The sequence below is a fragment of the Podarcis liolepis genome (assembly GCF_965112155.1).
Source record: "Podarcis liolepis genome assembly, chromosome: 12".
Classification (NCBI taxonomy): Eukaryota; Metazoa; Chordata; class Lepidosauria; order Squamata; family Lacertidae; genus Podarcis; species Podarcis liolepis.
The window spans coordinates 20693218-20815113 of NC_139563.1; the positions used below are offsets into that span (position 1 = coordinate 20693218).

General features: G+C 40.7%; 2 protein-coding genes and 1 long non-coding RNA gene across 19 annotated transcripts; 2 read left to right on the forward strand and 1 right to left on the reverse strand.

The window, feature by feature from the left end:
• Positions 1 to 1035: 1035 nt before the first annotated feature.
• On the forward strand, positions 1036 to 1419 carry LOC310690346 (microtubule nucleation factor SSNA1-like; the record flags this gene model as incomplete). The annotated part of the gene is made up of 1 exon (XM_083469105.1): positions 1036 to 1419. The coding sequence occupies one exon, from the start codon at positions 1036 to 1038 to the stop codon at positions 1417 to 1419; it is 384 nt and encodes a 127-aa protein (XP_083325231.1).
• A 38654-nt stretch (positions 1420 to 40073) lies between these two features.
• On the forward strand, positions 40074 to 121279 carry MPP7 (MAGUK p55 scaffold protein 7). Of its 17 annotated transcripts, none has more exons than XM_083467493.1 (18): positions 40074 to 40216; positions 69074 to 69235; positions 76010 to 76128; positions 83745 to 83822; positions 85757 to 85837; positions 90424 to 90555; positions 92273 to 92354; positions 93312 to 93397; positions 93897 to 93971; positions 94161 to 94357; positions 94861 to 94925; positions 101294 to 101323; positions 107437 to 107607; positions 113278 to 113358; positions 114805 to 114898; positions 116178 to 116286; positions 116841 to 116984; positions 118652 to 121279. In XM_083467493.1, the coding sequence occupies exons 2-18, from the start codon at positions 69199 to 69201 to the stop codon at positions 118829 to 118831; spliced, it is 1761 nt and encodes a 586-aa protein (XP_083323619.1). In that variant the 5' UTR covers positions 40074 to 40216; positions 69074 to 69198; the 3' UTR covers positions 118832 to 121279. The 17 variants fall into 17 exon arrangements, with proteins under 17 accessions (XP_083323619.1, XP_083323613.1, XP_083323617.1 ...); XM_083467498.1 differs by having other exon boundaries at positions 40140 to 40216; positions 76010 to 76122; XM_083467494.1 differs by lacking the exon at positions 40074 to 40216 and adding an exon at positions 46932 to 47498.
• Positions 45319 to 47627, reverse strand: LOC310689716. The gene is made up of 2 exons (XR_014517614.1): positions 47524 to 47627; positions 45319 to 46934 (listed from the first exon to the last, which is right to left on the reverse strand). It is a non-coding gene; the product is annotated as an uncharacterized lncRNA (long non-coding RNA).
• Positions 121280 to 121896: the final 617 nt, after the last annotated feature.

The following is a 121896-nucleotide window of genomic DNA, read 5'->3' on the forward strand; positions in this document are numbered from 1 at the left end:
CTTAAACTGCAGTAAATCAATCCTGAATAGTCTGGTGCACATGTTGCCTGTGTATTTACTTTTCTAAGCCATCCTATAGCTAGAGAGCACTTTAATAGCCCTATCCTAGGACAAATAATAATAATTTATTATTTATACCCCACCCATCTGGCTGAGTTTCCCCAGCCACTCTGGGCAGCTCCCAATTGAGTGTTAAAAACAATACAGCATTAAATATTAAAAACTTCCCTAAACAGGGCTGCCTTAAGATGTCTTTTAAAGATAGGATAGCTGCTTATTTCCTTGACATCTGATGGGAGGGTGTTCCACAGGGTGGGCACCACTACCGAGAAAACCCTCTGTCTGGTTCCCTGTAGCCTCACTTCTTGCAATGAGGGAACCGCCAGAAGGCCCTTGGCACTAGATCTCAGTGTCCGAGGCTGAACGATGGGGATGGAGACACTCCTTCAGATATACAGGACCGAGGCTGTTTAGGGTTTTAAAGGTCAACACCAACACTTTGAATTATTATTAGCATGAGAACCTTGTGAGAGAAGCAGGGAGGGCAAGGGGAGATTAATCCTTCAATTCTTTCCCCTATTCTGTTCTTCCTCAGTGCTCCTCTCCCATGCCTATCAAGGCACATGCATTCATATAATTTCACTCCTGCATCATTCATACATGGAGTTGTGCATCTACACATTCTCTTGCACACAGCACTTAAGTGCACACATTTTAGAGCCGTCTCAAAATATCAGCAGCTTCATAACGTCTTGGAAAATACCATTGGCCACTTGCATGTCAGAGTGGAAGAAGTTAAAAGTAATGGCAAAATAGGATCCTTGGAAACTTACTCAGATAGTTTCCTTAATCACATTTTCTACAATTGATATTGACACTTCCATTATGTATGTGCTGGTTTTACAGTGTTGCTCAAAAGCACTTAGCAATTTTTCTTTCCTCTTTTTAAATTATAAAATACAGGCAGACAGTAGTGAGATCAGCTGGTGGAAGCAGGAATCATTTCCTTCTCCTCTGAAGGGTGGAGCCAGCAGGATGACTCACCAGGGGGCTGTTCTGCAAGGTTATAATAACGAACTTGTGAAACATATAGAAGACTTGTACATGCAAAGAGAAGAAGTGAGCAAGCAGATCAGGGAAGCGGAAGAGGAAAAGAGTAGGCTCCAGGATAAAATCGAGACACTGACAAAACAACTAGATTGTGTGTGTGAAAACTTAGCACAGAAAAATGCTGCACAGAAGAAACTTGATGAAGTTCTTGCCGAAGCAGCGTTGACTTACGAGAAGATCTTGGAAAGCTCTAGGATGCTGCTGAACGTTTTGAAAGCCGAAACGGGGAATTTAGACAAAACGATAATGCTAAATAGAAATGTGACTGGGGATATTCAAACACTTGGGCTCCAACAAACGCAGCACTAGGCTTTGTGAAAAGTTATATACAAGAAATGTCCCACTTTGATCTTGTATTGGTGGGTTTATTAATGTTTTTATTATGTATCAATTGTTACTTTTTATAAAGAATATCATGGAAGCAATAAACAAGTTGAAAATAAAGTTCTTTAAAACTTAACTGCTTATCCTAAGATTGTTTTAGATGCTGCAAGGACTACATGTTAGAGCCAACTGACACATGATCCAAGGAGCCTAGCAGCTGCTGGATCAGTGAACAGAGTACTTGGGATTCAGCATACATACCACGGGCTGTGCTTAAAGCAACAGTGCAGCATCTACTATTTTTGGAACAGAAAGGAAAGAATTGGTTTGTAAAATGTTTGCGGTTCCAGTAATGCGTCTGAGGGCCATGTGGGAAGGATTTAGGACATAACACTTGGGTAAATCCTGCAGGGCTTTCCCACTTTTTTGTTGCAAGCTTCTACTGTGTCCTTTCATAACTGTAATACACTAGCAACAACTCCTTCCAAAGGAGCTCCTTGGAAGACAGGGACATACCTCTCTCAGCCAGTGGGTTCTGGGGTCCCAGTCTCAAGTCATTTCAGGCTGTTGGATTACATCATCCCTAAGTGACCAAACTCACCTGTGATCTATGCAAAGTACCCAGCCCTCACCAGCGTTGAGGTATAAGCCGATGGCAAGGCGTTACATCAGCAGCTCAGAAGATAACAATGCCCCTCCTTGGGGGGGGGGACACTGCAAAAAAAAGAAAAAAGTTGACTATTCTAGAGGCAGCAGTTGTCCTCTTAACAAAGGTGTATATTGTTTGTGTACAATACAATTCACATCATACAATGCAAAATGTTAAATATGCTTTTCAGGAGAAATACGCTGCCCATGGCAATTGTCTTATTGTTGTGATTCTGAATTGGCCCTTTATCTTGAATTGTCCTTGGAGATCGAAAATTGTCCACCCCAGGAAAAGTGTGTGCAACAGTGAATAGGATTGTCCGAGCAATTGTGGTGGCAGTCATGGAATATCCCCACAGTGAAATCTTGCTTAACAAATGTGAAGAGGATGTTACTGATGCAGGAGGACAGAGTTGACATTCTTGCCTGTATAGAGAAAAGGAGTGCTGTATATAAATCAATACGTGGAAAAATGCGCATGGAGGCTACTTTGCACATGATTTGTTTTCCAGGATGTGCATTTGAAATCTCAAAACTGAATACCTGTTGATCATGTTTTTGAAGCCTTCAATTCCACAAAGTGTTTTAAGAAAAATACTTAAACCAACCAATGAAAAAGTTCCTTGCCAAAAAACCACAACTGATTATGCATAGATGCCATACACATTTTTATTTGACTTGGGCAGGAGTGATGAAGGTAAGGAGACTGAAATTGCCTCAGATCAGCATATGACAGTAAGGGACTTCTGGCTGACGGCTCTGAAAAAACGGAACCCGCTGGCAGCATCCTTTCTCAAGTCAATTCTCAAGGTCCCAACAACTGCAGGAAAAGCTGCTCTCCCTCCCTATCTCTCTCTATATAGAAATATATACATAGCATTCCAGCATGCCAAATTGCTGCTGTCTGTTATGCCTCCAAAATATTGGTAGTTGTGGGCAGCAGCTGTATAAAGAACTGCTGTCTAAATTTCCATTTCCCCTATTAATTGAACCTTCATTTTCTGCCTTTGAGGGTGATAGCTAATTCTAGTAAAGTTGTGCTTGTAATTATTGATGTGCCTGACGAGGGGCAGTCAGGTTGTGCATCCAGAGCAGTGACCAGTGGAGGAATGACCGCTGGGAGGAGCGCAGAGAAAATAAATGCCATGGTACATCAGCAGCAGCAAAACCAGACACCTTCACCTGCCCCACCGACAATGAAGCATGTGTCTCCCATATCTGTGTCTATAGCTTCAGGACTGTAAGTGCTTATAAGTGCTTAAAAAAAAAAGATATAGGTAAGTTATATAGGTGGTTATATTGTGAATCATTTTTGGGATGCCTTATGGGAAACAAGTAAATGAAAAATAAGTTTAAAATAATAACAATAAATAATATGTGCTCTGCTAGCCTGCTGTGGAGCATGAAGTCCTGTTGGCAATGTTGACATAAGCGTCAACTCTCTTCTCTCAACGTCTGGAAAAGGGAGAGCGCCACCTTGTCCTTCGCCTCAGGCAGCAAAATATATTGGTCCGGCACTTTTTGCAGAGAAGCGTCCCTTGAAGGATGGTGACTTAAGTATGCAGCCACTTGATTAACTCAAGGTATATTTTGATTTAATGAAGCACATTTAACCAGTCACTTCAAAACTTTTTGATTGATTGCACCCATCAAATCAAGCAGTTAGGTAACTGTTGGTTTTATTTTCCACTTCCAACTCTGCTCACAAGGAAGTGCCAATAGTGCATAATCCCGAAGCCTGTGATGTCAATTTGAAAACATTTGGTGGGGATGGGTTTTAGGATAAAATTAAGCCTCCTAAGCCCTTAGGTCTTCTATCTGTCAGTTTCACTCATATCATCTTCCAAAACTAATGTGATAATTCCAGTGATTATTTGCGAAAAAAGTACGGAGTTCCAGCTGCCTAAGCCAAATTTGTCTGCACCATAAATACGCTCTCGGAATCCGCTGCCTACATAAATAAGTCTGTGGAATAAAGTGTACTTACATCACTCATAAGCATCCTGCTGCTCTCTTAAGAAAGCCTTGCAAGACTCAGTTAATTTATCAAGCTAAATGAGGTCATGTTAAGAGTTGCGGCACATGATTGCGGCAGCTGCTGAGTATCCCTCGCTGAATGGAGAGGGAAGCCTCTGGCCAACTGTTGTTTTCTCACCCCTAAGAAGACACTTTAGAGGGCTCTGCATGCTGCTCTCCCATCAAAGCCCTCTTCATTGCTAAGCTTAACAGCGTAAGCCTAGACTTGCTTCCTCGGAGGTTAGTCCTACAGTAGCTTGCCCCCAGTTAAAGGTAAAGGTACCCCTGCCCGTACGGGCCAGTCGTGTCCGACTCTAGGGTTGTGCGCCCATCTCACTTAAGAGGCCGGGGGCCAGCGCTGTCCGAAGAGACTTCTGGGTCACGTGGCCAGCGTGACGAAGCTGCTCTGGCGAGCCAGCACCAGCGCAGCACACAGAAACGGTGTTTACCTTCCCGCTATAAAGTGGTACCTATTTATCTACTTGCACTTTTTGGGCGTGCTTTCGAACTGCTAGGTGGGCAGGAGCTGGGACCAAAAGACGGGAGCTCACCCCGTCGCGGGGATTCGAACCGCCGACCATACGATCGGCAAGTCCTAGGCACTGAGGTTTTACCCACAGCGCCACCCGCGTCCCTTTGCCCCCAGTTAAGCGTGCACAAAATTGCAGCCCAATTCAGTCACTTCCATCAGAGCAGGGTTGGGGAACTTGGGGGCTGCCAGATGCTGTTGAAATACAATTCCCACCAGACCTAGCCATCAAGGTCAGGGATTATGGGAGTTGTAGTCCAAGAGCATCTCAAAGACCACTGTGAACTAGGGTGAGTCTCATTCTACAATAAATAGCTATATTTTATTTTATTTTACTTTTAAAATAAGTTTGGGGCATTGAGAGGGTGGCTTGTGTGTTGCAATAAGCTCTGTATCAACCATTTTCCTATATTCACTCATTAAAAACTACTGCAGCTGCAGGGTGAAGTAGGGTAGGTAATGTAGATACTGGGCCATTTGCAATTCCAGAGTATTTTCCAGACTCGTTTTCAGAAAAGGTATGTGGATCCGTTTTACCAGTAAGCCACTTCCCTGGTCCCTATCATTTCTCCCTTATTCTTTGTGGGTTTGTTAGTGAATTTCTGAAGTGAATAGTTTGGGGTCTTTGCCTTTCTGGATACGATTTCATATCCATCCCCAAACCTGGAAACATTCTCCCCAAACTCAGACATTATAGAGTTGACTACAATCACTGTGGTATGATGAACTCTGCACATGAACAAAGATCGTTGCTTCACATTTTCAGGACCGAGTCATGCATGGCAAATATTTTCTGGTGTGTTCTGTTGTATCCTGACTCAAATGAAACAATCATGTTTTCCCCTACTGGTTGGAAGAGTCTGTTCTTTTAATTTAGAGGAAAACAATGTTTTGGATAATGAATACTTAGATTTTGGGGGGAAGGAAAACTACATGCAACTGAAAGAAAGCCTTTGTTGCGTTTTTTATGTTTAGGTTTTTTGAGAGCAATGGATGCATAGATGTAAATTTTGAAAACTTATGCTGTGTGTCTTGGCTTAATTTCTAAGTAAGAGGTATGGAGTCAATCTTGTCTGGAAATCATACTTGGGCCTCTTACATTGGAGCTGTTTCTTTGTCAATAGACGTGGAGAGAACATTTGGGGAGTGGGGTTTAGAGAGGAGGAGACAATGGCACTCTGCACATGCGCAATGACTAAATAAGTGCTGTGCAATTTCTGTTGAGATGAAAACTGCAACCCTATGAAATGAAAATATTACCAGCTGCCATTGCCCAGCTAAGCTGAGCTAAGATGTCAGTGCTCTGGAGCAGTAAGGAACAGATATATGTATTCCATCCTTAGAAGAAAGGCTTGCAAGGTGACAAATGGCATTCTTATTTATAATGGATCTGTGCAATCTGTATAAACAGATATGGAAACAATTCCAGTTTATGAAACCAGTATGTGTAGATAACATACGTTTTATACACTCTGGGCTCCATAGAATCTGAGATGCCAAAAGAAATGATCACAAATCCAGAGTACAAAGCAGAAAAACATGGGTTAAGAAACTATATTTTATTGAACTAGAATCATCCTGAAACCCAAAGCAGATGTGCAGCATGATTAACGATCTGCCTGACGTGATGGAAAGATTAGGAATAAGATAGATGTTGGAAAAGGAGACGATAATCAGAAGAGAAAACCCAGAGAGGTTTAAGAATTTTTGCGACTGAAGAATTCCAAAAGAGAGAGTTCTCTCTTTTTTGCATTGGTTAAGTGTTTTGCATATATCACAAAACAGAAAACTGTGTCAGTAAAATAACAGAAGTAGAGCATAAACTATCAGATATGTTCTGCAAACAGTGTATTCTGTAATTATGGGGAGCAAGCATTGCTGCTTTAAAAATGGGAGCACTGATGGTTAAAGGCAAGAAGAGCAGTGCTCAGATCTGATCCTGAAGATAATCAGTTCACAAAGAGAAGAGAAAATGCAATGGAATATTTTCTTATTTATGCGTTTTGTTTGCTGTCCTTTTTATTTCAACAAGTATGACACAATTCAGATATGAAGGAGTTATTATTATTATTATTAAATATATTTATGTCCCACCTCTTAACCATGCAGATTCCCAAGGGTACTGCAGAATGTCAAAATATGAAACCAAAACACCTCAGCAAAGAAATAATCAATCAATCAAAATGCAGAGCGGCAGCAGAATCAGATCATGTTAAAAGCTGAACGGGGCGGGCGGGAAAGGGAAGCATCCTGAACTGCTCTTCCCAAAGATCTGCAGAGAGAGACCTGGCAAATGTGCTTTCATTTATTTTTGAACTTTCAGTCTTTGGACTTTTTTCACACCTTCCCCCCATGCAGTAAATACATAGGCTGGATCGAAGACACTTCAAAGAAGCGCTTCAGTTAAACATGTTGTAAATTTAAACAGGGAAAACAAGTAGAGAAAAACACGGGCTCCGCAGCGCCACCTGGTGGCAAAATGTTATATCGCATATAAAACACATATAAATCGGTTTTTCTTTACCAATCTAGCTAAGTCCAGAATTGCTCGCCACTCATTTATTGCAGGAGAGATCAAGGCATTGTCTCCCAATGTAGCTCTTCTGCTGCATGTTCACATGCTTGTCTCAGCCAAGGGCACCTGCTATTGTTTGAGGCACGATGTGGGTTTTTGTCACCTGGGCCCAGGCATTGAACCAGTGAGCTCGTTTCAAAAAGAAGCAAAGCGACTCTCTACCCCTTGAAATGCCCTGCTGCTTCAGGAAATGCTCCCTAAAGGTATGTTAATAGCGCTGTTAGGAACCATATGCTGCCCTGCTTAATGGCTTGGCCGCTGCACCGAGTGCTGGTTAATGGGCAATAATTAACCAATCAAGGCTTGTGGCTTGCAGCAAGAGAACAGAAATGGCTGCCTAGGCCTGTTCGCAGGCGCACTCTAGGATAGGTAGCTGAACAAAGCAGCCACACCATATTGGACGTTACTCATCCCTGGTCATTGGGCAGGCTTGCAAGGGCTGATGGGAATTGTAGTTCAGCAACAGCAGGAGGCCCAAAGCCCCCCCCCCCGCCTCCCATGGCTCTTTCCCATGGAATCATCAACCAGAGGCAGATTAATGTGAGAAACACACCCACTACTTACGGCATGTCATTCTCATACTTTCTCTGAAACACAGGACTGTTCCATGCCGAAGAGCATCCTAGGCTGCATTCCATCCCGTCTTGCATTCCACGCTGAAAATGTCAATCATTCAGGAAGTCACTGATGCTTGGATTTCAAAGGGAGGACACGGTCTAGGTATAGCGCCTAGCTATGGCGCATCAGTTTCAGGCAGGACGATGGGAGTTGTAGTCCAGCAACATCCAAAGGGCACCACATTGTCTATCCCAGTTCGCTCAGTCAAGTTAATATCCTGAGCTGAAATAGTAGGAAGGAAACCTGTCCGGGATATTTTTGCCCCTCGTGTTTAACTTCCATTTATTCTAAATTTACTCCTGAATCACTAGGTAGCGCCACTGATGAGGGTACACTAAATACATAAAATTTAATCTGTGGGATTATTCTGGATTTAGAGATTGCCACAGCACTGGGATTTTGCTCCTTTGTCTCTTGTGGGAGAAATTCGTCCTGCGTTTATCCAGCAAGTTCTGAGCTGTAGTAGTAGTGGTATCTTGGGCTTTGAAGACGCTCGAACTCAGGACGAAAGGAAGAAACACGCTAAGAGGAAGGCACGCTTGGCAAACCCTCACCGTGATCAACTCCCTCCCTATGTACCCACTGTGGAAGGACGTGTGGATCCAGAATTGGCCTCCACAGTCGCTTACGGACTCACTGTTAAAATGTGTTTAATGGAAGGCAATAATAGTAGTAGTAGTAGTAGTAGTAGTAGTAGTAGTAGTAGTAGTAGTAGTATTTGTATCTGAATACTTGTAGCCAAATCTTACTTGGCTACAAGTGATCACCAAAGAAGAAGTAGTATTCAGAGGAGTTTTGTTGGACCATAGTAGTCCAAGCACATCTGAAGGCACGACATTGGCTTGTGTAAGTAGTGCCACAGAGAGAGAATAGGCCAAGTTGAGCTGCGCTCACAGCATGTATTGTGGGTAATATTGACTTATGAAAAGTCCCATTTTTATTGTCTTTATTCTAGACCAATTTTCATGATGTTTTCTAACCCGGTGAAGTTGTACACCTCACTTCATCCTGGAAGATCCTTGTGATGTGGGGCAAACAAGCGTTTGATATATACAGCTGAGGATTCCACCCCTCCATGCTTCACCCATACCAAAATGGTATTATATTGGAAAAATAAACTCATCACCTGAAAAAACCATCATGCAAGCTATTCAAGGAGGAGAACTGGGCATAGCTGACACCCTGAGATTCTTCATCTGCACATTCAGTATAAAGATACGGCAATCCCGAGACTCTAACTTGAAAAATAGTTTTCATGTAGCATTCTTTGAAAAGGTCAGGCTTTTGGGGACTACGGTGTCCTAAAAGAGTCAGAAAAGTAGAGCTGGAAGGAGGAGAGGCAATTAACCAGGCATAGGCAAACGTGGCCCTCCAGATGTTTTGGGACTACAACTTCTATCATCCCACCACTGGTCCTGATAGCTAGGGATGATGGGAGTTGCAGTCCCAAAACATCTGGAGGGCCAAGTTTGCCTATGCCTGCAATTAACATTGTTGTAAAATGGGAGTCAACTATATCAGGCATGAGGCAGAAGTTTTAATGCTCAGCAGAGCTGGAGGGATTTGCAAGGGGACAACGAATCTCTTGTCTCTGCTGACAGAAACCAGACTTGTGGCTTACCATGGGCTGCTGCGCATGCTGTGGCTCCATTATTTGCGCTTGCGCTGCATGTGGCTTTGGGTCACCCTCTGTGGGCTGCTCCCTTTAAAAGAGCTAATAAGCTGCACATGAGCTAATGAGGTTTCTCTCTTCAATTAACACACGATCATCTTCATTTCCTACTGGCACGCAGCAGAAAAGCCTCCTAGCAAAAGTTGCCTGCATTTACCCGTCTCTCAGCAGTAATTGCTTATATTTGCAGCAACTTAGGGCCAAACTAGGCTGGATGGGAAATGTGTGCATGCTAAACATGCGTGTGCACTATTCACATGAGGCAGTGGAGTGTATTTTTACCTGAAATGGAGTCCAGCCTCTCCCTCGCCTTATCCCATTGTACTCTGTAGATTTAGGCACTTTTCTCCTCTTCTGGTATTGGGGTTAGGGTTAGGGCCAGGCATAGGCAAACTCGACCCGCCAGATGTTTTTTGAGACTACAATTCCCATCATCCCTGACCACTGGTCCTGTTAGCTAGGGATGATGGGAGCTGTAGTCTAAAAATATCTGGAGGTCTAAGTTTGCCTATGCCTGAGTTAGGCTGTGGCTTGGGCGGGGGGGGGGGGAGTGAAACAACTGCTTAACAGCTAGAGAGGGCGTGTGGGAGGATGTGCTCCATTTGGTGTAAACAGCCAAAAGTGGTTTGAAAAAGGGAGTGTGAGTTGCTGGGTGTACACTAGGGTAGGGAAGAGATTTCATCCAGTTTGCATTTAAAGGCAAGCCTACCCAATTGCATTTTCCGATATGATGTAAGAATCGGAACGCAGACGTCCTTTGAAATTTGCACTTCTCTGATTAGAGCACTATACAGTGGTGCCCCGCAAGACGAATGCCTCGCAAGACGGAAAACCCGCTAGACGAAAGGGTTTTCCGTTTTGGAGGTGCTTCGCAAAACAAATTTCCTATGGGCTTGCTTCGCAAGACGAAAATGTCTTGCGAGTTCCTGCGGGGTTTTTTTCTCCCCCCCCCTTTTCCCAAGCCGCTAAGCTGTTTATCAGCTGATCCTAAGCCGCTAAGCCGCTTAACAGCTGATCCGCTAAGCCGCTAATGGGCTTGCTTTGCAAGACGAAAAAACCACAAGACGAAGAGACTCGCGGAACGGATTCTTTTCGTCTTGCAAGGCACCACTGTATGCAGCTCTCCAGACAGGTAATGTGTACAAAAATGCCAATAGCGAGGGGAAGTCTGGGTAAAAATGTGTATATTTGTGAAAATAATATACAAAACTGCATTTCATTAGGGTATGTGGCTTTGCAAGAATGTGCCTTTTGGCAAAATTGCATCCTGACATGTATTAGGATAAACTGTGCACTGGAATGCTTAAGAAGTTTCATGAAGACTTTTTTGTAAAAAAAAGAAAGAAAATCAAACTGGTGTGGATATGTGGAGAACTGAACTTAAGATGGGAAAAATAAGAAACAGAGAGAACCCGAAATGGGCAGCTTCTCCTAATAATCATTTAAAAGATGGGATAGGTCTTAATCACCTTTACTTGCAAGAAACTCCCACAGAGCTCAAGGGGTTTTCCTGGCAAGTATTCTTAGGTGAGTACTTCACTCCCTCCTCCTCCTCCTCCATCCCCAATTTGTAGTCCCCAGGCTGGTTTTGCAGCTTTTTTGTTTGTTTGTTTTTGATGCCTTTGATGGGAAGGGTGCCAAGTAAAGGATGGACACAAATATTCACATGCCACTTCAAACAACAATTGTGAGCATTTTCCCCTTCCCCTGGTAAATTCACAAGGGGAACAGCAAAAGTAATAGCTGTTCCAGCATCCCCCTTGGTGGAATGCACATCTATAACACTAGTATACCTGGGCATCTGGTGGACCACTGTGAGAACAGGATGTTGGACTAGATCCAGCAGCGCTCTCCTTATGTTCTTAAGATGCCTCGTTGGGCCCCGCCTATAATTCAAGAACCTGCTGTGGATTGCAACCTCTATTCCAGAGCTCACTTTCCCTCTCTTTACTGTCAAGGCCAATGCTTCTCCTCTCCCAGAGAGATGTTGATTAGGGCCAGATGTTGGGTGAAAGGTTATAGGATCAAATATCAAAGCAACCCATTTCCCTAACCTGGCAGAGTGAAAACAGGAGGCGCACGTCAAATTTATGACTGGCCTCCTCCTTTGCCCGAAGAGACAGACCCGCTTGAATTCCAGCACTTGGGTGCGGACACATGCTGGCTTTTGTTTCAGTTGGCCGTGGCCTCGTTGACCTCTGATTCTGAACAATGGCTGCCAAATGATTAATCGCAATTGCATTCCCAAAACATTTTGGAGGCCTGACCTCTTCGCTCAGGGATGGAGCCGAGCTCCATCTTTCCTTCTGCATTCCAGAAATCAAAGCCAGATTTGCTTCTCTTCCCCCACTCTCTGTTGGTATCATCTGTTGCCTACATAACATGTTTTCCCTGCTACAGAATGTTGAGAAACACTGGTTGAAACAAAATCTGGAGATGAGGAATAGGTAGTTAAAGACAAAATAGTATTCTAGAACCATATGGGGAGAAGCTGTACCTCAGGCATAGAACACATGTCTTACATGCAGAAGGGCCTGACGATGGGAGATGGTCCATTAGGATGAATGGGGCACTGCCCCACCAATCTCAGTCTGCCCTCAACCAGCCCCTACCGGCCTGCCCTTCCGAGGTACATTCAGAGGTGGGGAATATTGCATTGCTTTTCCTGATTATAATGCTAGCACCTGGCTTCCCCTTCCCACTTTCTCAGCAGCTTGGAGCCACCATTTAAATTTCCCAGAATGCCTCCCATCTGAGCACAATTCCATGTTATTGTAGGGAATTCAAATGGCAGCTCTCCCCAAGCCACCTGGGGTTGATCAGAGTTCTGCTGCTCAGTGTGCCTAGCAGGGCCCATTGACACAAGGGAGTGTCATTTTCCTGGGTGTCTTTTCAGAGCTTGGGCTGGCCCTGATATGTATATTTGCAAACACATTATCTGTTACATTCACACTTTAATTTCAAGGGTACCCTTAAAGCAGTGTCATGTAAGATACACGGTTGCTCCATCCCTTTTCTCTCTCCTTTTATACACAGAGTTTCTAGCTTGTGGGACTCATTTTGTTCTTTAAAAAATATATTTTCAGCAGGGCTGCCATACATCTTGATTCTCCCGGACATTACTGGGATATCAAAGGAGGAATTGACGTGGGGGGGGGATTTCTGAAAGATGACGTTTTTGTAAAAATAAAAATAGAAAGCTTAACAACTTGGGGAGCATGTCTCCTGGTTTTTATTTTTCGAAATATGGCAACCCTCTTTTCAACCCACCTTTCCAGTATAAAAGCCCTCGAGGCAGCCTACAAAATCAGTGAAAACCTGTTAAATAGCAAAAACAGTTCTGCCATGATGTCATGAGAGCCAAATTGCTGGACCAACACGGGAACAGTTTGTGGTGCCTTCCTAACTGAAAACCTCTTTCAGGTTTTTATAACCCGCAATTATGAACACAGTGATGTTTTAGGCATATCATCCTTAATGGTGAGATCTTTCCCCCTGCTCAGATCTGCTTGTCAGATCTGTCCTTTGTGTTCTAATCATCTGCAAGACATGATTGATGTGCTGTTTCTAGGCTTTCTTAAAGTGACCTTGTTACTTTCCTCTTCCAACTTATATCTGAGGAAGCATCCCCTTACCAGCTCTGCTCTTTTGCATCTTAATTGACACACCCAGCAGGAGAAAATTTTATCTTTTAAATCAGGACATTTGGGGGGCAGCAAGCGTCTGAGTTAAATCTGATTAGACTATGCAGATAATTTCTTGTTCACTGCAACATGTTGTTTTCCGTAGTGAAATATGCCCATTTACAGTAAACAGAAGAATGTCTGCAGTAAATTAGGTTGTGCAATTGGAAGTACAGATGGAATTGTTTGTGTTTCCCCTTCCTAAAAGGACTGGGTTTTCCATAGGGAAAGTAGAGACTTTTAACTGCTGGGTTTTATTTTGAGAAATTCATTCATCACCCACTATTGCTAATTTGAAGAAAAGAAGTGATTGGTTTTTACAGTAGTTCATTTGCAATCAAGCCAGGAGAGTAAGCACTCCATTTAGCAATATGTTTTGACAGTCTCCTGCATTTAATTTTACAATTTTGTAATTTGCGATTGAATCTGTAGAAAATGTGGTGGAAGAAGAAGAAGAAGAAGAAGAAGAAGAAGAAGAAGAAGAAGAAGAAGAAGAAGAAGAAGAAGAAGAAGAAGAGAGGAGCACTAATACTCTTTTCTGAAGTGTAAAAAATCCCTCTTTATCCAGCTATCTTTGTTACAAAGAGTCTCTCATGCTGTCCCAAGCCTGTGTGGTGGTGTGTGGCACTTTGTTTATTTTAAATGGTACAGTCATGTTCAGAGAGAGTATACGGTACTTCAGAGTTCTACAGGCTCAGGGCAACAGCAGCAAAAGCAGTCCATCACCTTGATGCCTTGCTTGCATAAAGGTGCCATCAAGCAGGAATTTAGGGCAGATGCCTGGGCAACTGAAGCAATACACAAGACAATCTAAAGAAGCCAGCCCCCTTCCGCCCCATAAGACCCTTTTAGGGTCGCCATATTTTGAAGAGCAAAAAAAGGACGTTATGATGACTCTCGTTTTAAATACCCCTACTGTCAGGGGTTTAGGAGCAGAGGCAAGGGCAAGGGAGGAAACAGAGAGCGAAGGGGAGGAGGCAGAAGAAAAGATGAGTGATGACGACGACCCGAGATCTCCGAGTCTTTCCAGTGAATCAGAGGATTCACAGAAAGGAGCACCAGTGGCCAGGGCAAGGGGGGAGTCTAGGGGGGCACCCCAGGAAGATAGAGCCAGAGGGGACTCAGAGGAGAGCAGTTGGAAATCGGGACCAGCGTCCCCGCCAGAGAGCAGGGAAGAGGAAGGGAGCCAGGGGGCAAGCGCCGGCAGCTCACAACAGGAGGGAGGGCACGAGTCAGGAGTGGCCACACCTCCATCGGGGAGCGAAGAGACGGTTAGACGGAAGGTGGAAGGTTGGGCGCGCGCGCCAAGTTCAAATGCACAGGAAGGCGGCGCAGTAGGCAGCCCGGAAAGGGAGCCAGGTCCTAAAGCCCGGCGCAAGGAGACAGGAGGGTCCGGGGGGTCAGCGTCAGAAGAATCCCGGAGGGAGGAGACCCCGGGGGGCAGAGGGACCCAGAGGAGAGCAGTCAGGCGGAAAAGGTGGAGCAGGGCGAGGATATTAAGTTGGTGTACAAGGGGCGGAGATTCAGACGGAGCTTCGCCGATCTAGCTACTAGACGTAGAGTTGCACGCAGCAGCTTGAGAATGGAAACTGTAACTCAATAAAGACTTTTACTTAATGATCGCTGGCTAGCGTGATCCTCTGTGAGCTAGGATCTTCAAGCAGCTCTGACACCTACTATATGTAGGCAATAGAAGCTGTGATATATTGTTGAGGAGGGCAGGAGAAGAGAAGAGGAAAGCAAGCCTTCAGCCACTAGTTATGGCTATGTCTCACCCAGAAAGTATAGCCAGAGACATTTTTGAAAATTAAAAAAATCTACCCGTACAGAGATTTTACCCCCCAAAAGAGGATGTGTCCTGGAAAAAGAGGACACAGGTTAACCCTACAAGTGCACAGTCTCAGATTACCAGCTGCCCCCTTGGGAGCTTCTGAAGGCATTCTGTTGGCCACAGTTAGAGGGCTATAGCCAACTAAATTCTACTCAGAATAGACCCATTGAAATTAATCAACCCAAGTTAGCCATGTCCATTAATTGCAGTGGGTCTACCCTGAGTAGAACCCAGCTGGATACAACCTCGAAAAATAATGGGCCCTTAGTCTGATCCTGAAAAGCTGTTCTTCTGAGCTTAAGCTCCAGCTTATGCAGCGCTCAGGACAGCATTGTTCATCGCCTGTGCCACAAACACTGCAAGTTCTGTGTTCAGAAAGCACAAATTCAGTAGCTCCAGGGGCTGCATTTTGCTCTGCTAGCAATGAATCCAGAGAAGGGATATTGCCCACCTGAGCAGTAAAAAAGTCAAGGACTGCTTTTAATTTGCAGCAATATTGTGCAGTAAAACAGCAGGTGGCACTGTAATATCTAATATGTGCCTGAGTCAACAACTAAAGACAAATTACAGGACACTTTTTCTGTTTGCCTGCTTTGAAGGAACCTATTGCCACTTTCTGCCTTTGACTTATGCAGCTTATTATTTGAAAACAGCCCATAATAGTCTGCATAGGAACTCTTTCTTAGTATAGCCATGGTAACAGTTACCACTTCCTGAATTTCAGCAGGCAAAGTTCTAAAATGCTAAAATATTTTTGTAACCTAAGGATGTAGGCCTCTTTCAAATGTTTAACCACCAAGCTAATCCTCCGCCTGCCCTGACTTGGGAACGTGTACCCAACACCAGCATGAACACCATGCAAGGATAGTCAACGTGGCGCCCTCCAGATGCTGTTGAACTACACCTATCATTACACCTGACTATTGGCTATGATGCCTGGGGATGATGGGACTTGGAGTCCAACTGCAACTGGAGGGCAGCTCAATGGCCAATCCTGGCATAAAGAAATTTACATGGTCCCATATACGTGAATAAAATAATAATAATAATAATAATAATAATAATAATAATAATATCCCAACAGGATATTAAAAACATGACAAACATTAAAAACTTTCCTAAAGAGGGTTGCCTTCAGATGTCTTCTAAAAGTCATATAATTGTTTATTTCCTTGACATCAGAAGGGCTTGGAGAAGCCACAAGGACAGCTGAACCAGGGGCAGCAACAGCTGAGCAGGAACTTGAAGAGGATGGAGCAGTCTTGTCACTTAGAACCAGGCCCTGCCTATGCAGGTGGGAGCAGGCCCACCTACCCTGCAGGAGTGCACATCTGCATTCTTGTAAAAGGGGCAAGCCTTGCAAGTGAGTATGCCAAACCTTGCCTTTAAAGCTTGGCAGTGGAGCCGTGGAAACTCGTTGGGACAATTTTGTTGCTTTCATCCAGTTCTCAGCTTCTTGCCCTGCTCTTGAATTCCTGAACCATGAACCTTGTGCCTGCCGCAAAGCTTGGAGTGTTATTTGCCTGAATGAATACCTCGTTCTTACTTACAAGTAAGAGCTGCTGCTTGAGGGGGTTTTCTGGGTTGGCATTGGGAAGGCAATGAGGCCTAGAACCCTAGGCCTGAGGGTCCTCACCAGAGTCAGTTTTGGGGGAAGTGGAGGATCAGCACAGGCTTAAGCCTGTATCAAATGTGCCATGAATATCTCCCAATGCTTTTGGAGTTCAACTCCCATCACCCCTGACCATTGGCCATGCTAGCAGGACCTTGTGGGAGTTGAAGTCCAACATCTGGAGGACAGCAGGCTGGTTCCCCCTGTGCTCACACATTAACCCAACTGGTTGCCTTGTATCCCTCCTGGGATGGGAGTAGATACAATTTTACTGTTAAAGAAAATGTATTTTAAAAGCAGGAAACATGCCTATACCATGCATGTTCAATGTCTCCTGGTAGCACTCCACTCTCTGAAAACCAGTGAAGATGTATCTGGTGCTTCCCATTGCCTTGTATCGGTGTGTCATATAACAGTATCAGCCTAGTACTGGATTCTTAATAATATAACAACATTAACCACAGTAATTAAGCCTCATCTCTGTGCAAATCCCCATAATTAAACACAATCCTGTCATTGTTCTATATAAGCCTTTAACAGGTTTTTGGAAGCTAATAGAATTACTAGTTCCTTTATATTATCTTGGGACGCGGGTGGTGCTGTGGGTTAAACCACTGAGCCTCTTGGGCTTGCTGATCAGAAGGTCGGCAGTTCGAATCCCTGCGATGGGGTGAGCTCCCATTGCTCGGTCCCTGCTCCTGCCAACCTAGCAGCTTGAAAGCACGAAGTGCAAGTAGATAAATAGGTACTGCTCCGGCGGGAAGCTAAACGGCATTTCCGCACACTGCTCTGGTTCACCAGAAACGGCTTAGTCATGCTGGCCACATGACCCGGAAGCTGTCTGTGGACAAACGCCGGCTCCCTCAGCCAGTAAAGCGAGATGAGCGCCGCAACCCCATAGTTGTCTGTGACTGGACCTAATGGTCAGGGGTCCCTTGACCCTTTACCTTATATTATCTGTTTTGGAGATACCCATATGGAAATTTATATTCCATTCAATATTGATCAAACCTTCAAGTGGTGTAGAAAAAAACCCAAAAACAAATTATCAGTTAAAAGCAATGATTTAAAACATTGAAAGAATGAAATCAATAATCAGATTAAAACATTGTTCAACAGTGGAATGGTCTCCCTTGACAGGTTCTGGACTCTCCTTCCTTGGAGGTTTTTAAGCAGAGGTTGGATGGCCATCTGTCATGGATACTTTAGCTGAGATTCCTGCATTGCAGGGGATTGGACTAGATGTTCCTTGTAGTGCCTTCCAACTCTAAAATTCTATGATTCTATGTCTAGATAGACTTGCCTAAACAAAATAGTGCAGTGAAGATACCTTCCTGGTGTCAGTGGGCAGGGAGTTCCAAAATGTAGGTGGTACCACACTAAAACGGCCTCGGCACAGCACACCTGAAGGAGCGTCTCCACCCCCATCGTTCAGCCTGGTCACTGAAATCCAGCGCCATGGGCCTTCTGTCGGTAATGACAGACACATATGCACATCACCAGGGACAGCATTCCACAAATGTGGAGCCACCACTGAAAAGGCCCTTTCATGGGTCGGGTAGCCCCCCGTAGTAGCACCAGCAGCAAGGCCTCACCGGCTGATTGTAGGCTCCAAGATGGTTGACAGGAGGTGATTGGCTCCCTGTCCCTTTCTCAAGAGCAACTACTGGTGCTCCATATGTTGTTTGACTACAACGTCCACCACCCCTGATCATTGGCCGTGCTGGAGACCAGCAGTTCCTTGTCCCTGTTCCAGAGGCTGCTTCGATTCCCTCCCCACTAAATAATACTGCCTTTGAAGACGGCTGTGGCATTTATTAAAAGCTGTACATAGCTAAGGAAAATGAAATCAGAGCTAAGGTCCGGTTGACTTCAATGAACTCTGTGTTAGCTACAGTCTAGCACGCACAGAGAGGCAATTGAAATGAAGACTAATTTCCCACTGAGCAGCAGATTCTCATGTGTTGGAAAAAGTAGTTACATAAGTGTGGGAATAATGAATTGCAAATGGGAAATGGCACATTGTGCTCTGGAAAGAGCAATTTGTGTAGCATGAATAAGCGACTGCAAAATTACCATCCTTAATGTTGTGATATGTCCCTGCAGCAAATTCTAAAAATTGCCAGGAATTTATTTGTTTGTTTGCTTTTAAAGATATTTTTATTAGACAATGTCAACAAAACAAATTATCAATCCAAATAATCAATTACATTATTTTCCCCCTTTTTATCCCCCCTCTCCCCCCCCCCCACACTAAAGACTTCCCTCAGCTCCCCTCTCTGATTTGTTTGCACATATTATTCTCTGCATGTTAAAAGTTGTACATACCTGCCAGGAATTTATTTGTGAAACCTGACAAAGAACCTTACAACTTGCTTCGGCTAAGAGTGTCCTAAGTAAGCCGATTTGTATCATATCATGGCAGGTATAGGCAAACTCGGCCTGCCAGATGTTTTGGGACTACAACTCCCATCATCCCTAGCTAACAGGACCAGTGGTCAGGGATGATGGGAACTGTAGTCTCAAAACATTTGGAGGGCTGAGTTTGCCTATGCCTGTATCAGGGTGATTTGTATCAAGTCAGGGTGACCGGATGCAAATGAGTCTAGAGCATCTGAATCTTTTAACAGTTGTGTTGTCTTCTGGACCTTGATGGTGGAATTCAGGCTCCACACAAGGGCCAGTAGCTTATCAAAGTGTTTCCTGGCTGCATGTGAGACTTGCAGCAGACTTCTCCCTAGACCAAGGGTTCCCAAACTATGGTTCGTGGATGACCAATGGTCTGTGAGCTTCATTCAGATGGCCTGTAGCATGTGTGTGAATAACATCCATCACATTAAATACCCTCATGGATTTTTATTGTCTTTTTCATATCTATATTCATATTGACTTTTAATTGCATTTTTATTTCTCATGAAAGTTCAATGCATTAAACTTTGAATTTCATATACAGCTTGCGGCACAGTGTGTTACAACTGGTCTGAGGTGGAATGGGGAGCTTGGAAGCCACTGTTTTAGGCCAAGGAACAGAAGGAACCCGAAGGCTGGGACATTGCACAACGTAGTTGCAGAACCTGAATGCAACGGAACTTTGTGGAGGCAGCTTTTCAGACTTCTGTGTGACGAATTGCACCTGCAGAGCTTCTGCCAGCATGGTTAAGAGCGGTGGACTCGTAATCTGGTGAACTGGGTTCGTGTCTCTGCTCCTCCACATGCAGCTGCTGGGTGACCTTGGGCCAGTCACACTTCTCTGAAGTCTCTCAGCCTCACTCACCTCACAAAGTGTTTGTTGTGGGGGAGGAAGGGAAAGGAGAATGTTAGCTGCTTTGAGACTCCTTAGGGTAGTGATAAAGCCGGATATCAAATCCAAACTCTTCTTCTTCTACTACTACTACCCTGTGTACCAGAGGTTGGGGGCCCATTTAAACCTGAGGGCAACATTCCCTCTCGGGCAGTGTCATGTTCTGATACCAGAGCCCAAAGGGAAAGCAGTAAGGACCGCAAACAGCTCCAAGTGAGCAACTTGCTTCAACCAAGGTTGGGAGCAGGCCGAGCCATGTTATGCCTTTATACCAGCGGTTCTCAACCTGTGGGTCCCCAGATGTTGTTGAACTACAACTCCCATCCATAGCTGTCAACTTTTCCCTTTTTTAAAGGGAAATTCCCTTATTCCGAAGAGGATTCCTCACAAGAAAAGGGAAAAGTTGACAGTGATGCTCCCATCATCCCTGAGCTCTGGCCTTGCTAGCTAGGGGTTATGGGAGTTGTAGTTCAACAATATCTGGGGACTCGCAAGTTGAGAGAGGCTGCTTTATACCCTCTCCTCCATTCCCTTGAGAGGCCTTCTGAGCCTTAAAGGGCCAACCCTCTGGCAGTCCTCCTTCATTCCACAGGCTCCCTTTGAGGAGCGCTTCCCACATTGCCAGATGGGTGTTGGAGGCATCTGTCTTGTCAGGGGAAGGAAGGTGCCCATGAGACTTCAGCAGGCTGCCCTCTGTAAAGAAAGACACCTGGTCGTCACACTCACATACTTCTGAGCTTTGAGTTGGGGGAGCACCTAAGCAAAACAGCTTAGAACAGGTGTGGGAGATCTTTGGCCTTCCGGATGTCCATTGGCCATGGCTGGTGGGGCTGGTGGGAGAATTGATTGCTGAATCAGGACGCTGGCCAGCATCCTGTTCTCACAAGGGCCAGCCAAATGCCTGTGAGAAACCAGGCAGCAGAAGAGCACAATTTCCTCCCGTAGTTTCCAGCAAAAGGTTCCCCACACCTGCTGTACAAGATGGGGGATCACTCCTAATGAAGGTCAATGGTATTCAGTTGCATGGTCATATATGGAGTTCATCCAGCCCTCTGTGTTCCCCTGCTTTGTAAGCTTTGAGCTTTGTGCTCTCTGCGGTACGTGCTATTGTGGAAGGGAGCATACAAAGGACTTTTTCATCCCTTTGCTCACTATAACTTCATAAAGCTGCCAGCTCTTTTGAGTCATTATTTAAAGCTCTTGCCCCTCTGGGACATTTCTGCGCAGCACTGAAAGACTTCACAATCCTCTCTTTGAACTTGAGTTGCATCTAGGCTTTGTTTTATTTTATTTTACCACAGTAGCAGACAATGGGGACAGAATCGGAGCTCAGTACATTTTCATACATGGCCGCAAAAGGCATAATGATGATGATGATGATACTCATTTGTGAATCGCTTCCCATGAGGCAATCCCAAAGAAATTTACAATATAGTAAAAGCATTTTATGGGAATAAATAAATAAATCCCACCAGCCTTCATCCAAGTAGCTTGTTCAGTAATGGCACAAGACCCTACGGGAGTGAAAATCCTCCCATCTGGAATGCTCTGCATAAACAAGGCCAGAATGATATTTGCTCCACTGAAAAATGGGAAATAAATATTAGCTTATCGGAATAACATACAAGAGGATCTGGCCTGCTGTCAGGAAGCTCATTAACCTCATGGAAAGTAAATAAATCCACAGAGAAAAGGATGGGTGGGTTTCCTCCTTTTTTTCCTGGCAATTCAAGAGGAGCCACGTCATGTTTAAATACAAAAACAGGTTTCACGAGTTGGATGGGCTTGCTCCTGTTCAGGAAACTCCATTCCATCCTCCCTCCCAGATGGTCTTCTGCATTTATCCCAACAGTCAGAATTCTGTGGCAACATCTAGGTCTCATTCACACTATACATTTAAAGCAGTATCCCACCAAGGACCCTGGGAAAAGTAGTTTGTTCACAGTGCTGGAATTCTGGCCCTCTGAGGGGTCTCCTAACAACTCCCTTAACAAAGGACAGCCCCTGGAATTCTTTGAGGCCAGATGCCTCGTTTGCAACTTGTTGCTTCCTGGTCTGGGGTGGCCCTCGAACATGAGAGACCCTCTCCAGAACATGGAAGTCTGGGAGAATTGAGTAGAAGTGTAGATTTGGAGATCTGGCACTGAACAGTTCGGGGGGGGGGTCGGGGAGAGATAGAGATTGGAATCAGGACTGCAGTGATGGAATAGGAGCGGTTTAACCTTTCCCCTCTCACATCATTTTCCTGATGTCAATTGCTGTTCCCTGCTGCGATTTGCTCCAGGTTGCAACATTTGAGGCTTTTGGCAAACACACTTTCTCTCTCATAATCCTAAAACTTGGGGCATCCATGGAAGCAGAAGGCAGGAGGATTCCAGAGAAAAACGCACACAAAGTACTTCTACACACAACTCATAGTTCAACTACGGAATTTACTCCCAAAGGAGGCAGTTGTGGCATCAACCAACTTGAATGGTTTTAAAAGGGGATTGGGCAAATTCACAAAGGAGAAGGCTGCCAGTGGCTGCTAGCAAGGGTGGCTACGCTCTGGCTCCCTGGCTGAATAGGAGTTCCTGGGCATTACAGGAGTGAGACCTGTTGCATTCAGGTCCTTCTTGGTAGGTTTCCCAGAAGTATCTTGTTAGCCATGTGAGAACCGGATGCTGGGCTACGTGGGCAACTGGCCTGATCCAGCAAACTCTTATTCTGTTCTTAGGAGAAAACAAACCACAGTCCTGATTCAATTGGGTTCCTTTCTTCATGACAGCTTTTTAATAGATGCGAGATACAATCACCTATCTTCCACATAAGTCTATTTAACTTTATTCCTGTGCTGCTATGTGTGTTAGCAGCCTGTTTTATTTTCAACAACAATATAATGTGGGACCATGAGCTGGGATGCAACCCCCATGTAGTACTGAAAGGGGGAATAAGCATTATTTTATAAATGCATGAATAAAAAAGTGGGTGTCTCCAATGTCTTAGCATTGTTCAGTGGTACCTCGGGTTACAGACGCTTCAGGTTACAAACTCCGCTAACCTGGAAGTAGAACTTAGCTTCAGGATGAGAACAGAAATCGTGCTCCGGCGGTGTGGCAGCAGCAGGAGGCCCCATTAGCTAAAGTACCTCAGGTTAAGAACAGTTTCAGGTTAAGAACGGACCTCCAGAACGAATTAAGTTCTTAACCTGAGGTACCACTGTACACCAAGTGAAGATGGGAATGAGGACAGAAGTCTGCAGCTGAGTGATTCCTTGCATCAACACACAAGTACTTGATTTACTCTTAAACTTTGGTAAACCTGGTGTGACTTTTGCAGCTGCTGCTAAAGTTGCAAAACAATGAAGCACAGGACGGAGCAATGGAGAACTTCTGAAACAACAATGGGGTATTAGGTCTGCCCAAGGCATGATGGAGAGCAGCAACAACCGGGAAAAGATAGACATAATGTTTTACAAAGAAACACCACGGACAGAATAATTGCCACACACAGGAAGAACAAAGATATGCGGTAGTTTGAATGCTTCACCTGTAGTTTTATAAATCATTTAATGTGTCAATACAAATGGAAGTTGTTACAATTGCAGTTGTTTTACAAGGGATTGTTATTTTGACTGGAGTGTAATTGAAATTAATAAGATTTTGGAACACAGAAATAAAGTAAATCAAACCATCAATTCTACCATGCGGGGGCCACCTAAATTATATAATTTGGCATCTGAATTATTGGTATTAGTAATTGTATTATAATTTGGCATTGTTATAATGGATTGTTGTAATTGAAAACTAATAAAAAATATTATTTTTTAAAAAAACCTTTGGTAAGCCTGTTCCTGCCTCCCTGAGTCCTGCACTGTTGTGTTTCCCAGCTTGTTAAAGCATGCCAAACTTTCAGTGGCGTAGCGTGGGTTGTCAGCACCCGGGGCAAGGCAAGTAATTTGCACCCCCTAACCCGTGGATTTGCGCCCCCTAACCCTAACCCCCAGATGTTGCGCCCGGTGCGGCCGGCCCCCCCTGCACCCCCCACGCTACGCCACTGCAAACTTTGCACCTTTCCTTAGAAGCAGGTGTGCTGGTTGCTGGTCCTGCAGATAGGACTTAGGTGAGAGTTCAGTTGTTGCTGGTGCAGAGACACTGGTGTCTCCATCAAGTAGAAAAAACAGGTTTGCTTGCCCTCTGTGTCACTCCTAAGGAAAGGGTGCTTGTGACAGATCCTGGTCCTGTTTACTGAGCTTTCATCCTGATTTGTTTGCAATGAGATTAGACAACATAGTGATTTGTTTGTGGGGAGGTCAGGATTGAGCAAGAATTGCCCCACACTTTCCAGTGCATTTCCTCATCATTCTTCTTACCGCAAAAACAACCCCCCAAACTAGGGGCTTTAATTTTTCAGCCTGAATTTGATGGCATGTGATTGAATCCCAGCGGAAAATAGTCTGCAAGCATCCTCTCTCTGAAGTAGAGATGTAAGAAGGAAGGGGTTCCCATTCTGTATTTGTTGCACTCATCATGGTTTCCATTCTGCTGCAATCCGTCTTCTGCCAAGAACTGTTATTCATCTCACTGTCTACTAGGGTTGAATATAATGTAATTAATGGCACAATTCACTATGTAATTACACACCATTCATTTCAACACAAAGGAAGTCTCAGAAAAAGGGGTTGTGGAAAAACAAACTTAATTATGTATCATTTGTGGACTAAACATGTGCCCGAGACATACTTGCCTGATCTCAATTCCTGACCACAAACAACCATACAAACTGCAGAAAATTCTGCTCTCTTGTCCACTTCAAGTGAAATTATCCACCATCCGTTCTCCTAAGTAATTGGTGGCAGATCTTGTTTGCCCTTTCATACATTATTTCTGTGTCCCAACAAAACCATTCAGAAGAAGGAGATGGACAGACAGATTTGCAGTGGAACATTACTCCATAAGATTATCAAGATACAAAAGAATATTTACTGAGCACATATGATGCAAATCTATCTTACGCTTCAGGCTCAGAGCTAGAATGTCAACACTTGTTCATGTCCAGTGGACACAGATTTATGTCAGTTTATGCTCAGCAGGGGCTATGTAATAGGAAGGAAGATGAAGGTGGAGCAGGACAGAGATGCTGACAGCCCGAGGAAGTGGAAGAACATCTGTGACCATGTTAAAATAGCAGCAGTTATGGCATTGCACAGGATATTCTCACAGAGGCTACAGCAGGTGCTTGCCTCAAAACATAGCCATAAAGCAAGTTTTGGAACATTTTGGGAGGCTGTGAGAATCAAACTTCGGAGGCTGCTAGATCAAGGATTTCATTGTGGCTGCGGATTACATTTCCATGTTTTAACTGGTGTCATGTTGAAATGTGTCCTCCAATTTCTCAAAAGTTTACTACCCCTGCTAAATAAGCTTCCATTTTTCTGCATCTTTCTCAAGGTGACCATGGCTGACTGGACATTTGAACTCTGGCCTCCCAAGTCCTAGTCCAACATGCTACCTGCCATACCACACTCTCATTGTGTTAGATAAATGAGGGGAAACTCCCCAATTCTTCCTTGGATGGACACTTTATCTTAGGGTTACCAGACATCCCCGGTTACCAGGGACAGTACCCAGATTTGCAAATCTTTTCATTTATAATAAATTTTTATTAATTTCCCAACAAAGTTATACAATTTTATCCAAATTTTTAAAAATTAAATTTTTTTTTTGGACTTCCTTCAGCTGCTCTGGTAATCATCCATAGTTGTTCTTCCATACGCATTCCCTTCATTGTATTGCCATTTGTCTTCCCTCCCCCTTCTATTTCTTTTTGACAATACATCTTAACTTTTACAGTGCTTCTTGAAACCCCACTAGCATTGTTTGCACATCACACACATTTTTCAGATACTCTACAAACTTTTCCCAGTCTTCAGTAAACTTTTGGTTTCTCGCATATCTAATTTTCCCAGTTAGTTTGTCCAATTCCGCATAGTCTGTCAGTTTCATTCTCCATTCTTGCATCGTCGGTATTTCCTCTTGTTTCCATTTCTGGGCCATTTCTGGATTTGCAAATCTGTCCCCGGACAAATTCCGTCCCCAGAATGTCCCCAGATTTGCAAATCTGTCCCCGGGAAATGTGGCAGTGGCAGTGTCAGCGGCCAGGAGCCAGCCTGGTAGTGCAGTTGGCTCTGGCTGGCTTCAGGAGCTGCTTGCTGCCGCTGCCACTGCTGAAGGGGAACCAGGGATGTCCGGCAGTACAGATCTCCTGCCCCCTTCATTTTGACAGATCGGGGGAGGCTCGGGAGTCACGGGCGGGCGGACATTGCCCAGGAGGGGTACAAGGCACGCAGGGACGCGGACTTGTAAAAAATATTGGGGGGGCCCGGGAAAGGTCATGAATAATAAATAAGCTCATGAATATTCAAATAAAGTGGCTCCGGCCCTAAATAGGGCAAGCCACGCCCCCCCGCCAGCCGATTGGCTGGCTGGGAGGTGTGGCCAGTCGGGATTCCCCTGTTCTCGCGGGATTTCCGGCAGTGCCTTGGCAGTCGAAGCAGCGAGGCAGAAGCCCCCGCCATTAGGGCGCGCGGCTGGCTGGCGAAGGAGGAGGCGGGGGATGGCGGCGGCGCTCTGTTGGAAGGGCGCCCGAGATTATTGGGGGGGCTGAGCCCCCCCAAAAATTTTTTTGAGGGGGCTCGAGCCCCCTCAAGCCCCATGGAGTCGGCGCCTATGAAGGCACGTAGTTTCTCTGCCAGGCAAGGTGCAAAGCCCTTCTTTTGCACCCTGTGAAACATAAATGCGCAGAGGTTTTTTTTATATAAAAAAAAAGGGCAACAGGGCGTTGCCGGCCCATGAATCCCGAGCCTCCCCCGATCAGTCAAAACAAAGGAGGAAGGGGGCAGGAGATTGGGGCAGGCTCGGGAGTCACAGGCAGGCGGCGTGCCATTGCCCAGTTTTTAAAAAAACTCTGCACATTTATGTTTCACAGGGTGCAAAAGAAGGGCTTTGCACCTTTATACAATATGCATGTGTGCTTGGGCCCAGGGTCTTTTGCCTCACCACCCCCGCTACTGACTCCCTGTTGCATTAGGTCCAGTCGTGGCCGACTCTGGGGTTGCGGCGCTCATCTCACTTTATTGGCCGAGGGAGCCGGCATACAGCTTCCGGGTCATGGGGCCAGCATGACTAAGCTGCTTCTGGCGAACCAGAGCAGCACGCGGAAACACTGTTTACCTTTCCGCTGGGGCAGTACCTATTTATCTACTTGCACTTTGACGTGCTTTCGAACTGATAGGTTGGCAGGAGCAGGGACCGAGCAACGGGAGCTCACCCCGTCACGGGGATTCGAACCGCGACCTTCTGATTGGCAAGTCCTAGGCTCTGTGTTTTAACCCACAGTGCCACCCGCGTCCCTCCCTGTTGCTACTCAGCTTCACACACAAAAAAAGGGTCCCCAGTGTTATGTACTGAGTTGAATAGGATCCAAACTGCAGCAGTCTGATTGGTCCTAGAACAATAGGATTCAGAATGCAGCAGTCTGATTGGTCCTAGAACAATGCAGCAGTATGATTGGTTGGCAGGAACCACCCAATCATGCTCCAGATATAAGTGAATCCACAACCTGATTGGCGTACAGTAGAATTCCAGAATTAGCCAATCATGTGCAGCCCATTGTGTAAATAATGTATATAAAGCAGATACTTTGAGGGGACATTCATTCATTCCTCCTCACCACTATGAGCTGAATAAAGAGCATGCAATCACTTTGCGACTCTGAGTATATTTCACCCAGATTCATTGGGGGGGGGGATATTGTTGCTACTCAGCTTCAAAAAAAAAAGTGTCCCCAGATTCATTGAAAAAAATCTGCTAACCATACTTTATCTCCCAGAAAGAGAGGCTGGACAACATGGCAATAATGGGGTCACATTAACTCCTTTTGAAATGTTTTCTGTTTTTTGAAAGGTACATATCCCATTGGATAAACCTAGGCCTTTGGGTATTCAAAGTAGCTCTTTTGATCTCTGCCAAAATGTGCAGATAGAATTTGAGTATACTGGCTTGCATTCAGCACAACATGGGATTCTACATTGCCATCTGTCTAGGAATAGCAGTATTTACTTAATTTATTTAAAATATTTATGTCCTGCCTTCCTGACTTGAAGGGAACGTACAGATAGCAACACATAAAATACAAGAACAAATCTTAAAATGCAACAAAAAAATTAACTCAAGAAACCCCCCCAGATTAACTAAAAGAACAGAAATAGCAAGAAAGATAAAATCACCCACACAGCTGTTTATATCCAGTGCTGAACATAGGATAAATTTAGTGTAGCTGGAGTTGATGTTCAATAAACCAGTATTGATGAATGAAACCAATTTGGTCTCAATCCTAAATACATTTGCTAAGGAACAAACAACATATAATTTCTATTTCTATGGGGACATATGAGAAAGTTGCTTTATGGTGAGCCAGACCATGGGTCCATTTAGATAGGTAAGTATTGTCTCCACTGAGTGGCAGCGACTTTCCAATGTTTCAAGCAGGAATCCCTACTTGGAAATGCTGGGAATGGAACTTGGGACGTAGATGCCCAACTATTGAGCCTCAGCCCTTCTGGGAAAATATGCTCAGGATCAGGATCACTGGGGGAGACAACGATTTAAACCAAGCCAGAGATTATCGTTTTACAGCAGTTAAAGAGAAAGAGTCACAAAGCTGTGTTTAAAGAGACATATTCCTATGTGCCTACATTCTATGTTTGCATGTTCCCAGTTGCCACCAGTTTCTCCAGTTTATATTTCAGTCAACAGATGTGGGGAAAGATGCTGCCTGAGACTTTAAGAAGCTGCTTCCCGTCTGAGCAGAGAAGCCAATCCTGACCTTAGATAGGTCAAAGCACAACAGATTCTCGACTCCAGTGCCAACAGCGGCACTTTCTGTAAAATAATATTTCATATTCTCAGATGCTCCTTCAGGAATATCCTTCAGCGTTGTTAATGAGATCACAGGCAAGGTTTCCAGTTGGCTGGCAGGCAGGCCTAACACTTCCTGTTGCCAGCAAGTCAAGAGTGACTTTGTAAGCTTGCCAGACCCTCCATTGATCGGCTCGCTCTCATTTTCCTTTGCCTGCCCTTGGCTTGCAGCAGTTGAATCCTTCCTTACTGGTACAGTGGTACCTTGGGTTACAGACGCTTCAGGTTACAGACTCTGCTAACCCAGAAATAGTACCTCGGGTTAAGAACTTTGCTTCAGCATGAGAGCAGAAATTGCGTGGCGGCGCAGCAGCAGCAGCAGCAGAAAGCCCCATTAGCTGAAGTGGTGCTTCAGGTTAAGAACAGTTTCAGGTTAAGAACAGACTTCCAGAACAAATTAAGTTCTTAACCCGAGGTACCAGTTTATGCCTATATAACATTGGTACTGCTGACCCCATCCCAGAAACTCATCCCAGAAACTGATGCCAGGTCTTCATCACCCCTGATCCAGTTCAGGTGTCAGCGTCAGCTCCCATGGGGGGATGGTGTAGCAGCAGGCAATAAAGAGTGTCAAAGGCTCTCACCAATCATATCATTTACCTGATTGAAATCCCCCCTTGTTTGCCTTATGTAAAAGGTACAGTATCCATCTCCCAATTTTGTCTGTGTGTCAGCACTGCCTTCTTTGTTTGGGTTACGCTGCACTGCCTGATAGCTTTGTCTGGCTCTGAATGGAATCACAGAATAATAGCATCAGAACAAATAACCTGCAGGGCCCATCTAGCCTAGCTAGCCTAATATCTCACACAAAGACAAGGCCAGCAGCTCCCTCCTTCCCCCAGCATATCAGAGTGAAGACAGCAGCATTAGCACATTGTGGCACAAGGCTGCTTTGCCAGATGAATGAAGCCATCAGAATCAGTGGCGGGAATGAGCCCGCCTAGATAAAGAAGTGCAGTGAAGTTTAAAATAAGTTGATGTGGAAGCTGAAGGTGGTGTGTGAGAGAGGGAGAAGGGGGGATGGGGGACAGGATGCAAAGCCCACATGGCTGCAGTCGCTGTTGAACGCGAATGCATTATATAATGGAAACACAGCCTGCGTTTTCTGGAGCATCATGAATGTGAAACTCAGAAAGCCAGTGCAGGAAAGCTAGGTGTACTTTGCAAAGGCCCCAAGGGGTACATAAAGGCAGAGGCAGGTGCAGATAAAAGGTATTGCTTTCTTACCCAAAGGCAGTTGGAGAGTCAAGGTGATCTGTGAAAACTGAGCAGGCAAGTTGGTGATATATGGGGAAATGCTCCAAACCGTATTGTGGAAACTTTACTACTACAAGATCTATTATTGCTTTTAGGGCTGATTTGCAAGAGTTACTGCACTTGCAGTAAATCAATGTTGTTGTTATTTGTCTATCTATCACCCCCCCCCCCACACACCCATTTACTCTCTTTGCTTTATCATGCTTTCTGAAAGACCTCTGTCCCCACTTTTCTTTGGTCAAATTACAAGTCTGCAGGAAATGTCTTGTGAATTTTTCAAGACTGGTGCAGCACCTAATACATTTCAGGTGCTTTTCGGAATACTCAATGATGATCACATGAGCCTTTCTTGCTTTACAGACCCTTGAAGAATCAACTTTACTGCTTGTTTCTGAGACTCTGTGCTGACTTGCAGCAGAACCAGCCCTGACAGCATGCTAATCACAGCCGGAAACAGGATACCATTCTAAATGGATCCACCAGAGCCCTTTTTGGGCTATCAGTCCGCTTAATTTCTAAAGAACTTACTTTTAAGCAATTATGTTTAGAACCTGTTCTCTAGCATTATGTATCATGAAGAATAGCCTACCATAAGAACATAAGGAGAGCTTGCTGGATCAAGGCCACCATCTAGACCACTGGCTTGATCTAGACCAGCATCCTGTTCTCCCAGTGGCCAACCACTATGGGAAGACAAAAGGCAGGACTTGAGGGCAACTTGTCATTCTTAGCAGCTGGTATTCAGAGAAGCTTAAAGGTAAAGGTAAAGGGACCCCTGACTATTATTAGGTCCAGTCGTGACCGACTCTGGGGTTGTGGTGCTCATCTCACTTTATTGGCCAAGGGAGCCGGCGTACAGCTTCCGGGTCATGTGGCCAGAATGACTAAGCCGCTTCTGGCAAACCAGAGCAGCAAACGGAAACGCCGTTTACCTTCCTGCCGGAGCGGTACCTATTTATCTACTTGCACTTTGATGTGCTTTCGAACTGCTAGGTTGGCAGGAGCAGGGACCAAGCAACAGGAGCTCACCCCGTCGCGGGGATTCGAACCACCGACCTTCTGATCGGCAGGTCCTGGGCTCTGTGGTTTAACCCACAGCGCCACCCGCGTCCCTCAGAGAAGCTTACTGCCTCTGATAGTTCAGGTAGAACACAAAGCTTAATAAAAACAGAAATATCTTTGGAGATGCAGATGGTATAGAAACATCATGAGATAATTTTATTGATTTATTATCCAACAAGGCAGGATAGGGGGGGGGGAGAGAATCTAGATTTTTCTCTCACTTCAGCACTTTTGTGGCAGCTACTGAGGTGTTTTCCTTGTTTACCAGACACTGCCAAGGGGAAATCACAAGAGCACAAGATAAAAGCCACCTGGCTTCAGGCTTATCTTGCTATGCTTGTTTGAAGAACCAACTACTAAGCATGATTCCCAAAACCAAAAACTGATGATGAAATACTTTTGCTCTCTGTATTTCAATTTTAATTCAGGCAGGATCCAATTAATTCCCATCTGCTTACTTCCAAGGTTCTTCTAAGAGGAAACTTTTCTATATTTATAAGCCAGAAATACTATAGAGGAATAACTGTAATTCGTTGAGTTCAATGCTTTTTCAAAAAGTTGGGGGGGGGGGGTTGGCAAGCTGAATATCCCTGAATATTTAAAGAAGGGTTTACATCTAGGGAAGCTTATAATGAGCAAGACTGCTCATAGTGTTGCTGTGTTAAAAAAGGCTCTGCTCACTGGATACTAATTAGGGAAGTTCCAATAGAATGCATAGATTTTTAGCACTTTAATTCCAAACATATATAAAGTTGTAGGGTTTTTTTCCTCTTCTGATGAGTAGAATTCCTTTCCTTCCAAGCGCTGATGAGCAGACCCAAGAGAAATTCCATGATGTTGGCTCATAAATATTTTTTTTACCGTCTCCTCTCTTTTAAGCATGCTACAAACACCAGTTTCTAGGGACAGTAGTGAATATTTGCAGGGAAGGAGAACCTGTGGCCAAATTTTTTTTGACTACAGCTCCTATCGTCCCTGACAATTGGCCATGCTGGCTGGGCCTGATGGGAGTTGGAGTCCAGCAACATCTGGTGGGCACCATTTCTGTTACTCCAGTTACTTGTCCATTAGCCCATCTGGTTGCCTTAGTATCCCTCCTGAGGTGGGAATAGATATTATTTACTCTTAAAGAAAATGTGTTTTGAAAGCGTAGAATATGCTTTGATTGCACAAGCATCCCAGTAGCACCAGATCAGAGGTGGAAAACCTGTATCCTCCAGATATTTGTTGTACCACAACTCCCATCATCCCTGCCCATTGGCAACGCTGGTTGGGGCTGCTCTTGGGCCTGTTTCCAGTGGCAGGTACCAGAGGCAGGACCTTTCTTGTGGTGGCACCACAATTCTGAACCCCTGCTCTTGGGGATGTCCGGCAGGTCTTTTTTGAACCTCCCTCCAGGGCAATTTTATTTAACTAAATATTTGCAGTTTGAATGTTGTCTTGCCTTATTTGTTGTTCATAATAATTAGTTTTATTAACTGATGTTGTTTTACATTGACGATTTAATGATGATGAGCCCCCCAATTCTGTTCTCCACAGATTAGCCTTGGCTTCTCAAACACTAAAACACATCCACGGGATGGGAAGCATTTTAATCAGAAGCAAAATGTTCTCACATGAAGAAAGATTTCATTCAGCCACATCAATAGGAGGTATTATTCTTTATAACGAAAGGAGACATAACATTTGCATGAAGTTCAGACATCATAATGTGAGTTGGCTGTTTCTAGGATTTTTCTTCTTCTTTTGTTTGAACTTCCTAAACTAATATCTACTCCATCAGTCGAGGTAACACACTTAAAAAAAACCACAATTGTTAATGAACCATATGCTGTGAGAAGATATTTATCCTATAATGTGTCATTTCCCTTGAAGATATACAGGAGGGAAGTTAATCTCCGGACGATTTCCTTCGCAAATACTTTACCTTTCTTTCATTCCCATACGAAGTTCACTGCCACCGCCACTTGCAACAAAACACGTGACTGATCCTCATTTCGTTCACTAAACATATAGCTTTTGAACTGCTGAAAAAGTAGTTTGGAGCAACTGGCAGCAGCAGAGAGTGTCTTCATGCCACCCAGGGTGGTGTGTGTGTGTGTGTGTGTGTGTGTGTGCGCGCGCGTATGCCCACGCCAGGGGTAGGAAAGGAGTGGAGGACAAACAGAGCCCACCATGTCTGCCCAAGCCCCTGCCACTTCTGAAGCAACAGCAGCCCCCAGAGGCATGGCTATTGCACCCTCCTCTCTCTCTCACACACACCCTAGGATCCAAGCCTTGCAAGGCCGCTTAGGGAGGGCAGCGTGGAGACGCAGCAGCCATGCACCATTCGATCCCAGCCTCTCTGTTCTCAATGGACTGGGTAGGCCTAAAGGTGTTATGTCTTTGCCTGAATCTACAACACATGCTTTTGCCACTGCCCATCAAAGTGACTAAAATGTGTGAGGCATTTAAAACAACTGAACAAGGACTGCCAAGTTATTCTGCGGGTGTTTGCAACACAAGCATGAAGGGCAGTGTTAGGGACTGGCTGGATGGTGAGGAGTGGCGCGAGGCACCAGTTGGGGAACCCCCAAGGTGAAGCTCCGAGCCTGGGGTTTGGTGGTGGGACACCGAGGAGAAGTCAGAGGGAGAAGAGTGGTTGGAGGCTGAAGGGGCACATGGCTTTAGTGAGCAGGGAGAGCGTGTGACAGGGAGCAGTTCAGACTCAGTGTCTGAAGCAGAGGAGGGTGGGCCAGAGGCTGCAGTAAAATCCGAGGAGCCTGCCTCTCCTACTGCAACAAGCTCCCCTCCCCACTTGTCTCCAAAGATGTGCAGAGATTACAGGTGCGCTGGTGCAGTTGGAGACTGCTTGGGAAACATCTGGCAGAGGAGGAGCCGTAAAGGCGGGGGCCATCAGTCCTGGCAACTGCTCCATAGGGCAAGGTCTATGGGGAAGTGTTATGTACAGTGGTACCTTGGTTCTCATACGCCTTGGTACTCAAACAGCTTGGAACCTAAACACTGCAAACCCGGAAGTGTGTGTTCTGGTTTGCGTACTTTTTTTTTTTTTGAAACCGAACATGCTCCGTTTTGAGTGTTATGCTTCCGTTTTGAGTGCCACACTTCCATTTTGAGTGTTACGCTGAGCATTGTCTGGGTCTGCTTTTGCTATTTATTTTGCGTTTTTGTTTTTGCAGCTTTTTTGTTTTGTTTTTGTGACTCTGTGGAATTCAGTTCAGCTACTGATTGATTGATTGATTGTGTGACTGCAGTACATTGTTTATTGCTTTCATTTTATAGATCAATGGTCTCGTTAAACCATGTTAAATTGCTGTTTTGGGGTTGTTTTTAAAAGTCTGGAATGGATTAATCCATTTTGCATTACTTTCTATGGGAAAGCGTGCCTTGGTTTTGGAACGCCTTGGTTTTGGAACAGACTTCCAGAACGGATTAAGTTCGAAAACCAAGGTACCACTGTATAGTGTTGCATGTATAAAAGTTAACTTCACTGACAACTGTCTCCGCTTTTTTGCACTGAATGGCATCTGAACTCAGCACTGACACCTTGCCTCATGGTCCTGTTCGCCTGCACTGAAGCCCCACCTGCTGAGAGGGGAAAGCAAGGGCGCTGCTTTCAGTAGGCAGGCAGAGAAGGTGGGTGACAGGACTGGGGGAAAGAGCAAAGCAGCAAAGCATCTTCTTTCCCAGCTGCGGTCACATCTGCACCATGCATTTGAAGCACATGACTTCCCCCAGAGAATCCTGGGAATGTAGCTTGTTATGAGTGCTGGGAATTGTAGCTTTGTGAGGGGTAAACTACATTTCCCATAATTCTTTGGGGGGGGAACCATGTGCTTTCAGCATCTGTTAAATGCATGGTGACATGCATGGGTTGTTAAAGGAACAGGAGGGCACGCCAGGTGGAGACCTGGGACCCCTATACCTATCGCCTTTAAAAAATGCAAAATTAGAACATCTGTGAAAGTTGCCAGGATAACCAGTGACAGGGCAGGATCTAAACAGAAGCTAACAACAGGAGATCCAAATAATCACCTGTCCCCAAGTTCTATAATGAGCAGACTGTTTGTCTGGGGCAATTAACGTTGTCTGAATTATGCCTCTTCCCCATAGAGTTGCTGTCAGCAGCTTTGCTGCGTAGTTTTTCAAGCTCATAAGGTGGCCTCATTATTGCACACCTTGTGAACCTTTCACCCCCTGAACCAGCACGGCATTCTCTTTATTTCCCTTCATTAATTACCGATCCTTACATAAGCGTGCCTTGACATGAAAAATTGTTCTCTCACATTTATTGCGCAACCCGAAAGCTTTTGTGTGAGAATGACTGTTGCATGTGAGAAGAAACTTTGGCATCTCTTGAGAGAACAAACAACCATGGATATCTACAAATTGAACCATAAATCAAAGTACTGTATACTTGAGGGAAACAATAAGTTTATCCATTTACATATATGCTACATAGTTCTGTAACTTTTTAAAAAATATTTTATTGTCGTATTGCTACTGTTGTTTTCCTCTGCCTTTTAAAATGATTTTTATGTATTCTTTTTCTTTTCCCCTTTTCTTTTTCTTATTTACTTTAACTCACTGTAATAATAATAATAATAATAATAATAATAATAATAATAATAATACAGTGGTACCTCAGGTTACATACGCTTCAGGTTACATACGCTTCAGGTTACAGACTCCGCTAACCCAGAAATAGTGCTTCAGGTTAAGAACTTTGCTTCAGGATGAGAACAGAAATCATGTTCTGGCGGCGCGGCGGCAGCAGGAGGCCCCATTAGCTAAAGTGGTGCTTCAGGTTAAGAACAGTTTCAGGTTAAGTACGGACCTCCGGAATGAATTAAGTACTTAACCTAAGGTACCACTGTAATAATAAACACAGCCTGAGTCCATCTGGCAGCAGCTCTCCAGGGTTTTGGACAGGAAACTTTCCCAAAGACCCCCCCCCAGGACTGAAACAGGCCCTTCTGAATGCCAAGCATATGCCCTTTCATGGCATTAGAGCCGTTTACTGTGACATGCACAGATTGACTCAGCAGCATCTCAGGTGACAATCTGAAGACGCTGTTTTTTGACCTGCTGCTGAAGACTTTAACGAACCAAGTAGGAGGAAGCAAAGGCCAGGATGAATGGTACCAGCATCCAAAGCTGGCCAGCTCACTGTTTCACAAAATGATGGTTTCCCATTCAAATTCCAGTTCTTATCTGCACACTTCCCTCCTCCAGCCATGTGCTTCAAATGCAAAACAAAATTCCTGCCCAGTAGACACACTGCTAGTTTCAGATCCCTCAACGGGGATTCTTTGTTTCTATCAATGCTCCTTTTGTGTCCTTGGAGTGGAGGAATGAGATAAGTCTGCTGGATCATGCCTAATTAATTGATAATGATACTGTGCAGTATTTTACCAGGAAACAACATAATGAGGGAGCGGTGACATTTTAACTGTTTTGCAAAGCAAAATAGCTCTCGCTGTTTATGATTGCAGCGCAGCAGTCCCAGAATGCTGACTTACGAATGGCTGCACCCTCCAAATGTCAAGTATTCAAATGCATCTCTCTTCCTCACAGATTACCTCTCCTGCACTGACATTATTTCATTTAAAATGAAAGGGCTGCAGATCACCATCGGCAAGCAAACTCACTTTTCCTTTCTAGAGACCAAAATGATTGGGATGTGGTATGGAGAGAGTGAGGAGTATTTTTTCCCTCCCTCCCGGGAACTCAAGGTCAAGGCGTTAAACTGATTGGCCATACATACATGCAGGACAGACAAAACAAAATTATTTATTTGCATAGCGATAACTAGAGGATGGAATTCACCAACCAGGTTATGGTGATGGCTGCAAGGTTAGATAGTTTTAAAGGGGGATTGGAAAACCTATTCGTGGAGAGTAAGTCTATCAAAGGCTGGAAGTCAATATGGCTATATGCAGCCTCCAGCTTCAGAGACAGCTTGGCAATGGATACCAGTTGGTTGGGAGCAAAGGACAAGGGAAGGCTCTTGCCTTTGAGTCCTGCTTGTTGGCTTCCTGGAGGCATCTGGTTGGTCACTGAGGAAAGGCTAGATGGACGTTTGATATGATCAAGGAGGAGGTCTTGTTTGTGTTCTTTATCCAAGTCAGGCAAATTTCCACTCTGCTCAGTCTTTGCCGCAGGGTCAGTGAATACTTCCTTGATTCATGGAGGCCACTGAGGGTTGAAGGCCATTGTCTGGTCCATTGGTTGGCCTTAGAACAAGAGCAGCCAATGCTGTAGCTTCAAAATCCTGTTGGACTTCAACTCCTATCAGCCCTAGCCAGCACGGCCAGTAGCCAGGGATTGTGGGGGTTGCAGTATTATGAAAAATACAGAGGGCACCATGCTGGATACATTTGCCTTGGAGACTTAAATTCAGAACTTGTTCAGTCATGAACCTACAACCCAAGGCAAAAACAAAATAAAACCCCAAATTGCACCCCTCCCCACCCCACACTAATTAAGATGTGACATTTTATGCAAGCTTCATCAAAACAAGCTGCACAACCTTCTCTTGCAGTTCATTCATTAATTTCGGTGGAGCCTCTATGGGGGATTATGCTGCTTGAGTCAAATCTTGGGATCAGGATATTAATGCCAGCAAAGTATTAAAGTCTGCCCCTTTACAGATTACCGTTTTAAAAGATTGTTCTTCACACTTATTTTTTAAAAATAAACTGCTCGGATGGGTTGCTGTTAAAAAATCTTATAAAATCTTCCAGTTAATAGTCATGGAAATGCATAGCCCTCTGCAATAAGGTAGGCTCTACAGAAAGCTCAGGAGCTCTCTTGCTAAGGTTAGTAGATCCATACGTGACACAAAACATTCTGAAAAGATGTGGTAGCATGATTACTTACGTTCTCAGGATAAAGTCTTGTCCATAATCTGTTAGCTATTGGCAAACATCTGCTTGGATTATGAGATTTAGCAAGGGCCAACCACTCAGCACCTAGAGAAAGTGGTCTGGGTGGGGTCCCAGGCATGCCGACACTCTAGAAATGCATCTATTGCTGCAGTTGTATGGCAAAGAATTTGAAAACCAAGTGTCCATTGACATCTCTCCACTAAATCCACCTTTCCTGTGATGCCCTTTGCTAAACCTTTAGTATTTATCCACAACAGAATACTCACGTATTCATCACATTCACTCCCCATGGTCAAACTCTATAGTGTAAGGCCTCTCTCTTCTTCTTATTTTGCAAGGTAAACGTCATACACATAACCAACAGTGCTGCATAAAATACGTAACGTTGCATACATATTTATGCATGCAGGAAAACAGTAACAACTATGCAATCCTATGCATATTTATCCAGAGGTCCTACTGAGTTCAGTATCGTAAAGTAAGGGCGCATAAGGCTAAAACCATAGAAGCAAGCTAGACAGGGCATGAAATGCATCAGTTTTGAAACTGTTAATAGGTACCGCTCCATGGGCGTGGCCAGGATTTTTGTTAGGGGGGCAGAACCTCAGATTTATATTGATTTTGATTGATTTAGAGGGGTAACTACCCCCCTGCTCCCCCGTGGCTACTCCCATGTACCACCCCCTCCAATTTACAATGGGACCATGGCACATGGCCATGGGTAGGAGGTTAGGAAGAGAAGAAGAGTTTGGATTTGATATCCCGCTTTATCACTACCCGAAGGAGTCTCAAAGCGGCTAACATTCTCCTTTCCCTTCCTCCCCCACAACAAACACTCTGTGAGGTGAATGGGGCTGAGAGACTTCAAAGAAGTGTGACTGGCCTAAGGTCACCCAGCAGCTGCATGTGGAGGAGCAGAGATGTGAACCCGGTTCACCAGATTACAAGACTGCCGCTCTTAACCACTACACCACACTGGCTCTCCTGCCCTGCTAATGCAATCCTGATGAAAATTCATCCGCTTCCAAAGGAGCTTGCTAGGACCAAACAGGCACCATTGAGAAGAGGGATTCTCATCGAGACCATGGCGAGAGGAAATAGTTAACCCCAGTGCGTACCCCTAATCATTTTGTGAATCTTTGTACTTTTGTCCATTTACTGTATTTATTTTTCCCGTTGAACTATAAAATGGTGGTTTTCTTGCATCAAAATGAGAGTACTCCTAAAGATTATTATTTTTTTGGAAAATGCAATGGTTAACCCCCTTTCCTTTATGCAACAGTCCTTATGAAAACTGCCCTCTCCTGCAACGCCTTTTGTTTATTTATTTTGATAAAGAGCACAGCCCTTTAAGTTATGCATTTACTATCAGAGCTTTTGAAACAAAGCTTCTGCTTATTGCCCCTCTCACTCCTCTCACAGGCCCTTATTCCTCTGGTATATGCATAGCTGTTTTCGAAGCATTCCCCCCCCGCCCCCCTCAGTGAACCACTGACTTCACATCTGGAGTCTGAACTGCAACAGTAAGGAGTCTTTGGTTAAGCACTTTATTTTCCATGAGGTTGTTCACCTCCCCCCCCCCCCGTGACCTCGGAAAACCCTTCTCTCAGCAGCCATGCAGATGTAAACCGATCCAGGCTGCAAGCCGAAAGCCTGAAGAATACACTTGAACAGTGTGAGTGTCACCTGAGAGCCCACTGTTTAATTATGCAAGAATCTCAGTTATGCTCTGCCAGAGCATCAGAGTCAGGAGGTTAAGAGGACTAGAACTTTATCTCTGCAGAAAAATAATAAAACATTTCAGAGCTCGGCAGAACCTTACAACAGATTAGAAACAGGCCGCATTCTGGAAACAGGAAATTCTTCATATGACAGAATCCCCCCTACCTTATTTACAGCGCTCGCTGCAATCCTATCCAGAGCTATGCATGCTTAAGTCCCACTGACTTCAGAATTTAAGCATGCTGAGACCGTAAAATAATCCTTGTGATACCAGGGTAAACATTTGCCTGCTGACAGCTTGATCTCCCTCTGTGAGAGTCACAGAAAGACCTTTGGGGATTTGCATGAGGGTCCATTAAGTTCCCTGCAATGAGCCTTGCCTGTGATGGCAGTGTGGCGGCAGAGCCAGGTGAGGGGAGCATAGCTGTATCTCTTGCTAAAGCAGCAAAGTTCTTTATAATTTACCCCCAGATAGAGTTGCTCCAACTGCTGGGCAATGTATTATAAAGGCAACTTTTCTTTCTTAACAATTCTTCAGCGGCTACATTCATAACTTGAGGGGGGAAACCCTGTTTCATGGCTCATTTATGCCACAGCCATTTACTTAAGGAGGACCTCCGAAACTAATTGACATTAAAGCTACTAGACCGAGGGGGGACGGGAAGAGAAATCTACGCATACTTGTTCTCCTCACTCCCTGATAGTCCTGGCCGCCCTGGGAGTCATCTTGTTGAGGAAGTGAGTGGAACCAGCTGTTGATGACGACTACCGTCTAGTCAGAGAGTTACAAAACCAGCAATGCTGAGGATTGTGATGGGGGTGACCTCCATTTTCATTTTTATTAAGAGTGCCTCTTGTGTGGGTTGGCCTGACTGAGGGCACTTTTTGGTGAGAGGACGGAGGACCAGGGAGGAGTGTGTGCAGTTCCAACCTGGGCAAGAAGCAGAGTGCTCTCTGGAGCAGATTGCTCATCTGTGCGACTGATGGCTTTATTTATACTGCACTGGCAGCAAACGGCTTCGTTTTCTCCTTGGTGTTCCTGCAATACAATTTGTGGCATGGAAGTGGACTGAATGCTCATCGTGGTGGCTGGTGACTGGGTGGGAGATATTGGAGTAAATGATGCGCTTGGTGTGCGAGTTCAGTGGGATGGCTGGCATTACATAATTTGTATAGATGCAATGGCAGAATTTGGGTGTGGGGTGTTTGTGCTAGAGGGGTATGTGCATTTTGTGAGTTAGGATATGCCTTGGCAAGAAGGAAGGAATCCCTGGGTCTAAATACCTTTCAAAATGAACTGCTATGTTTTTTGGGGGGCGTTGTATTGCTTTACTGCTTTTCATTGTAGTTCTGTTTAATATTGCACGGCATTGTTTGCAGTTTTTTGGTTCCATTGTTGGTTATCTATTTATTTTGTACTGTACTGCATTTATTGTTTTGCAAACTACTTAAATACTGTCTGAAGTCTGTTAAATATAGGTTGAGGTCTGAGGTCTGTTAAATATAGATTGGGCCCCAAACACTGAATCTTTATAATGCCTTAGCATCTGAGCTTTCAAGTCGAGGATTAGAGGCACAGGTTCCAAGTTGCAAGATGTGGTAGGGATGGGGATCTCATGCTGTTGAGCTCCAACTCTCATAAGCCCTAGGCAGCATGGTCATCTTAGGGATACAGTGGTACCTTGGGTTAAGAACTTAATTTGTTCTGGAGGTCCGTTCTTAACCTGAAACTGTTCTTAACCTGAGGTATCACTTTAGCTAATGGGGCCTCCTGCTGCCGCCACGCGATTTCTGTTCTCATCCTGAAGCAAAGTTCTTAACCCAAGGTACTATTTCTGGGTTAGCGGAGTCTGTAACCTGAAGCATCTGTAACTTGAAGCATCTGTAATCCAAGATATCACTGTAATAGGAACTGTAGTTCATCATCCTCTGGGGAAGTCATAGGTTTCCCATTGCTAAATGGCTGTCAGGCACACCCAGGGCTTTTTTTCAACTGGAACTCAGTTCCAGCACCTCTCAGGTGGGCACCATTGCTATTATAAGAGAACAAGGGAGGCGTTCATGTTGAGGTCTGACACCTCTTTTTCTAGAAAAATATCGCTGGCATGCTTCAGCCATCCATCACAGCTGATATTACAAAATAAGCAATCCTTTGCATTACAGATCTATGCCCATGCCCGCTGTCAAAACAGAGCTTTTTTCAGCTAGTCTGCCTAGGCATCAGCTGCAAGTGAAAGAACAGTGGGACAGTCAACATTGCAAAGAAATGCAAGGTTTTAAGGTACTTCTCTCAGGATGTGAAAAAGAGACTCTCAAGGCTTAGGTCTGAATTTTAAAGCAATGTATATTAAGATATGAAGTCAGGGCTGCACATGTCACATATTTGGTCTTCCTACAACCTAGGTAATTAATTAATTAATTAATTAATTAGAGAACACACATTTTGAAGCACATTTCCACCCCAAATGAATCCTGGGAACTGTAGTTTACCACTCACAGAGATACAATTAATAGCACCCTTAACAAACGAGTTCTTTGGAGGGGACTCAGAATGTTCTTTAAATGCATGTCGTGTACCCAGTCTACAGACTATGGGCAAGACAAATCTTTCTGCCAGAGCTGCAATTCTATGCCTAGCAAGGCACGCTTCAGACCGTGCACTGGGTATCAAGAGTCCTGTTTAAAATGTGTATCGGCCTTTTGATCGCAACCCTCCATTTCCACGCTTAGAAATATAGCACTCATTTAGTGCAGTCCAGCATGCTAGCTTTTGAAAAGAAACTCAAATTGGTGGAATTTTATTGCCTCTAGTGAATGAAAGAATTTCAGCCTGCAGTAAATCAGCTAATTGTTCTGACAGCTACTTGATCGCCTTAAATTTATAATGAATAAAACATATGAATATTTAAAAAGCATGGCGCTGAAAATGTGCAACACATAAACATATATTCATAATAAGGGTAAGTGCAAATCTCTTGGTTCTAAAAAATAATGGTGCTGCTATTGAAGAAAAACTGATATTAGATATTTCACATACATTGAAGAGGCTCAGGTCTTATCCGCACCTTTCTTCTGCTCCTTCCAGGTCTGTGCCCAAGCACCCCCACTTTTCTTTTTGCTCTGGAGTTTTCCCTGCAAAAACCCGCTCTTGAAAGCTCAGTCAGAGCAAACGTCAAGTTGTGGAAAACCCGGATTGATGTTTGCTCTGTTTCAGCTTTAAATAACAGATTTCGGTAGGGAAAGCGTGGGTGGGGGGGGGGGGCTCCAACAAGGAGCATTAAAGCACAAACCTCTGCCTGGAGAGGGGGGGGGGAGTTAAATGTGGATAAGGCCTCCTTCTCTAATCACCTGTTGGGTAGATTTGTTCTCTCCTAGTGGCCTAATTGACACCACATTGAACAAGAAATTGTTTTGCAGTGGAACTTAGTACAGTGGTACCTCGGGTTAAGTACTTAATTCGTTCCGGAGGTCCGTTCTTAACCTGAAACTGTTTTTAACCTGAAGCACCACTTAGCTAACGGGGCCTCCTGCTGCTGCCACGCCGCCGGAGCACAATTTCTGTTCTCATCCTGAAGCCAAGTTCTTAACCTGAAGCACTATTTCTGGGTTAGTGGAGTCCATAACCTGAAGCATATTTAACCTGAAGCGTATGTAACCCGAGGTACCACTGTAGTATAAAGCTCAGTATTCAAAATACAAGGAAGACTTATGAAATCAAAAAATACCCACAGTCCTATCACATTTCAGGCGACACTGCCCTTCTCAAGGGGAACTGTTACTTAACCTATGTAGTTACAAGAGAAATACAAAGCTTGGCACCGCTTCTTAACAACAACCCCCTTTGAATTACTCCCTCAAATAAGGGGTATACAGCCGAAATATGTTGGGAATACCTTTTTTGGTTTTTTTACATCTATATACACATTGAGTAATCTACTATGCATCACTGAGCTCTACCCTTCTGGGATAGCTCCATCAGCAGATCATCTCAGGCTTGTGGGTTTGAGCCCCACGTTGAGGAAAAGATTATTGTGCTATGGACTCACTAGGTGACTCCTGAGGCCCCTTTCAGCTCTACAATTCTATGGTTCCACAATTCTACTACTTTCTAAAAAATTAAGCTACAGAATGAAACTGCACTGCTAGTGGGCTTAAGGAGAAAGTCAGAAAAATTCCCCTCCTCAAACGTTGTGTGGTTGACACTAAAATGGCATGCCTCTGGCCTTGTGTGTTCAACTGCAGCTTAATCTGCATTATTAGCTTCTGGGCAATACTCAGTGTTGTGCTATGGAAGTTTGATCTGGTGGCTTTTGAAAGTTAAGTTGCTGTTAACACAAAAGCAGTCCTACTAGTCTTCTTCCCAGAGTGGTGTTCAACAAAGGTATAGTCACTGAAATTACTGGACTAAAGTTGGTCACATTAATTCCAGTGGGTCTACTCTGAGTAAAGCTTAGTTGACTACCACCCTTGATCAGTTGGGAATGTACAGTGGTACCTCGGGTTACATACGCTTCAGAAATAGTACCTCGGGTCAGGATGAGAACAGAAATCACGCGGCAGCAGCAGGAGGCCCCATCAGCTAAAGTGGTACCTCAGGTTAAGAACAGTTTCAGGTTAAGAACAGACCTCCAGAACGAATTAAGTTCTTAACCCAAGGTACCACTGTATAATAAAAGAGTTTGCTCCTACCTCATACGAGAGACACATTTTCATCTCTTCTGTAAGAAAAAAGCCCTTTTCAATGGGTTTGACACATTATTATATTTTAAGCTGTCTTATCCCTAAAGGAACAGGGCCGATTTAAAGCATCAAACTTATTTCCCTTGGTGTATTGCAATTAGGCTGCCAGAAGACAGCACACAGAATCTTTGGAATATTTTAGAATGTTCATAGCTGGACAGGAAAAGGAAACAGGGAACAGTTCTCCCTGGTACATCTGTTTCATTCCACAGGCATGGGAACAAACCCAGGCTGCAGGCTGTGGTTAAGGAGGAGAGAGCTGAAATAAGATGCTGGGTTCAAATGACACTTGGCTTAGGTGTCGCACCATGCTGAGCTAAAAGGACCAGCAAGAAGCAAAGCAGCTACAATTTTCTCTTTGGAAGTCTGTGCATTTGCCATGGTATGTCTTAGTGTTATGTGCAAATGTGGTAATTGTGACAAGGACCCAGTTTGTGACAAGGACCCAGGGTGGGGAGCATGGTTTATTTAATAAGCATTAATTTAATAAGGATTTCACCCTGAATTGGGAACTGGCATGTTTGTTCTAGAGCCCACAAATCCTCTCATTAGCACTGGGCTTCCTCTACACACAGTAATGTTGCAGAAACTCTTGCCCAACATTTTTTTTTAGCTATCCTATTTTTGGCAACCAGCAGGGCAGGCAGATTTCAGGCTTGTAGGATCTACTGTGGTTTTTACTAAACCCTGGAAGTCCACCAACTGCAACCAGGTGCAAAATAGTGGGTGGGGTGGGATGACACACACTTAAAGGTACAGGATGCTTCTGACTGCAGGCTTAACCCATGAATTTGTTTTCAGAACCTGAACTCCACACAAAAGTCCATGCCTGGTTTTGTCTCCAAAGCTTGCTTTATTTCAGCAGTCAAGGGAATTGGTTTTTGCTGCATTGTTAAACAATTGAGAGTAAGAAACTCTTGCCACAAATTGTCCCCTGATCTGCTTGTAGACCTTGATCCATTTATTGCTCACCAACATTAAATAGCATGATAGCAAATCAAGTTGATTTTACATTTAGAAAAAAGCAGGAAACAGAACAGGATATCCAGGGCCCAAGACCTGGGGCTCAGTCTCCTGGGCCATCTCATAACAATGCCTATGAAGGCGAGCACGGCTAGAATGCTGAAAGCACCTATTTTTTAATTAGACCAGGAGGAGCAGGGCAGTCATACCTACAGGCATGGGCATAGCCAGGGGGGCAGCTGCTCCCCCTAAATCAAGTAAATCAATAAAAATGCAGTGGACACTCAGGTTGTGAACGTGATCTGTGCAGGAGGCATGTTCACAACCTGCAGCGTTCACAACCCGCAACGCCGTGTCTGCGCACAAGCAGGTTGAGACTCGGCGCTTCTGCGCATGCGCAAAGCACGATTTAGTGCATCTGCTCATGCGTGACCGCTGAAACCCAGAACCCATTCCGGTACTTCCGGGTTTCAGCACGTCTGTAACCCGAAAAACGCAACCTGAAGCGTCTGTAACCTGAGGTATGACTGTACTCAGCTGAGGTTCTGTCCGCCCCAACATAAAACCTGCCCCCCAACATAAATCCTGACTACAGTCATGCTTACAGGGTCTATTTTATCATTAAAATCTCTTTTTATTTATTTATTGATTGACTGATCCACCAACCAGAGGCAGGTGCAAAGGTGGCCAGGGGTGGAGGCACAAGTTGTGATTTAGGGCTATGTACATATGCATGGCTTAAAATGCAGCCAAGCTATTTCCTCCCTGCTGTGTTTGATGTTGCGTTCATAAGTTGCTGCACACACCAAAGAGGGGGCAGAGATGTCCTCACCAGATGTGCATTACTCCATTTGCCACCTTTCACCTACAACACTCCTCTGCCCCAAACTCCAATGAAGCAGCCATCTGTGCATGTGCAACAGTTGTCTCAGATGCACGTGGCTTAGCTTTTCAAATCAGATGCAAGACAGCTTGAGAAAAAGCTCGTCCAAAAAAGGAGGCTTTTGCAATATTATAGATTTAATCCAGGCCGGCCCAAAACATTTGGGTGCCTGAGGTGAACCACAAAATGGCACCCCACGCCTTGCTGCCATAGAAGGAGGGATGAGTGAAGATGTACATCAGGAAGCGCGTGGGGGTGGGGGTTGCTTCCACTGTAGATCCTGCCACCTGAAGCGGTTGCTTCACCTTTCTTCCTGGAAGGGACAGGAGCTGGGTATGATACAAAAGGAATTGGGACCGGGAGAGACGAAAGCATAGGAACAGATGCTCCGCTGGCTGATGGGCGGGGCCAGGTTCTTCGCCTTGCTTTTTTCCAGGGAGATGGTGGGTGCAGCCTCCCAGCCGCAGCTGCACCAGGGCATCCAAGCGCGCGCCTCCTTCCCGATTCAACTCTCGACTTATGCGCTCATCTCAAGAGGCGGCTCAGGGAGAAGCAAGCAAGGAAAAATGCGTCAAGAAACAGAATTCACAGCCCCGCGCTGCCCCGTCCCCCACCTCCCGCTTAGAGACCACCTGGGAACAAGAGGCCAAACACGCCCGTGGATCTGCCTAGCGGACCTTGCTAACAGCGACTCCCCACCTAGCCTCACGTGACAGCCTCCAGGCGTCGCGCGGCAGTCAATCAGGGGCCAGCTTTGCGCTTCTTTCCCCAGCCAATGAGGCGGCCGCGCTACGCAAGGCGGGGAGAACACCTACCGCGGCCAATCAGAGCGGCAGTGGCCTGAACAGTGGGGCGGGGCAGGGAAGGCGCCACGCCCCTCCTACTCTCTCTCTTTCTCTCTCTCCCCCGCCCCGGAGCTCCTCCTCTTTCTCAGGGGGAGGGGTTGCTTTTGGCGGTTTGGCTCCGCCTGGGCAGCCCAACCCGACGGGCACCGAGCGGCGCGGCGAATGAATAAGGGGCTGCGGAGCTGTCGCGGCGGCCCCTGGAGCGGAAGGGGCGCCGTTGGGCGCTGAGGTAACGGGGAGGTCTGTCGCCGGAGATTCGGGTGGGAATGGGATTCTTCTCCGTACCTCCGCGCTTTCGCTTTTGCCCTGAGGGGAGAGAGGCTGGTGCTGGGCGCGCGGCGGGCAGATGGGGTTGCGCTGCTCGGCGGACGGACTTGGCGGCGGGGCGGGGCTCGGGAGAGAGAGAGAGAGAGAAGTAAGCTGCTCCCTTGACTGACGGACGGAGCGTCCCCCTGGCGCGTGAGCGGGCGGCGGTTGGGACGGTTGGGAGCAGGTGAACAGAGCTCAACCGCCGCCTCCCTCCTTCTCTCCCTCCCTCCCACAGGCGTGTTTGTACTCGGAAGTCAGAAAGCAACAACAACAGCGCGCCGTGTTCCGCGGGTGCTTACTAACCCCTAGTAAAAGTCCGCTTTCCCACGAAGGTGGACCTGCTGGTCGTGGGAATACCGTGCGGAGGGAGAGAGACGCGTGTTGCTTCCTACCTCACGCCTCTTCTTCCTCGTGGCAGAAGAAGCTGTCTCTCGAGTCCGCGCGGGGGGGGGGGCGTTGAGGGCGCTGGGTGTGGATCAGCCCAGCCCCACCCCGCTCCACTTCTCGCATCCTCCTGGCGAAGGTGTGCGGAGCTGCCAGGTGGTGAGGCGGTTATGTAAAGGGAGCCTCTGAGTCTGCCTCAGAAACAGAGATCTTTTGCGGGAAACGGCTGTGGAGCAGTAGGAGAGTGCCTGCTTTGCATGCATAAGGTCCCTGCTTCAGTCCTTGGCACCTCCAGGTCTGGTCCCCTGTTTGGAAGGCCAGTGCTGTGACTTGGTTCCTGTGTTGCAATGCCCTGTCATCATTGCTTTGGGACAGTTTTATGGGAAGCGATTCACAAGTGAAATAAGTACCCTCAGCGTCCTCCCCTCTTGCTTGCTCCAGCTTGGGGTTTTGTGAAGAGTTGGAGTAAGGTTTCTGGATTTAATTGGAGTGGAGTTACATTCCTGGTTGTACTATGGACCCAGCAGATACTCTTTATGAAATGAAAGGTATTGGCAGGTCAAATTTGCTTTACAATTCTTGTTATCTAATTCTAGGGGTGTAGGGTGAGGCAGTGACTGCTCACTGGAAAGGTGGGTGTTGCTTTCCACATGTGAGGGGAAAGCATTCATGCTCAAATCTGCTTTTCATTCCTTGTTACACTTGCCAAGCAAGATAGGCCAGTATTACAAATAATTTTATTTGCATGCTTCCTTTCCACAGTTCAAATCATGTTCAAGACGGCTTACAACATGAAAAAAAGTAACATAACGAAAGTAGTCACAAACAATAAATAAAGCATTTTTAAAAATACCATTATCTTCATATCACAGATGGGAAGGGGATTTTGGCAGCTGAAAGATATAATTTGAACTGAACGGTCTACTGGCTGGGGCGCTTTCTGGAGTTTCGTTCCTGCTCCTAACTACTGCAGTATACACTGAACCTGGGTCATGGCTCAGTGGTAGAGGACATGCCTTGCACCCAGAAGCTCCCAGGTTTGATCCCTGGCATCTCCAGGCTGGATTGAGAGAGGCCCTATCTGAAACCCTGGACAGCTGCTGCCGGTCTGTAGACTGAACTCAGGTTCATATCATGGTGTGTTGGGCAGCCCTTGAAAGTTAGCAATGGAATATTAGCAGATTGAGATGTACAACATGGTCATCTTCAAAAGGAGTTCAGTATATGGTTAAGAAGTGATTGATTCTGACAGATCAGAGTGAGCCATGATTTCTAAGAGCATGGGACTTCTTCCACTGTTAAGTTGAGATTGCATCTTTGAATTCCCGAATAACTTATTGAGTTGTAGTATTTAGTTGATCAAACAGTTTTTTAAATTATTTCAAAGACTTTGATCAACAAGGAGGAGGTTTAAAAATAATAATTCATGTCTTATTCACAACTCCATGTGTGTTGGAGACTTCTATCACCCTGAGGGATAGCTTTTTTATATTTGGTGCCTGGTTTGATAGTTACCTGCATGATGTAAAAAATGATAGTATGCCTCTTTCTTCAGAACCAGTGTTGTTGTCTAATCTACATAAATTTGTATGAATCAATTAATATACAAGTATGATTTTTAAGGTTTCTTTAATTGAATTTTTCAAGCATCATCAGGAATATTATTATTTTTAAAAAACAACAACAACAAAACTTCCACAGGGAAGGTTTTAATTCAATTTTAAACTGCCCTGCCCCATTTTGTTCACAACTGAAGAATTTTTACATGTTAAAATAAAACCGAAAATAGCATGTGGTGTGGTAGTGCAAAAACATAACTAAATGGTAGTATAGTAGCTGTATATTTCTTTGTTAAACCTAGGCCAAAATTTCTGGAAAGTCTGACAACTTCATAAGTCATAAGACTTGTGAGAGACATACTTTTGTGACTAAATTACTGTGTGGTGTTATGCTATGTATCTAATCCCACAAGTCTAATATAGGCCATCACATCTGAGAGGTGTACTCAGAAGTTTATTTAAAGAGCTTTCCAGTGAATTAACCTATGAAGAATATTCAAGTTTTATTAAGATCTGCTGAATGGGTTGTGGCAAAAATATAAATTACTATTTATAAATGACTAGGTTTCTCTTGAATAAAACACATTAACTTGATTCAGGTTGCAGGTGACAGAATCAAACTTTTTGATATACTGTAATATAGCAGTTGCAATCTCAGTCTCAGTTTGACCTTAAAATGAGCATTCTTGAACCAAGGAACTTCAAAGCAATACTGAGAAATTTAATTCTAGCACATGTGGGCACTTTGGTGCTGCTAAGTGAGCAATTTGACGTTACCCCCCGGAAGCGCACTCCATTGTCTTTCAAGACAGAAAAATGCAAATAACATTAACAGTTCTTTGTAAATGACCTCTGTAATTAATTAGGTTTAAGCTTCTAAATTATCACAGTTTGCATCTTCTACATTTCAGTCCTTTGTTTTCACTACTTACTTACACACACACCACACCTAACTGAGAATAAAACTTCATGCATATGATAAAGTGAACTCTTGTCCATGAATGCAATTTGTGGCTTGGTATCATGTCCAAATGTGGTTAATGTAATGCCATCTTCAATGTCTGATAATTTAGACTGGATTCAATCAAGTGTATTAAGCACAGGAAGAAAGATAGCTACATTACTTTTGAATGTAGTACATTGTATTTTTCTTTAAGTGTGAAAGTTTTATTTCCATAGCAATACTGTATACATTGTGTTATTGTACCCACTTAATTACTCAATATTAGGGTGGATTAGTGAAACAATGGTTTAAAATACAAAGGGAAAGAAGACCAATTGAGAATACTTCATATTTTTAGTATTTTTGAAAAGAACAAGATTGCTAATGTTAGATAACTGGATGCTCAAAATTATTTCAAGTAGTGTTAGGATTATAGTGCAATAATTGCTTTTTTATGGTTACCCAGATGGCTCAGTGGATGACATCTGTGTTGATTTGCCAGCCCCTTGTCCCCAATATCAAGACGTAATATATAAGTACACTATTTAGACTGTTGTGTTGATGTTTGTTACACAGATACTTATAAAAAAAGGCAGCCTTTCTTAAAGAGGGCTGTAAGTTTAATTCTAAGGTACTATCCTTGCATTAAGAGCAGATGTCATTTACAGCTGGTTATTTACTTTAAAGAAGAAATATTCTATTGAGCCTTGAAATATCAGGGTTTCTTTAATTGCTTTTTTATTCACTCTGTTCCATATTAATTAAAGGATTTGGTTGCTTATGATTAAGTTACAAAGCAGGATAACTGGCCTCCGCTTGAGCTAATATGGTAGTTAATAGATCAGGCGTCAGGTTGTAGACTCTTGCTCTTCTTACAAAAGTGGGTGTACTTCATGCACAGATGTTGCCTTTATTAAATTTGACTAGGCTACGTTGTACTTTATATTGATTGTGTAATAGCTATTAATCAGCTCTTTGTCATATTCATTTTTATCTCTTCAAGTGATTTTCTGTTAGCCTGTTAACACCACCACCTCATATTGCATTTTGGCATTCACCCATGAGCACTTCTTAACCTCATGCCCCAGCATTTTTTTTCTGGCCAAGTGTGAGAAAAAGCCCTGTTAGCATAGCATACTGTTGGTAAGTATTATCACTCACCCTTCTTGCTCCATCCAAACTAAATAGTACACTTGTACTAAGCAACCCCAATATAGTCAATGTAACATTGACTATGGATCTTGCCAGTTATCTGCAAGCTGCAATATATTTGTTTCCCTTTTCTGTTTATACAGTGGTACCTCGGGTTACATACACTTCAGGTTACAGACTCCGCTAACCCAGAAATAGTACCTCGGGTTAAGAACTTTGCTTCAGGATGAGAACAGAAATCGTGCTCCAGTGGCACGGCAGCAGCAGGAGGCCCCATTAGCTAAAGTGGTGCTTCAGGTTAAGAACAATTTCAGGTTAAGAACGAAGCATTGGGTGATGGCTGCATTCTGCTCCAGCAATGTTTGTGCATTTCTCATGACATAGTTATTTTCTATCTACTTAATATCACATATATGCTAATAATGCATTTATTCTCCAAGTGTAGGTTTCTGGAAACTCATGTAGCTTTGTAGAAGTCCAAAAACCTTTGCCACTTCCTCTTAAGGTCCAGGAAATTTTGCTGAATGGAACACACTAACTTACTTTCCATTTATCTCTAAGCTGCTGAACATGCAATTTACAGAATTCCAGCAAACATTTATATCCAGTTATTTCATCCAGCAATATAGGAAATGCTGAAACACTGCAACATTGAAGATGACAAAAAATGTTCATCCGGTCCTTTTAACTGGTCTGATGTACAAATTCCATTATCAACCCACTTCTACAAAAAGAGTTGCACCCATTTTCAAATCTGGATTACCCACTGTTTAGTAGCCCTGACTACTTTTCCCATTCCTAGGAATCTCTTCACCTATTTACTACTACTTCCCCATTCTGCCTATCCTGAAGCAGCCCTACTGTTAGCCCAAGGTACAGAATTTGCTTCGTATCCACTTCTGGCTATGCCTCCTTTCCAGGATGCCTTATCAGGAGATGTGAGCCACAAAAATTGTTGCATTCGCCTCAGTCAACATTTAAAATTAAGGGGTACAACTGATGGTAGTAGAGACAACAATGACAGGACACCTTACATAGCTATACAATTAGCTTCATGCCAGATGGGCTGAAAGTATTTAGTTTTGAATGGGAGGGGCAACTGAAACAAGAGACAAACACACATTTTTTCACTTAATGTGAAAAGTGATGGAATGGTAAGAGCACTTTGTTGCTGGCCAGTTGGCAGCTTTCCAGGAGCTGTATTCCGATCCCTGCCTTCCAGTTGTTGGTCTCTGTTCTAAGTACTTGGTCCTTCTGGCTTCTGGGAAACTCTCACTTTTCTACACCTCTGCATATGTGCTCTTCTTTGCAGATACTAGTAGATTGCAGTTACACCTATAATGAACAGATTAATACAGGACATGTAAATTTATGTTACATATGTTGCATATGTATTTTCACCTGCTAATAGATGTTACATGGGTTAAGGAACTTTTACCACTATAATTCACAAGTGAGGTATTACATATTCTAGATACTTTTCTCTTATGTGGTAACAGGAATTTGCTGTGTCTATTTGCTACTTGGAACATTTTTTGATGGAGGGTTAAAGTTTAGTAGTGTGCATACTGGGTGGGTGACCTGTATAAAAGTACAGCAGTCCTATTGCTTTATATACATAGTCTGTTTCCTTGGTCATAGTGTTTTACATACAAACTCCCTTGATACTATCATTCGTTTCATTGAAGGAAGCAGATTCTTTTGCACATCTAGAACTGCTTCATTTGTTAGCCTGGTTAGGGCAACAGGTGGGTTCTTCATGTGCCCATGATAACATCTATTGCTAAGGGGGCAGGGGGAGACTTCTCAACATTTGAAGGAACTTTGCCAGTATCCTAATTTATTCCTAGAGTGAAGTAGGAGTTTTCTATCTATCATAAATATGCATATAGTGTGTACTTGGACACAAACTTTTTAATGTGAGTTTATACAAGTTTTCTTGTTGGCAGATTTCAGTGACGTATTCATACAATGCATGATTATCTGTTGCAATGTCCTTCAAAAGTAGTGTTTCAGGGCAATTTCACCAACAGGCATGTATGTTTTCTTCTCCACTCTCATCCACACTAGTCCTCCACTCACCCCTACTCCTCATCCTGCACATGTGCACATACTTCTGCAGTTGAATTAAGAGCACTTGTAGTTCAATGCTAACTATGTTTACTCAGAAGTGAGCTCTGATGAATTCAGTGGTAGTTAATCCCAGTCAAATGAGGTTAAGACTGCAACCTTGAACTATAGCCTTTCCCATCTGCTTGGAAACATCTCTCCATACCCCCCCCCCCAAAAAAAAACCACAAGATTTTTTTAGAAATGTGGGGATGACAACACAATGCTAGTTCTTTCCCTCACTGCAGGATAAGTTGCTTGCATGCCCTATGATTCAGACACGGCCACGACTGTCCTGCCAGTCATGGAGTAACCCTCTACTTTCTTTCCAGCCATGAAATGAAAGTTGAAGGGAGGCAGGGATGCTTGCCATTTAGAACTCACCCACTCACCTCCTTCCCACTTCTGCACGACAATTTATATGAATAGAGGGTGTGGTGTGGTGTGGAAGATAATCTAAGAATCAGAATGGAGACTGAGGAATCTGGATAATCTAGAAGTCCAGAATACTGACAGACCACACCCACCACAACATTACAGGACTAGTGGTAAACAAGTGATGGAACTAAGCACCGAGTTTTATGAAAAATTTCCCCCAAAATGAAAATAATAATAATATAGGAAGCATTGCAACATTGTCTGAAAGCACTGTGAAAAAACAAGGAAAGGGGAAGAAAGATGGACCAAACTAGACAGTATGGATGCAATCAGATGGTGATGGGTTTTTTTTTTTTTTGTAAATGACCATCACATACACCTTCCTTATGCATATTAGAATAATGATTTGCTGGTTCTGTTGGTGCATTAGTTGTTTTTGCGTAAAGAACTACAGTTATTCTTTTTAAAAAGATAAGAATAATCATGTGACTTACTGTATTCCAGCAAGAGGGAATGTGCAACATTTCAAAGTCCTGGTTCTCAATACTGGCAAAGTATTTAGAAGCTGGTTTTTCCAGTTGTCTTGAATGGGAGTGCCCCTCATGTTACAAGGAAAAGTAATGACTTGCCATTATAATGTGTTGCAATAACAAAAGATAGAGTCCATATTTATGTAACTGTGTTGCAAACATTGTCCTAAAATATCAACAAGGATTCAATATATACGGTAATCTTGAAAGGACAGCTTAAGGTCATGCCAGAGTAATAAGATGTTTGAATTCAAGCCGTCTGCATGGTGTTGACTACTTAATAATAACTAAAATAATTAGTATTTACATAGTACTGCTGAGTGTTCAGAGTGATTCACATGCATTGCCTTGTAACCCTTACAACTGTATAATTACGCCTGTGGCATAATTCTGATGTCATGTCAATTCTTAATTCTTTTTTCTTTGCAAAGCTTAACAATGGCTTGGTGTGGCATCGGAACTGGCAAACCACGATTTTTGTCACCCTTGACAGAGTTGAGAATGCCAAGTAAGATAGAAAACAAACACATCTAATTATCTTTTGCTAGCTTTCCTCAAAGTAAGCTTTTCAACCTGCTCTCGCTGTTGGTTCCTTGAATCTGTCTGCTTCTAATGCAAGATCAAGAGACCAACAATCCACCCTGTTGAAAGGCATATATTAGGACACAAAAGTAACCATGACAACAACTGAAATACAAATCTCTACCTGTAGACCTTTCATCTGCTGTGTTTATCCTGTAGCCCCACTTACCTAGTTTCCAAATACATAATGTTCCATATTGAGGACAGCACATATTATGTCTCATGTATTTTGTGTGATCTAGGTATTTTCCTTGGTGGTCCTGATGCTTATTTGATAAATCCCCATCCCATTCTGGATTGCAATGTAAAATGAGTTCAGCAACTTCACATAGTTATCCTTGGGTGTGCAGCAGATTTGGGATGGCCAAGGTATCCTGGATGTCTTGACACTTTTGCTGCTTCCTTCCAGAATTCTTGGGCCTTGAAGGACAAGAATGCTTTACCATGGGCTCATAATAGAAACACGTGTCTTTTGCCTGAGGAAAACTATACTTAGGATATTCCAGAATTTTCTGAAGGGAACAGTTTTTAACCAGTTGCATTGCTAGGTTGCCTTTTACCAACTGTGACTGATTCTACAGCTGCGACCACCCCTGGACTGGGAAAGTCTTGCCACAGTAGTTCATGTGTTGGTTACTTCAAGACTGGATTTCTGAAAGGTGCTCCATGTGGAGCTTCCCTCACACTTGATCCAGAAGCTGCAGTTAGTGCAGAATGCTAGCTAGGATAAGATGTGTGTATTGGGGTTTGCCCCCGTTCTTGATACGGTTAATGCAAACTATGATTAAGTTTGACATCTGAATTGAGTTTCTGATCTAGCTCCTTTCATTTAATTGATTTCTGAAACAGCATGGCTACCTTCTATTTTGGTAATTTAATTCTGTTACTGTTATATATGGGTGCTAGATAAACATACATTGACATTCACAGTATGCATAATAAAATACAATAATTATGAAAATGTAACATGCTAATGAAAAACAGGATTAATAGGTAGAGCTAACAAAAAATCAAGTGATTTTTGTCTTTGCATCGGTATTGTTTTAGCAGTCAAGGCCACATTGCTTGAAACATTTTAATTTGTGGGAGATTTCTTCTGTTATATAGGCTGCACAGTGAATTAACAGTACCATCTGTATTTGACATGTGAAACCTTGTACTGTGGAGTGTTGGATTGGCCTATATTTCAGTTGGCACAGTCAAATGTGATGTGTGTCTTCTGTGTTGTAGCATAGTTCAGCTTATGCTAATTTTCTCTTGAATTTGATAGTAGTTATGATCATGTTCTGTCCTCTCAGTTGCTGTAGTCAAAGAAGTGTAAGTTGAACTGGTGCACAATGAAATAACAGGCAGCTCTGTTTATTCTTAGCTGTAAAATGCCCCTTACTAGAGAGAAAAGGGTTTATACAAGAAACAGCTACATAGTATTCTTTTGCCTTGAATTGTAAAGTTTTGATACTTTGTAAACTCTAGAAGGCTATATCATGAGGTGGAAAATTAATGAAAGCTTCAAGCTTTCTTTCTGCTCAACAGAATTTGGGCAATAAATATGTAGAGTCCTCATCTTACCAAGGCTTGTCATACTAAAATTCCTAAAGTGTGAATGAATGTTTAGCTACCAATTTAAAAGTCAATACTGTACGATAGTATTGCAGAAGCAGAATTAAGCTTTAGCTTTCTACTGGGAGATGCATGTTTTACTAAATGCTTGTTGTTCCTTGTCTGATATTTAGAACAGCATGTAGAGAATATTGTATCTCACTGATATTCTGCTTCAAGTTGGCAGCTGTAGGATGGCAATGAGCATAACCATGATTGGTCTGCTTTATACAGTATGGATATGGGTTAAATGTCTTTTGCAACTTGTATAAGATTTATTTTAATCCTCTCTTAAGTCTCAAACTATTTCTTCCAATTTTTGTTGGAATGAAAATCTATGTTCTGATGCTCTCATTTTAAATAGGCTATTTGTGTTCTTTCATTTGTGTGGATTTTAACAGGCTGGATAACCTGCATGGTGCCTGCATGGATAACTTGTGGGCTACCTGCATGATATTAAGCAGTCGGGAAGATACAACAATTGTTGCTTCAGTTGCTTCTTCAAGCTACTGAAGAAATCTCTAATCTAAAACGAATATTCGGAGTTACAATAGTACTGTAGCCCTGTTGTAAGGAGAATGTGTCATTTGCTTGATACTGGTTGTTACTGATCTTATGCTAATGACTGTATGAATCTTGAGATGAGGATGTTATAGGAACCATTTGTTTGGCTATTAGGGACCGTAATTGGAAGGACCTTGTCAGTATGCTGCACTTGGTAGTCTCTCTCTCCTCCCTGCTTCCCTGGTAAGGACTTCATACTGTGTCTCTAGTCAGAATACTTACCATAGTTTTAGCTTGCTCTATGAAATGTTTTCACTTTCTGCTTGGACTCTTAAAGATAAATTATTTTACTTACTTGAAATCGGGACGCAAAGTTCCCTTTTCTGATGGTATTTCTAATTGCACTGGGAGCAGTGCAATGATAGTAGAAGTATTCTATTTAAATTGATTAAGAGCTATATGGGATTATAATAGTTCCATCCCAATCTGACCTCCATGCTACTCAAGTTGTTTAGTAATTCAACTGTTGACTGAAAAATGCTGGAATGGCTTTTTCCCCCTCTAGAGAATGGAGTGGGTGGTTTGTTTTCTCCACTGTTTTTTCAGCAAGCGTCAACTGATGATAGATCCTTGGCAGCCTAGTTTCTCTCAAATAGCTATCTGCACGTACAGCAAAGGTTTCTGTTGTATGCAAAGAAAAATGGTTGTCCTTCCTGTATTAATATGAGATCCTGCCTATAAAATCTTTCATCTTTCCCACTGCTGCATTTGTTGCCCACCCCAGCAATCCTGATCATGGCTAGATGCACCCTGCCAGGTTACTAGGCTGCCTCCATGGTTGCCACCTCTTGTCTCCTATTCCTTGAAGCAAATTTCCAGATTTCCCCCTTCCCAAAATCAATACTTTACAGGAGAGGGGGGGGGGAGAGTTGGCAACTGACTACTAGATAATTGAAATGCGTTGACAAGGACATTAAAGTTTTGAGAACATGGACATATACTCTTTTTACCCAGCTTTCAACATAAGGAATTTGTTTCTTGCCTCTGTCATTCTAACAAAAGGTCAAAATGGTTGCAGTGGAACAGCAAACTGAATTCTTACAGCATGATTGTAGATGGCATGTTGTACAATGATATTTTACAACTTGTTCAGTTGTAAGTTGACGTTGCTATATATTTATAAAGCATACAAAATTATTTGAGGTTTGTTGGTAGGATTTTAAGATTATCAGCTTTGGTGTTAATGACATTTGAAGGCAAGACCTCCAGATAGCAAAAAGGAATTTAATAATGAAGTTCAGCCAAGTTGTAGTAAACTCTCAGTAACTGGACTAGTGCCAAATAAAAAGCAGAGATTAGAAAGTGAATACGTTAACAGTGCATAGCCTCTTCACTATAACCTTTAAGATGGTCCACCCACAGAGACTTACGGAATCCAAGGGACTTTGGAATGCTCTGCATGATTTCTCAGGAGCCAGAGCTGGCAATCCTCTTAAGGCCTTGCTTTCACTATGGAATGGCAATATGTGTCAGGGAGCTCCAAACTGTGAAACAGGTCTGATGCCCCTTCTTGTGGTAGGATGTTTAAGAGGGTAGTGGCTATCCAGACAATCTGGGAGGAAATAGATTGTCTTACCCTATTCTGGTCTGGGCTCAGACCTGGTTTTGAAACAGAATCAGCCTTTATTACTCTGATGAACGAACATTTTCAGTAGAGGGACGGGGAGTGTAACCCTCTGCTCTTGATCTCTCTGTAACTTTCATTGCTGTTGATCATAGTCTCCTCCTGGAGAGTATTTGTGAGTTGGTTGCACTGTGTGTTTTTTTGAGGGGGGTGGGTTGTGTAGCAGGATACCACAATGCTATTTAATATCTATATAGAAGCTGCTTGGAGCAATCATTAGAAGACTGGGGCATGGTGTCATCAGTATGCTAATAGCACCCATTTCTATTTCTCTGTTATAGCAGAATCAGGAAGCCTTACTGAATATGTCCTGCTCTCCTTGTGTCCTTAGTGCTATTTCTTTGCTCTCCTATCTTTTAAAGCTCCTTTTTAATCAGATCTGTGAGTGCTTTGTGATACTGACACACTGCATATAAACAGTCCAAGTTTTATGTGAAGCAAAGCTGAATCCTGTGACCTGGATAAATTATGCAAACGGGGGAAAATGCATAATTTACTTTGTAAAAATTATATAATGATGCAATATTGCTCAATGTTGGGTTTGCTTATCAAGGTTAGAGGAAAAGTAGGATTGTGGGTACTAAAGCCCCATGCCTAGTCCCTAGAAATCATGTTCAACTGCCCTTTCTGACTATGTATAACACACTCTTAAGCGCTAGAGTTGCATGTATATGCAAAACAGATTCTCAAGAACTGAATTATGTGCCCCAAACCATATTCTGTGTCCCCACATGCAGAAGCTCTTGCCTTGAGTAATTGGGTCAGTTCCCATTGAAATTTATTTCTAGTAGCAATTATTTACATTTCTGAGAAATTCTGAGCATTGACTCTAAGCCTGCTAACAATAAGTCTGCTATAATGCTTCATGTTCCTTCTATATTACCCTGTCCTGAAATAGTTCTGTCGCTAATACTGCAAAACACTCGCTGAACACTAGTAAATGCCTGCATATACTTGTATAATGCCTTGTACTCCCTGATGCTCTTTGTTCCTCAGCAATCATGGCTGAAAGGTAACCATTAAAATATTATTTGTGTTAGTCTGCACACTTAAAAAATACTATTTTGTGTAAGAGTGACTTAGTAATTATTTTGACACTGTTTCATGTTTTGATTTCAAATATAGGAAGTGCATTACTGTTATGATGGGAGGACTGCATAATTGCTTTACTTCCGGTGTACCACAGTGATTAAGAAGTGAGAGCCAGGTAGTTCTTGATTGAGAGAGCATTTTCTCCACAAACTCAGTGATGCCCTTTGACAAGCTGCTATGATCTTAGACTCAGTTCCCCATCTGTAATTTGAGGATAATACGGGGCTTTTAAAAGGTTTAATAGTAATAGTAGCTCCCCCGCCATGTTTAGGTGTTTGGGGAATAGACTACTGGATTATGCATCCCAATTCTATTTTAATCCTTACTCATGATTCATTGTCATGTGTCCTGATATATTATTACCCAGTGTATCTGAAGCAGTGTGAATGCTAAAAGTCTAGCTGTTTTACACCATATTGAAGAGAATGTTGCTCTTGTTGCTCTTGTCTTCGCTTGTTTCCAAGTGGGAAAGGGGTTATGGTGTAGTGCTGCCTAATGTTGTTCATTGAGGCTAGTTTATACCTGATTTATGCTCTGAGTGCCTATGAATCATTTCTGAACGATCCTGTCTTGTCACAGCAAATTGAGGCTACTGTGCAGCTCCAGCATGACAGTGCTACATGCTCTGATTGGAACACTTCCTCTTAAGCAATCACCAGTTGTTACCTGGGATATTTGTTGGATATTTGTGTCCTGTTCAGCTGCGGTGAGAGACTGGTTGTGTGTAAAGGGTGGAGTGCAGGAGAAAGCTACCTGACCCACTCCAGGTGAGAGACAGGGAAGCATTTGCAACAGCTCAGGTAAGAGGTGAGGTGGTTTCTAGCTGGGATGGTTGTACCTCTTTATCACTGTGATTAGAGGTGGATTAAGGAATGCATGTATCTGGGCCAGGGGGGTAGGGATGCCATTCCTGTGATGGTAGATAGGGGGAGGTATGGAGTTGGATGAAGGTATATGGGTGGAGGAATACTAGTTACATCAAAGTCCTTGCCCTTCTGCTGCACCCTCAGTATCTCAGAATCTGGAGATACCAACCAGTCAACTCTCTGGGCTTGTGGCTTTGCTGCTGAATGCCAGGTCTCTCCAGAATAAAACACCTATTATCCATGATTTGATTGTGGATAAGGAGATTGATTTGGCAGGTTGCTTACGACGATACCATCCTGAACACCCTGAGCAGTCTGCATGGAGCTGCCCTTGAAGGTGACTTGGGAACTTCAATGGGTTCAAAATGCATTGGCCAGATTACTGGCCTGGTTGACTTGAGAATTTAAATAGCCCCTGTTCTATTGGCTGCCTGTGTGTTTCAGAACTCACCCTATTTCTGTGACTAATGTGTTTTCAATACTGATTTTAAATTGACAAAGCCCATCCTGGGAGCTGCTGATGAAGGACAGGTAATAAATTTATTATCATTATTACCATCAGCAACATCAACACCACCATTAGCAGCAGCATATGGCACAAAGGTTCAATTGGTTTTTGTGAATTGCACAATTTTATTCCCCTCTATAGAGGACCAGTGGCTCATGATTTGCCCCCTCACTCAAGTCATTTGGTATGCAGAGAGAACATGCAGTCAGCCTGACTTTCACCAGACTGGGAGGCATTAAAGTGAGGGAGGCGTCAGTCTAATGAAGTGGCTGTCTGAAGAGGCTCAACTAGTGCACACATTAATGCCCTTTTGATGTCAGGAAAAAATCTCCTTAAAAACTCTTTCTGTCCTTGAATCTTCTAATTTTTAAAGAGTCTTTTAATATCTTTTATTATTTTAGTATTGTCTCTGCTGCTGCCAGTAGTTGGTTGGTTGGTTTACTCATCAATGTGATTTAAGCATATTATAAAATTTGAGTTGTGATTACCATTGTTTGGTTTTTGTGTCAGTCTGTCAGATTTATGGATTAGTAAGTTTTTTGTGAGAATTTATGTTAATGTTAATTGCAATAATATTATTGTATGTTGAAGTCATTGCTTAACTTGCATTGCTAGAGAACTTAGAAGCTAATAAATGGGCAAATCCTTATCTTCTGCTAGACATCCTGTTTTTAAGTGTCTCACAGTCTTGTGCAGGGTGGAAAAGTATGCCATTGCTGGAATTTGATTCCTTCATATTTTTCTTACACAACGATCTTTTAAATTGACCTCCCTGAGTGCTCTTTATTGGGGTCCTTGTCTCCACAAAGGTATTATCCTTCTTACATATGGACTGGGCACCATGCTCTGACTTGGACACCAAATTTCTTTGTTCATAAGCCATTTAGACTGTTAGAGGCTCTGAGATTGCCACCTTGGAATCTGGAGATTTATCTGTATAAGAGTTTTAGAGGTTCATGCCATTATTGAACAGTTTCCCCCAGTATGGGTTTCATCATTCCCCCACAAATTTGCTTAGTACATTACCTTGAAATCTTGGACACTTCTTTGATACTGGCTTTCATTTGTGTAATCTTCATGACAAGCTGCCTTAAAGTCTATTGCACTATTTGGGGACCAGCTGTTCCAATGTTTTTCATCTTCCCACTGTGCTAGGACTTAAATATTTGGCTGAGGTAACCAGTCAACTTGCTACAGGCACAGTGGATCATGGTGCCAGTCAGATGTCACCTGTGATTTAGAGAAATACAGGCTTTAGAGAAATACAGCTTTATGTGCGAATGTGTTTAGGGAATTATGCTTCTCACAGAGTGTGGGCCCCCTCTTCTGGCCAAAAGAAACTACTGCTAAAATAGACCACTAGGGCATGACATTTACATTTCTCTCTACAGTACTTCAGTTCTTTGATATTTTTAACAGTATGCAATATCCTGTTTTCCATATTCAGTCTAGAGCATGGGGGTGAGCTGATGGCCTAATGAAAACAACTCAAATAAATGCTCATCTAAATTCAATTAGCCTTTGCAGTGTTGTTATCAAGTATCCAGGCTCTGGAGTTTACGAACACTACTGAGCTCATTTTAATGCAGGTTATCAACATGTGTGTATGGGGTATGTGTGTTGTGATATCCTAGTGACTAAACCCTTTAAAGTGGTATATCTACACAGATTATATATTGAATCTCCATTGAGAAACAAGGAATTACACTGCTTATAGCTTATAGCAGAGAGGAAAATTTCTGTGTATAATTATTTGTTTTCTTTATTCAAAAGCAAGATATAATGTATATATAGGGCTGGGAATGTTTGTTGCCAGAAATCCCAGAGATCTGATCCCAATCAGTGTAAGCAATACCAAGATAGAGGGACCCTTGAACTCTTTCAGTAAAAGGTGTTTAGTGCTTTTGTGGTTCAGGAATGTGGGGCTCTCCCCCATTGCTATTGTCTGCTTAGAATATGATGGTGGCAAGAAAAAAAGTCCCATTCATACAAAATCAGTCTAGAAGAAAATGTAAAACTACTGGAATTTCTGCTTCTGGTGACCAGAGTCAAATTTTAAATATTTATTAATAACAGTAGGAGTTACAAGTAAGCCAAATTTAAGCAACAATTTTTTAAAAAGAAAGCTTATATGCTTTATTTTAAGAAAGTCTACTAAATGGGGAGCGGGAGGTTGCATACTTGGATTGCTCCCCTCACCCTCATAGCACTATTTTCTCTTATGAAATGTATACTGTGACTATACAGGATATGCAGGAGCTCCAAGTTAATGTTTGCATTTCCTGGCTTTTTGTTATTTCAGCAAAATGAACAATGCTGTATTGAAACCATTATGGACTTAGAAAAATTATTGTGCTGAATTAGATTTTCCTATTTTAGTAGGAAACTATATTATAAAAATTTTATGCTCTCAAATAGAAAAAGAGCAGAACTAAACACAAATGGAGCTTTTTGCCTTTCCATGAGTGTTTAAGCTCCCAGAACGGAATTGGGTCAGTAGCTCTGTGACCATGCCTTAATACTTTTGGCTCTGAACCTGTAGACGTAAGGAAATATTCTGTTTCTGCATGAACAGGATGCTATTCACCACTTCTCTTGTTGAATTAATTCATGAAAAAGGCTTCGGCTTCAAATGAGCACTCTTGCTAAATTGTTAGACCTAATATAATTTTGCTTTCATATCAATTTAAAAGCATTCAAAGCGCTCTCTGTGAAATATATAGATATAACATTTGAAATGACTAAATCAATTTTCGGTTTCATTCCCTCAAAATAAAAAACCCCTCAGAAAATGTATAAATTTAACAACGTAATTTAACAACGTAAATTTTAAATGTCCTGTGGTGGAATTTAAATACTTGTGTCTCTGGGATTGTGTTAACAGACTCTGTTAATCTCTCTGGTAGTACATAGAGTAAATTGTAAAATATGCATTGTGCCAAACTGTCCTCGCTTAAAACATATTGGAATTTGGAGGGTTCAAGTGAAATAGGGGGTAGTGTGAGTTTTCCAGAAGTTTTTCCAATGAAGCCCTAGACTTGAGGGTGATCTTATTTAGCATGTTTAGCTCACTTGTTTTTAGTAAAACAAAACTAAATACCTTGGCAAGCTTGCCTAATATTTATTTGTAATTGGCACACATTCATTCTTAATGAACTTACAAAACAGAAAAATTTCCACCCCATGTCATTTACTGAAGGGGAAGAAAAGTGTGAAAACAAGCATTTTAGAACTTGATTTCTGTTTTCACCACTTAGTAAAACATTAAGTGTTGCAGTTTTAAGTAGATGTTTGCTTTAGGCTTTTATCTTTGATTTGGGATTTTAGACTTTCTCAAATAGAAGTAAGAATCATGTTTTGTAGCATTGTTAAGGTGAGGTAAATTTTGTGTGTCTGTCTTGGAAGTTGGATCCGCAAAGGTCAAACTTTATCAGTTTTCTGATATGGAAATATAAAAGAATAAATTCCATCCTAATAAATAATTGTGGCAATGGGAAATTCTAATAAATGGCTTCTCAAGCCTTGTTTCCCAGGTGCAGTTCAAGTACAGATTTATACATTTTAGAAGTGGGGAATAGTTTGAATACCATAAGCGGGACTTGTTGATTTTTGCTGCATCAAAATCTAGGCGCCCCGGATGACACATATAATAAGAACCTTTTGGCTCAGTTGAAAGACCCATCTAGTTCAACATACTATTCTCATACTAGATGCCTGTTGGAAGCCCTTAAGCAGGACGTGAGTGCACTAGCATTCTCCTGTTTGTGATCCATAGCAATTGATGTTTCAGGGGCATAGTGTCTGTGGTACTGGAGGTAGTTCACAGCAGTTGACAGGAATAACTGAGAACAATGTATCTTTTCCCTGCTTGTTTGTAACGTATAAATCAGCTGTTGTCTTCAAGCACAGATGTGCTCTGGAGCAGATTTTATATTTAATACCTATTTAAAATTGTAGGAAAAGCTGACAAAAACTGTTCATATTTACAGATGTGTGTAAAATTTCCACATTTCCCAAAGTTGTTCTGTACTTAGAGCAAACTACCGTACTTTTCTGTGTATAAGACTATTTTTTTTACTCCAAAATCATGTTCAAGATTAGGGGTCGTCTTATACATGTGTAGCGCATTGTGGGGACATGGGATTGGTTGCTGCCGCGAGTTGGAGATTGTTATTGGTGGCTGTGGCAAGGGCTGGTGTTGATTGGCTGTTGCTGCGGCAATTGGACGGGCGATGTGCACTTTTTTTCCAGCGATGGGACAGAGGATAGGTTGCTTTGGCGATGAATGCGAGCAGCATTGTCGGCCTGGCGGGTGAGCGATTTATTGCATTCCCCCCTAAGAAAAGCTCAACAACTCTGCCCCCCCCCCATAGCTCAACAGTTCTGGGCAGTCCTCCCCCCAAAAAACTCAACAACTTTGGGGAATCTCCCCCCTTTCTTAATTTTGAGTCCCCCAAAATAGGGGGCACGTTATACACGGAAAAGTGTGGTAATCCTGAAATGTCCTATAACATACTAGAGTTACAAAATACAGCAGGGGAAAACAAGACGAGTCGCTTTCAAACATGCCCTAAAAAGTCTTTTGTGATTGACAAGAAAAGACTTGCTGTTGTGTAGGAAAGCAGTATAAACTTCTCAAAGAGATGTAATTTTGCCCCAGTAATTCAGTGCTGTGATTACTTTTGTGGTCTTGTATGTGTGTTATGTGCTGTGTGAAACAGCTTGCATGACTGAAGTAAACAAATATCCTGTTCATATTCTAAAATTTCACTAATGTTCCCAAAATGATAGTAGCATAGTTGATAGAAGGCCTGAGCATTAGGTTCTGAAGTCAAATTTCAGCTTATCTGTGATTAGTCTCTCATTGGTGATATGGGGATAATGTTGACATACATATTGCTAGAGCTGTTGCAAGGATTTCTGAGAAGACATATGAAATACCTGTGTGAAAAATATGTAGGAAGTGTGCTATATACATTCTAATTTAGAAGCTCAAATGTTGTAGCAAGAGCAGCTGTTGTTTATTGTAGAGGAATAATTGTACTTGGTATATTATAGATTGGCTTCTTTAAGGTACATTGTCACTTTCTGATGTTGCCTTTTCTTAAGCTACCAAACATGTGTTTTATTTTTTGAAGAAGGGAATATCTTACTGTGTCATTAGATATTGTGAATCAAAGCCACTGCACCATTCCACATAACCACTAGATGTCACAAGTATTACAGGAGCCTGAGAGGTTACTAAGGGCCTGGTGGAAATTCAACATGTCACTGAACTTCACATATTTCACTGTTTCCACATGGTAGTTGCCAGAAGAATCTGATACAGTGTGATATAGAAGCAAGGTACAACTGGAATAATGAAATTTCAAAAAATGAGCCTTTTTAAAGGGCTGGTTCTAACAGTCCTATTGGGCATTGTAAATGCCTCAGGTGCACTTGATACTCCTTTTACGTTCCTGGCTTTTGCTTGTGTTTTTATGGAAAGATGGATTGAACTTCAATTTAAGAATATTCGGTAATCCCTCTCAGGACATACTATAACAGCTGGTATTTCTGTGTTGCAGCAAATCGATTCCATGCAGCAGACAGCAGTACTTATAGCTGGATTCTGACACAAAATTACAAAGCATTTTGAAACAAATTTAGCCAAAGCAAACATCACTGAAAAAATGTAACTTAATTTACAAGTTTTGGAGAAAAGAATCTTGTTTCATTCCAACAAAATATTAAGCTTTAAACTGGTAAAGATTTCACCAGGTCATTTATTTTCACTAATATATACATAGAGATTCTGAGGGGAATAACTTCATACCACACAACCCTTTAGAATAAGGGTTTTTGAAAGTTAATATCAAGGAATTTAACCACAATAAAGAAAAAATGAGGAATGGCATCCTCACTTGTTAATATTAAGTGTTTTATATATTTATTAAGGCTTTGGTCTTTAAACTTAAGTATCTGCAATCACAATTAGTATTTTGCAACCTAGGTGTTTATTAATATAGATAATGCACTTTTGCTGTGGAATAAAAGGTTCAATGAATATACCTAAAAAACTAGTGGATGAACAAATAAAGAATATTTTTAAAAGACGTGGTTGGCTTCAATAACTAGTTTGATTCTGCGATAGCTTTGTGACTCTCTAGGCCCAGATCTTAAAATTTTATTTTCCAGCTTTGACTTGTGCATGTTACACTTGCACCAAGACAAACTGAATTGATGCTTTTCAAAACTTGCACAGTGTGTCCTTGGCCTGGCATCAAGTGCCTTAAAAAAAAAAATTAAAAATCTGTGTGTAGATATTCTGCCTTCTTCTGTTTTAAGACTGTGTAAATAGAGTTGTGCCAGAACACAATAACCGCAATGCAGTGCAGAGTTATATAGGCCCATAGATTTATCCCCAAACGGCCCATTTATCTATTGAATATTAATAATCAAACTCTCTGCAAAAATATCCTATGAAACATTTGAACTTCTATCTTGGATATAACCCAGTTTTCTGTCTAACAATTTTGTAGGCTGTCAAACAAGCCTGTTAAAGAGCTGACGTTAATTATGTGAAAACAAACAAATAAATGGTGCTTTAGAATGAGCTTGAAATGAAGTTATTTCTTGCCAGCAGTAAATGATGGGTTTTAATTATAGTTCTTTGATTACTTTTCAGTAATCTTTTAGCATGTGATCATTTGTATATTAAAACATGTTTGCCTCTAGTTCCATTAATAGGAATGACAAAAATGACCTGATTAAAAACTTAAAATAAATGTTGCAGTTATCTTAAGCTATTATAGTAGACACAAAAATACATTTGAATATATCCATGGAAAAAGCTAAAGTCACTCTACGTTTATTACATTTTTTACAAGTTAAAATTAACTCTCTTTCCTTCATCCTCTCCACTTGAGGACACTACTTGTTATGCCAGTCTTAATGCAGGGGTGTGATAATAATTGTGGCTTAATATTCAACATGATAATTCTACAGAGAAGTGATCATTCAGCATCTGGTAGAAGCACACAATAATCCTAATAACAAAAATTTTATTAAGTTAAAATTTTACAATTTCATATCTGCATTTCTGGAGTGAGTATACATTGGAATGGTTGAGATCCATACCATAGGGATGACTGTTAGGATGGTTATAGATATTTGTATTAGTGGAAAGTACTCAAATTGTAACAGAAACAAAACAAAAACAACCACACCAAAACATTTCTAATTGGCAAATGCTCAGTCTCCAGGTTTCTTTTGGAAATGGGTTTTTAGACATATTTTGCTTTAATAGACTATATTGGAAGTTGTTTTTGAAATGCTGTGGAATTCGAAAAGCAGTTTTGTATGCAGGGGGTGAGGATGTCAGTTGCTCATAGTAAAATAAATAAATAAATAATCTGCCAGGTTAGCACAAGTCCCTTACACCAGCCCAAGCAACTGTTTGGTTTGTGGCTGTCACTTACACATAGTTTAGATTAAAGGAAACCCCATCTGGATAGTACATATTATTTTTAAGATCCTAAAATAACGTAGTATGAAGAAATAGTTTTTAAGTTGCTAAAGTAGGTTAGATATACATTGGCAAATTACAGCAACTTATAATTCTAATAATTATTTGTTATGTTTCTGTTCTTTCCAGGATTGCTATGAAATTGCCTCAATCTCGTAGAAAACTCAGCTGCATGTAATTGAACTGAAACTTTCTACCTCCTGGCTCCAGCGCTGTTCTAGTGTGTGTCCTTGTTGCAGCTCACAGACTAAACCATGCCAGCTTTATCAACTGGATCTGGAGGTGACACAGGTAGATAAGTCCTGGGGTTGCTAATTTTCTGCAGTTTGTTAGATTTTACATTATGTGTAGATAGGGATATATTGTCCTGCTCCATCTACAACGGCACATAAAAAATTGTGTGTGACTTGTACAGGCATCCCACCACTTGCATGTTTGTGCACATATGCATAGTGCTTTCCCACACATCCTGCTTCCTGCTGGCCCCAGAGATTCAGTTCTACTTGTGGATATTTTTGGATACAGTATTTTTGGTATGGATTAAAGAGAGAGCAGCAGAGAGGGTGTTTAAGGGATGTTTAGAGGGTGCTCCCCACTTTATGCATTTTTTCTTATGCATGCAGGGGCCCGTAATAAGTGGGGAGTTGCCTCTACTATAATATAGTAGGGAATGTACATTCAAATAAACATGTTGAAGACAAATGCATGCTAGTGGACAACATCCATACTTGGATGCTATTTTAGATGCATATCCAAGCCACGCCTGTAATTCCCAATCCAAGAAGTTATATGCACAGGCAGAAGCAAACTCCAACCTGTGGATCTCTTTTCTGGGGTTTGTATATGCTTTTAGGGGACTAACATAAGCTTTGTCGCAAATTAAAGAACTATGACTTGTATAACTATAGTAAAGGGAAATTGATGTGTAATAGTTTCAGATATCAATAATTGCAGCAGGTTTTATAATCAGGTTTTATTGTAGTTTCTTTAACAACTGCATTCTACCTCCTTCACAAGGATATCAAGAATGTGTTTCAGTTATGACATATGCTGAAATTTCTCTATAAGGTAGCAAACGAATGTACATATCCTTAGTTTTGATTCTGGTAGCACAGTACAATTTCTCTGTTGTTTAATTTTAGAAAAGCAAACTTTTAGACAAAACCTGAAGAATTTGCTTGATTCCTTGCTGTTTTACCACTCTGTGGCAATTGAAACTGGAATCTTTGCTTTACCTTCCTGCAAATGCTGTTAGTAATTCAAAGTGTGGAGACTCCTAAAATGATAAGGACCTTCCTAAGGTTCTCTGAAGTGAGTGTTATAAATTGGATTTGTGCCTAACATTCGTAGACTGACTTCTTGAGAGCAGCTCATGGCAAAAAAGAAAGAAATACTTCTCTTGCACAGCTGACCAATAGAACAGAACTCCAGTTGCTACTCTTTTGAGGTAACATGATACTAGGCAAGAAGAGCCTTGTTAATTTGAATGAAGAAGGGTTGGCTATTCTTGAACTCCCTCACAACGTTACTGTAATATTGCCAAGCTGCTGTTGGCATACAAATCTTGACCGTGTGCAAAAAACCATGATTTAAAAAACTATGAACAGTAATGTACTCATTTTAAAAATATCATTATTGTTCATTTCTAAAGTAATGACAGTTTTCATGTTTGTATTGTTCTGTGTATTGTTCTGTGGGTAGTATTGTTAAAAATTGATTATACAATCTTTACCATTGCATGTAGTAATCAGTTTTTTAATTTACTTGGTTACTAATTGTCCATTATGTGCATAAACATATGTGATATTTTTACATATATACAACCACTAAAATGGCTAAGTGAGTGAACCTTTTTCAGGTACTTGATACTGATCTTTAATTGCATTGTACAGTAGCAAAAGTACAGTGTGGAGCCAGTGTGGTGTAGTGGTTAAGAGCGGTAGTCTCGTAATCTGGTGAACTGGGTTCGCATCTCCGCTCTTCTACATGCAGCTGCTGGGTGACCTTGGGCTAGTCACACTTCTCTGAAGTCTCTCAGCCCCACTCACCTCACAGAGTGTTTGTTGTGGGGGAAGAGAAAGGAGAATGTTAGCAGCTTTGAGACTCCTTAGAGTAGTGATAAAGCGGGATATCAAATCCAAACTCTTCTTCTTCTTCTTCAACAAACGTCAGGATGCAGGTATCTTTGTTACTGAGTATTTAGTTCCGTATAACAAAATGTTATCTGATCCTTTTACAGAACTGTGAAATAATTTTTTGCTGTGAAAAATGTAAGCCTGTTGGAAATATCAATGAACAGTAATGATTATTCTACTTTTGTCAAAGTGGAAAAATTAAAGACTGGTGTGTTCTATTTTATTAATACAGTAAAATTTTACAGTGTTGTTCTGGGCTTAGGTGTATGTTCTTTAGTGTTTATTACCCCTTAGTTACAATAAAATATTGAAGTTGTAGCTTGGCATTATGGTTCAGAATTCTGATGTAGTAAATTACTTAACAAATGAAAGTAAATGGACATCCATTTGTCCTAATATTGATTTTAAAAATATCTCTGACAAGATTAGTTCTTTCTTGTAATATGTAAGAGTGATGGAACGCAGTGACCATATTTTTTTATCATTTAGTCCTACTTTATAGCTTCCACAGACTTGTTCTAATAATGAAGCTATGAAGGATATGACAAGAATGGTGATATTAAATTTCTCTAGACTAACAGTAAATTTTTCCACTCTGATGTCAAGAATGTTGAGCATCTGGACTCTTGAGAGTGAGTAGTTTACCACGTGAGCACTTTCCCCAATTTCTTAGCCATTTATTCTTCTCCTAGGAACTAACTGTCTTATGTAGAAAATAATAGTAACGGAAACTGCTCTCTAGAATTGGAAAAAGTTGTGTGCTGTTCATTTTCCATTATTTGTAAAAATTATTTTATTACATTTTTCAGGTCTTTTAAAAATAAAATCACTGTTATGACAATGTATCCATGTATTCAATAAGATTAATAAAGTTTAGGAAAGCAGTACCACGGATGTACTGTAGACACTGTTTACAAGTCCGTGCTACAATAATTGTTACTAGATTTTTATCCTCAGGGGCCTCCTTTAAGGCAGTTTACCTTGTGAAACTACTTCCATGAACAACCTATAGTTTTGGAATCATTCATTCCATCCACCTCTCAGAAGTCTTCCAAAGACTTTTGGATCAGGCATTGTTAGGAATGTTGGATTGATCTAAATATCAGTCCCAGATAAAGTAGGCTTTCATTCATGGAAAAACTATGTAATAGGTTTTGAACTTGTAATTCTGTTAACTGAGTTTCATGAACAAAGTGCTGTATAAATTGAAACCTGGATTAAAAATGCATACCACGACCCTGCTCTTCAATCAGATGGCCAGGTGTTTCAAATAAGCAGTCACTATATATAAACATATATACATAATAAACTTTGAACAAGTAAGATGAAACTTCGCCTGTGTATAATTCAACTACAAGTGTAATAGCTGGGAAATCCTCTTCCATACCCCATTTCCAACTAGTGTTTTCAAAGATTTTCCTCAGGCCTGGAGACAAGGGAGATGCAGCTAAACTTAAGTGCAAGTGAAGATGGGTGTAATAATATTATTATTTCTTTCTTAATCTTCACTATTTTTAAAGCTCAGGTGTTAAAGGCCAGGGTAAACAGCTGCATCTTCAGCATGTGATGGAAATCACATAATGAAGGTGCTAGATGCACCTCTGTGGGAGGGAATTCCACAATTTATAGGCTGCCACAGAGATTGCCCTCTCCTGGACAACCCCCTTGAACTTTGGAGGGCAGTAAACCACCAAGAAGGCCTCCTCTACTTCTCTTAACACTTGGTGATCGCCTTTCCAATATTTGGTGCCTGAACAAAGCACTTAGTTTTCCTCATGTATTAGAAATTGGAAGTTCAGTTTGAAGACCAAGATGAAGTTAGTATATGTGAAAGTTTTATCATTTTGAATCTAAAATAGTACTAGTCTAGTATGAACCGATATTTCAGAATGATGGCCAGTTATATAGGTTGTAAAATGTTCAAGGGCTTCATTTTTACACGTGCGTGTTCACGCACACACACACACACACACACACACACACAAAATGTTCAATAAGTTCCTTAGTAGCAATGAATGGATGCCGAATGAAAATGCAATATTAAGCAGAATTGGCAGTTTCAAAGTTTTTAGCTTTGTTTACTAAATACAGTGGTACCTCGGGTTACATACACTTCAGGTTACATACGCTCCAGGTTACAGACTTCGCTAACCCAGAAATATTACCTTGGGTTAAGAACTTTGCTTCAGGATGAGAACAGAAATCATGCAGCAACGGCACAGCGGCAGCAGGAGGCCCCATTAGCTAAAGTGGTGCTTCAGGTTAAGAACAGTTTCAGGTTAAGAACAGACCTCCAGAACGAATTAAGTACTTAACCTGAGGTACCACTGTACAGGTAACATGGGGGTGGGGGAGGTAAAATCAGTGAAAATCACATTCCTGTCCTCACATTAACAAAGGCATTCAATAGATCAACATTTCTTCAGAGAACTGTGTAATTCCTTTTTGAGAACATCTCTAATAACAAACAAGCTTCCCTGATCATTTTGTGCAATGTTCAGCTGCAGCATGGTGTTTGGGTGTCTTCTAGAATGCATTTTTCAGTCATGTAGGGCAGCAATGATGTCCAACAGGCCTAGCATAGGCACTTTCTGAGTTAACTATGTACATAACACGCCCCAATATTTTCAAAACACAGTAGTTCCAGAGGAGATAAGGCAATGGGTAAAACATGCCTGAAAGTTCAAAAACTGCTCCTGTAGCTATTTCAGTCTGCTTTTGAGCTGTAGCAGTCCACATGGTGGGGCGATGCCAGTGCTGCTGTAGCTTATATGAATGGAGCTGCAGAGATTATGCAGACACACTAGCAAGAGTGCTGTGTGAACTCCTCTGATGTATCTGTGCAGCCCTTACCTTCTATAGTTCTAACCTGTTAAGTTAAGCTGCAGCAACAATGGTTTGGGGAAAGCCACTCTAGGCTTCACCACACCAGCTGCTGCTTTTTGAGCAAGGACAGTGCATGTGCAAAGCTGTTGAAAACTTGCCACCATCTTGCCTTAAGTGACCACCAAAAATCTCTTTACTTTTTCTCTTAACTCTACTAATCTTTTGTGATGAAGGCTCTGGGTCATATTAAGTATAAAAACAAATCAGTGAGAAATGGAAATGGGACTATCCAACAATATTGTTTTAAATAAATGGTTATAATTTTCTACTTACTGTGGAATCCCAAATTGTTGGTTTTTAGAAGTGTTGGGCTAATTTTTCATTCACTTTCTATTCCTGTTTCAGCAGCATAATTTCTCTCTTACAGTCCCTTTTTGATAAAGTGTTTAGTATTTACATTAAATCTCTTCTTTAAAAATGGGGTGGAAAGACTATGTACCATATTCATGTTGATAAATGTTCAGTTAGCCTCTACTGTATATAAATCTTATAAACTAGGTGCTTTGCTTCTGTTAATCCAACTACTGAACCAAGCCTTTAACTTGTGATCTCTCTGTGTGAGTACAGCCCCTGATTCAAGGTGTTGTTTTGTGTAAGTTCAGTGCTTTTTATACTAGGAAAAAATTGTAGTGATTTTAGTGTTACCCTGTTTTTATGTTTAAGAAATACTATAAATGAGAGTAGGTATAAAATAAAGCAAGATTTGAAATATGAACATTGCCTCCCAAAAGCCCATAGAAAATGATGTCTGGAAAGAATGTTTTTTTCCAGCATACTTTAAGTAATGCCAGGAAAGAGGGGAAAACATTAAATCAGTCCCCCAAGGTGCTGTATTTAATTTTAGAAGAGGCATCCGATGCCTCCAAAGATCATGCAGTAGCAGTGACTTAAAATATGAGAACGAAGGATATAATCATCACATTGATAGATTACTAAGTAGCTTTACAGAATATGCTTGAATGGAAATTATTTTGGAAAGCTGTTCTTGTGATGCAACAGCCCTTGGTCTGATCATAAACATTTTTACTCAGAAAAGTTCAGTGAAGCTTACTTCCTAGGAAGTCTAGTCAGGATTGCAGCAATAGAATAAAAATCATAGTAGTGTCATACAATGGTGGGTTAGCCAGGAGGTTATAAGTGTTTGCAAAGACTATGGCATGGAGAGACTTGTGTCGTCTTAAACCCCCCCCCCCAAAAAAAAATCCCACTGGAAAAACTAAACATATGCTATGGATTGATACCTGATCATGCTAGGTTACCTCCTCTGGGAAGGCTGCTGCAAGTCATGTTGCTATGTTTCTTGGACAGCAGCATGATGGATGGTTTTATGCTGTATGCTACTGTGAAAACACTGTGCTACTGTCTGCCCCTGGGAAATTGCTCTGAGATGTGCCACAAATAACTGGGAGCAGCCATTGCTTTAATCCCCGTGGAGAAGCCTGGATAAATCCTATGCATGCACTCTCTCTTTAACAAAATATAACTTAATCGTACAAGGATTTTCTCAAAGAATTGACTGCTGAATAGCTAGCAATGAAGTATTCATTTTCTGTGCATCTATTACACCCAAGATCTTTTTTTTTTTTAAAAAAAGCAATGTATTGGTGAGAAGTATTTAGAGAAACCACAAACTCTTTTTAATGGACCACCCTATCCATTTTCTGTTCTTATAAGGATGTTTTTCCTATTCATGACTCATTTCACTCTAACATCAAGGGAAATGGAATAACGATTAAGCAAAGGAATGCATGTGTTTCTGGGTTTTGTCCCTTTCCAAAAAGCTTTATGAATTCTTGGTACAGTGTTAAGTAAATATATTGCTATAGAAGCTTTAGCAACTGTTAATAAAGTAAAAAGTACCCTGTTAGTAACTACTTTTTAAACCAAACTTCTGTTTCTGGTTCGTTAATGTTTTGCTGGCTACTTCCAATCCCACTACTTGCTTAATATAAAATGGTGTAGGCTGCAAGGTACACAGGAGGGTTAAGTCAAATTAATGAGATCACCCTTAGCTTTCACTTTGTGTTTTATTTTCACTTTATAGGTTTGTATGAGCTGCTGGCTTCATTGCCAGCCCAGCTGCAGCCACATGTGGACAGCCAGGAAGACCTGACCTTCCTCTGGGATATGTTTGGTGAAAAAAGCCTTCATTCACTGGTAAAGGTAAACCACACTTAAATGTTCATTCTTTTGTAGAAGCGCTTATGGAAAAACATTTTGAGCAGCCTCTAGTAAACCAGGAATCAAACCGTTTCTTTGTGAAAACAAAACAGCCTTGTTTCAACTCAGTGCTTCTGTGAGGGGTGGAAGTTGTTAAAAGGATTCTACCCAAAATACAGAGATGATTTCATTTAATAGTGATGTTTTGGCAGTATACACTAATGTAACAAACATATGATGTTTGCCCTTGTTTAGAATGAGGTAGCACGAAATAGTAGCAGGAAATCTGAGACTCCTTCATGGTCAACATTCAAGGCCTGGAGTTTAGCTTAAACAAACAAATGTTCACAGCAAAAATTAGACGGGATATATTTTTGAGGTAAAAGATGGCAACAGTTCAGTAGCCACATTAATTTAAAATAATTTCCTTTAACAAAGTCAACTGAAATTCTAGTAAGACTCTTTAATTGGCTTGCATCCATTGAAAATTGTGTTCAGCATATAAATATATTCAAGTAGATCATGATAAAATGAACTTGGTAGAGTAATTCATGGATGTGTCCAGAGAAAAATGGTAAATATTCATGTATATAGTACTTTCTAATTTACAAAATACTTTACAGTTTTAATGTCCATCATTGCAATCATGCCACTAGTATTACGATTTCACAGAGAGCTAACATTAAAAGCCACTTGCAAAAGGCAAGTCCTATAATTTGAACTTGTAATACCTTGTTGGCTGGGCCTCTGGGTAAGAGAGGAGAGACTGTATGGGAAAGTGGGAAGTACACTGGCTTCCCATTCCAGGAATAAAAGGTTCCTTTCCCAGAGGAAAGGAAAAGGCTTTTATTGAACTCTGTTGCAGTCCCTTAACACATTTGTGGCTGCATTCCCGCCAAAAGAAATGTGCCCACAATCATTTGCAACATCACAAAAATAGGGTGTACTTGGCTTCTGAATCACTACTCGGGTTTTTAGCCTTTGGGTTATTTTACATATGTAGCTGCTTCTCCAAGTTATGGAGATGTCTAGGAGCATTTTCCTCCAACTTCTCTTGGTTGGATGACTCAACCCTATTTTCATCACTTAGAGTGGGGGTAGCCATCATAGAGCTTTCCAGGTATTGTTGGACTCCAACTTCTATCTGCCCTGCTCAGCATGGCCAATAGTCAAGGATAATGAGAGCTGTAGTCTATCAATGTCAAGGGGGCACAAGGCTGGCTATCCCTGACCTAAGGCTAGACTGGGAATGGGGAACTTGTGGCCCTCAGTATGTTAGAATCTAATTACATTTGGCGGGCCACAGAATATCCCAACTAGACAGATATAATACAAGATATAATACATAGATACATATGAGGCTTACATATGAGGCTTACCTGGAAGATAATTGAAAACCTTAGCTTATACAAACTTTGATGGTTGCTTGCTTTGATTGGAGCATCATGCTGAGAGTCCATGGATTTGTCTAATCCTTTTAAAAATCCTCCTTTGCACCAAACTAGATGACATAAAATGACTAGTTGCAAATGTAAGATTTGGGGGAATGATTTCTTTAAGGACCACAGGAAGGGAGGAGAGATTAAACTCCCTGCTCACTGCCTCCCGTGATCCTAATAATATCAGACATCTTCCCATGGCTGCTATTTACATTTAAAACAGGTGCATTTAATGCAAAGGTGTAGTTAGCATCTTTGTATTTGCATGTCTAGATTGACTCTAATCCCAGGATATAACCCAATGCCAGTTGAGAAAATAGATGGAATTGAAAATCCTGAACAGCCAAAATGGTGTGTTTTCTTTCAACCAGTGTTGAATATTCAGTGTTCTGAATTTTTTTTGATAGATGTTGTTTAGTTTGGTCTTTTACCATTATTTATGCAAGTTATGTTACATACATTGAACACAATGTAGTACCTTTTTATTTTAGATTGTGCTACAGTTCCTGCTTTAATTTGACTCTAAGCCAGGGGGCATCCATGCATCTTGGGGCGGCTAATTCCTTTAATTGTGCATTGTTTGAAGTACTGGGTTTTGTCTGTTCTGAATCTATTGCTATTAACTTCATTGGGGGATATATAGTTTTCTAAACTAAAAAGCCTTAAACTTTGGCCTTTCCTCGTGGGAAAGTTATTCCAATCTCTTGATAATTTTGGCTGCCCTTTTCCAGCTCTTTCATTGTTCTTTTTGAGATGAAGCAACCAGAATTATATTCCAGATAGAGCCATTATGGTTTCAGTTGCTTTCCTAGTTACTTCTGGCATAAAACTAGATTATTATTTTTTATAAATAAAAATCATAGTTAAAGTTCTCTACTGTGATGACAGGGTCTCTGTTCTGGTTAGTCACTGCTAGTTCTTTCATCATTTTATATGTGAAGTTGGGATTTATTTATTTATTTATTGCTCCAATATGCAACTTAGACATTGGGTAACAAATTAGTAAGTAAGATTGAGCCACCTAATTTTTAGACATCTGGTTGGGGATCTTCACAGTCTGTTTGGGATTTCACCACCTTACATAATTGGGTGTTATCCTCAAATTTGGTCACCTTGCTGCTCTGTTTTGAAGTCCATGTAACAAATAACTGAATAACATAACAACATTTTATTAATAAACATCTGACAAGACCACCAGCATTTTCTCTTTTATCTGCTATTTATCATTTTTCTATCCTAACATAACATAAAATAAAATGTAACAACAGCTAAAGCTGGCCATTTTGAGTGATAAAGAAAAGTAGGAGAGAATATTTGTATTAATTAGCAAGAAAATATCAGTCTAAAGTGATTTTATAACATATGTTTGGCCAATAGGACTATGCAAATCAGAGGGACGTGTGACATACTTTCTGGTGATTCCCCGGAATCCATCAGTGGCAGAAATGTTAAAAATCTAGAAAAATATTTTTGGATCAGCTGTAGCTTTAGCCAGCTCCCAAGTTGCTGCTGGGAGAGTTCCAAAGAGAAGCAGCAATGCAGCCAAAAAGAAATAGGAATGGAGAATGCTTCATCCTTTAAGGAGAAATAATTTTTCAAAAGTGTAATATGCACATTTTTCAATAGACAGCTACTGATAATATAGAAATCCCAGTTCTTTGATCATGGCTCACTTTTCTTCTCTTAGATATTGTAAACATGGGTTCACCTGAAGGCTAAGCAAAGTCCAACCTTGTTATCATTAATAATTGACAGTGAATATGGGCATTGAAAAACTCACTTCTGTGATTCCTCTGAGAACAAAAAGATAAAAGATACTTTTAAAAAAAGTTTATTTATGTTGTTCTTGGGTGGGGCTGCCAGTGGTTTCCCATTCAAGGGATGGATCAGATTAATTAATACTTGCTTAACTTCTTCAGTGCTGCAGCATCAAACATTTCTGGGACCTCCAATTTGAATAGAACACTTCCTACTTCCAAAGATGTACATTCATTTGCTCTCTGGTTGTTGCCTTCAAAGAATTAGATTGTAACCCTGGAAAGATACTTATACAGTCGTACCTTGATGGACGACCACCTTGTGAGTCAAACATTTTGGCTCCCGAATGCCGCAAACCTGGAAGTGAGGGTTCTGGTTTGCGAACGTTCTTTGGGACCCAAATGTCCGGTGTGGCTTCTGATTGGCTGCAGGAGCTTCCTGCAGCCAATCAGAAGCTGCACCTTAGTTTCTGAACGTTTTGGAAGTCAAACTGACTTCTGGAACAGATTCCATTCAAGCTTCCAAGGTACGACTGTATCAGGGAGTGAAACTGCAGCTGACTTTATGCGTGGGCATAACAAGATACAGGGAGGTACAAGGACAATTTATTTATTCATTTACGACATGTATAATTCTAGCCAAAAAAGGCTGTCAGAGTAGCTTATGTATCTTTACATATCTATATCTAGTGCACCACACCATATTTAAGATACAGACCTCTTCATTTGGTCTGTGTTTTGAGTTATAAGTATGTGGTTCTCATGTTTATGTTCTCTTAATTTATAGTTGACATTCTTGTTAACAAAATTTTCTTAACCACAATGTTTTAAAATAGCTACTACTTTGTGGAACATGTTTGCTGTGCAGATGGCACAATGTCGTTAGAAGTTATCTTCAAACAGAAATCTAATTCAGCTGCCAATTGTGGCATGAGGCTGCAATACTGTACCTAGCTTTCTGGGAATAAGTAACAGTCATATCCATGGAACTTACATTTGAGTCAACTTTTGATATGTTTGCATGGTACGTGTGGTGTCTGTTCTCTGTTTTAACATCTAACAAGGGGCTGAAGAACTGGAAATTGTAAAATCTGTGTGGTGGAATTCTGTATTTTACGTGTACATGTTTTTTAATTGTTGTGTTTTACACACACATCCCTTTCTGAATGTGATGCAAGAGGCACATCACCTTTTATGTTCTTTGAGGAGTTGGCTGTGTCTGCCATTGGTGTGTGACAAATTGCCATTTAAGGGGGGGGGGAAATCACCCTGTTTCAAATAGGAATGTTTAAGCACAAAGTTGCTGGATTGAAAATTGTACAAAAATTGTGCATTGTTTTTGAAAGTGAGATACTAGTTAAAATAATTATAACTACTTTTAAGCTGTAGTAAACTTCTACACACAGACAAACAGAGAGAGAGAGAGAGAGAGAGAGAGAGAGAGAATTTTCAACACATTGTTTAGCATTTGGATTGTTTAATTAATTTGGATTAATGTTTATAGTATTGCACCCTTGTTCTGCAGTTATGGCCACTTTACAAAACCAGTAGCTCTTAGTTTCACAGATAAAGGAAGTTGCAGACAAGTATATATCACCTCCTTCTCTCTCACACACATAATGCATTGCAGCCATGGGTTCACATTTGCTCCTCGTTTTCTAATGATTACTGCTAATGACCAAACATAAATAGCATTGCGATGTGAAGCCAATTGTAGATTTCATTGAAATGGAGATTGTAGAAGTAATCTGCTGTAGCCTAGAATAAAGGATAACATAATGGGTGTGCTTCAGGCTGCTGTTGAAAGCACCTTTGTGTGCAAGTTTCAAGGTTAAAAAGTCAACTAGAATTCATTTCTAGCTTTGATGCTATGTCAATAATAGTGTGTATGGAAGGAATCAGTGTACTCCAAGAGGGAAGAAGTCTTCAAGCAAATTCATTTTTTTAAAACTAAAAACAACAAAAATATGGTTTTACTAAAGATCTCTTGAGGGACCTCGGGCTTTAAAGGAGCTAAGGTTTAGTAATGTTCTGTGTACAGTGCATGTATAAAAATAGGTTTATTGCTAAAGCGTCATGTTCTCATCTCAAATGGAAGAGATTAATTCAGCTTTCGAAATGTCCTGAAGAGTGTACAAGTTCTAAGAAACTTGAGCTTGAAGTGCGCAACAAAACCTCATCCAATTTTGGACATTCTTTCTGCAGTAGCTGAGCAGGGAGTTTGGCTCAAAAAGGGGCAGGGAAATTTATCTTGGAGGAAGGGTGACTTGTTTGGCTTTAAAGTGAATTTCCTCTACCCACTAAGGGGACCTCTTCCTATAAGCAAAGTCATCAAAACCTTTCCTTACTTACTGAACAAAAAAGTACACTTGAATGAAGTCTCTGAAATTTCAAATAATAGTTGCTTTATTGTCTTGTGTGAGGAACAAAGAAGTCAAAGTATAAAGTTGCTTTCAGAAATATCAAAAAAGGAAAGGAAAAGAAACTGTGCGAGGAGTAAGGGGGGTTTATAGCCCATATTTAAACTATTCTGTTCAAATGGGCAAAAGTATAATGCCTTTCTGCATTCTAGTACTTTCCTATTAATTTGGATCTTGAAATATATTCTTTGTCTGCATCTACTGTTGGTAAGTAAAGCAAATATATTGAAGCAGAACGCAGAATCAAATAGTAATAAAACTAAATATGCATTTTGCATATTGAAACATGGTACAGTACTAAAGTTAATAATTCTTAGTTAATGTTGAAAGTGAAAGGTTAGTACAATTATTTTACTGACCTTTTAACCGTGGCTAACTAGAATTTCAAAGTCGTTTCATACCCTAGCTTCAAATCAAGATTAATAGTAAACCTTGGTTAGAATTAACTGTGGTTAAGTTTTGTGCTACCATAAGTTTTAATTATGGTATAGTCTGGTGAAGATTTGGAGGGAGTAGTGGGGAAGGGAGTCAGTGATGCTACGCCTCCTCACAGATCCTTAACCCAGAGTCTGCAAACTTTGACTTGCTAAATTACCAGGGTTTATTTATGACTCCTCCTTTTCTCCAAGTCCTGTGGCTTGATGTCTGCTGCAAGTGGAGAGTTATTTTTTCTGTCTTAATGATGGGTTTTTGTAGATTGCAACACAGTGCAAGGAGTTCCATCACCTGGAGCTGAGAGCATTCAGATTTCAAGAATACATCAAGAACAAGGATATACTGATCCATATCAGCAATGTATCTACAAAAGTATATACAAACAGGCAGGAAGGCACGAGACCTGTGACTTCACTAAAAGGCATACAAGGTTTTAAACTGAGCAGAGGGAAAATCTGTTGTCAGAATATGTCAGTGGAGAGAGACAAGGTAGCTCACTAGTTGAGCAGACAAATTTTGAAAGATGCCAGTAGATGCTTCACTTGAGGTTGTTGCTTTGGGGATCCTGACTTATATTTGCTTCAGGAAAATGACCCATACTTTTCTTCTCAATGTCTGGAGGTCTTTAGGCTGAGGATGAAAATGCTTAGCTAGCAACAAAAAGGATAGAATGTGCTGGTATATGCCTCCCCTCCTTCCAGATGTTATCTAGGGTTGTCTTGAAGATATTGGAGCAGCAAGTGGAAGAAGTCCTCATGGTACCTGGTTAATCCAGAAAGTTCAGAATACCAGTTCAACAACCTTGAAAGCTACCATTCCCTCCAGAGATTTTGATTCAAGCTTCAGTTGTGTTGCTTCTCTCTTTACATTACTGCAGAAATACGGCCCTTCCTTTGTTTCCTAAAGGTCTACTCCATACTAGTTCAGGGATTGCCAACCTGATGCTCACAGGTGTCATGGCATTGTCCCCACTGGTGGCAGCCAGCTGAATACATTAAGGATGAAATCTTATGCATATATACCTGAGATTAGGCTCCATTGAAAACAGTAGGACTTACTTATAAGTAAACATGCATAGGATTGCACTCTTAAGATTGTCTTTATAAGGAAAAAAATTGGGGTTATACAATGAAATTTTGCTTCAGACAGGTAAAGGGAGTACTGTTTCATACAATTGATAATGAATTAATAGATATTGTTGCCTTAAGGTGTGGTGATGGCTACATTTTTGACTTGGCTTAAAAAAGGCTGGGGCATATGGATTGAAAGAAAAGACGTAAATGATAAGGAAGGAAATATGTGAGAAATATAAGTCCAGAAAACCTAAAAGAGGGAAAGGAATAGCAAATGTTTAACTTTTCTGTGGGTTTGTCTACATACTCAACATTTTTTCCATCTGACTTCATACTCTCAGTGCTTCACTAGAAGCTGATGATGAATTATATCTACATGTTCACTGCTAAATGCTTCCGTAAGTTTGTTTCTTTGCAAATGTTTAACTTGCCAACTTATGTTGTCAGACTCTACTTCTACTGCTAAGTAAACTTCTTTCTTCCATTATCTCCTAGATCCATGAAAAACTGCATTACTATGAAAAACAGAGCCCTGTGCCCATGTTGCATGGCGCATCAGCCTTGGCAGATGATGTAAGTGTCCCTGATGAGACCATTGGCACCATATTTCCCCAAACTGTCTGAAAGCAGAGTATAGAATCAGTATATGAATGGGACCGTGTGAGCTGGGTGTGCAAAGGTTTCCAGCGATTTGTCATCACAGGATTGCTAATGTTGTTTTGATTTTTATTAGACATGTTTCTTTTATAATAACACAGCATCTAGATAGACTCTTGTTCAGCCTTGGTACCACAAAAGAAAAATGGCAGGTTAGAAGTCTACAGTGAAGGTGAAGCTGTTAGCTTCTGGTGTGTTATGAGAGTCATAGTCAAGAGGAATGTTTTCTAAAAATAAAGATAAATGATATAGCTGAAGTGCTGACAGAATAAGAAAAATGACTGATAATACTAAAAGAAATGAGGCTTATGAAAGATATAGGAAGGGGTTGTCAGAAAATAGCTGTTTAAAAAAGAAGCAGAGATTTATACATATTAAAGCTTTCCAAATTACTTTCATAACTAAAAACTAAAATCTAGACGGGTTGGCATTGATAGAGTATTTAATTTCCTGCTACTATAATTTTTATTAATAAAAATCAAGCCTGCCTTTTCTGCATTATATGGTGAATTCTACAACCCTGATGAATTGTGTGCACACCTGTATAAACTATGACAGAGCTTGAGGTAGGCAGAATAAAAAATAAGTTAAACTGATTTAAGTGAAACTCATGCATGCTTGACACAGTGGGAGCACACTCAAGGGCAATATTTGGTACAGTACAGTTTTTTTGTAAACAATCTATAGAGAATACATTGATGGTCTGTGTGGTTGCCCATTGTAATTTCTTGTAGGTAACGGCACTCTAAAAATTTATTTGACCATAATCATACACAGAATTGCTTCAGGCCAGTAAAGATATAGACACAATTTTGCAGATTCACTTTCACTGTTGCTGGATGTTCCATCATTGTGAGGTGTTGCAAAATTCAGAACAAGAATGTTTCAAACTGAGAGACTCTCTCCCGAGAACTTAAAATATACCCTGTAATTTGTCCTTGTTTCCTTTATTCAAAAGCACGGATGGAGAACCTGTAGACCTCCAGATGATTTTAGAATCCAACTCCCATCACCCCCAGCCAGCATGACTAGTGGTCAGGAATGAAGGGAATCATAGCCTAGCAACATCTGGAGGGTTAGATTCCTCATCTCTGTTCTAATCCTGTAGCAGGCATAACATGTTAACATGTTAAACTAATTTTCAGATGAGTTGAGTAATCCTGGCATTTGATTAACCTGTCGTATTTTCAGGGTAGTGTGATACAGCCCATATATGATTCGGTTTCTTATTGAAGGTGATCTTTCAGCCTTTAGAATGCTTTTATATCTGGTAGGCTATATCTGGTAGGTTATATCTGGTAACCTAATACAAGCCATTAGCTTGTCTGACATTTAACAAGCTACTTGTCCTGTGTATGTAAACATGATAAAGTTGAGAACACTAGCACTATATGGGCACTCTGCTTCCTTATCCCAGCCCTAAACAGAATAGCTACTGTGGCGATTTGGAAGCAATGTGGATTTCTCCACTTCATTCAGAAGCTGTTTTTTATAGACAGTGTCAATGGTTGATCCAGTCATTTTTACAAGCAGCCCTTTGTCTGCACGCAAAGGACCATTCACTCAGATGAAGTGCAGGGATTTGCCCCCATTGCTATAAATCAGAATGTGATCTGGGTGTGCTGGTGCCAGATATGATTACTTTAGTCAAACTCAGTTGAAAGACCTGAGCAGAATTTAGCATAAGGGCCAGAAAATGAAGAGTAATGATTGATAGTCTGTTTTTCTTCATGCTGAACACACTGGAAAGTAATAACCTTGAACAGGATTGATTCCTGGTTGTCACTGACACGCTGAGTAAAACAATGCTCTTGCTAATGTTCTTTGTGTCACTTCAATCCCCTTTGCAGCTGGCTGAGGAGCTGCAGAGCAAACCACTAAACAGTGAGATCAGAGAATTGTTGAAACTACTGTCAAAACCCAATCTCAAGGTGAGGATGTGTTGCTTGCACCTGTTGAAATGAACACATGGTTGCTTCGCTCAGCTTTCAAAGTCTGCTAAGGATTTTCCTGTATATTTATTGAGTCCATGTGGATATGCAAAATTGCAGGATTTCCTTAAGTAGTTTAAAAAGCGCTCTATCACACATTATGGTTAGTTATTGATATTTGCAAAACACTTGTAGTGTATGAGTGCAATTGGATATTCTGGTGGGAAAAAAGTCTGTGTTGCTTCATCAGCAGATAATCATACCTTGCATCTAAGCAAGCCTTTGGGGGAGTGCTAAGTCGAAGCAACTTCACATTTTTTGTTGCATGACAAATATGCCAATAAGAAATAACCTGACAAATAAAACTTTTATTATGAGTATTTTGCTTGTTACCATTGTCTGCAAGACGCAGGTAGCAGCAGACTACATAGTTGCAGGGAGCCTCCACTTGCTTGTATTTGTAGCTAATTCCATTAAGACACATTTTGCGCTTGTTACTCTCTGTTCTGCTTTTTTTCTGTAGGAGTGCAGAAACAAGGAGTGCTGGCAAACCACTGTGGCATTCTTGGGAGAAAAAGTAAAATGGCATAAACAGTTGTACAGATCTAACATTGCCTGAATATGAAGGCAAGACATATGCTGCATATAATACCTTAAGGCAGTCTCTCTTCCATACAGTTTTCTATCATAATGTACACACACACACACACACACACACACACACACACACACAAAACCCCCAACAACTGGGGAAACAGCCAAGTTCTTCCATTCAATAAATTTATACTGATTAAAGATATACCTCTGTTAAATTTCAGTGTAAATTGTGCCAAGTTTAATTTTGTTTTAAAGCAAATTCCTTCTCAGTTACCACTCTGAATAGATTTAATGAACATTTTAATAAAGCACCAAAGCTACTTTGCATATCAAATTCCATATATTCCTCAAAGGACTGTGTGCTGATATTACTTGCACCTGCCATTTCTAAGAATGGGGCAGCTCTTACAACCACTGCAGTCGCAGAGATAGCTGCTGCAGGCTGTATCCCAGTAGAAGCTGGTTTACACAGAAGCCATTCCATACAATCCTGTGCATGCTTCCACTGAAAGAAAATGCAGTTGTTTTGCATGTATGAGGCAGCCAGAAGCTGAACTGAGTCTCCTCCTTCAAGAATTGTCACAATAGGGTCAGCAGAGACACACAGAGGTGTATTTGGCAGCTATGGCTTAGTGTAGAACTCTTTGTTGTTTGGAGCCAGACAGTAAGACTTTTGGCTTTTGATAGGTAGAAATAGAGAGGGTACAGTTCTATTGCCTCTTTAAATTGTAATTATTTATCCTGAAATCACTTGCTAGGAGTTGCAAATAAACATATTTTCAAAGGCCCTTTATACTCTTGCAACTCACCACTCTGGGAAATTTATCTAAATTAATTGCCTGAATATCTTAAACAGTGTTTGGGGTGGAAGCACGTTAATTGGGCAAATTGTTGGGAAATGTATTGGGGGGGTATTTTTGTATCCCCTAAGTGAATCCTGGGTAATCAATATGAACTGGGATTAAAATTCCAAATAAACCATACCTTCACAGAACGACATCTAAGCCAAAGAATCTAGTGGATTTCAAAATACATGCCATCCTTTGCTGGATGAGCTTCATGGTTAATTACAAGTTTTTGCTCCAAGCCAGGAAAATACTATTACACTATTGGCTTGTCTCCCCCTCAGTGGTTTCTTTTTGGCTTCAGTGGATTCATAAGAAACTTTGGGTAGATTATTATAAGCATTAATTACAGGCCAAAGCAGAATGTTCCATGACATATTTGTTAATCATACCCTTATTTGAAACAAAGATATTACACTTTCATAGGAAGCAACTAAAATAGAAACATTATTCGTGTAAAATACACTTTGGCTGTACTGCTTAATACCAAAGAAGCCTATGGCCCTGATGCAGTAGTTGGCAAGGATAGAAGTGATCACAGTTTAACCTGCTGCAAAACCAATTATTTGTGGTTGCTGAGCTCATACGCAAAGTCTATTGAAATGCTTGTGGATTTCTGGATCTGGATGTTAATGAGGCTGGTGCATACCTGCCTGGAGGTTGTCACAAGTGTCGATAAAGTGGAAGTTGCATTGGTCTTCCCAGGATCAGTGGTCTGCTAGTGGGAGAACTGCTACTGCCTTTGATTAGCTTTGCACTTCAGCTCCTTAAGTGTTCTACCATTATATATAAAAAGATGTTGTATGAAATGACGTACACTGTTTTGACCTGTCTCAGTTTGGTATATGAATTGCCTTTTGTGGAGTAAAACATAAGCTTCTTATGTCATATTTATTTATACATAAATAACTGGGTACTCATGGCGTGTCAGGTTGCTATGAGTGAATTTGAAAATCTGTGCACATAAATCAAGCAACAGATCTGTCTCTTGGAAAACTGTAAAGCCAGAAAACAACAAATCAAATATCTATCTCAGATCACTCAGGAAGGAAAAAGAAAATGACATAATTTTCCTCTTGGATATTTTATTTTAAGAAATTAACCCCCAACTATGTACAGATCATTTAGATGGAACAGCAAAAATGATGTTCCCTTTATTGCAACATTTATATCTGTTACAGATTCAGGTGTCCTTTTTATTTTATATAATATCATAATTGCAGAAACAATTTGCATACAACCAGAGCAAAACAACCACAAGTAACCAAAATGCTTGTTTTCTCCTCGAAGCAATTTACAAGCCTGCAGAAATTGTCTCACTAGGGATCATGGCAACATATATGTCTGCTTCAGCTGTGAATGGCTCTACAATGTCATTATTTAGGGTTTGGTTTTGTTTTATAAAAAGGAACTTGATAATTAAAGGACAAAGGATTCTATCAGATGCAGTTGTCCCATTAGCACAATGGCCTCTACCTGTGCAACAGGGCTGCTCCCCCTTCCCCTTCAAATCTGAGAACCCTCAGAACAGCTTGGGGTTGGGGAGAAGAGAGAAAGAGGGGAAGTCTTACTGTACAGACAGAGGTCCTTCTGCTTCGGGGAGAATTTCATTGGACACTACCCAAAGCACCTGATGTTTGAAAAACTCATTTTTATCCTTCTGAAAGAATGGAAAACTGAATTAGTAAAATGGTGGCAAGAGGTGCAGTCGGGAGGAATTTTAAACAGATGGCATGAAGTGTGAACTTTAAGAATAGCTAGACAGTCCAAAGTATATCCTCAGGTTAGTAGCCCTGAGCAGGAGGGAGCAGGAGTGTAAGAAGGCAAAAGTCACTACTTTTGTGTTGACTATCTCTGTATGACTAACAGTTCTGACTGGTGGATGTAAAACGTTCAAAATATTTTCAGGATGGGAAATCGCCTTTTTTGTTACAGGAAGTTACATGCAACAATAAAACTGAAATAGTTAAAGGAGAAAATAGCCTAATATGATTTCAAATAATATATATACAAATATGCAGCTGAGTTACACTAGTGGCATTTTAATACCCCTAATCAGTATTCTTTTGACAGTATCAGGAGCAAGTAATAGCATTGGAGTGGAGTTATTGTGATCATCCTCACTTTGTAAACTTCTGAATTAGAATTAGGAACAGGCATTTTAAATGTTTCAGAGAATTGTAGATTTTGGAAGGGACAATAAGGGTCTTCTGGTCCAACCCCCTGCAGTGCTGGAATCTTTTGCCCAAAAGTGGGGCTTGAACCTATTACCATGAGATCAAGAGTCTCATGCTCTACCAACTACATTATTCTTCTTTACAGATCTATGCATTGTGAAATGATAAATGATCAATGCTTTAATCTGAAAAATATTGTACCACATCTAGACATGGCAAGGTTTCTCAGTACTCATCTCCAGCTAGATCATGTCTAAGAATTTAGTTGAACATCAATATTTATATTTAGGTAGTATAGGAATTTGAATCATACCTCCTTTAAAGTTCTAAATATGGAACATGTTTATATTAATGAATCATACACATAGAATTGTAGCTAAAACAAAATAACTTTTCCAGAGCTGCCTGTGTGAATATGATCTTACTTTTAGATTGTGAAACTGGAAATGTAGAAGATTTTCCAATAGCATCCTCTGATGTAAAGACAAGTTGTAAGGTACACACAGTCTTTGTTCATGGAAAGAAAATGAAAAGATTAAAGACTTCAGCTTGCATGGGATAACTTCCTCTTTATTCATGCCTAAGGAATTTACAATTGTATTATAGTTTTGCCAACTTTAATAAAAGGTGTCCTCCAAACCAAATGAAGGACAAGATGTAACAAATATTCTTTTGCTCTCTCCCTGCTATGTTCAAACAGTTTCAGGGTGTGTTTCCACTTTCTTTTCAAATTGGTGTAGCTTACTCCAGTAGTAACTTAAGCAGACAAGTACTTCACTACTGTACTGTTCACACTTCCAGTTAAGAAAGAAAGTACTGTCCATAGACTGAGACAAGAACGTAGCACCAGACAAACGGTCAGATGTGAGCCCTGCAATAGTAATAGCAAAACTGCATTAGTGGTAAACTTCCATTTTATCAAGGTCCAATTGTGAATTGGGTTGTTTTTTAATATGATTTTTTTCAGGCTTTGCTTTCTGTGCATGATACTGTTGCCCAAAAGAACTACGACCCAGTGCTGCCTCCCATGCCTGATGATATTGATGATGATGAAGACTCTGTGAAAATAATCAGGCTAGTGAAAAATAGAGAACCGCTGGTAAGTTGTTTTTTTAAAAACCAATAACAATAAAATCATACCTGACACTCAAAAATATGAGCCAGTGTCATTGCACAGTTGTGCACAAATTATGCACTAATAAGGGGGAGTTTGAAATAACATTTCTGTATGTTGGAGGAAAGGCTATGAGTGTCTCTTGGAGTGGGGTAGGAAATGTAGGAAAGTGATGAGGTGCTAATAAATATGAGTGGTGCACAAAATTTGTGCTCCATTATGACCAGCAACCTTTTCATTGACACTGAGCTGAACAGACATATTGGTAAGGCAGCTACGGCAATGGCTTGCCTCTCCAAAAGGGTATGGGAAAATGTAATGCAATGGCTAATACCAAGATTAAGATCGACCATGCTTACATATTAAGCATGCTGCTTTATCAAAGTGAGTTGTGGTCAACTTCCAGGAGTGATGCCTCAGCACTTTCCAAATACGCTTCATCAGGATGATTTTGGGCATCACATGGCAGGACAAAATCTCAAACAAAGATGTACTCTCCCAAGCCTCAATTCCCATGATGTTCACACTTCTGTCTCAGTGATATCAACACTGGCTTGGCCATGACCGCAGAATGGAAGATGGCAGGCTCCCAAGGATGTGCTTTATGAGGAGCTGGCTTCAGGCACCAGGTCCATTGGCAGATCAGCTCTGCCATATAAAGATGTCTGCAAATGTGACATGAAGGCTGGCAACTTTGACACCGCTGTGTGGGGGATCCCTTGCAGACAACTGCAGTGCCTGGAGACAGGCAGTCAGGTTGTGTATGCACAGCAGTGACCAGAGGGAAAATGACCGCTAGGCAATAGAAATTATTGCAGTTCAGAGAAATATTCCAGCAGCTAGGGGAAAGCACTTCAGCAAGGCTGGTTAGGTATATGGTCTGGGGAGAGAGGTGTGACCTGGGAAGAGTTCAGAAGGATATATAGGGAGGCCTGGAGGGCTGCATTGGGTCTCTGAACCTGATATTCCCCACCCCTGGTTTACTGGCTCTCTGGGCTGATAGGAGATCTGATTAGATTTAGATTACAAAGTTCAGTTTCCATTTCAACCCATCTCTGTTGCCACAAATCACTGCAGAGAAAGCTTGGTGTTGGTAATTTGTAGTGTGAATGAAAGTAGTAACTCATTCCTGTAGGCTTCCACACCAGCCATCTCCTACATATGTCTTTGTTCATGCTGCTGCACTTGTCTTGTACCTGTTTTATAATTGTAAAAACAGTTACCGTAATGTAAGAAATATTCCACTTTTTAAAAACACTGAATCCTTCACCATGTGTTTTCCAAAGCAGTACTGAAATGTAGAATGGTTTTCAGGTCACTTAATTTTGCTTGGTGAAACTATCCAAGATTCCCCAAGACTCTTTAGTCCAAATAGTAATTACTGTGTTCTAAAGTGGGATGTTCTTTTAAGCGCAGATAATGTGGGAGATGTGGAAAACTCCTCTGAATGTAGTCTTTTAGAACAAAAACAAAATCTAGACCTTTGCAGTCTTCTATATGTAGTGTTAATGTTTTCATTGTTCAGTACTCGAACACAAATACTTTAACACCCAGGGAATAGAGGGGTCCAGATAACTTCATTTGTAAAGACAGGAATCTCAAATATAGTTACCTTCCTCAAGTTACTGAAAGGTTGCTGGTAGAAAACTGTTCAGTGTAGCCCAGCATTAAATCATAATAATGTTTCAATTTATTTTTAAAGGGAGCTACTATTAAAAGGGATGAACAGACTGGAGCTGTTGTTGTTGCTCGAATAATGCGTGGAGGTGCTGCAGATAGAAGTGGTAAGAATATTTAAAAGTGTGATTGCTGAGATGTGATGGCCAGCCTGGTTCTTCAAATGAATTCTAAATTGCTTGGTAAAAGTAGGTAATTGCATCCAGAAACCTTTTTGTGGTTTCTGCCATGTATATTATTTTAGATTATTGTGATAGGATCTCTGATAGGATTTTGGTATTATGGATGCAATTTAGCAGTTTGAAAATTATCTCATTAGTGAAATACATTTAGAAACTCAGCAAGAAGGAAGGTATCAAATCAGCCTCTCTGTATCGCAGTTTCACAGTTGAGCACTTCTGTGCACTAAGCATTTGTATGCTCTCCTGTAACAAAGGTTCTCTGGGCAGAAAGATTAAAAACAATCACATTACAATAAAACTATAGTAATATTAAAGTTAGGAATGCGGGTGGCGCTGTGGGTTAAACCACAGAGCCTAGGACTTGCCAATCAGAAGGTCGGCGGTTTGAATCCCCGCGACGGGGTGAGCTCCCGTTGCTCGGTCCCTGCTCCTGCCAACCTAGCAGTTCGAAAGCACATCAAAGTGCAAGTAGATAAATAGGTACCGCTTCAGCGGGAAGGTAAACGGCGTTTCCGTGTGCTGCTCTGGTTCACCAGAAGCGGCTTAGTCATGCTGGCCACATGACCCGGAACCTGTACGCCGGCTCCCTCGGCCAATAAAGCGAGATGAGCGCTGCAACCCCAGAGTCGGTCACGACTGGACCTGGTGGTCAGGGGTCCCTTTACCTTTAATATTAAAGTAAACAACTACAAACACAATTCTTTTTTGCCTTCCCAAAGAGAGAGAGACAGAAAGACCTTGCTATAAAATTGCATTTGGGTAGAAGAGAAGTAGAAATCTGTTGTGCTTTGCGGAGTAGGAATGACCATGACTTGAAACAATGTTAGATATGCACAATTGTATTGAACTTTAAAATGGTTGTTAAATAAATATGCTCCACAGGTCTCATTCATGTTGGCGATGAACTTAAGGAAGTTAATGGAATTCCTGTAGATGATAAAAAACCAGAAGAAATTATACAAATTCTGGTAGGTTACAAATGGAATAATTAAGGCAGTTGATGATGAGCTTAATGGGTTGTGTTACAACCCCGGCACGTGATGGAGGCAGGAGCAAAGAACTCTGGGAGGCAGGCACAGTTCCCAGTTTTTTCCTCCTGCCTGACTTGGCCTTTCTTCTTGCATTGGTTATTTTTATATCCTTTATTTCTTGGTTCATTAACTCTTTGATAGATCAGGAGAGGCTATTCACTTCTTTATTTTATGGTTTTGTTTTTTAAAATCCATAACAATTTATACACCACTTGATTGTAAACACTCTGTTAACAAACTTTTGCATAAATTATCAGAGCGTGTCTGTTTTTAGGACAGAAGAGAATATCGTAGCACAGCCTATTATAAAGAGGTACTAAGATGTTAATCACATCAAGTTAACTAGCACTACAAGTTGCATTAGCTCTACCTTCCTTATTGTTTTTCTTTAACTTGTACTGAATGCTTTGATAATTTGTTTTTCACATCCTTTTAGTCCCAGTCGCAAGGAGCCATTACATTTAAAATTATACCCAGTATCAAAGAAGAAACTGCATCTAAAGAAGGAAAGGTAAGAGGTCCTTTCCTCAGAAAAAGGGACTTACTCAGATTGCTGGCTGAAATATATTTTGTACCCATATGTAAATGTGTTTTACAATTGTATTTTTACGCATGTTGTTTGTATGCCAATAAGCAATAAAAACGGAGACTGAGGGTTGTAATAAGACATTTAATTACTAATAAGGCCGTCTTCTTCCAGATCTTCATGAAAGCTCTGTTTGACTATGATCCCAGTGAGGATAAAGCAATTCCCTGTAAAGAAGCTGGACTTCCTTTCAGAAAAGGTGATATTCTTCAGATCATGAGCCAGGATGATGTAACTTGGTGGCAAGCCAAGCTTGAAGGTAATGCCAATCCCAGGGCAGGCTTAATTCCATCAAAGCATTTCCAAGAAAGGTGAGCAGTTTCTGATTTCTCTGATACTTAAAATGTGATCACTATATCTTTGATATAATTGTTATGCCTGACCTTATGGATTATAAGGTCAATCAACTTTCAAGTTTTGTCTTATGGTAAAATGTCTGAACTTTGTAAGTTGTTGCCCAAGTAGTTTGGTTTTCTTTATTTGTCTATTCACATTAATAATGACAAAACCTTATAGAATATTTGTGATCCACCTTGGAAAGGAAAAACATATGGAAAATAGTACATTGGTATCTGTATCTTTATTGATGTACTATGCATGAATAACAACTGCAGCTGTGTTTGGAGAACATAAAAAAACCCTTCTAGGATTTAATTTCATAGACTTTGAGTAGACTGTATTGTTTAGGAAAATGTCTTCTAAAAATCAGGATACTTTGGAAAAGACCGATATGGAGTGTTAATCTCAAAATAGCTATGAAAATTATAAAGAGTTTTGCTTCTCTCCCCCCCCCTTCCCTCAAATCATTTTATAGGAGGCTTGCACTAAGAAGATCAGATGTACAGGTTCAGCCCTTGAAAGTTTCCAATAGAAAATCATGTAAGTCTGTTTAGAAATCATATTACTTCATTCACACAAATATGGCTTGTATTAGCTCTTTTTAAGATATGGCGCTGGTATCTTAAGATATATCAGCAGGCCAAAACCTGTGATGCTGTAGGAATAGGATTTTCGTTAAAGAAAATTGTTTACCCCCGCTTCCGACATCAATACTTATGTAAAACCTATTCCCTACAGTGAATAAAATAATAAATATACCAATCTCTAATTATTGGAAGGGCATTCTTAATGACTCACTGGGTATTTAAATACTACACAAAAGGGGACACATGTGAAGTCAGTGCTTTTTTCAGGCTCAACCACCTACTTTTGAAGCATAGTCCAACAATATCTGGAGGTTGTGTGAAGCTGCTTTGGAGTATGTTTTTAGAACATATCAATAAATATCATGCTGATATATGATCTGTTACCACTCATATGCTTATCAAATTTTCTGTCTGCTTTTCTTATTAGAACTGAATTGGACTTATAAGAAGTGGGTTTGATCCAAATTATGCAAAAACATTAAGGCATATGTTTTAAAATGTATCAAAAATATTCTAGCAAGTACTTTTTCTGTGTGCCTAATTAGAATTATATCAAAAGCAAATGATGTGAAAGCACAGTATCTCTCATCATGGACTAAAAATAGCATGTTTGAAGGTTTCAGAGTTCTAGTTTAAAAAAAAAACACAGTAGTTCATTCTTCTATAGAACAAAGACAGTAACATTACTCTAAACCAAATCATTTTATTGGTATACTTGAAGTTGGACAGCAAGATGATGAGCCACTTTCTGTGGGGTTTTGGAAAATTAATATAAAATGGTTGCATGGAATTATGTGTGTGTGTTGCGGGTCAGGAGCATGGAGAAGCAGTCATTTATATTTGTGAACTGGCTCTGTTTCTGACATAGGATAGCACTGGACTACATTTGCATGAAATTGGTGACATTTGTTATATGGTGTAACTTATGCACGTGTCCTTAAACTTGTCATTCATTTGATGTAATATGTCTTCAAAAGAGAGCATGAACCATCAGTAATTAAAATCAGTTAGACTAATTCTGGCCAAAACAGCTTCTTTCCAACAGAACCATGATTTTTACCATGGTAGTTTGCTTTTATATTTAAGCTATATCACATGTCTTCTCATTCATATGACTAATAATAATTTAATATTGTTAATCCATAATTAGCATTGTGTAATGGATAGGGTGGTTAATCTCTGAAAGACCTAGCTAAGTGTATAACCAAAATAAAATAGTAATTTTGATATTAAATATAAACTGAATTATGTACTTTTTAAAATTTTCACTAAGTGTGAGAGAAGAAATATTTAATCACTGTCAAATATACAGTGATACCTCGCAAGACGAATGCCTCGCAAGACAAAAAACTCGCTAGACGAAAGGGTTTTTTGTTTTTTGAGCTGCTTCGCAAGATGATTTTCCCTATGGGCTTGCTTCGCATGACGGAAACGTCTTGCAAGTTTGTTTCCTTTTTCTTAACACCGCTAATACAGTTGCGACTTGACTTCGAGGAGCAACTCATAGAATGCGGTGTGGTAGCCTTTTTTGAGGTTTTTAAAGACTTTGGTGATTTTTGAAGCTTTTCCAAAACTTTCCTGACACCGCACCACTGTATTTATATAGTTCAATATCAATATCATGTGATTTAGTATGGTGTGCATTCAAGCAAGATGGAACCTATTTTATAATTTTGAGAATTAATTGTGCACAATTCAAATTTTTATGTGGCGCCCAAACACTGAAAGTAAAACTCATTTTGTCAAATTCTACACTGTAACTCCTTATACCACTATCTGTTTTGTCAGCAAGCCAAACACATCTTCACTCTTCTTTCAAACCTAGTATTCTTCCTGACATTTAGTGAGGAGTCTTCCTCTAATAATCCCTACTATTGCAAGGACAGCAGACTTTGACCTCACTTTTTATGACTATTTGCAGTCCTAAATTATATAAAGTCAGTGTCATCTTGTCTTGGGTCACTTGCTGCTGTGGTGACATCATTAATACAGGCTTCATCTTTGCAGTCTGCGGTGTCATCAAACAGAAGAGTGCATTTGAAGAATTTCAGTATTTTTGCCTAAAAGTTATTCACTTAAAAAAATACATTAGCATTTTTTGTTTTTATACTTTCTCATGCAAATCTTTTTACGTACAAATTTTGTTAAATATTTTCATTATAGCTTGGAAATTCAATTGTATACCTTAAGATCTTTATACGTCCATGAAAATCTTAGTGATCCTGCTTATGATAGTTTGTCAATTGATGCTCATTTATAAAATGGAGCTGCTGTGCATTGTGATGCAGGCCAGTGACTGAACTGAATGACTCCTGCTTTCCCCCAAATATACTGGATAGAGTCATGCATCTGTTATGCATAGCAAACGGCAAAGCAGTTGCATGTTCAACTAATAATGAAACAGATCCTTGATATAAATCATCAGTTGTGTTCCAATTTACATTCAAGTAATTTGTGTTACTTCATCAGCCCAGTTCTTTTGTCAGTTTCCTTTCTGTGCATCTTACAACTATATTTCTTTTGCGTGCTTAATTTTTTCTTTATCCATTCTAACCAAACTTGCCTTTCCATCTTAGAAAAATATATAAGAAAGTGGAACCACAATTATTCTTATTTGCAGTGTGGCATGCTCCGGTTCAGTACACACATGTACACAGCCTTTTTTCCTCCACCCCCAGTCAGCCAAGATTTTGTTTCAGTCACATTTTAGTAATTTTGTATTGTATATTGTTTTAAAATCTACTGTTTATTTTATTTTAATCTTGTCAAGTTGCTTTGAGATTTTCAATTGAAAGTGACTGAATATTCATTAACATAATATTGCTCATTGAGCATGCCCAGTCTTCAGTGTGCTGTTTCTTGGCTATTTCCTTCCATAATGCCCCCCCCCCATCTCCATTTTGTGCTGTTTTAGCTGTATGGGCTTGATATCTAAGAACTGAGATGGCTAACAGTATTTATAATTCATGCCAAATATAAGTAGGCAACGTTATAGAACTGAAATGTTAGATACTTTGGTTCACATCAAAGTAGCAGGTACCCACATCGGCGACTAATAATAATGCAACTTCATGGATTGCGCTCCATGCGGGAAGCTTTCTTGTTGATGTAGCCTCCAAAGGGGTCCAAGCATGCCAATGGAAATCTGGTCTCTCCTTGTGAATGCAAGGGGCTTTCATGGTAATGAGCTGGCCAAGTTTTGTGTTAACAGATCTCACACACTGCTCATTTCATAAATGCAACACCCTTAATAGTTCAGGTGGGAAAATTTATCCTCATTGAAAAAATAAATTCTGAAGGAGGCTTTTCTTCCCCAGTAAGTATTTGTCCTCTTCTTCATTTCTTTCTCAGCTAAGCAACTAAGCTCTTCCTGGGTTGGTTCAAAGAAGGTGGGCTATGACAAATTTAACAGGGCCTATAATTTAATTCTTTCTTAACAGCGCAATCCAAAGTGTTTGGATTTGGCAGATCTTGGGCTTTCTTGGCTGAGAAGATAATGGTATTGTTCTGTAAGAGCAACTCTCTCATAATACATTGTATCAGTTGTAAAGAGCACATATATGAACTATTATTAATCCTTTGCCTCTTAAGAACGCATTCAAGTAGGCGTCCTGTCCTTTGTGATCAGTGGCGTAGCGTGGGTTGTCAGCACCCGGGGCAAGGCAAGTAATTTGCGCCTCCTAACCCGTGGATTTGCGCCCCCTAACCCGTGGATTTGCGCCCCCTAACCCCCAGATGTTGCGGCCGGTGCGGCCGGCCCCCCCTGCACCCCCCACGCTACGCCACTGTTTGTGATTGCAACTTCCTTGTATTGTAAAGGGACAAGAATCTGAATAACTACATGAATGTGCCCTTTAAAACTGATATGCATGTGTGTTGTGCCCTGATATCTGTATTTCATCAGAATCTACCTGTGTAAAGTAATGATGCTTGATCAAGGAGCAATAAAAGTGGTACTAGCAGAAGTTGTGTCTTTGGTGGGAGGGGAGACTTTGATGGGCAAGCAGGCATAGAAATGAGCCCAAAGAAAGTTTGTTCTAGTGCATTGTAAGTTGGCTTTGGGATGTGTCTAATAAACTAGGGCAGGGGTGGGGAGCCTGTCGCCCCCATATGTCACTGAACTACAGTTCCCATCCTTCATGACCATTAGCCATACTGGCTAGGGCTGATGGGAATCAGAGTCCAGCAACATCTGGAGAACCTCAGGTTCCCTCCTTCTGGGCTCAGACAGAGCTTTCCAAACTGTGTGCCACGACACATTAGTGTGTCAGCTGCAATGTGTAGGTGTGTCACACAAACACTCCCTGTGCTCTTATAAGGGGTTAGTTTAACCTCTGGTTTGCTAGTAAAACTGAATTACTACGTCTCAAAATGATGCATGTCTAAAAAGAGTGTCACCAATATGAAAAAGTTTGGAAAGCTCTGGGCTAGAGGAAGTCTCTGGATGAAAGCAACAACCTGTAGAAAACTTAACTTCAACTTAAGAGTGTAACCATTTCAAAATTACAATTGAAAACCTAGTGACTCTTACTTATGATGCTAAGCAGAACATGACTAGTTAATGTGTTGTTTTTTCATCCCAGGGCTGGTGCAAACCTTTCTGTCTCTTAAACAGTGTTAGGGGAACATAGCCTTTGCATACGCACCAAAAAACTTTACACATTTTGAAAGTGAGGTTCTGTCATTTCCCACTCCCAAAAAAGAAATTGGGGTACAGGCTTTTGCAGCAAAACGCTGAACGTGCCGTGCATCATACTTCTGCAAAATATGCTCTTAACCTGTTCTTTATATTACTCAGCTCTGCTTTTCCCATTTTATTATGTGCTGAATATAATGTAAATCATGTCTGCTTGTCTTTTGGCTGTTCTAAGCTGAGGAAACAGTTGAGTGTGGTAGGTGTTTCCCCCCCTTTTATTCTTCCATTATGTCTTCAGTCCATATAATCACTTTGCATCCTATTTTTCCCCCTTTTGCGCTTCTCAGAGGAAATTGAAGGTACATGTACAAGTTTCCCTGCTGGGCTGCAAGTGATGGCTTAAAAACTAAGTATTCTAGGTCATCACTGACTTAGAGGCAATTAGAAAATAATCCATCTAGATAGCAGTATATGTAGTCACAACAGCCAGTTGCTTTGTTGTTGTGGGAATTGTTGTTCCAGTCCTGAGAATCGTGGTAGTAGAAGACTGTGAACATGTTGCTTTCTGCACGTAGTTCCTACAGCACAGTACTGGCATGTGTGCATGAAGATTCCTGTGGGGTAAGGCACAGGGATCCACATGTGTTATCCCATTGTCAGATGTGATTTCTTCCTTTGTATTTTTCCTTCTCCTCACATAGCAGGAATTTTGGGGGCCCAACATAACAGATCTGCCTGTTTCTGCACATGGGTCAAGTATGCAGAACAGAAGCGAATGTGTGCTAAAACCTCTGAATGTTAGCAAAGTAACATAACTGAAAAAAGCAGATATGTTAACACAAGACATTTCCATGGAGCTAAAGATGATGTCAGTCCTATTGCATGGCTCTAATAGATTATCTTTCTTAAATTCAAACTTTGACACTGAATAAAGTGGATCTTTTCCAGTCATTAGGGGTGCAATTTTGGAACACAGCTTGACAGATGCTTTACTGCTGTGGTGTCAATCTTTGGGGGACTTTTCACTTGCAGCATACAGTTGTAGCTCATTGATTTCTTTAGATAGGTTATCTATCTATCTATCTATCTATCTGTCTGTCTATCTATCTGTATATACCCAAAAGCTGTAAAGTATTTTGTTAGACATTTGGTATATTAAAATAGGCACCAATACTATTTTATACCTAAGAAGTTATATTCATTAAAAATACCCTTTCTGTCCGATCCATTGAGCCAAATACAAAAACTCCTGATATTCTTTGTAGATTTCTTTACCTTTGTGTTTCAGCTGTTGTATATTTTATCCTACATTAAAATATAAAGTAGAACACCTTTTAAAATCACTTCTTTATTTTCTGTCATGAATAAGGCAATAAAACAGTGAAAAGTTAAATATGCATGTTGCTGTACTCCAAAATCTCTTGCTCAACTTCAGAACAACACAGTGATTTATTTTTAAGCAGTGGCATATTGAAGGCTTTTTATGCTGTGCTTTCTGCAGTTGTCATTTTTAAGTAACTCTTCTTTTGCATTCATGGCTGGGCATCTAACTATTCTGCTTTATTTCTTGGCTTTTGTTCTGTACGCTTTTACACTTCATCCAGAGGAAGCTGAATGTGCTGGTCACAACAGTGGAGCCCACATAGGTGAGCAGTTGCTTACAAAAGACTCTCTTTCTTTCTCAGCTTTTTCCTGGATGGCTACAGAGTTTGCAGGTAATGGGCATCACTGCATGCTATGAATCTGCTAGATTAAAAAATGGCTCACTGGATTTGACACAAAGGATCTGCATCCTAACCGCAACATATGTTACTAACATTGAAATATAGAATGCATTGAAATGCTACCTTGAATATGAGGAAATAATTTACTTGGGCAGAATTTGCAAAGAAATTTAAATACTTGTTCTGGACAAAATGTTAGGCTGGCTATATTCCATCTGACTACATTATTTTTCTATCACAGTATTCTTCAATCTTGGGTCCCCAGATGATATTGAACTACAACTCCCATAAACCCTTATCATTGACTAAGCTGATAGGAATTGTGAAAGTTGTAACCTCGTGACTTAGTGTAGGGATAGCCATTGTGGTACCTGACACTTGTTGTGGGCTACAATTTTCATCATCCCTGGCCATTGGCCGCTCTGACTTGAGTTGGTGGCTCCATAACATCTAGAGGGTACCACGTTGGCTACTGCTGACTTACAGGGAAGTAAGTTAGTACTGTTGGATAGCTGGGATTGCTTTCTTGTCAATGAGCCAAGTAATAATACCATGGACTGGCTCATCTTTGCTCACCTATTCTTGAAGTAGTTTACTGGTAATTCCTTAGAAGATGCTACACAAGAACCATTGTAAGTTGAACATACCATATTAGGTTTTCTTTATTCTTCAAGGAAGGGATGTGGGAAGAGAACACAAATGATTGGTAAGAATTGGCCCATATTGGGGTATAAAATGTGGTAGAATAGGGAAGGAGGTTGAGATCCTGGTGATGCAGGAACTACTCAGGGTAAATCAGCAGCACAAGAGTAGGTGGAAACTAATTGAGGGCATGCTACATAATTTATTAATATATCCATGTCACATGTTTTATTAAAGGGGAAGGTGACACTGCAGATAGGTAGACTGGTAGAGAAGTTTGTGTGTAACCATGCTTCAAGATAGATTTTAGAAGCTGTGGTCTAAATCTGTATGCCTGACATTTGCATGCCACAGGAGGCCTACCAATCCAAACAGAATAGCTGTCACTGTTAAAGCCCTTCATGATTTGGGACCTCAGTAGCTGAATGATATTTTCTTCCCAGTTACATTTATCTGTGCCTTGAAATACAGTGGTACCTTTGTTTACATAGTTAATTCGTTCCGGAGGTCCGTTCTTAACCTGAAACTGTTCTTAACTTGAAGCACCACTTTAGCTAATGGGGCCTCCTGCTGCTGCGCTGCCTTTGTGCAATTTCTGTTCTCATCCTGAAGCAAAGTTCTTAACCTGAGGTACTATTTCTGGGTTAGCGGAGTCTGTAACCTGAAGCGTATGTAACCTGAAGCGTATGTAACCTGAAGCGTATGTAACCCGAGGTACCACTGTAATCATCTGAAACTCTTCTCCTAGTACCCCTTGCATACTGAGGTGCGGAGAGAATAGTCACAAGGGAAAAGGCCTTCTGGTTGTGGAATGCCAGAGAGGCCCACCTGACACACATTTTAATGCCTTTCTGGTGCCAGGCAAAGAACTTTTTTTATTTTCCCAGGCATTTTAAAATTGATTATATTTATTAATTGAAATAATTAATTCTTTAATCTTTGCATGTTGCTGTGATTTTAGCATGGTCATTTTAGTTCTGTGAAATTCATTTTGGGAGCTCTGTCTTACTGATTATTGCTGTGATTTCTAATCTTGTGGTCTCTGTTTTATGGTTGTTTTATTTACTTTAATGATTTCTTGTTTTGTTTAAATAGTTTTTGATCATTGACATCACTCAGGGAACTGCTGTTGGGAGACTGATGAATAATAGCAGTTCCACTGATGACATTCAAATTAGCAACTTTAATGCCAGACCTTGCTAGTTGATCTCTTCTGTTGAAATATATATTTTCTTTAACTTAGTATAATTGAGTAGGATGGATTATCAACTTTAACTCACACTTTTTGTCATACAGAATAAAAATGCATAACTAGGCAGTTATCATAAGATTATTCTGAGTAGAGCATGGGATGTGTGGAGATACGCCATAATTCATAGATAATGAGAGGGGGAGAAAACTCCATCACTACCTTGGCCTTCCTCCTACATACCTCTACCAGCAGGGCTCTATGAGCCTCCATGTAGGTGCTACTTACATACCCTGAGGTATCTGCAGTCAGCTTGTTCAGTTTGGTATCACTCTTGGCCCAGTATGTTCACTGATCTCCACAACAAGAATCTGAAGCAGGTTAACAAACGTTAGCTTAGAAGGGAACCTTGCGAGTGCCAATGCAGATGCACTCTAAGCTAAGGCTTGGAAGGATACTTTTGCTGGAAAGTTGGAGGAAGAAGGGGAGACCATTGGGTCACTCCCAGTTTCTTAACTGTGGATACAGGGTGGAAGTGTTATAGCTTCATTCGGTTTTCATGAAATGTCATTTCTGGGATTCATAATGTGAAACTACAGTGGTATCAGACATACAGAATAAAAACTATTTAAAAGCCCTAGTCATATTTCAGGAATTGGGTGTACTGTTATAAGGTGGCCTCAGAAATGAACTTCCTACAAACTGGAGTTGTCCAGAAATAATTAACAATGTTTTTACTGTGCTAGTCAATGATATGGTGTTGGTTTAACAGAGAACTTGCTATTTGTCTATAATGTATGTCAAACTGTATTAAATTTGACACGCAAAGCATGTATATCATTGTAGATTGTGAGCCTGTGGGACGGGGCTTTACCATTTAGGTCTAAATGATACCTACTTTTGTGAGATGTTTGCTGTTGATACTTATTGGAAACAATGGCTTGTCTTTTTCTCTATATACATTGAAGACAAAGGGTTGTCTTCAATGTATATAGAGGAAAAAGTGCATACAATTTTGAAAAACAGTGATTGGTATTAAATGGGTAGCAGTGAAGGACAGAAGTTGAACTAATTTTCATGTAGTTTAATGGTTCAAACCATGTAGTTAAACTATTTTGTTGGTAGTAAACTGTTTGCATACTATTAAAAACAATAATTGGTTTCACCCTTTTGGCGAAAACTATTTAAATAGCTATTTATTAGCATACTTAAAAACTCTATAAACTCAATATAAATACCAGTTTTAGTCTCCAAGAGGAATGGTGTGAGCCATTACCAGAAGAGGGGGTGTTGCTCCCTTTTGTTTCTACAGCTAGTTGCTAGGAACATGTTCAGTGTGTAGCATTTCTAAAGTGGTTGATTGCACTTGGAATAGTCTAACACTTTAACCTGACCAGGAAGAGGGGATTAGCATTAGGGTGGTGGAAAGTCCTGTTCAGTGTTTGCTAATTTGTTACAATCTAGTTTGACCATGAAATGGGATCAATGCAAAGGGTTCTGCACCCAGGAGCTGGCTTAATTTTCAGTGCCTTTCACTGATGATCTGTGGAACAAAACAGAGGGAAGTTTTTGCTTTCCCTCAAGTATGTACTTCTAGAGGGGAGCCTAAACCTTTTGAGCAGCAGCTATTCTTTTGTAGAGTAAGGAGGGCATTCAGATACCCTCCAGGAGTGCCTTTCCCACCAGCAGGAAACAGGGTTAGCTTGCAAAGTTGACTCCTCTATTGGAAGGAGCTACCAGGCTGCCATAAGCCCCATGGAACCAGTGAAGGCCTTATTTGGTGCCCCAGCTTTCATTTTTCAAAAGTACATGTCTCTACCCCTCCTAGGAAAAAATTATAATCAAAGTGTGCAGGTACCCTTCTAAGCACCAGTAATTTCTGTGAAATGATTAGCCAGTGAGTGAAGTGAGAGCTGTGATTGATAAGTGAGCTGTTTTGACACCAGGCAGTGGGAAAACTTGGGGCTCCAAATAGCTGCTGTCCCCCTTTAGTGCCCTTTTCCTGCTTCTGTCTTATATCCTAGTCTTTGGATTCACCCAGTTGCTGCTCTGTTTGCTTCACTTTGCTTCCTGCCATCCATATAGAGCAGCTGCTTCAGAAACTCTTTGAAAATGTGGGAGATGAAATCTGGGGGTCCTTCCCATTGCTGCTTTGTTTGTTTTGCTGCCTATTGGAATGTAGAGTGGATGGCTGCTTGATAGCTGCCTCAGTAGAATACTGGGGGGTGGGGGAAGGTTATGACAACCATTTGTTGTTTCTGCTGCATACTGTACAATGGGGGTTGTTCCAAAGTTGTTTGGGTGAGGGCAGTTCAGAGGCTTCATATTGATGGTGATAATAATTATCACATTTTTCCTGGTTCTTTTTTATGAGTGAGCAAGTGCATAAGTATTACTACTACTACTACTACTACCACCATCACCTTTTCTCTGCTTGTTCTCAAGTGTTGTTGTTTTGCCAGGGGTGGGACATTTCCAAAGAATCATTCTCATCATCACCTTTTCCTCTTGCCTGGCACACATCAAGGATTGTTCCCAAGTTGTTTGGGAAAGGGAGTGCTCAGTGCAAATGCAGAAAAACTATTACTGCCATCTCTTCATACACCCCTTATTTCAACAGCTACTCTGATGAGTTTTTTAAATGACTTTCCTTTGCATTTTCCTTGCATTTCTATTTGTTGTTGTTGTTGATATTGTTGTTTATTAAATTTGTATACCACCCTTCATCTGACAATCACAGCTTTAAATTTTTGCCTATTCAGGTGTACGGCTGGCTGTAGTGATTCAGGATTCTTCCTGCTTTCAGTTATCTTTTAATTTCTAGCTCTGATCTACAGCAGCACGTCAGAAGTATTGTATTCTCTGGCAGATCAGCATGCTGGGATGCAGTTGTGACTGGAGTTCAGGGTGGGAGTGATAGAATTCTTAGATGTTTATCTGTGTAACTCATTCATTTAAGGGACAAGACATTCCTGTGGTTCTATTAAAAGCAGTCACTATTGACTCTGAGCACTACCATTTTGTCTCACTGCTGCTCCCATGGTGTTATGAAGGTTCTGGTCATACCAATAGTGCACCAGAGGATGCAAAGTATTGAAACATAAAGAAGTATCAAGTGGCTTGAATTAAAGGTGATCATACTGATACATTGGGCTTTTCTAGGCAACATAAAGGCAAGCAGATCTTGGTAAAGACAAGCAACAACTCAGTGAAGATCTGTCTCAGCAGGCAAGGAGGCATGAGATCTATTTCCCATCATAAGAAGCCTGTCCTGGATTGCTCAGAGTAGAACATCTGACTCAAGTGACAAACACAACTGTAGACTGGCTGAGCTATGTTGTTTAATATATTGACTGTTTCTCTCCGTAATTATATTTTATCTTATGCCCCATTTAATGATGTATGTGTTATCAGAACAAAGCATATTGGTGTTGCAATGATTAAAATTGATTTTTAATGTAATTCAAGACTGTGAAGCTACTAATAGGCATAGCTGTCAGCGTTTCCCTTTTTTAAAGGGGAAATTTCCTTATTCCGAATAGGATTCCTTGCAAGAAAAGGGGAAAGTTGACAGCTATGACTAATAGGTTTTTAGAAACATTCATCGCTGTTGTTGACTTTCTTTGAACCAGTGTGGATGTCAAATATATGATCTCAGCTGGGAACATATTTAGATAAAGAATGAGTGTCTTCTGTTGATTCTGCAAGCACTTTTTAAAATGATCGGTATCTGGGAGTTGGGGTAATTATCAGTATTTTGGGGGTAGGGATATCAGCAAATTTTGCAAGTCTGTATTACAAATGTGACATTTCCTCATATTTCTGTTCTCAGTGCTTAACAGAGATCTAGCCTGCTATACCAATATGATGTTTTTGTTTTTTTAAAAAATACATCATTCCTAATTTTCACCAGCAACCCATACACTTTGAAATTGGCACCTTTTGAATAAAAATAATTTGGTAATGTGATTAGGTCACAATCCTATCTAAAAACAGGGGAACTTCAAAAGTAAACACAAAACAATGGAGATTAAAAAGACGTCAAATTTCACCCCATATGGCTCCCATATGCTCTTGCATGAGCCTAATCAAATATATATGGAAAACAATTTGGACTTTGAATTTGGTCCTTCAAGATATAAGGAAGAAAAATTACTAAGTAACAAAAGTAACAGATGCCCATATGAAGGAGCGTTTGTTGCAGATGGGCTACTGGCTAGTCTGATGACAGTAACCCCTGCTTCTGCTTTTTTTTTAAATCTCGTAACTACAGCTGGTTTCAGGAGGAGTTTTCGTCTCAGCAGAAAAGATAGAAAAACAAACAAGACTATGTATGAATGCAAGAAGAGTGATCAGTACGATACAGCAGATGTCCCAACTTACGAAGAAGTAGCAAAGTATAGACGACAGCCCAATGAGAAATACAGACTTGTTGTCTTGGTTGGTAAGTTTTAATTATTTGAATTAGGAACCTAGGTTGTTTAAATAAAGACTAAACTGTTTTGTGTTTCGTGTTATCTTTTTGGACTTTAAAAATCATATGCCAAAGCAACCTGAAATGCTCAAAAGTCTCAAGAGGCTCATGTGGAAGCAGATGTTTCCTGAGGTCCATATATTCAAGTATATTTATAAGGAACCACAAGGGCAGGCAGGTACTGTACAAAGATAAAAATGTACATTAGTTGCTCTTTTGCCTCTGGCCTCATCCACCACTGGCATGTAACCCTCAGAAAGCTGATAGCTGAAAAGTTCAGAGGTGCCCCAGCACAATGGCAGCTAGAACATATGTGTCTATATGCATATCTGAGAACAGTAAGCATCCAGCATGAAAGTCTCATGGACTAGCCATATTGACCAGATTGCATGAATATTCATCATATTTATCCTGGGCCTGAAAGCAAGAAGGATATGAGAAGGCTCTCCTCAGTATGTGAGGCCCAGAAGCAGAGAGAGTGAACTTCTGTCTTTACAGCTTCCATCATTCTTTTTCCTGGCCTGACAGCCTGTGCATTCACCTGCTGAAAAGATGATTTTCATCCCTTTTCAGTCACATACATTGTTTTCCCACATGGAAAAGCTTATAGCCTTTCTGTAAAGTTTCTCTCCCTATCACGCAGATGTCATGTGTTTCAGTTCTTAGTTAAGGATTGTGAGCTCCTCTTTGCCGAGCACTTAGAACTTGATTCAAAATCTTGCCCGGTTGGGTGAATTACACTGCAGAGGGGGAGGCATTATAAGCTTTATTCGGCTTTATTTTACCTGTCTCAAAAAGACAACATAAGAAGAAGCCTCCTGACTCAGGCCAAGGCTCACCTAGTCTAGTTCTCACAGTGGCCAACCACATACCTAGCAATAGCACTCTCCCAAGTCGTAATTCCTGCCAAATGGTATTCAGGTCATAGTCAACAAATAGTCAACTTGTATTCATAGTCAACAAATGCCTTGAGATGGTTCACAATACATTTATTTAGCTAGCTCGCTTGCTCCCCTTTTCCTGTGCTCTTAAATCTCATCACACTGTAGGGATAGCTAATCACAAGCAGATCTGCAGTCATGGTGCAAGACTTATTATTATTATTATTATTATTAAGTGATTGACACATAGCCACAGCAGATTTCATCAGTTTTGCTTCCGTTTGCTTTAGAGTGCCATTCTATTTGACTCCAGGGTAAACTCGTCAGAGTTTTATTATTTGCCAGTAGCCAATAAAAAATACCCACTATTACATCAATTATGAAGCTAAGGAACATAACTATGAAGCAATCAATATACCAAACACTATTTGCTAATGTGTTACATAAACAAGCTACCCTTTTCTTCCAAACAGATTCCTAGTCTTCCTTAACTGTGTTTTATCAAAACTAAGTGTGGCCAATGTAGACTAGTAGCTGACTATAGTTGCAGGGTAGCCCAAGCAGTGTTCTGTTCTGTTCTTGTGTTGGGTGATTCCTATATTACCTCAGCAGTTAATTCCAGCATATGCTCAGGACTGGTCACTTGCAGAAACTTAAGATATGGTCCAGAACATAAATTAGGATGGGGTTATGGTCTTTGAATCTAGTCAGCAATCTCAGCACTTGATAACCAATTTAGAGATCTTACAAAAGCCTTTTAGAAATATTTTCCAATATACTCCATTTACAATCCAACAATTATAAATTGTTCTTGTACTTGTTGCACTACATTTTAGTTTCTTTTGCAGTAGTGTATAGGCCAATGTTTCATTAGCAGATTTTCTTCCATTATAAAAAGTTGCAGACCAGAAGAAATATGACCCTCTATCAGGGACTGTTATGAACTGTAGAACTGCTGTTTTTATATAGCTCATATCCAAGGGAACACTTAAAATCAGTTTTTAATAAACAGCTTTGTCATTCTCTAACGCAGAAGTTCAGGCACCTACTACTGTGAGCGAGAGATTGTGGGTTCTACACAGCAAGTAATAACATGCTTGAGTTGATTTTACACCTATATCAACAGAGTTCTGTGAAATGTGTGATAAGTAGACTTTTTATAACAAATCACATATGCTGGCTCTGAGGGATATCTAGAAATTTCGTTTTATTTTGGTGGTACTAAATCAAGTGAAGAAAGTGTGCTTTTACAGTAACAAAAGCAGCTCACAAATTTATTGCAGACTTCAGTAATTTTGATGTTTTTCTCTTGGTATTAGAAGCAGCATAAGTCTGGCCAATATCATAAAAATGTCTTGGGTAAAATGTGGAAAAACTGGCACTGTTAATATAGGTACAGTAGAAATGATCAGATTTAAAAGCTTTGGACATGCTAGTAGCTGCATCCAATACGATGTGTGAAATACAATTTTGATGTTAGTGCCAGGAAATACAAGGACAAATAATTAAATTTTCACATAATTGGTTGTGGCAAAAATGTTCAGTTATGAAAACACAATTTATTATTGGAGTCTATTTAAAAAATAATTGGCTGCCAAGTAGATGTTTCACTTAAACTTACTTTAAATAAATGAATTCTAATTCACAGAATATAAACTCGATGTAGAGTTTAGACTATCACTGTTTTGGGATGCGATTCTCCTTTCTATCTAATCCCAGCTCCCGCACATTTGCTGCCATCTGCCTTTTTTCTCTCTTTTCTACCTAGCAGGCCGAGATGGAGGCTCTAACCAGTTTTGGTTCACCCCAGTAGATAATTTGGATAGTGAATGCTTATTTAGCTGCATTCTAGTCCCTAAAATAAAAGTAGCCATTGTTTTTAGGTAAGTGGGCCCTGAGCTATGGGGTGGTGTGTTAACCCACTGGAGAAAGCACAAGTCTTGAGCTTGAGACTCTTAATCTCAAGGTTGTGGGTTTGAGCCCCATGTTGGACAAAAGATTCCTGCATTGCTGGGGGTTGGGCTAGGTGACCCTTGTGGTCCCTTCCAACTCTAGAAGTCTGTGATTCTATGACTGATTAACTGTTAGGAGTATTGATATTCAGAAGGGCATTGGAACTGATCGGCTGACAAAATAAAGCGAATGCTAGCAGGAATGGTGCTTTGTCTAAGAGACAAGCAGAACTCCAAATGCTGCAGGTCTGAATTTAACATTACTGTACATATCCTGACTGACATTTGCTCCAGCACATAATGATGAGCTGTGATCTCCCCTCCTCATTGCAGGGAATCAGGGAATCAGAAGGAGTATGAAGGCAGATTAGGCAGAATATGGATCACCAGTATTAGATTTACAGCAAGAGGGTTTCCCCCAGCTTGCAAACATCTTGCTCTAGTTGCACCTTGGATATAAACCATAAAATGATATCTCCTCAACAACTATGGAACGAAAGGGGCAAAAGTAATTATTTAAACCTAGTAATGGTGTTTGTGGTAGGCAGCTGGAGATTTTTAATACACAAGTGGGGTACACAGGGAAGGCTGAAATTAACCCCTTAACACTCATTTCCTTTCTGGGAAATGTGTCGATTGATACTTCAGTGCAAAGGTTTAATCTTGGCGTGTTAGGAAAGATGACCAGTTTGTACAAGAAAAGCATCCATTTGGGTAAGATATTCTGCAGAATGTCAGGGAAAAAAGCAGATGAATTTATTTGGGTTATTTTAAATTCTAATATCATAGTCCTGTGGTCCCCGTATGTCACTTTATCCTAGGTAAGGGAGAAGTTGGAGCAAGAACCAGCAAGCCACTCCAGTATCCCTGCCAAGAAAACTCCATGGACAAAGACAACAGGCATATGTGCCTGGCGTTCTCTTGTCCATGGGGTCACGAAGAGTCAGACACGACTAAACGACTAAACAACAACAAAAAGGGAGAAGTAGGAAATTGTGTAGAATACCTTAATAGAGGATCTTGATTCAGAGTAGTGGGGGGAGGAGTCTGAAGTGGGCCTTTACATGAAATGTTAACATGATTGAACCAACTAGTTGTTTAAATATTATGGCTTGTATCCTAATTTTGGGGTCTGTGAATGGAAGGAAAGTTGGAATCATGGGAGCAGTTCTTCTGTATGCTCAACTCTTTCTGTGAAGCAAAAAATGAAGCAAAAAAGTTTGTATCCAAGCCAATAAATTTTACTGAGTTTTATTTCAGATATAGCTGTTCAAACCAAAAATAAATTAGATGAAGTAAGCTGTTACAGATGCCTTGCCATGGTTGCTGATCATCTAGATACTCAAAGCACTGAAGACTGTTAATATAGCGTTGATTCAGTTAAAATTTCTGAAATGGCTGGATTTCAAGGCAAAACAATACAGCAGAACAGCAAAACAAGACAACAGTCATTTTCAAACACCTTGAATGTTTCACAAACCTTGTGAGGAAGACCATGAATAAGTGGAAATCAAATATGTTTTCATAGCTGTGCAGAGCTTTGATACTACCTTTCTAGAAGGCTTTATTCCTAGTGCTCATGAAAAATCCGTTTTCAACCTACCAGTGACCATTCCATTTCCATAGAGATACGATTGTAATTTACTTTCATAAATCACTGTTGTCTGGAGGTGCATAATTGAAAGAATGGTAATACAAGAACAAAAATCTAATGCTGATAGTTTCACAGTCATTTTTAATTTTCAGACTGCGCCAACAAATTTTGTTTACATTTTAGACATTCATCTACAGTAATAAATTATAGTTCATGCAAAGCAAAGATGAAACTTGCCATGCCATTTCTTGCTTAAGTGCACATGGTGTAAATTCAGCAACAGCTTGGCTTTTCTGGAGAATCTATAGTTTGGAAATAATGAAAAGTATTTGGCCTTCATTAGTACTTCTTTACTGCACATATGGGTTGGGGTGCAACTAGTCAAATCTGAATATTTAATAACTGTGATGGGTCTGAATATATTAAGCTATTCAGAATATTTATAAATGGCTCACACTCTGGCCCCTTCTATATCAAATTATATAATCTGGAGCTGAGAAGAGAAACGCTAATCACTTAAGTGTCTCTTTCAGCCTTTCCATCTATGCAGAGGATGGGCTAAACATAATACACCAGGCTTCCTCAACCTTGGCCCTCCAGATGTTTTTTGGCCTACAACTCCCATGATCCCTAGCTAGCAGGACCAGTGGTCAGGGATTATGGGAATTGTAGTCTCAAAACATCTGGAGGGTTGAGTTTGAGGAAGCCTGAAATACACCTTTCAATTTTGTGTGTCTTGAGAAAGCTAAGAAGATGAAACAAAGTCACATGAAATTGCTGCCTGTATTCAAAGTACAGTGGATCCTAAATATGTTGGTGGGAAGATGGATATCCAGTCATGATTCTTGGGTATCTCCAATAATCTCTGCTCTGTCAGATTCATATTTTTGTATATTTAGTAACTGTGTGTGTATCATTCTTCAACAAAACTGGCAGCGGGTTGTTCATTTTCCAGGTAATGTAGAACTGCAGTTCCTGAAGCCCACAGGTCACAAGAATGAACAACCTGCTGCCTATTTGGCCAGATTATGATATACACAGAGAGTTACTTGATGTAAGGGCAATCTCTTTATCTCTGCCTAGAGAATGCGGATGGTGCTGAAGTTACACATCTTGTTCTGGCCTTGTGTCTTTTAAATCTCACATCATAAGGTGTTGCATGATCGAAATAGTAATCGAAGGATAATTGATTACAATGCATTTTAACTTTCAGGGCCTGTGGGTGTAGGATTGAATGAACTTAAACGGAAATTGTTGATCAGTGATACTCAGCATTATGGTGTAACCGTGCCACGTAAGTGACAATCAGTTCTGTATAAAGTTCAGTTTTACTTAATCTGGCATAAGGTGAACATGTTTGAACATATAGGGTATGCCTTTTAGGAGTGCTCCCCTTGAATAAGAATGTAAAGGCTGTGCTTTTTTCTTGCTGTCGCTAAACACTTTAGAACATAAAAGCTCTCACTTAAAATCTCTGTGAGAGATGGGGTAGGTACTCTTCCAGCATTGTGGAGCTTTGTCCAACCTGTAGAGGTTGTGCCATAAATGGCACAGAGAGTAGGGATTTGTGGCCCTACTGGACAGAATTGGAGTGGCCCAGGGGCCTGTTATGCCATAGTCGGGTTTGCACTCCCATCTGCACCTTTAATGCTGACTTGGTGCTTCCACATCACTTCCCAACTTGCTAGAATAGAGGCAAAACCATTCCAAGGGATGACTAGAACTGATCCATATTTGATATTTTTGCTGTGTTAACAAATTTGAGCAAGCCACCCATTTGCTGAGTGTTGATGCAGCTGACTGACAGGAATGAGTACTTTAATTATTCTAGGGGTAGGGAGGGAGCATGCAGGCTTAAGGCTCAAAACAAGCCTTGTTGCATCTGAGCAAGGCCTGAATCTGCTCTAACTGTTGAGAAAATCGAAAATAAAGTTATCTATAGCGACAAATGAAACACTGAATTCAGTAGCGCAGGAAGTAAATAAGGAACTATTGAAGCAGGGATTAAAGCACTTGTTTTCAATATAACTTGAAAGGTTATTGAAACTCTCACAAAATTTTATGAATGAAATGTGTGTGGTACAGCACATGTGTAATACCAATGCTTTAATGTGACTGTTTTTATTGGGTATATTGCTCAGATATTACAAAAAGGAATAAGCAGTATTGGCACTAAGTTTTGCAAGCGTTCTAATTTTTAGGATGTAGTTTTTTCATGAATTGCAACAAAGATATCAACTTGAAGGATGTCCAAAAACTGAATTAATTCTGTGCCATGAGATCAATAATGGTTCTTGGACACACATGCTTTCTCATATGTCCTTCTGAATATTGAAACCACTAGAGAAAGGAGATTTGATATCCTGGGTTGCTTTCAAAAACTCTGGGAACACTTCTGTATGTTATGAAGGGAACACGAATGAGGAGAGAATGCATGGAACCTAAGCCAATTCCTGATCTTTGTCAGAGGAGGGAGGAGCTTTTGTGTTATATTCCCCCCTCCACTCACATTGCAACAAGCTGATAGCATGAGACTCTTAATCTCAGGGTCATGGGTTTGAGTTCCATGTTGTGCAAAAGATTCTTGTATTGCCAGGGGGTTGGACTAGATGACCCTCGTGGTCCCTTCCAGCTCTACAATTCTATGATTCTGTGATCAAACAGAAAAGACTTCTGTTGGTTTTCTGGTTTTGTTTGTTCATTTGTAAACTGTTTCTTATTTCTTTCCCAATAAAACCAGACACAACAAGACCAAGAAGAAGCCAAGAAAGTGATGGCGTTGAGTACATTTTTATTTCCAAGCACTTGTTTGAGACAGATGTACAGAACAACAAGTATGTGGGAAAGCAAGAACTTTTGTCATAACAATGTTTTTTTGTCAGTTTGTGGCTAGACAAATGGAAGGTGCCTCCTCTTCTAAATATTCAGATCAGAACAAACTTGATTTGAATAGGGGGGGCATCAATGTGTATTCAGATTCTCTTAAATATCTGCTTACTTCCCTACCTGTGATCTGTTGGCTTGCCTGAACCACTTATTTGCTCATTAACTGACAACTGCTGACCACTAATGGAAAAAATTAATTACCACTAATGGGAATAATACAATTACATATACTGTTGCCCTCAACTATGATTATAATCCATATGAACACAGTAGCAGTTCTAGACAGCAGATCTCCTGTTCTGGGTTTGAGACCTCTTCTGAAATGTCCAGGACAGATGTCAGAAGTTTTAACTCTTTTTATTAACTTCAAAAGTGACTTCTGTATACAGCACCAGCAAAGTCCTGCTTCTGTGCTGAGGCTATGGGTGGGAGGAAGAGGGAAGGGCCTCACTGACTCTCGTTTGCAAACTTGTTCAGTATTAAGCTGATGCAGTGTTACATAAGATAATGTTATACTCCCCCCCCAAAAAAAAATTTGTATTCTTTCTATATAAGAAGTTACATTGAACAATTGGACTAGATGACACTCATGGTCCCTTCCAACTCTATTATTCTATAATTCTATTATTCTATTTATTTGTGTGATAAAACAGGTCAGATGTGGAAACAGATGTGGAAACAGCGTTTAATAATCTATTGTTTAGATTATTCACGTTTGCACTTCATTAGTTTCAAATGAGGATGATAAAAAAAACTTTAGCGGGCTATTTGTTCTCTAGGTCTTTTCTCTGTGTCAGTGAAATAAAAGCAGGTTTACTGTGTGTGTGTATGTGCAGTGGTACCTTGGTTTATGAACTTAATCTGTTCTGGAAGTCTGTTCTTAAACCAAAATGTTCTTATACCAAGGTGTGCTTTCCCATAGCAGCGGGGACTCAATTTACAAATGAAACACACTCAACCGGAAGAAGAACATGTTCTGCTTCCAAGGCAAAGTTCACAACCAAAACACCTCCTTCTGGATTTGCAGCACTCTTAATCCAAGTTGTTCATAAACTAAGCTGTTCTTAAACCAAGGTACTACTGCATATATATAATCTCAAAGCAAAAAAATCTGTAATAGACTCTCACACAGAAGTGAAAAGAACTGGATTGTGTGAATCATCTCTGTATAATGCTACGTTTGGGGAGTCTTTAAAGGAAACATTCAATAATGTTTTTCAATTACAGGTTTATTGAATATGGGGAATATAAAAACAATTACTATGGAACCAGCATAGATTCAGTTAGATCTGTTCTGGCTAAAAATAAAGTTTGTTTGTTGGATGTACAACCTCATGTAAGTAAACCACAACATTTTGTTTTTCTGTTGGTAACCGAATGCTGATTTGCATTGCTTTGTAGAAACAAATAAGATACTTTAGGCGGGTAAGAGCTGAAATGTGAAATCTTATGTTCTACCGGCCACCTTGGGACTGAACTGCTAGTAGAGGGGAAAATGGACCTGGGTGCTAAAAGACTAGCTGCTTACCACTTTAACTATGAAAACAGATTTATTTTTGCTAAATTATTCTAACTTGAGAACTTTTACCTGCCTGTTCAGAACTGGACTCATTCACATACACTCCTATATAATGGAACTAGAATACATGATACATGACTGATACTTCAGGAAATACTATGGAGGATCCTTCTGAATGAACGATTGTAAATTACTCTGCACAATTAAAATGCTATATAAATTATGCTTAATAGCAGTAGCTCTGGGGGATGAGGGAGAAAAATATAGAGAAGTGCCAGATGTAAACTGGAGAGGGCCAGGTGACTTGCCTTACTCAAAGTAAATAAATTTTGAAACAAGCTGCTCATAACTTAGCATTTTCTTCCCTCCAGACAGTAAAGCATTTAAGGACACTAGAATTTAAACCGTTTGTCATCTTTATAAAACCTCCTTCAATTGAGCGTTTGCGAGAAACGAGAAAAAATGCCAAGATAATTTCAAGCAAGGATGAAAAAGGTGCTGCCAAGCCTTTTCAAGTAAGTAACTTCTGCGTTCCTGCAAATATGACAAGGTGCCAGGGGGGCTGTGTCTGTCAGTGAAGGTGACTACACACCCTTGTTCACAGTGCACATAATATTTTTTCAGCATAACTTTTTTTTTTAAGTATTGGAAACAGAATCAGAGAGGCCGAACCACCACCACCACCTCCCTCTCTCTTCTCCCTTCATTTCATGTTCTTATTGCCTGTCCTTTAGGCAGTGACAGAAACAGTGTCACACCTAACATGTTAGGGATGGAGGCAGTTACTGTATTTTTCCGTGTATAAGACTAGATTTTTTTTTAACCCAAAAAAAAAAAAGGTTTAAAATTGGATCTCATCTTATAAACGGGTAGTGCTAAGGGGTGTTTTCTTAATTTGGAGTCCCCCCTAAATAGGGGTGTCTTATACATGGGGGTGTCTTATACACAGGAAAATACGATATGTCCCCTCCCACATTCTTTTCAGCTGCCACTGCAAGATGAGTGAGTCACAAGTCTGGCCAATTATAATTGTATCAGGTTTCTGTAGATTTAGCTCTAGTTTCACTCCAGATATGCACCTAAACTATAGGAATAAGTATGGGTGACAAGGAAAGGCAAAGGTGGTTTAATAAATGTATTGATGCACAGGCTCCGTGTCCGGCAATATCATGTGAACGCAAGCAAGAATGTCTCTCAGGATTGAATCCTGTGGAGGTTGTTGGAAAGGAGTATGTGTAACAGTGTAAATGCCTAGCAAGGATGCAAACTGTGGATATTGTCAGTTTGTTTCTGACAAAATTGTTGTAAATGTTGTTTTTTTAAAAAAAATACATGAATTTGGAATAATCAGGCTAGTGAGACTTCACAAGACTATTAAATAGATAAATAGTTTCTTAATTTGTAAAAGTATAACACAGTCCTGGGTACATGCTCTTCTTAGGATTTTCTGTCTTAATTTTATGTAGTTACATTCTATGTTTCCAAAAACATGAGCAAAAACCTACTGAATGAGCCCTAGTAAGACCCAGGAATCTGAAAGGAACGATTCTTTTGGATTTTTACCAAACTTTCAAAAATACAGACTGTGTTCTAGTAAATCCCTTGCTAATAGCAGGCAGAGTCTTAGGTAATGTAGTTGGTCAGTACATCATTAAAGTAAATAGCTTAAAAACATTTTTCCAGTGCTTTTTCTAGCATAGAGGCATTTCTTTAATTATCAGTTAGTGACTAATAATGCTGATATGCGGATGAAGAGGAAGGATTTGTAAATTGCAAAATAGAGTTTTTAAAACAATAACAAAATAGTTTGAAATGAAGATTTGTGTGAATTTTGTAATAAAGAACATATAATTTTATTCACTGTTTTATGAACAATTAGCTAAGCATAGGCTTTGATCCAAAATCCTGGTATGTTAGCATGTCTACTTATGCAGGAGGGGCACAGATCCACACCCACACACACCCCAGTGGCTGCTGAGGGTCAGGGGACTCTTCAGAATAGTTTTGCGGGGGGATTCAGGAAATTGGCAGCTTCCCCCCGCACAAATGGAAATGCCTTCTACTCACACAGCAAGATCCTTGGAAGCAGGCCATAAAACCTGATTCCTTGTTAACTCTGAGTTCGGCAGATTTGTAACTTGTTTTGCTTTTCCTTTTGAATGACTACTTCTCTTTCTTTTAGGAGGAAGACTTTCAAGAAATGCTTAAATCAGCACAAATTATGGAAAGCCAATACAGCCACCTTTTTGACAAAGTTATAGTAAATGATGATCTTACTACAGCTTACAATGAGTTGAAAACAACCTTTGACAGACTGGAGCGAGACACCTTTTGGGTTCCAGTCAGTTGGGTGCATTCATAACACTAAACAAATAAAATGTTTCATAATATTTTAATAAGGTACTCAGTTGGATCTAAATGGACATTTTGTTGGTGGGAAGCTTTTCGAGCTTTGGCAAACTGGTGCATTTACAAACTTGGTGCAGTGGAATGTTGATCTTATTTTTCTGTGTGTAAACCTTCCTGTTTGGAATAGGGGTTCGGAGGCAGAATATCACAGTGAAGCCTTATTTTTTAACAGATTCAATTTTACTGGTTTTTGAAGTGAATCTTCAGCTATTACGATACCACATTTCATCAATCCAGTATAAGCTGAGCATTTATATTAAAAAGTCTTAAGGTCTGATATCAGTGTTGAAGTGGCTTCCAATTTTGCTACTTCCAGACCTGGATAATAGTTAGCACTTTAAATTTTTAAAACTGGGGATGCAAAAGTGGCTACTACTTCTTTAACTAAAATACAAATATTTGAACTTGCTTACGCTCAATCCAAATTTTGTGTGTGTGCTGAGTATTGTCTTCCACATCCAGACTGACTTTTACCACAACAGCAAATTTTATTTATGTTGGTGGAAAAACTTTCTTGGATCTTTTCAATAAGCAATAATATTGCTCTGCATCTTGAGTATTTGTAGATTACCCTTGGGGAGTATTCAAAGCAGTGCATCAAAGCTTAGATTGGGGTAATTCTAACAAAGATAACAGGGTGGAGGGTTAGTCTTTGGGAAAGAGGCAGTTGGGTAAATGGATTTTATTTATATAAGTGCTTCATTGTTTTAATTATAAACCTTTCTAAAACAGGCTTTGAGAAAACCCAGAACCTATTTTTTTATTTGAAAATTTGTAATTAAAACTAGTGGATCATTCTCATTTTACACTGACCCAGAGCTGTGTTTTCTGGAATGAAGAAAGTATTTTTTTTGCTTCTTCTTGATTTCCTCTTGACACAAAGTTTATTAGTAGATGAAAAGAGAAATACTTGTTGTGTTCAAGCGAATTTGCCTTTCCAATTTATACGTGACACTGATGTATCAGAGGCTTAGTATGCAAACAGGAAGTCTAGTTATTTTATGTTAATGTATAAAAGGGTTAGCTGTCTTATTTAAAGGCAAAAGAATTTAGTGAGACTATATATATTTATGAAAAGGGGTGAGAAGGGATATATTAATTTTTTGCATTTCTTGTCAATGTGATCATTTATTAAACAGATCCCTAGGTGTCTGTGATTTGAAACACTGGCTTTATAAACTAAACATTCCATGTAAATGTTTTAGTTTCGATACAGATAAACCACCAGGTCTTTGCAAATGTAGTCTAAATAGATGGTTGGTTTTTTGGTTCATTGCATTCATGTTTTAAAATTGTGTAATACAAGGGAAGTGCCAACAACCAAAATATCGTCTTTTGGAAACATTTGTGCTAGAGTGACGCATGTAGCCTGGCCCTGAACATCCATCATGTAATGTTGAGTGTCTCAGGTTTTACTGTTTTTGGTGATCTATGGTTGTACTTCAGCACCAATTAATTGCATGAAAAATACTGAACTGGATCCCCTCCCTCCCGGCTGTGTTTCAGTACTGCTTTAAATAAATCACTGTGGTTGTTTGTTTGTTTGGCAGGCATTATGTGTCTTTGACATTCAGTGCGTACTGCAAGAGCCAGTGCCAAGAATGCTGGGTATCTGTCAATATCTACATTTTGTATATGAGAGGATCAAAACACTTGTTTAGAAATACATTTGTCCTGTTTGTCAGCTATAGTTTGTGAGTCTATTCTTACCATATATTTTTCTTGAAAACAAGGGAAAATTGGGCATATGGGTTTCAAATGTTGTGACATCCCAGAATGCTGTTTGAGAGGAAACTCTCTCCCTTTCATCCTGATTGTCGCTCCAAAGACAGCATTTCGGCACTGTGCTCTTACTGGCAATAATTGAGACTATTAATCTTTGTAAGCTTCCCATGTTCTTTTTGTCAAGAGAGAATTTACTATCATTTGAGTTTACTAGCTTTGAAGCAGCAACTGAGTCTGCAGTGACCTTGGACACCTTTGTTTTAATAAGAGCATGATCCAAAAAGCTCTGGAGCTTTGCATAAGTAGGAGTTGCCTGTCCTCTCCAATGCTGCGGCATGTTCTATGTGTGCACACTGAAACTGTGTGGAGCCTTGGATCATACACATAGCATGGGTATATAGTTCAGAAAAACTTAAGTCAATTTTTGGCTCAAAGTGAAACTGACTTTTTTCAGCCTTTTAAAATTGTACTGCATGGGTTTGAGTACAATGGTTTTATGGTTTTAAACATAAATATCCTTATTGTATTTTTGCTGTTTTGTCATTGTAAAGCAAATGTTAAAAGTTTTTATACTATTGGATTCAGAGCAATACTTGAAGTTGTCATCAGTTCACTTACAGATGATGTGCCTGAATTGCAACTTTATCAATCTTAAATCAATAAATTATTGACAAAATGTACTGTGGGAAAGCTTCTTTTTTTAAAATAAGGAACTCAAATCTATCATCTTAAAAAAAATTAAATTGTGCTTACAATATCTGTTACCATTATCACATTCAAATAAGTAGCATAACTGAACGAACCAACTTAAAGAGCTAACTTAAGCCATGATTTTGCTGTAGAAAACAATTATTTTGTTGAAGCATACTAGTCAATGCAGCAGAGCCATTTCTGAAATGCCTGGGGCCTGTAGCCCAGTATATGTTTTTATGTTTAGGACCCAAATATTTAACTTGTCCAGAGATTTAAGATTTTCTTCTTTGTCCTGTAATTGCCCGCATCTGCACACAGAGCAAATATAAAGAATACAAATGACCCCTAATTCAGATGTGACTGTGTAAACAAATTGCACAAGATTCTGTCCTCATTTTACAAGTGAGGACAAAATATAATGACAAAATAAAAGCAACATATTACAACATGTGAGTTTAACAGCAAACCAGCAAGTTTCTCCTTGCATAGTGCATATTCTGGGGAGCTTTTCATAATAATGGTGTCACCACACACCCTATGATGGCATATTCACAATCAGCTCTAAACATCTGAACCTTAGAAGCCTTCACTTGATTTAGA

Excerpts from the sequence above, each read along its gene's own strand:
- MPP7 (XM_083467493.1), top strand. The coding sequence starts at position 69,199 with ATGCCAGCTTTATCAACTGGATCTGGAGGTGACACAG. Across the intron at positions 90,556-92,272 it reads TGAAAAATAGAGAACCGCTG|GGAGCTACTATTAAAAGGGA; the intron begins GTAAGTTGTTTT and ends TTATTTTTAAAG. Across the intron at positions 114,899-116,177 it reads ACAGATGTACAGAACAACAA|GTTTATTGAATATGGGGAAT; the intron begins GTATGTGGGAAA and ends TTTCAATTACAG.